Genomic DNA, 133,341 nt, shown 5'->3' on the forward strand with positions numbered 1-133,341 from the left:
AAATACATATCAGCATTAGCTACAATTGCATAAAGAAAATAAATAATAAATCACCCTTTTCAACCTATAAGCTTGTTCATTTTACAATCCTAACTAAATATTTGTATATATTTTTATCATTCTAGACCAACTATTTGGGAACCACTATTTATGCCAAGCTGGGTTTTGTTCTGCTAATTTTATTGAACAAATATTTCCTTATGGAGCCCTTCATGTGCAGCATAAACATAAGAATCTTTTGTTCATATATATTGCATTTGTTGACATTTTTCACTGCTGTATTGCTTTATATATTGCTCTAAATAGTCCTTCAACTCAAACTGTTTCTCCGGCTCTCCAGGTCCAGAGTGAGATGCTGAAGAAGTGGAAGAGGTGGAAACTGGGCAAAGACATTGAGGAAGAGTACCGTCACACCCACAGCCAGACGCCACATGCCAAAAGTGGCAGCATTGCCCCGGCGATGACCCACGAATGCCCCGACACCCCAGAGCCAGCGACCATAGCCTCTGCGGAGTCCCAGTGTCTGGTGATGGGCCTTCAGAACGGGGCGAGCCGGAGCGAGGCTGCAGTTGTCCTCCGAGCCACAGGAGGGCGCCAGTAACTGCAGCTCTCTGACGGAGGACATTTGTCTGGAAGAGCGTCCCCTCAACAGTGAGTGCTCAGCAGGGGTGGCAGAAACTAACGTTTGAGGAACGGGGCGCTGACGGCTGTTTTTAACACTGATAGATCAATGGAAATGATGGTACATTCCAGAAACAGACTTCATATTAAAAACGGCTTTTATCATGAGAAGGGAGCGGGCTATGGATAATTTGGACAATATTATCTTATTATAGGACAATATTATATGGATAATAAAAAAACAGATCGCAACTGTCTCCTGAGTTGGTAAATAACTAAACTGTATTCATTATTTGTGCTTTCTAAGGCAAGCAGCAGTATTTCTATAGCTCATACTTTAGGTTTATTTCTCTTTTCACTGTGAAAGCACCTAAACCACCCAACTTGGTATTAGAAAAGCCAAATACATTTGTGTTACATTCAAGTATTCAGCAGACACTTTATCCAAAGTGACTTGACTTAAGTCGAGCGCTTCAGCGGCTCACTCCACCAGAGAGGACCAGAGAGGGTGAAGGGTCTGGAAAACCACTTCGTGCCTCGTTATGAAGGAATAACAATGCACTGCTCGTTCTGTACCAATGAAAACACTTGGTTACGTATTTACCACCTCAGGAGTTAAAACTGCTTTCGTTGAGTCGTCCTTTAAGGGTGTGTTCACACTTGTTCAGTTCATTTGGTCCGGACAGAAAGTCATGGTCCGCTTAGCGTTCACATTGACATTTTAACACTAAACCTTACTTCATAGGGATGTAATTGTTCAGCTTTTATTACATATTAGTGCTGTCAATTAAACAATCAATTTTTTTTAAATATTTTTATATTGTAATAATTTCACAGTTACTCTCTAAATTAATGTAGAAACAACTTTAAATACAGTATATTTTAAATATTTGCATCTTTTTATGAAAGGTCTCTCAAACCTACTATTAGTATTTTTTTTAAACATTAATGATTAGACACTCAACATTACAGTATAATAATCTAAGTCTTAATGTCACTTAACAGATGTAAGTAAACAATTATGTATTTTTATTTTTTTTATTTTATCAGCAATATATACAGCTCTGGAAAAAAATAAGATACCACGGATGACGTCAGTAATCCACGCCATGCAGAGGTACTTTTGCAAAATTGAATGTCCTTAAAGCTACACTGTGTAACTTTTTTAGTTTATTCAATCAATCAACTTTATTTATATAGCGCTTTTACGATCACGATTGTGTCAACGCACCTTGACAGTGTCAAACAGGACAATATTGCAACAGAATTAGATTTGGCTGTACAGTCGTTCTGGAGAAAACAGTGATGTTATCAGCTTATTTGAATTTATCACATAGCGACAACGTTTATTCTTAGCTAAAAACACTTAGTTCTTTCAAAAATATATGTGCTCATTAATGTACATTTACTTCTTTCAAGTAATAAAGTATTCTCGTAAGTTTATAATATGCCATTGAAAATACATACAGGTGAGGAGTTCGAATGCCGGTCGCCATGTTGACCCTCCATCTTAAAGTACATTAGCCAAAGAGGGACATACCTGTAAATTCAAGCTTCGCCTTTCGCGTTTTAACACTCGATGGCACTGTGTCGAACTTGAAGAGGGGGATTGCCATATTAATCTTGGACTAAATCGGCCACCGTAGGAGTTAAAACGAAATCAGAATTGAGAGGAACAGAAACTATTATTCACTGGATGGTCATATACCTTTACACCGCTAGATGGGGGAAAATATCACGCAGTGTAGCTTTAATATCATTAACGTTGTTTTTACTTTAAAATAATGGAATTTCGAAGTATATAATTATGTTTGATGTATTGCTTCCTTTTAACCAATAGCGATTAAGAGTATAACAACAGAAACAGGCAGCTTCCGCGACCAATAAGAAATTGCCCATTACTCCAAGCTGCAGTTACCCATAAACGGGACATTCACACACAGCTCATTCTCTTTTGTCTTGTTGGCTCTTGAATGGTTTAAAAGCATTTCCATGAATATGAGCTTGATCTTATAATGTAATGCTAGCCAAAGGAAGACAAAATAACGGATGCTGCGTTAAGTAGGTTAAATATTGTGTTAAACTGAAGAAAAAGAATCATATGCGTTAACGCGTTCATTTTGATAGCATTATTAAGTGCATTTCATGACAGAACTTACCTAACTAAACGCTGAGAACTCGTGAAGAGCTTATCAAATCTGTAAAGAGGTCAAACATGTGTCAAGAGTCCCTCCGTCACACACACAAAGGTCTGCTGCGAGGAGACGCGTTTCTGACACCTGAGCTGAGCTGTGATGGGCAACATCAGCACTGTGACAAGAAGAAAAAAAAACAGCTGTGCTAGAGCATTCGGCCCTTTTTAGGGTCAAATCTTGTGACATGATGTCCTGTTTTTGGTTTGTTTACATGTCTTTGGTCCGTGTTGCGTTCATATTTCCGTCGAGCCGTACCAGAGTTGGTTTGGGAGCAGAGCGAGACCCATCTTTTCAGCGTTTTCATCTGCTTGTTTGTTCAGATGGCAACATTTGCACTAATAGAGCAGTCGCACCAGGGTTCGTTGTAATCCAACCAAACATGCCAAGTGTGAACACACCCTAAGAAACTCTTACACTGACAAGAGATTTCAGTTCTGTTACACTAACCATGGACAAAAGATGCTGAAGCGCCTGAGTTTGATGTTTCACGTGGGCTGTTTGCTCCATCCCATGACCAGATGCTGTCAAATTCAAGCAGATCCTCATTGTAAAGTTACTGTGTTTACATGCTATATATCCATCCAAACACTTTACTGGAGTGCCATTTCTTACAGATTACCCACAATCCAATGGGACAAAAAAAAACGTTCAGTTGAGAGCTAGGGATGTTCTTGGTTTCACTGTGAGGCTTCTGGGATTGTGGAGGATCTCGAGACTATTACTTATGAAAAAAAAATCTGTGTAAAGTGAAAACAGTATATTTTGACTTGCAAGACTGAAACACTCTCCCTGTTCATGATGCATTATTTACTGAAGCGGTAAGGTTTGACAGGTTATTGTATTATTAATATAAATATTTATGAATATTCCTCACTTTAAACAGCTACACATGATCTAAAGCAGCAGTTCTCGAAAGATTTTACTTCAGGAACCCATTTTTATATCAGACCGAATTGGTGATATAAGACTTTATTTTAGGGATGCACCAATATCAACATTTTGGACGATACCATAGTTTAGATTCAAATGCCATCCTTCTGCTTAAAGATTTAGTCCCTAAATAACAGAACGCTAGTATGAACCAAAAATAAGCAGAAATGAACCGTCATGAGCAGTGTTTCGTGACGACCAATCAGAAGCCTAACCTTCAGAGATGCTAAAGATTTTTAAGCTTATAAGATCCCCATTTGGTTAACCTGACCGCTAAATTTCAAACGACCGTCTCAGCTCAAAGCTTCAGTAATGTATGAGTAATGAAGCATTATGAACACGGAGCGCGTGTGGACGTCATGTGATTGTGATCTCACACATCTGCTTCATTTGAATGTTGTTCTGTGCTTTGTGGAAAGAATTTGTTTGGAAGAGTTGAATTATGATACATGTGTAAATCTCTTTTGTTATTGCCTGCGAGATCAAGTAAAGAAGGAGAGAAAAAGACATCAAAATCGAAAGGAAAGTTGTGAAAATAAAACTCCATGAACCGGGATGTTTAGTCTGTCGTGGATGGTTTTGATTTAATGTTTCATATTAAGATCTTTGGGAACTAGACGGAGCCACTGTGGACTTCTGCTGCGTAAAAGACACACACACACACACACACACACACACACGTATAAATCAAGCTCTAGGCCTGCAGACGCTTCTACACACATTAGTGGAAGAATGGGTCGCTATCAGGAGCTCAGTGAGCTCAAGCTTGGGGCCGTGATCGGTTGCCACCTGTGCAGTAAGGCCATTCCTGACATTTCCTCACTACTAAATATTCCACGCTCAACTGTTAGTGGGATTATAACAAAGTGGAAGCCATTGGGAACAACAGAATCTCAGCCATGAAATGATAAGCCATATGAAATCCCGGAGCGGGGTCAGCACATGCTGAGGGTCACATGGCGCAGAAGTCACCAACTTTCTGCAGAGACAATTGCTCCAGACCTTCTGTGGCCTTCAGATGAGCTCAAGAACAGTGTGAAGAGAGCTTCATGGATTGGGTTTCCATGGCCGAGCAGTTCATCCAAGCCTTACATCCCCAAGAGCAAGGCGAAGCGTGGGATGTAGTGGAGTAAAGCAGCCGCCACTGGACTCTAGAGCAGTGAGACGTGTTCTCTGAGCGACCAATCACGCTTCTGTCTGACAATCCCATGGACGAGTCTGGGTTTGGCGGTTACCAGGAGAACGGGAGATGCCTGACTGCATTGTGACTGGATTATAATATAATATATACACACACACACACACACACACACACACACCACAAACACCACAAACACCAAACACATTTTGAATGTAATAAAGCTCAAGTGAGTGATGTCCCTATTATTCCCCCTTCGTTAATTCTGTCCTCAGGTCATTTGCTGGAAGCACATTCTCTCTGCATTTATGAGGCAGTCATTTGTGTAAATGAGCACCATTTTAGCCTGTATGTTTCAGCGCTCAGCATATGGTCTGATCATCTGATCAAACTCCTCTCCCATCACAGAGCCCGACCTCACATACCGCCACACATTCACCAGCCACCGCCGTAATTTCCACAGCATTTCTCTTACAGCCCTGATTTACAGCTGAATGGATCATTTGACTGTGAATGACTCGGAGATTGTAATTGTGTGTCATTTACAGAAGATTCGGATATATTCCCTCGTGTAGTCAGACACAGACCACATCCTTCAGGTCATTTACTGCGGTACTTGACATCAGCTCACCTGAAGACAGTACAGCAATAGTTTTATGTTCATAAAGCTAGTTTCTCAAAATATATTGATTGAAATTGATGCTCTCTAGCATCCCATGGGAAATAATTTGTATTTGAAATTTCATACAATTTAGTCAAAATGTATTTTTTAAACTTAAATTATTCTTTATATATTGATTAACAATACTAGTGTATTACATGTATTCTTATTCTAAAATAAAATTAATAATAAAAAGGGAAATAATATATCAATAACTTGCTAAACTGGTAAGACTAAAGTAAGTTCAATTCTAAATGAAATCAAAGATATATTATAGTGTTAGGAGCAGTAAAAGCACTTCAGGAACTCTGGGGTGTGTGTATATTTGATCATGCTTATGAACTACCTTTGTCAAATACTAACCATGATCTACACACTCTATTTTGCATTAAAAGCCCATGCTTTTGCTTTTCATGCACCTGTCATCACAGGGCAGCTTTCATTTCTTTCATTGGGTCACTAAAGAGTGATGTTGTGTGTTTGCCCTCATATTCTCAGCACAATAGTGAAATGGCATAGCCTGACGTGGCCATACTGTGTTGCCAAGTCTGCGTTTTTTCCAGAGGGTTATTTTCCATGTCCGCAGGTCACAGCGACCTCAATTATGTGATGTATAGACCCAGGAATGCAAATTTTATCAGGCAACATGCCACAATAACACACATTTTACCCCCAAATGCATTTTTTTCCCAGAGAAATCACACTATTGACCACATGGTTTCACCTACCACCAAACTGAGCTGTAGAAGTAACAAAAGGTCAGTAATTATTTGATTTCACCTTTAAATGAGTGATATAAAAGCGGAAAAAAGTGAGTGCATCATCCGCGCGTCACACCGGTCTCGTGTGTCCACCAGCCGGAGGCAGATATTGATCGCATATCAGCGCACAAGACACAGGGTCATGCCAGTGTTGCTCTTCTAGAGAGCCCAATGTGTGCGATCGACTCTCGTTATAGGCTCTCATTCTTACCAGCTGTTAAAACAGCCTTTGGGCGCTCACTCTAGTGCAGTGAGGGCGCTGTATGTATTTTTTGACTGTACTGAATCATACAAATAACGTACTCGGTTACTTTCGTAACCTCGGTTCCCTGAGAGAGAGGAACGAGTATTACGTATGGGGAAAACTCCTTTTCTCGAGAATGTGAAGCAAAACTTTTAATAAAGGTATCTATGTAAAGCGCAGTGAGCTGCACGGCCATAGCCCAGCGCGAGGAGCGCTCTGATTGGCCGGGCTGCGGCAACTGCAGGAACCTATGGTGAGGCGGCTGAGAGGAACGAACCAATGGGGGGCGTTCCAGAAGCCCGCCGAAAAAGGTGCTTATATTTGCATACAGGAGGCTATATAAGACCCTAATTCGCCATAGGTGTCAGGTTTTAAGATCGACTGAAGCGATACCTGAGAAGCATAAACACGGCACGGAACGTAATACTCGTTCCTCTCTCTCAGGGAACCGAGGTTACGAAAGTAACCGAGTACGTTCCCTTTCGAGAGAGGTTCCTCGTATTACGTATGGGAACACAATGTAAAGCGCCGTGTGTGCTGACTGACCCAGTATACCCAAAGCACATGTTATAAACCCCCGAGACACCGACAGAGGCGGCTTATAAGGGGAATGAAGAACCGTAAGAGTCGGTTCGTTTGAACAGCTGATCGGACATAGTCGGATCTTTTGATGAATGAATAGTGCTTAAGGACTAATGTGTACAGGCCAAAATGTAAGGCAATCTGTTTGCCAGGGTCAAGATAGAGCCTAGATGGAGAGAAGCCCTGCTTGTAGAGCTGGAACCTCCAACTTGTAGAATCTGATAAAAGTGGACGGAGAGGCCCAGCCTGCCGCCGCACAGATATCTTCCAAAGAAATGTCACACGACCAAGCCCAAGATGAAGCCATGCCTCTAGAGGAGTGGGCTTAAATGCCTGTAGGAGAGGTTAGGTCCTGGACCTATATGCTAGTGGGACTGCATCCACTATCCAGTGTGAGAGACTGTTTCATGACAGCACAAACTTTAGTGCGGCCACCGAAGCAATGAAGAGCTGATCCGACTGCCTGAAGGGGGCGGAGCGCTCTAGATACAATCTCAATGCTCTGACTGGGCAGAATAGGTTTGCGTCTTATTCTCTCTGAGACGCGGGTTAAGCAGTGCAAAGACCTGCATACTGAAGGGGTTGATAGCACTTTCAGCATAAAACCATGCCTCGGTTTGAGCACAACCTTGAAGTTGCTGGACCCAAACTCAAGACAGGAAGGGCTCACGGAGAGTGCAGGTAAGCCACCCACTCGGTTAACCGAGGCCACAGCCAGCAGAAAAACGGTTTTGAGTGATATGTGCTTCAAGCTCGTGTTCTGAAGTGGTTAGGAGGGGGAACCCTTCACGGCCTCCAAAACCATGGCGAGGTCCCAAATAGGGACCGAGGTAGGGGCAAGGCGGGCTGAATCTCCTGGCCCCTTTAAGAAAACACACAATAAGATCACTTTTCCCTAGTGAATGTGCCGCGATCGGAGCGTGGCTAGCTGCTATGGCGGAGACACACACCCCGAGTATGGAGGGGGGACGACCCGCATCCATTAGCTCTTGGAGAAAGCGAGCGGTTCCGCCAGTTCGCATGAGTGTGCGTCGATGTTTCGCGTAGCACATTGGTTAGAAAACCACTGACCACTTCAAAGCAGAGCTGCCAGATAGCAGGGGCTCTAGCTTCCGAAATAGTGTTCATAACTTGTCAGAGAGGTTCCCGGATACCGTTGATGGGCCATACGTGGAGGGCCCACAGCTCGGGATTGGGATGCCAGACCTTCCCTTTCATTGGCAGAATAGGCATGGGGCTGTGTCTGACAGCTGAAACAGTATGGAGAACCATGTGCGGTTCTTCCAAAGTGGGGCTATTAAAAAGCACAGGCTGCAGCTGGATCGCGATCGGAGGGAACATATAGAGGGAGTCTGGGCCAACATGGGCCAGGGCATCCCTGCGTTTGCAGAAAAAATATTGGGCAGCGTGTGCTGTGCGAGCTGAATTGTTTGCGGGTAAAGGGACCATCCCCCTGGGGACATGGGTCCTCTGGATAACATGTCCGGACCCTGATTCAGAATACCTGGCACGTAAGCCGCCCTTAGGGAGCTCAGATTGTGCTCTGCCCATAAAAGGAGATGCTTAGCCATGCAGTGAACAGAGTCTGATCTCGGCTGCCCTAGCGATTTTATGTACATTATCAAGACGTGGTGGTTCTTATGCCGTAAGTCTTGAGTCTATGACAATGACTGTACTGATAAGCCTGCCCCTCGAAGGCGAATCTCAAGAATGGCCTGTAGTGGGGGTGGGGGGGTTATCGTAACGTGAAGTATGCGTTTTTCAGATCTATTGAGAAAACCCAATCCCCGGGGCGAATGTGCGCGAGGATTTGTTTCACCGTCAGCACCTTGAAACGAGCGTGTCATAAGTGCTTTGTTCAGATGCCTGGAAAATGGGCCTGAGACCGCCACCCATTTTCGGCATGAGGAATTAGCGACAGTAAAAACCTGACTCGCTAGCGTCGGGTGTACTGTTTTCGCCGCTCTCTCCTTTAACAGTCTCAATGCCTCAGCGAGAAGCACGTGACTGACACTGCTTCTTACAGAGGGCTCGACCACGGCTTGAATCGCGGGGTCTGCGAGCAAAACTGTAGCGAGAACCTCGTTTTATATGTTCAACACCCAATATTATATACCAGGAATGGCCTGCCAGGCCTGGGCTCGTAAAGCCAGGGGTTGAATTAGATTCGGGGGCTGGCCGCTTAGTAATAGGGGCCTGTTAGCCGGGTTGCTTGTGCTGTAACACTGCTTGTAACACTGTGGGGATAGTGTTAGTTTTGGCGGTGCAGGCTTTGCAGTGGGCGCACGCCTCACATTTATATTGTGTGTGCGAGAGTGAACTTTGTGAAAAGTGCTTGGGTGCAGGAGTGCAGACTGTAAAGTGGGCACATTTCCTACATAGAAAGCTCTTTTGTGTGTAGTGTAAACAATGTGCAGTGGCGCACAACCTATGTAGAATACCCACGGTGCAAACCAGTGAGCAAATCCACAGGTGTAAACGCACACAGCATTAGTGTGCAGACGAGCGTGTTTAACACAGGCTAGTTGACTGCAATATTTCATCTCCAGTCACTTAACTTAAGGGAACTGGGAGAATGTAAGGAAGTGCGGGTGGTATGTGAGCCATTCCACAATGCCGTTATGCTCTAGTCTAGACTGAAAGCGCGCATGCAGACAAGCGTGTTTGACCACAGGCTAGTTGACTGCAATAAGGCTAGTTGACTTTATATGGTGTAATCCGGCCGCGGCGGGATTTATTTGTGATTTTGTGAGGCTGAATTAACAGTGCTTATGTAGGGGTGCACACTGTGTAGTGGACACTTTGTCTACAGTGTAAAAACCTTTCCAGCCGCCTGAATAAAGGGGACTGGAAGTGATAGAGTGAAAAAAGGGCTTAGCTTGGCAGCCATTTTCCGACGCCCTTATGCTCTGACAGTGAGCGCGTGCTATGACGTAAGCCGCGCTCTAGTCAGCAACGCGCTGTGGAAGGGGCGCGCGCTATCATGACAAGGCAGCCATTACAACTTCCTTGGCAGTAAGCGCGCGCTGCAGCGACATTGTTCTTGACATACCCAACAGCCCGAGCTCGCTCGTCTAACTTACTCTAGTATTCTCTGTCCGCAGCGCTTCAGCACGGCGGCGGTAGAATGAGCATGGCGAGAGCTTCGGCTCGAGTTTGTTTATTCACTCTAGTATTCTCTGTCCGCGGCGATAGAGCGACAGGACGAGAGAATTGGAAGCGTAAGGTAAAACTCTGTCCGCGGCGCTTCTAGCACGGCGAGAGCTTCGGCTCGAGTTTGTTTATTCACTCTAGTATTCTCTGTCCGCGGCGATATCGCGACAGAACGAGAATTGGAAGCGTGAGGAAAAACTCTGTCTGCGGCGCTTCTAGCACGGCGAGAGCTTCGGCTCGAGTTTGTTTATTCACTCTAGTATTCTCTGTCCGCGGCGATAGAGCGACAGGACGAGAGAATTGGAAGCGTGAGGTAAAACTCTGTCCGCGGCGCTTCTAGCACGGCGAGAGCTTCGGCTCGAGTTAGTTAATTCACTCTAGTATTCTCTGTCCGCGGCGATAGAGCGACAGGACGAGAGAATTGGAAGCGTGGGGTAAAACTCTTTCCGCGGCGCTTCTAGCACGGCGAGAGCTTCGGCTCGAGTTTGTTTATTCACTCTAGTATTCTCTGTCCGCGGCGATAGAGCGACAGGACGAGAGAATTGGAAGCGTGAGGTAAAACTCTGTCCGCGGCGCTTCTAGCAAGGCGAGAGCTTCGGCTCGAGTTTGTTTATTCACTCTAGTATTCTCTGTCCGCGGCGATAGAGCGACAGGACGAGAGAATTGGAAGCGTGAGGTAAAACTCTGTCCGCGGCGCTTCTAGCACGGCGAGAGCTTCGGCTCGAGTTTGTTTATTCACTCTAGTATTCTCTGTCCGCGGCGATAGAGCGACAGGACGAGAGAATTGGAAGCGTGAGGTAAAACTCTGTCCGCGGCGCTTCTAGCACGGCGAGAGCTTCGGCTCGAGTTTGTTTATTCACTCTAGTATTCTCTGTCCGCGGCGATATCGCGACTGAACTAGAGAAGAGGAAGACTGAGGAAAAACTCCGTCTGTCCGCGGCGCCTCCTCAGCGCGACGGTATAGTGACGAGAGCTTCGGCTCGAGTTCGCCTATTCACTCTAGTATTCTCTGTCCGCGGCTGTAGCGCGACGGAATGAGAGAAGAGTGGGAACAACTCTGTGGCAGCGGCGGAAGAAGAGCCGCGGCGGCGGCAGAGTGAAGAGAGCTTCGGCTTGAGTGTGCTCATGTCCTCTAACATTCTCTCTTTCCGCGGCGCTATTCAGCGCGACGGGACGAGAGCAGAGGGAGAGTGAGAAGAGCTCCGTCTTTCCGCGGCGCTTAACGACGCGGCGGAACGAGAGAGTCCTCGAGTAGAACAAGCCTGTAAGCTCTAGAAGTGGCGTTGCAGCGGCAACACACACACAAACACATATAACACTCAACATAGACACAGTTTAAAGGATATATAACGCCGGATGGCGTAGCTGGAACGGCAGAGAAGGCGGAGAGGGAGTCCGTCGTCCTCAGCTGCAGGTTCCGCTGGTGCCTTTTCAACGGCGGTGCTTCTTCCGGAGACCAGCGAAGGTATCGCTGAAGGAGATAAAATCTGACACCTATGGCGAATTAGGGTCTTATATAGCCTCCTGTATGCAAATATAAGCACCTTTTTCGGCGGGCTTCTGGAACGCCCCCCATTGGTTCGTTCCTCTCAGCCGCCTCACCATAGGTTCCTGCAGTTGCCGCAGCCCGGCCAATCAGAGCGCTCCTCGCGCTGGGCTATGGCCGTGCAGCTCACTGCGCTTTACATAGATACCTTTATTAAAAGTTTTGCTTCACATTCTCGAGAAAAGGAGTTTTCCCCATACGTAATACGAGGAACCTCTCTCGAAAGGGAACATATGTTTGCAGAAATTTAAGAAACATGCTGATTTCACATATTCATTCCTCTGAAAAAAAAACAATGGTACAGCCAGTTATTTTACTTGGAAATGTGTGTTCCATGTTGAAATGCCTGAAATGTCTTCCATACTGCACCTTTAAGACCATGTTTACTAGGATGATGAGTCTGTTTCTCTCTGATCCTGGTCTTCACCTGTTCCTGCTAGTGAGGGGAGAAAAAGAAAGCTTTTCAAAGCTTTGAATCAGTTGAACCAATTGCTTCACAAAATGATTCACAAATGGTCAAAACACGCTGGTGACCCCTGCTGGTCAAAACTATGTAAATGCAGCAAAACGTAAAAAAATCCTTTTTCAAACTCATTGCAAATGTTTCATTGAAAGTAAAATCTATCAAATGCAATGAACTAATCATCTAATAAGATTAAATGTCAATAACATGCGTTCTTTTGTCACTTTTCAGGGCTTGTTTTGTTTGTTCCATGGATTTCTTACAATTTAAACTCTGAATAAGTTGGGCTAACTCAAAAAATTGAAGCATAACTTTCATATTTCGGGTTTGTTGTACTCACGCATGTTAATTGCTTCTAACTTAAGGTACCGAGTTAGCAAACTCATACATTTTGATAGCTATTAACATAAAATATTTAGTTAAATAACTTTATTTTGACTTCTTGTGAATCTGTAAACCCTAATGGTGTCTTTACTTAAACAAAGCAAGTAATCTTGACTAAATAATAGTTTAGTCCAAAAACTCAAAAATATAAGTTAGTATAACTTAATAACCTACAAAATGCATTAACTTAAGATTTCAAGTTGTATGAACTCAAAAGCATAATTAATCCTAAAATAGCTCACTCTGGTCTTGCATTGATGTGATTGGCCATCCCAGGAGTTCTGTCTGGCAACAAGAACTAATTCACTGATAGGAGGACATTTATAAAAGGGGGTCCTTTTCGCCTCGTCTGTTGCTGATTCAAATTAAGATGGAGATTTTTTTCATTGTGATGCAATCTTAAATTCGATAAGTAAAAAAATTGTAAGTTACTAAACCTAACAATAATATGTTAACTAACTTATAACTAACCAGATTGACAGTATTTCTGTTTTAATGAAAATAATAGTTTTGTTTAAAGTCACCATGATGGAGATCAGTGTTTGCTTTAGTTGGGCTCTTGACCCATGACTGTGTAATATTAATCGTTCTCTGGCTGCTTTGTTTTTGTGAGACACTTTTGTTAAGGGACAAAGAGTCAAGAGAAAATGTCATCAAATGCTGTTAATTCATTAATGATGAAAGCATCCTCACGTTTTAAAATAATCCTTGATATAATGCGGAGACTAATGATCTAATTGTAAAAGTGGTTTATAATAGATTTAAAATATTATTATTAATAGCCATGAGATCCTTCACTGTTGTGGTAATTGAACAATGCATTACTAATTATTTGCACTAAAAGTTTTAATATACAGCATTAGTTAGACCCACACACGCATCAAGAATCGGTGTATGAATCTCTACAATGGTGACAATCAAAAAAAAAAAAAAAAATATATATATATATATATATATAATACAAGCTACAAAAACATCAGAACAAAACAGCAAAAGTAAAAGCAAATAGTAAGAATCAAAGAAAATTAGTCACTATTTAGATGCATAATTTATTCATGCCGCATTGCATGTTGGGACCCATGGGGAAGTTTTGATTGGTTGGACCGAGCATGGTGTACTGAACTGGTGTACCCAGTTTGATGAACTTAACAATTTACGTACAGTGAACGTGAGCACCAAGTTAAGTGAACTTAAATATACAAGTTTTGGGAGCCTCCATTACTTGAGAGTCTGGGAGCCTCATTAATTGGTTGACCTGGGAGCCTCATTAATTGAATTGAGGGAACAAGTTTACTCAAATGAATTGAGTTAAATCAACTTATTAGGGTTTTCAGTGTATTCACTATAAGCCTCAATAAATTGTCAGAGCTCAAAAAAGAATGATAATTCATGTTAAGTTTAGAAGGCGATCTCGGTGATTCATGGGTTGACAGAGATCATCACCCCTGGCGCGTGAACCATTGAAATTTCAAAATGTTTCGAAACAGATATGACGCAACAAAACCTCGTTTACTGAAATCATGTGACTTTGGCTGTTTGATACAAACTGATTAAAAACAATAAATTAAGTTATAAAGGTTTCGAAGCTTCATGAAGCAGTGTTTCGAAAGCGCCCATCTCGAGTTACTGCTCATCATCAGACGCGACCGAGTCATAGAAGACCCTGGCCTTTTGTCGATAAATGAACACAACACAATTTTTTTTTTTTTTTTTACTTAATTGCCATTATACTCATTTTTATTACGTTAAATTAAAACGTGTAAAATGTAGAGTTAATTTGCATAGGGATGGATCAGGAGAGTAAATGCTGAAATGACTGCTGTTAAATGTGTTTTTTAGTGAAGGGAAAGACTTGTTAAAGTTTGATGTTATATTTGACATTTAAAAGTTGTGTTGAGTTTTGAGGTTACCATTATTGTGAAGTGTATGAGCTTTGACTGTGGTAATGTCAGTGATGAGAAATGCTTTACTTGATCATTTTTTGCGTGCTACAAATGATACAATTATCATGTGGACAAGTAGCCTGACAAGCCAGACCCACATCAAGATGTTTGGTCTGGAAACTCACCATTGACAGCTCAATCTGAGGGGCGGATAAACGGTTGTCTTTCAAACTCCCTCTGCACGCGATAGGATAGCGCTACACCAACCAGAGCAACGAAGGTGAAGCAGAGCTTGTTGATAGATTAAACATTCACCGTATCCGGTCGGCTAAACTCCGAACACATCTTCTCTTTTTAAGAATGACTTCAGTGCCGTTCTTTGTTCTTTTCTCAGAGAAAAGCTTAACTCCAAGTCTTCCAGAGTCGCGGCCAAAGCTGATTCAAAAGACCGCCGCCGTTCACCAGTTTCTGTGTTTACTAGAAGCACGCAAACGCAACTCGGCCGTCGTCATTATGGCCCCGCCCACCGACTCTATACACGATGTGATTGGCCCGGCAAGAGTTAGGCGATTACAGCTCAGAAGGGTATTGAGAGTTGCTAGACGACACTCGCGGGCAGATTAGATTTGCTGCCGCTAGGGTGCGTCTAGATTTCTAGGCTAGTGGTTATACGCTGACTAATTTATAGAAATAAAGAAAATAAATTAATTTGATAGTTCCCACAGTCTAAATATGGATATCAGTTATATCCAACCGTATCATACTTTATCTAGTTGGAATGACATGATTTTCTGTTTTTAGTAATCTTAACTAAATAAATGAAAGTTCATACAACATGATTAAAACAAATCAATTCAAACCCAAAAACTTGTTAAAGTTTTCCTTAAATGAATTAAGTTCGTTCAACGGCTTATTTATTCGTTTTTTTTCAGTGTATAGAGCTCAGTGAGGCTTTGTGTGCATGTTACACACATGTCTGGGATTGTTGTGTTTTTATTCCTCCATTTCCTGCCCTGTATTGTCCCGGTCTTATCGTCCTTCATGCATAAACAATCTCCAACCGACTCCCATTTCCGACTGGTGTTTGCTCAACGATCTGTCAGTGTTTATGCTGCGTTTAACCGATGACTAACAGTTTGTTTGGCCTGTGGCTCCACATAATCAAGCAAACGTGTGTGATAACGCTTGTGTGCATGTGTGTGTTTATTATATGAACATTAACACGGCCATGCGCGCAGATGTGTGTGCAGCGCCTGCGGTGTCAACGGAAGTCACAGGGATTCATGCGCAGCGCTTATTTACTTTGAGTCGGAGGTTTTAATTGAGAGTATCCGTCTTCGTTTATCTCGTCTGCTCGGTGAATGAACTGAAAGAGTGAGTCTCTCTCTTTTCCTCCGTTCACCAGTGAGTTGGCTTGCTGTATACTGAGATAACACTGAAATGGATCTTGTAAACCACCAATATATTCGTGTAGATCGGCATGCTAAGTTACAGCACGGTACACTAAGGATAAAAATACAGCACTAATATTTGTTTAATTCATTTTACATTCATGTAAAGTAATATAGTTAAAGATTCAGTAGGTCTCTCTCTCTCTCTCTCTCTCTCTCTCTCTCTCTCTCTCTCTCTCTCTCTCTCTCTCTCTCTCTCTCTCTCTCTCTCTCTCTCTCTCTCTCTCTGTAGACGTGTAATGATAGTGATTTAAAGTCACCCCTGCTCCCATCACACACTTCACCAACTCACTCAAAAACAGAGAGAAAGTGGATGAAAGTGCTCCTCGAAAAGAACAGGGGAAGGTGTTATTTTGTCAGAATACACGGCTGCTTATTTAATATGGACTGTCAATGGAGAAAGATGATTTGTCTAATTTCAGTTCAATAGGCTATAATGTATTACAGTCACAACGCCAAAGCATCAAAGCAAGCAAACCATAAGAAATGGCCCTTTTTTGTTTTGTGCATTTATTTTTTTTGGTGAATTGCCATCAATCCCACAATCCCAGCTAAACTGACCAGGTAGCCTAAATGAGCATCGGCATGATTTAGTCATCTGCAGTGTTGGGTAATTTTCTCTAAAAAGTTATGAATTACTAGTTCCTAATTACATCTTCAATAGTGTCAAGTAGTTCAATAGTAGTTCAATCAATTACTCTCTCCAAAAAGTATTTATTACTTATAACAAACCACTTTTACATTACTGTATAAATCCTGCATCGACCTTGAGTTAAGCAATTCAAAGTTAGACATGAAACGACTCGTTTAATTCCTTTAAATAAATAATATACAACTACATAAATGACTCGTATCAATGGAGCAAAGTATTACAAATGTGAGAAGGGTTCATAAAAATATGCATTTTAAAGTTAGATTTTAAATCTTGATGTTAATTCCACTACTGTATTATAAATAATTTTATTTAGTATTTAGTTCAATTACTTTAGAAGTAACTGTAATTAAGTTACAGAAAAAATAAGAGTAATCCCTTACTTTACTTTTCAAGGGTAAAGTAATTAAATTACAGTAACTAATTACACCCAGCTCTGGTCATTTGCATACGGGGTGTTCTACAGAACTGGTGTGGTCCCACCACCAACAAACACATTTAAAAAGCATTTAAGTATTAAATATTAGAAGTTTACTAAGATCCTTCTATTATCTATTGAATCCCACAATAATATTTAAAATATCAGTAAGCAGTCATTTAATATTTAAATATAAAATATCAATATCATTATAATCATACTTTGTTGGGCACTTTCAATTAGGAGGTGGCTGTCCCGAACCCTAACCCATACATTTCAACTATGAAAATTATATTTATTTATTTATTTTCATTTATTTTCAGTTGTGATAAAAAAAAATATATTTTTTTTTTCTTTTTTTTCCCCTTGTAAATCATGAAACTTAAAAAAAAGAAGAAAAAAAAGGAAGAAGAAGCTTGTGCATGTTTGCACTACTGAAACTACTGATGTTTTATTTCATTGGCTGGTGTTTGTAACCCCACCCCTGGCCATTTTGAATCAGGACATATTCCCAAGAAGTCCTCGCTGCAGCCTGTAGCACGATGACATATTGGATCAGATCCAACACGTACTGGACACGCATGCGCGGTGGTTTCATTCACAATTCGATGACGTCATATATGCATGCGCAGAAGAGTTTGAATGCACAGTTAAGAGTTTTGCTGGATAGATAAATACTCAAACCGCTCACGCAAAAATAATGATTAATAACATGCTCACGCCATCAGGATACGTTTTGCATTTTCCCTTGAATGTGTAGGCTACTGGTATTTTAAGTTCTTTACAGATCGTGGTGCATTGTACATTGAGGATAAACATTACAGAGACAATTACTTGAATAATTTTTCCTTTCACTCAACAGCAAGTATGATCAGAATATATTAAAATTTTAACTGTTTTGCATGCATGTACAGCGAAACTAGGATAATTTAAGCATCACATTTATAAAAAGATGATTTATTCATCTTACTTAATACTATTTATCAGTAATACAACTACACAGGTTAGATCATCTATATACAATATTGATCATACATGTCACTTAAGACCAGCGCATACGCATTATAAGTTAACCCAGAGATCGGTGTGACGTCGCCATAACGATCCACCATCCAGTACGTATTGGATCTGATCCAGCAACGTCATCGTGCATATGAGCAATGGGTCAAGGAGTGTAATCTGAAGGATGAAGTTATCTGTCCTAATATACCACTACATGGTGTATCAGTATGGAATATTACAGAACCTGTTGTCGAAATGAGATTATTAGATGCCCGGGAAAAAGAAGAAGGGTATAGTAATAGTTTTGAAATCAGTGGTTTTATGAGAGAAACATTTCATTCTTTTGTACAGATTTATACAGATGGATCTAAAGACCCGGTGAGTCAGAAAGTGGGAATAGGAGTGTATATTCCCAGATTTAAATCCCAAATAAGTTTAAGATTAAGTGATAAACTATCTGTATATTCCACAGAATTAAGTGCTATAATAGTAGGATTGCAGTGGGTTGAACAGGTTAAACCAAATAGGGTTGTAATCTGCTCAGACTCTTCATCAGCTCTTAAAAGTATAAAGTCAACAAGAACTGACAGAGAAGACCTGATGGTGGAAATTTATACATTATTGTACAGAATGAAAGCAGAGGGTATAGTAATTTATTTCTGTTGGGTACCAGCACATATAGGGATAGTAGGGAATGAAAAGGCAGATCAATTAGCAAAAGAAGCATTAAATAAAAAATTGGTGGATATTAAGGTACCCCTGGGAAGAAGTGAGGTAAAATCAGTGATTAATAAGGAAATAATTAAAGTGTGGCAACAAAGATGGGAAAATAGTAGTACAGGCAGATGGTTTTATAATATTGAAAAATCAGTAAGGAAAAAGGAAAAGTCTTGTGGAAGACATAGAAAGGAAGAAGTTATGATATCTAGATTAAGGTTTGGGCATACAGGGTTAAACTCAACACTTGCAATAATGGGGAAGCATGGAAATGGTATGTGTGATGAATGTAATGTATTAGAAACAGTAGAACATGTGTTTTTTAAGTGTAATAAATATCATGATGATCGTAATAGTCTATTCAGCAATATAAAGACTAGACCAGTAAGTGTAGTGGACCTATTGGGAAAGGATTTGAGAGATAATCAGGTATATACGGCGGTTTTAACCTTCTTAAAGTGTACAGGATTAGAGCATAGGATATAGATTTAGTAGCCTGCTTTCATCCATCTCAGAGAGTGAGGAGCCCATTGTGGAAACTGGAGGAGCTGAACACGCAGCGTCAGTTAAAGCATGGGATCTTATCCTTTGGGGTGGGTGGAGCAATTAAACAATAAATACAGATACATCACCCATGCAATTAAATAAGTTATACAGTAGGTGGCGGTAATACTCCAACGGAGTGAACGGCCATATAACAAGAAGAAGAAGAAGAAGAAGAACGTCATCGTGCTGCAGGCTGCAGCGAGGCGTGTCTCCATATTCCTGTGTCCCTCTCTCTCATAGCCCATTGCAGATCGTTCCCATCATTTTGAGGTAATGTGTTAAAAGTCTGAAAATCTGTGTGTAATTTTAATGAAGGTCACTACTGAACACCTTTTTTTTAATGTAATTAAGCACATTTTTTTGTTGTTTTTTCCATACGTTTGTACAACTGTGCTAGCTAACCATGTGCTGATTAGCATGTTTGTGCTAAACTTTAAAAGTTTCAGAATGTCTTTACCGACATCATTGTTTTGGTAGTGACAAAAAGGAAACACATAATCCTTTATTTGGGGGAAATAAACAATATATACTGTTATGAAAATCTTTATATCTTTAGTATGTTGTAATAAGTAATGTTGTATGATTTAAAATCTGTGTGATGTGATCTCTACAAAACATTACTGTCACAACCAACACATGGGATGTTTTATCAAACATGACGTATGTAATGTTCAACTAAGATGTTATGATTGTGTTTGGTTTAATGTATATAATTTAAACTAATGAATCCTTATCTTTGAAATCAACTTTGACTTTTACAAAGAAAGACTGGATTGAAAATACAACAAATCTCACAAATTAAAACATTGTTAAAATTGTAATAGTTATTGATTTACTATATATATATATATATATATATATATATATATATATATATATATATATATATAATATATTTACAAGGTATATGTAAACAAAATCATAATAGGTCAATATAAACCGTGTTAATAAATTCTATATGATTGTGTTTCGGTAGTGACAAATATTCCAAAACTTTTTGAAAATACAGAGAGAATAAGAGAATTAACTGCATAATTACTACAAATGTCTACCTGGATATTATACAATTTGCATGAATCATTTTCATAAATTTTTTTGTGGAAAAAAATGAATTCAAGATGTTTCCATCTCTGACTTTGAACCAATTCTGTAGAATGGCCCATGTATGCGTTTGTTCGGTGACCTTTGAAGCCGCTCACGCTACGGTCCCCCTTCAACAGATGTCAAACGTGTCTCGGCTCACACACTAGAGGATGGATACCCGACCCGAGCCCGACGGGTTCCGACGGTACCCGACGGGTCGGGCCGGGTTCGGACAGATATTTAGATATGACGTTCGGGTTCGGGTCGGGCTCGGTCAAGTCAGCGTGATAAGGCATTGAACCTTTTAAATTTAAAACTGCTTATTATGCAAGTAGCCAATGGGCCTGTTTAACTTGATGCAATGGTTTGTTTTTGTGATTAAAATAAATGTAAAATATTACCCTAACATCCGTCTTCCTGCACGCGGAAATTTGTTTATGTCGCCGTGACAACAACGCCCAACACGTGCGTGCATATTGCCCGCGGCATCCTTGTCATTCCAGTGAGCGCAACTTCAGCGCTGCTGGCGGCAGGACAGTCTTGAAGCCATCCGCAGTTGATGCAATCCTTTTTCTGCATAACCTCGATTAGCCTAAACTTTGATGGATAGATTATGTAAATAGATCCCATGTTGCAGTTTAGGAACCATACAGTTTGAGAAAATTGGTAAGATGACTTTCATTTCAATAAGCATTTCAATTGTGTTACGTTAATGTTTTATTCTGTTAGCTTGGGCCATTTTTGGCAGACCTTTGTTCATTTAATTTCAGTTGGCTATTTGATTGGGCTCTGTGTAACGTTTGATGCCCCGTGTGCGCGCTGATGCGCTCGTCTGTAAACATTTCAGAATGCCTTCCTTATGTTGCTTAATAAAAGCGGGCTTTCCACACAAACAAACGTACGTGTCATTAGTATATGAGGGGAAAAAATAGATTTTAACTGTCGGGCTCGGTTCGGGCTCGGACATAAATATTTTAATGCCTGTCGGGCTCGGGTCGGGTTCGGTTACTGCTCTGTCGGACGCGGGTCGGGCTCGGACAGAAAAATGCGGCCCGATCCGCACTCTATCACACACACGTCGAAGTGTTGTGTCTCCTGAACACTCTTCACCGACTCCTTCAGTCCGTCTGGTTTAAGGTGAGTCAGACGTCCTCAATGCTCTCAAACTGACCAAACCTTTGCTCAAGAGACTTTAATAGTCAAGTCAGCTTCATTTGTACAGCGCTTTCAAGATTGTTTCAAAGCAGCTTCACAGTGATCACAGGAAAATACTGCAGCAAAGATTGTTTCGGCTGTACAGCAAATCTAGAAAAAAAGTCCTTATCCAGCTTAACTAAGATCAGCGTTCAACTAAGATTATTAGTTTCATTCCCATTGATTCATTCGATTTTTTTCCATTGTAAAAATAATCAGTTATTTATTTAGACGGCCCTGTCAACTGAAAACAGAAAAGTTTTCATTTATTCTGGCCGTTCATTTACATGACAACAGTGTTTTGGTGGCTTAAGAAGGCATGTACTCTTTCTTTACAAAGTGACCGCCGGTTATTTGTCTGGCGTGAGTAATACACGTTTTTAGTCGTTTCCACAGATCTTTGTAAGCAGGAATCATTTTGATAAAGTTGTCATGTGTACAGAGGAAAACACTTTCTGTTTTAAGTACATCATGTCATTTAAATGTACCCTTAGTTCACTTATCGACAGCTCAGTTCTCATGCCGTGTTGTTAAAAGCGTAATACTGGAGTGATTGAACCTAATACGAACCCTTCTGGTGTTCTGTTATTGGTCTGACTGTCTGATTATTTAGTCATTTTAATCTATGAACATTCCCCTAATCATTTCTTGAACTGTAAGAGGAGGAAGCTGCAAAGTGTTGGAGGCTGAACTCAAGGCCGGACTCGTGGAAAGTCACTGCTGTTAGCACCGATGCCTCAGATTTGACGCTCTTTATTTATTTATCTGCATGATTTTGTGCTCGGCAGTGAATAAAATGAAAAGATTTACAAAGTGTTCAGAGAATAATGGCTTTAGGCTATCCATCAAATATCACGTTCATCAACGTCATCTACTCAAATACTTAATGTATCAACTAAACTGAACGGAGACTCGACTACAATTTGACAAAATAACTTGATAGGATCAAGCTCTGAAGTAAACTTTTCTTTGCATGTGCAATGTTTGGACTTTATGTACTGTACTTTAACAAAAATTCTCATTTTGTGAAAGTTGTGTGTGTTTAGAAGGACGTATATAGGGGTGCAGTTGACAGAATGATATTCTTGTCTTTCTTACTGTTTGCGTGGTGTTTGTGCTTGTTTCTGAGACTGATCTGCGTAATAATGCTTTAATGTTTGAAATTAAATGGATTATTTAGTATTCAATTCTGCATGTATTTGTAGCTTAGTCCTTTTCTTTTAATACAGATAGTTTTAGTTTTTCATTATTATTATTTGAAGTGCAATACAATACAATGTCAAAACTGTAGAGGAAAGAGACTAAAATAAATGTGGTTCAGTATCTGGTTGACTTAAAAGTATATTTGCTTTTTAAACATGTTTCTTAGACTATTATATTTATAATTATCTGTTAAAAAATAGAACCGATGTGGAATGGTGTGTGTGTGTGTGTGTGTGTGTGTGTGTGTAGGGGAAGCTATATAGCCGCTAGAATTAAATATTAATGAGTGCATTTTCTTTGTAGATTGAATTTTTTCCCATTTCCTCCCTGCTCTGCACTCATCTTAATAACTCACACACACACACGTTTATAGTGGTATTTTCCATTGATTGTTTTTAAATTGAGCTAATTATATTGGCTCTAAATATAACCCTCACACAAACCTTTTCAGTTCCGAGAAATGCCGTATGAAACAGCAGAAATGGAAAAGGGACGTCCTCATACATATTGAAATGTAATCACAGGCCTCCATTCAGTCGTGCATAAGTCCAAAAAACATCTTTATTTGTTTTATTTATTTAGACTCCTCAAACCCACACATCTGAATTTGCAGTGCATCTTTAATAAACTCTTTGTTATGAATAAGATGATGCAAAAACTCAAACCAAAGTGAGACGACCGTACAGAGACACTGGAGGCTGTGTGTTTCTGCTGCGCTGGTTTAGGTTTGGGCCACCACTGTTCTTCAGAAAGCGTATCGATTGCCTTCTTTGTTCGTTTATTAGCTCTCATCCTGAGCTTATGCATTTTAAACAGGCTTGACTGACTGCGTAATAAAGGTTTAATGATTAATGATGGCACAACCCCAATGAAAATAAAGATGTGTGAGTAAAACACTGAAGTGAATTAAACTAACAGGTCAGGCTATTCTGTTTCTTCAACCCCTATAATATTGAGACAGACCTGTTATTTATTGATATTTTCTACTATTCAACATGAACTAAAATAAAAAGTCAAGGGTCAAGAGGCCAACTAATGGGTCCTGCACACTGTGCGATTTTTTTTTTTTCAAAATCCTTTGCGAATGTCCCTTATCAGACTGTACGAACATGATCCCCGATGTAAGCCATGTCACACTGTAAGATCTCAGTTGGCATTAATGTCAGACTGCACGATAGTTAAGGCGCGCTAAAAACGGACGCGCACAAGAAAACTCACCCGGAGTTTTATATCATCAAAGAAAGACGCGTTCGGTGACGGTGAGCTGCATTACACGCGGGACTGAAATGCTGGCTACAAAGAAATCTCTAGCTCTCGTTTTGGTCATAGTTTGTCTTGGAAAACCGAGATATTTGACTGTTGTCGTAGGAGAAGTCACACTACAGGATTGTGCGCCAAATCTTCTGACACTGCCAGAATTTCTCTGAGGTAAAATTTGATCGCAGCGCTCATTAATCGGCTGCCGGTGAACATGTCAAACTAACGACCAAAGACGTCAGATTTTAGCCTAGGATCTGAGGAATCTTTTAGGATTTGCTAAATTTGTCTCAGACAGCCAAATCATGAGCAAAATCACACAGTGTGCACCTGGCTTAAGATGCAAACACTGATCACCATAATGGTGACTTCAAATGAAACAGTCTATCATTGTCTCAACACGCCTTTGCATGTATTTGTATTAACAACCTACAACTATGAGTAAAACATACTTCAGATACATAGGTCAATCAGTTTACACACACAAACATATTGCCTTGGTTTAACCTTGGTTAAGGTTACTTTTTGCATCCGAATTTGAGTATTTTGAACTCAACTTATTTGTGTTTTACCAATTAGACTTTACGTTTTCAACTCTTTCACTCTTAAGTAATACCAACACAACTCTCCTCATAAACTCAACTCAAACACTCAGTGTACAAGAAATATAACTCAATTGAGTAAGAAGTAAGAATTGTGACTTTATATCACGTCATTGCAATTGTGAGAAAAAAAGTCAGAAATCTGAGATAAAAAGTCGCAATTACTCTTATTTTTTTTATTTAGTGGTGGAAAAGGGCTTCCATACTGAGATGCCAGAAAGAACAGAGCAAACATCAACAGTATAAGCGTATCCATTAAAACAGAAAGTCAGCTGGAAAAGACACCATTCAGTTTTATCCACTTTTCCTCAATGATTGTGTTGATTTTTAATGGAAGAGCTAGAAGACTGAACATGAGAATCCAAAGTATCTCAATGCAAAAGAGTTTTGTTTCCAAGGGGATGTGAATGTGTTGACAATGCAAGAGCAAATCCTTCGACACTGCTGTGTTTGTTGTTTAAGTGTGTTGATGCCAGCGGATTTAGTTTCAGTCTTGCTGCTTTAGTCTGATTGTGTATGTTTGTCTGTCTGTCCTGCCCTAATGGTGTCCATTAGAACAGCAACATGAATGCGATTATGAACTTTTAAAACTGAGAGCAAAACACTTCCTATATCTTCTGTTGTTGAAGCTCTATAGGTCACTGAACATATGCATTTGGCTAAATCATATACAGCTATATTTACTTTGGCCGGTTTAGCTCATGTTGCTTTGGATTAATGGTAATTCATTCACACACAAAAATGTCTGATGGATCGTTTTGGTTTCATTAAGATACTACATGAAATATCCTACCCAGATAGGAAGCCACTAACAAAACAACATTAAATCAGTGTTAATGTGTCAATGTTAACTGCACTGAATCAACATCACGTTTGTACCGGTGTTGTAATGTTAGTTTAACATCATGCTTGTACTCTCAGAAAATAAAACACAACTACAACTAAAGCCACACCGCCTGAAATCAACTGAAGATAAGAGACAACTAATCTCTCAAGATCTCAGCAGAAGCTCTTATTGAGGATTAACAGAGATTTAAATGTTGATGTTTTATTGAACATGTTTGGTCACCATTATGGAGATCAGGGTTTCCTGTAGTTCGGCAGTTTGACTCGGCTTTTTATCTGAGTTTGTGGTCTTTGTAATAGTTATAACAGCACATGCTTTGTTGCAAAGAAAGCCAGAAACAAAGATGATAATCTGATATAGTTTGTATCATCATAAAGTAGATTAATATATGTCCTAACAACTTCCTTACCACAGATCAGACATTCTGAATATGGATTTGATTGTGGCTCAATGGTGGCTTGCTATCTGGGTTGTTATCTTGTATTGGATTACTTGATGTATGTGTGTCTCAGAGAGGCTTCTGAATTACTGTCTGTGGTACTGGTAAACCCAGTCCTGCTTCATTTGCATACGGTTTGGGCAGACACATTTTATGCAAATGTTCATCACGTGAGACCAGTCGATTGGCTGGACTGCGCTGCCTCACATGCTCACGCTCCTACATGCAAATCTGTTTACCCAAATGAAGGATTTGAGAACATTTCCACATCAACTGATCATTCAATCTTCCTAGACAAGTATGGGTTGTGAGAACAGCAAAGAAGGATGTGAGAACTGCAAGGACAATTGCAATAATGAATGCACATGCCTCTGTCATCAATATTACCAATGCACCGTGCTGGACGTGTGTGAGATGTGTGAAATATCATGTTACGAAAGTTTTTCTGGATGTGATATTGTGGAAGTGTGTATACAGTGTTGTTCTGACAGGTGAGTAGCGCTGCTTTAAGCTATTGTTTGCTTACCTTACTACAATCTGAACCTTATTTCATTTTTTTCCAATCTGTGAAAATTATCAACAAAAAAAAAAAAAAAAAAAAAGAAATTATATATATATATATATATATATATATATATATATATATATATATATATATATATATATATATATATATATATATATATATAAAATGAAAGCTAAATGTGTCCAAATATGCTTATGTTGGGACTAAGTGGCCCTTTCAAGAGTCACCTTAGTGGCACAATATGTACAATTTTTGGATTAAAATATCTAAAACCCACTAGAGCAATGTTATATATGTTGACTTTTACTTATTATCCCAAATGTTTGCAACAATGTTTAAATCGAATCACTGTTATACAGCTCTGGATAAAATAAGAGACCACTTAACATTCAGAAATCAATGTTAAGCGGCCTCTTAATTTTATCCAGAGCTGTATATTATATATTAATATTGAGTCTAACCATTGAGCCCATGTACCCTTTAAGCCCAAGTTCAACTCTGAAGTCAAATTTTAACAAAAAGTCATCTTTTATGCTACTCATTATTTTACCCCGTCCAGTGATTTGTTACTTCCTTGACATTTTTTTATTATTATTATTGCGTATCAATCACGTTTGGCAATGTTGAGTTAATGTTGTTTTGCTATTCATTTACAAATAAATACATCATTAATTGTTTTGTAGAGAGGATTATTTCCAGAAATTAACTTTTTTTAATAGATGGCCTTAAATGGCACAGCGCCACAAAACACATTAGCCAACACAAGCTAACCTTAAACGAAAGACAAGACATTTGTCAATGTGGGCACAATGGAAATTACTATAATGCTTTACATGCATGGAGCTTCAGACCACCAGGCTTGTCTCCCCCTGACTTGGATAAAAAAAAACGAACCCTTAAAGGTCCCGTTCTCCGCATGTTTTCGAAGCCTTGATTGTGTTTACAGTGTGCAATATAACATGAGTTCATGTTTCGCGTGTAAAAAAAAACACGGTATTTTTCACACAATTTACTTATCTGTACAGCGCTGTTTCCTCTGTCCTAAAAACGGCCTGATGATTTCCTTGTTCTATGAAGTCCCTCCTTCAGAAACAGGTAACGAGTTCTGATTGGGCCAGCGCTTCCCGCGCTGTGATTGGACAGCAGCTTAGCGCACTTTGCCCGGAAAGCTCCCGCCTCTTACCATAACGGGGCAATGCAAGCGCTGAATGCGCGCTCTTCTCCACGTGGGAGAGCAACGAGACCACGCCCCCTATTTTGCGTGTTCTTGTGGGCGGAGCTTTAGTCAACAAACGGTTCTAGTGACGTCATTACAGCAGGAAGTGCAGCGGTGTAGTCCAAACGCATCGGCCGAACTTACATACTGTGCCTTTAAGAAACCTGCTTCTTGGTCAAGAGAACCAATACAAGAAGAAATATGGGGCTACTGAGCAAAAACTATTTCTTTCTTTATAATTACTATATCTTTATAATTATCAGTTTGCCTATAATAAAATGACCTAAACATGTTTATGTATGTGTATGTGCGTGTATATATATAAAATGTATGTTAATACTCTATAATTTTTTTTGTCCTAAGCGTTTAATCTGTCCGGAGTAAAAGGACTTCTGGAGACGATGGATCAGTCTGGAATGGTGAACATCACCCAACATGAAGCCAAGCCAATTCTAAAATAAATATTAAGATGAATTTGGTGTTAATAATGTAATGATTGTTCATCTGTTTAATGAGCTGACGGAAATCAGTTTTTGGCGAGTTAGATATAGTCATTGTGCAGCATGTCAGTGTGTTTACCAGCACTTTAAAAGTGTGATTTCTGTCAGAAATAAATCATTTGTCAACTCAGCTTAAATTATAATAGTCAATTGTTTTGGTGAAGTGGGACAACCTAAATAATGTGATTGTGCCCTTGTTTGTCCATTCCAGTTTAAAAATGTTACTATACAACATGATTTAACATTTTTAAATCATTTATTTGGAATACTTTAGTGAAGACCAAGCTGTCCTGCTCTGACCAGCTGAGGGTGATGGTGTTCAAGGGTTTGTATGGATTTATTTGAACTTATGAAAGCCCAAAGACCTTTGATAAATCTTGATATGAACTATTTTAACAGGACAGCTGTTCTTGGCTGGTTATAATCTCTTCCCGCCATATTGGATTGTTGCGGTTTGCTATTGGTCGATATTATGTGAGTGATAGGTTGTCCCACCCTCATGCCAGTAAACAACTCATCAGAGAGAGTGAAGAGATGTTGCTGCAAGAGGGAGGGCAAGTTATTTACAAAGCACATCCATTTTACAACAACTCCGCAAAAAATGCTATTCTTAATTAGTCATTTTATCTTGTTTCTAGTCTAAATATCTTTAGGGTGCTTTCACACCTGCCTCTTTAGTTTGGTTGAATCGTACTAGAGTTCGTTTCCCTCTTTGGTGCGGTTCGTTTGGTCAGGTGTGAAAGCAGCAATCGCACTCGGGTGCGCACCAAAAGCGGACCAAACAAGCGGACCGAGACCTTGGAGAGCTGGTCTCGGTACGCTTACAAACAAACTCTGGAGCGGTTCGTTTGTGGTGAGAACGTGATCCGACCTCGAACAGAACCAACTGCAAAAGTACTGATCATTTTTGGACTAAACCAGCTGCCATAGTTAGCTGTGCTGACATTGTGTGCATGACATTATTACCTGATAGTTTGTTGGAAATATTATCGGGAAGATGAGCATGTCAGTTAAAAATAATTAATGCACGCCTCCGCTTGAAGTGACGAGTGATGCGCGCTCACCGGTTGTGGTGCATTAGAACGTTGTTTTCACGCCGCATCCGCGCTTCATTATAGAAATGTTTTGTTTGCATACTGTGGTAAATACACACAGTGTAGTAGATTATGGCCAGGGACAAAACCAGCCTGCAGTCATCTCTCCATAGTGTTATAGTTCGCTGGCTTTTCCTCTTCTGTTGGAATTTTCCCATATGTAAATTCTGACCAATCGAAAAGCAGTTTAGGAAATAGGCCATGGCCAATGAGAAACCAAAACGCAGGCACGTGACAACATCCACATCGGATGTTGTCACGTGCCTGCGTTTTGGTTCGTTTCAAATGGTTCGGACCAAAGGAACCAAAAAAGCTGAAAAATGCAACAATGTATAATAGTTTGCCCTTGGTTCGGACCAAATGAACCGAACTAGAGATGTGCAAGCACCCATAATCAAGATGCATTTACTATATAAGTGAAACGACATAAGATATTTTGGTAACACTTTACAATACGGGTGCACTAATATGCATTCATTCATGCTTAATTAACGCACAGATAATCATGAGTTAATGTATTACTAAAGGTGAACTAACCCATTTATTAATGATTACTGCATCAGCAACTAATGAAGATTCATCACGATTAATAGATTAAGTCATAATTAAATTGTTATTAGTTAAATGTCATAATGTATTAACTCCTTAATAACATATTATATTAACTAATAATGTAAATTAATGTGTTAATTCCCACCAGGGGTCAAAGCCATGCATTTCAACTTCCAGTCGTCTGCTTTAATTAATCATTAGCTAATGATTTATAAAGGTCTCATTATGTTCTGACTTTACTTGTTGGGGCACATGACTATTAACTAATCCAGAATTAATTCAAAACTCATAACCATAATTACATATTACTTAATAAGTTAGTTAATAGTCATGTGCCCCAACAAGTAAAGTCAGAACATAATGACACCTTTATAAATCATTAGCTAATGATTAATTAAAGCAGACGACTGGAGGTTGAAATGCATGGCTTTGACCCGTTGTGGTAATAAGCACATACATTTACATTATTAGTTAATATAATATGATTATTTTTATAATTTTTTTATTATTTTTATACAGAATATTTGTATTCTATTATAATTAAGAACAATTTAACGAGTATGCAATAGATGATACATTTCCTTTAATCAAGAATATCACTGTATTATATTTATCTATGAGGTACATCCTTCTGTGAGGAGCTTATTCTGGAGTACAGAGAGGCCGATGTACTGATCTCTGTATTCTTCAGTTCGGCTTTCCTCTCTTGTGGGCCAGTATTCAACCCAGGTCTGCTCTCCAAAGATGTACTGCAGACTAAAACAACAGAAAACACATGCAAAACATAACATAAACGACTATTAAGGGACATTAAATACACAAATGTGACGCTAATGTGCACTTGATATTTTACCCATGTTTGATTTAGGCAAGGCAAGGCAAGTTTATTTGTATAGCACATTTCATACCCAATGGCAATTCAAAGTGCTTTACATAGAAATTAATTAAAATAGTGGTAACAAATGCATGAGAAAAAAGAATACCATATGGACAAATAAGAAATTAAAAACGATAGTTAAAACAGTTGTAAAGATAATAATAATAATAATAATAATAATAATAATAATAATAAGTAATATACTTTAATAAATAAAATAAAATAAAATGGGCAAATCCACAATAATGGTCTGATATAAAAATAAAACATTCTTCAGTTTACAGCCTACATACATGTACCATCTTTATTAGAGCACCTCTCATTCATTTCTTTCTCAAACACGTTCATAACATCCATTTTGATCACTCTTCCCTGATTTTTACTCAGGAACCTTCTTGTTAAACCCTTTCTCACTCATCATACCCTCCACAGATTTACACATACTCAAACCTTATTGTCAAACTTACTATTTCCATCAAACCCAGTTTTCACTCGTCATATTCAACTCAAAAGAACATATAAAATAAACAATAACCAGAGATAAGAACAAAGGTAAACTAAAACAATTATAAAAAGAATAAAGAGATAAGATAAGGTGCAATCAGTCGGACATACAGTGCTCAGACCTCATTCAGTAAATGCGCAGCTGAACAGATGTGTTTTGAGTCTGGATTTGAATGTGGCTACTGTTGGAGCACATCTGATCTGTTCAGGAAGCTGGTTCCAACTGCGGCTGGCATAATAGCTAAAGGCAGACTCTCCTTGCTTTGAGTGAACTCTAAGTGGCAGCAGCGTTCTGTATGAGCTGCAGCTGTCTAATGGTCTTTTTGGGAAGGCCGGTGAGAAGGCCATAACAATAGTCCACCCTACTGGTGATGAAAGCATGAGCCAGTTTCTCTAAGTCTTGCCTGGAGACAAAGCATCTAATTCTTGCAATATTTTTCAGATGATAGTAAGCTGATTTAGTTATTGCTTTGACATGACTACTGAAACTCAGGTCTGACTCCAAAATCACTCCAAGATTCCTGACTTGATTTTTTGTTATCAGGCCTTTAGCCTCAAGATATGCGTTCACCTTGAGAATTTCATCTTTGTTTCCAAATGTAGTGATTTCGGTTTTGTCTTTGTTTAAAGGGTTACTTCAGCGATTAGCATATGGCTTTTTATCAGTAGAAACCCTGGAGTATATTCAAATGATCGTGCTCCCCCCTCTTATATCCCCCTGAGACGAGAGATTTATGCATTTTATTTCTGGAAAATTTCCTCTTGTGACGCAAATTGACGATATTTGCATCACGAGAGGAATGATTGCCCAGAGCCTAAAGACTACAGCCAGCAGAGGGAGCCATTTCCGCATGTTTTCAACTCGTGCATGGGGAATGGAGATCACACTTACAGCACAGCTCAGCTACAGGCGTTAATTTAAACGGATGCTAAGCAATGTAAGTGTTTTAACTTCTCAAATTAATTTCTATGAAAGTTAAGCATCCAAAGGCATGAACTGAAAACGCGTTGTGAATGTAATTTGCGAATGTGGTCGCGATTACCTCAGCTCTCATCACTAGAGCTCATTTATGATGTTAAATGTAATCTGACTCCTAATCTGAGTCGGCTGTGAGACTCACGCGGCAACTCGATCGTTATATTGAACACACACGTTCAGTATTTAATTGTACTTTCTGAAATCAGTCACTGTAATCCAGTAGCGGTGACATTGGGAATGGCCTCACAGGGCAGCGAAGCATTCTGGGAATTGTAGTCTTTCATCCCCATGAGACAAAAATACATTTTCTGTCTTTTCTCAGTCTAGAAAGCACCAAATTCAAAAATAATTTCACATTTCTACTACATTAATGACCCAGTTTAAATACAGATTCATCTTCCCAGCACTGAAGTACCCCTTTAACTGAAGATAGTTTTGGCACATCCAGTTGTTAACTTCATCAATGCATTTGCACAGGGAGTCAGTGGGGCTGTAGTCATTAGGTGACAGTGCTAAGTAGAGCTGGGTGTCATCAGCGTAGCTGTGGTAAGCAATATTGTAAATTTGAAAAATGTAGTTTTCACTGGCTTAACAAAGGACTCGTACAGCAACCTTATGTGAATTAAATCAGACTTTCCACCAATTGTGAGGCAAATTAGTGTCAGAGCGATAAACTGGATAAAAACAGAATCCTGTAAGAAACGCAAACACTTACCTTCCTCCGAGGTTTGGCAGGTCAGTAGATTTGCCCATGATGAGGTACGTCTTGCCTTCTACCAATCCCAAATGTTCTCTGCAACTGGGACGAGCCAAAAATTGTCTGACTTTCCCCTCAACCTCCTCATCAGTGCCTACACAGCAAAAAACAATTATTATAATTATTTTAGTTATCTCCAGAGTTTATTTGACTCCACACTTAAGAGATAGGTAATGAGATAATTAACTGATTAATTGAGTGATGATTAGGGTTGGGTATTGTTTTTTTTTTTTACAATACCAGTGCCAAACCGGGAATTTTAAAACGGTACCGGTGTCTGAACCAATACTTAAAAAAATAAATAAATGAAAGGGAGCCACAAAACGACAGTGGATGATATTAAAGAATGGCTTTTTATTAAAAAAAATTGTTTTAATTCTTTAAATTTAACAATTTATTAAAAGTTTAAAGTATACTTAAATATATAAATAGATACAAAACACAATTTACATAACAAATTCACAGTAAAGGCTAAAGCCACTGAACCCAACTGCAATAGGCCTAATTTAACACTAAATAACAGTTACAGCACTAATAGCAGCAGTCGTCTGTATTCTTGGTATCCCACATACCCGCTTCAAGGTTCAGTTTTTTGAAATATGACCATATTCTCTGGCTAAATATTTGATTCTAATATATGACTCCGATCAAGTAATGACAACATCAAAACATAACCAACACCCAACAATCAGCTTTTCTCATGGCTTGTCTGGCTGTTAAAACAGCCAAAACAAAATCTAATGGTATAAAGTCAAGGGTCAAGAGCCCAAGTAAAGCAAACACTGATCACCATAATGGTGACTTAAGAATCGTGATGTTCTCATTTGGTGATTCTGCTTGTTAACATCAGGTATCTTCAATAATGGTCAATCATCACTCAATTAATCAGATAATTATCTTATTAACTTTAACACTGCTTCAAGTGTTACTTTAAAACTCTTATTAGAATTATTGCATTTGTAAATACTGTCAAATGTGGTTTGTGATAAATCTGGCGAGTGCTGTGCCTACGCTAAATTTTGAATATTTAAATGAGAAAAGATAACCCAGTAACACGGCTGGCCTAAATGATCGCACAACCAGGAGATTATAAGAGCCAAGTTTTTGTGCTGCCGCTGTGCAGTAAAATACACTTTAATTATCTTATTAACTTTAACACTGCTTCAGTGTTACTTTAAAACTCTTATTTTAACACTTTAACACTCTTGAGTGTGGTCTCACATATATTCTCAGGAGAGTTAATTTAACACTGGAGTTTTTGCTGTGTAATGTAAATGTAGCTACATCAAGCTAACCTCATTAACTATTTCAAATATTCATAATTAATCATAATGGATAATCACGAGTTATGAATACTTATTAATATTTATCCTTTGAGCTAATTTTCTACATTTGTTTTGAGATGTTTAGAGTTTATCTGAATATGCTCTTCGTTGTTGAGATTCATATGCTGATCCTGGATGTGTGTATGTGTAAAAGCACAATCTCATGCTGTAACGTCACAGGGCTGCTATAAACAATAATGTAAAATGAACACATCAGTGATAGGATCAGAGATTGGGTTCAGAAATATCTCAGTTCACCAGGTCAACTATATAATTGGGGTTAGTCTACTTATTAAAAGAGAGGAAATACTGAAGTAGATTGACGTACAATGCCCTATTTTACTGTCATGAGTGAACATTAAAATATGACCATGGGTAGAAAAAAAACGGAGTTAAGGGGACCTTATTAAAGGGTTAATTCAGTGATTTAGCATTAAGCTTTGTATTTAAACTGGGTCATTCATGTATTAAAAATGTGAAATTATTTTTGAATTTGGTGCCTTCTAGACTGAGAAAAGACAGAAAAGAATTTTTTGTCTGATAGGGAAGACAGACAACTACTCCCAGAATGGAATCGATCGCGTAATCCACAAGGAAATGAGAGCGTCCTCTCCCGAACAATGGTTAGCCGGCTTCTTTTATCGGATGTGACAGTCAGCTGTCTGCCCCCATGACGTCAGGGGGATTCCCTGGATCTCCCGTCTCAAGTGAGTAAAAACGGGAACACAAACACATTTTCGGGCAATATATGACAGGGGAAAATACATATACAAAGCAGCTGTCAATGTTACAATGTTACTATCGAAACATAATCAACACCTAAAGATTTTTTGTGGCTGATTATACGCTGTAAAAAATAAATACAAAAAATTCTCCAATGGAAAATTTTCAAGTGACTGATCACATCTACATTTTTCAGTTGGCAGAATTGAAATTCTGTGAATTGATGCAATTAAATTAACAGAAATTCAATTCGGCCAACTGAAAAATGTAGATGTGATCAGTCACTTGAAAATTTTCCATTGGAGACCTTAATAATATGAAATATATATATATGGCTGTCAATAGATAACTGTTTATTTTCGCAATTAATCACACACTTATCATGAAAAAATTATAAACACAAATCAGTCGTAAATAAAGGGTCAAGAGCCCAACTAATGCAAACACATTGCCATAATAGTGACTTATAATGGCTAAATTATAAAGATGTATATAAAGATGTAGATTATGGTCACTCATAATAAGGCGTTATGTGCTTTATGAGTTATAATAATATATTGATATACAAGCAAATAGTTAACTGTGTTTTGCGCGCGTGAGTTATTATTGCCATTGGCAACTGACAAACAGCGACAAACTCCGAGAAAGAAAATACAGGGCATCTGCCAGAAGAAGTCCTCCACCGCGCTAGCGTTCGCACTCGCTCGCACCACCTGTAGGCTATATCGCAATGTGTGAACGTGTTCATGTGATTGGCTTATAAGTTAACAATCCCCCACGTGGGGTGCGTTCTTGTGATTGGCTAAAACAAGGGCGATATCTGATTGGTTGCTGATCATTCCCTGTTTAAAAAGGGCATTTGTGTGCCGAGCCAAGTCAAGGGAGTCTCCAAATTCACACACAAATGCAGTGAAGTTCCCAGACCACAAGCAGTTTGTAAATCAAGGTATATTTGTGTGTGCATCAGAAATACATTTCTGAATCTTGCCCTGTGCATTTCTGAATCTTCAGCGCATTTTTAAATTTTCTTTGAATTTCTGAATTGTGTGTGTATTTATGAATGTTATGTGTATTTATGAATTGTGTGTGTATTTATGAATTTTGTGTGCATTTGTGAATCTTCTGTGCTTTTTAAATTTTGTCTGTGCATTTGTGAATTTTTTGTGCATTTGTGTATCCTGTGTGTGCATTTATGAATCATGTGCGTGCATATGTGAATGTAGTGTGTGTATTTATCTTTATTGAGACTGATTTAGCTCCATATTCTTCAGAGTTACTTTAACACTTGAGTGTGGAGTCAAATAAACTGTGGAGAGAGTTAATTTAACACTGGGTTTTTTGCTGCGTACAGGACAGAACAGGAAACAGTTCTACCGGGATGTCCAAACGTCAGCCACAGTTCAAGAGTTACATGCTCTAAAAACATATTTCAATGTACTTTGATGGACACTCAGGGATAATGAACCGTACCTTCTTTCAGCACCTGGACCATCTCCATGTGATAGATGTCAGAGTCCCGTGCCAGATCCATCCTCACCACTTTGACTTTATAAACTGTCAAACATACGTGTTATATTGTTTTCAGCATCAGCTGTGAGATTAGATAGAGGAGTCAATGACTGAGGGAGGAGAACATGTTTACCATAATCTGTGCCATATTCACAGGCTTTATCCAAACGCTCCTGCTCTCTGACCTGATGTATGCAAAAGATAATGTTCAATTTCCTGTAAAAAAGAATACTTATACTATAGAATTATATAGCACATTTCCTTAAAGGGCCTATTCCGGAGTTGAGAGATGCCGATGTACTGATCCTTGTATTCTCGCTTTAGGCTTTCCTCTCTTGTGGGCCAGTATTTAATCCAGGTCTGCTCTCCAAAAATGTATTTCAGACTAAAACAACAGAAAACACATGCAAAACATGTCATTGGACATTAAATACACAAATGTGACGCTAACATGCACTTGATATATTTACCCGTGTTTGATTTAGTTTTCACTGGTCTAACAAATGACTCGTACAGCAATTTTTTGTGAATTAAATCAGACTTTCCTCGCAATTAGTGACAGAGCTCTAGATAATAAATCACACTTGTCTGTATGATGTGTGTTGCATCCAAAATTTAGGCTGTGTGTCCTGTGCAAAAGCTGAATCCTGTATGTAGTGCAAACTCTATGTAGTGATCAGCAGGAGTCCCCTTTCATCTGCCACGATGAAAAGCACAGGACTCTAAGGCCCCGTCCACACAGCCTATTGTTATTTTATTGTGATATTTTGTGGTAACGTGTGGTTCACACGGAGACACGTAACATGTATATGTAAAAATTGTGTACTGTATCAGCTTTTCGTCCACACAGATCTGTTTTAGGAGCCTGAAAACGGTACTTTTTTAAAACTGGTCCCAGAGTTGTTAAATCTGAAACTGCTTTTCCGTGTGTATAGACAATACGTATATTTTGTGAAGCGGTGATGTCATCACACCATTTACCATAGAGTAAAGACTATAAAGGATACAGCTATGCATGAGCATATCAATATTACATCATATAATTACTGTATCTGCATTATTGTAAATGTTGGGATAGGTGTAGGTGTTAATAAAACACAATATGGTAAGTAGCAAATATATTTATTGTTATTTATTGTGATATATTAACACAGTGCTTTATAACTGTTCAGGGATTGCGGTCCCTTTAAGATGTTCTAAAGTGTGTTGACGTAGGACGTAGGTTAACGGGAGGCTGGTAGAAGTGTCCCGTTTGTTTGGGTTTTAATAAACGACACTCACGTGCTCAACATGAGAAGTTGTCGCTTGTTCTTCACAGCAATAGTCTGCTGGACATATCCAGAGAAACGACACTACCATGACCACGAATGGCGCCACTCTTGAACTCTCTGAATTCTGGGAAACGTCGGCTACGTCATGGTTCGCTCAGACCGAAGCGCCATTCGTGTTGCGCGAGATCGCCGCTAATACAACTAAATACTACTATGTTGTGTCAGTTCATGGAAATACAACAGCAACCAGAGTGGTGAGCCTGCTTACAAATCCTCCAGCAACTGACAAGAATACAGCACTCAAAGCCAACGTTGAAAACGTTTGAACTGTCAGATGCTGAGAGAGCCAGCAGGCTTTTCTCCCTTCAAGGACTGGCTGACACGAAACCGTCCGAAATCATGGATCGTATGCTGGATCTTTTAGGTGAGGTCTTTTCCTGCTTCAGCTGCCTTCTCAAGTGAGAGGTGCAGTAGGTTACACCACAATCACTGACACGGAGGCTGATAAGTTTTTCCTGATGGGACACTTTTTTTTTCCTGTGCACATCGGGGGGTGAAATGCTGTTTCATGCATACTGAGCTTTTTACACTGTTAAAGACTTGGACTTTTCCCATCCTAAACATAGACAAAGTTTCAAAAACGAATGTTGGACGTTTGATGGAGTATTTCTGTGTTAAAAATACTCCTTCCGGTTTCTCACAAGTTTCGGAGAGTTTTTTTCGAGTATGGGTCTACTTGACGTTAAATTGATCGGAAGGTCCTTGTATGGGCCGTACGGGCTCTTCTCCCGGTAGGGTGCGCGCGCGTGTGACTAGAGCGAGTCGCGAGAGAGGAAATGCACGGCCATAAACACTGCTCAGTTGCAGATCCAGTCGATCCAGGCACCGTGCTCCACTTTATTCCTATGGGAGACTTCAACGCTTCAGCACAGCATTCCGGGAAGGCAGCGCTGCATTTGAACCGATTTGAACGCAGAAATGACGGGAAGCTTCACAACATCGCATCAGTCGCGATGCAAAAGTGGATCTCCACCGTTCACTGCTGTCAGGACTTCACCAAATCATACCAAAGAAGTGTGTTATTGACGGAGCGGTCCCAGCGATAAAGGTTCAGTCCTGCTTTGAAAGCAGCCGGTGAGTAAAACTGCTTCAAATGTCTGTGATGTTGGCTCGTCGCGTGAGTAAACATCAGTAAACAACACGATCGCGTGCTTCGTCATTCAAATGCGCTAACGGACTCTATTGTTGTTCTATGTACACTAGTCTGACATGCAAAACCATTTTGCTTGCTACTGCTAAGGTTTAATCACATACAATAGTCCATAAACCAAATCATGTCCTTATAAACTGTGAGTAAACACACACAAATATTGACAGGCCACCAAATACAGTACATACCACAGAGACGGACATCCTGCTGTTGCCGTTTCTCCTGTTCAATTTATTTCAGCCTCCGAATGATTCTGGAGCATTATCTGTGATAGCCATGAGTTTCTCCACGCTTGAGGACGTCACCGCTTTGCGCGCTTGTCATTCTTTAGCTCCGTCCACACGATACGCCTCCAGGCGCTCGTTTTTTTCCGAAAAGACTCGGTACAGCCCATATTTTTTTTATAAATATAATAAAACTAAAGACTTTTCTGAGATATGAAGGATTCAATACTACTCTATAGGTACTCAAGATTGACATTGTCACGGTTCATGGATTCCCTGTCTCACTCTTGGGTGCGTGTTGAATGTAGGTGAGGGCGGAGCCTGGGATTGGCTCATCACGCACCTGTGGCTGATCACCTGCACCAGCTGCAACTCATCACCTTCACCCTATTTAGTCTCTCTGTTTCTCTCTTGTCTTTGTCAGAGCGTTGTTGGATGTTTCCCCTTGTGTCTCCGTGTTGGTTGTCGTTTCCCCCTTCCGTGAAACGCTGGATCCCTTCCCGGATTACCTGTACCGACCTCCCGAGTCACAGCTGCTCACAGCCTGCCCGTGTCGCCAACAGAGCCTCTCTCACTGCTCTGTCTTATCCGGACTTCTTCAGTGTTCTGAGTTTTGACTTCTGTGACACTATCCGTCAAATAAACTAATTACTTGCTTTTGAATCCTGCCTCTGTGAATCCGTTACAGAACGCTCTGACCAACCATGGATTCAGCGAGTCTCAACGCCCTACTGACCAGCAGCAACGAGAGACTGGACCAGCAGGAGGCGAACTTAACTGCCACAGGACAGGCAGTACACACTTTGGTGGCACGGGTGGCCGAGCTGACCCAACAGATGCAACAACTCGTCGGTCCCACTGTGCCCGACCCACCGCCGACCCCCCACACACCATCCGCATCGCGGCAACCGGAACCACGTCTGCCTACCCCTGAGAGTTATGCCGGTGAGAGCAATTATTGCAGAGCCTTCCTTACCAAGTGTTCCTTGTTTTTCGCTCTTCAACCGCAGACTTTCAACACGGAGAGATCCAAGGTGGCATTCGTCCTCACCCTGCTCTCCGGACGAGCCGCACTTTGGGGAACGGCGGTGTGGGAAAATCAACATCCTTGCAGCTCCTCGTTCCAGACGCTGGCGGCGGAGATGAGAAGGGTGTTTGACCGAGCGGTAACCGGAAGAGAAGCGGCACGTCAACTCGCAGAGCTCCGTCAAGGTAACCGCTCGGTCTCGGATTATTCCATCGAGTTCCGCACCCTGGCCGCCGAGTGCAAGTGGAACGAGGAGGCACAGTGGGACATGTTCCTGCATGGGCTGGCTGACCGCATCCAGAAAGAGATTTTCATGATCGACCTTCCGGAGAAGATTGACGGACTGATCGAACTGGCGTTGAGGGTGGACGCTCGTCTGAGTCGGCTGAGATCCAGGATGGAGTTTCAGCACAAGAGTGTCGAATGCCCTCAGGTCAACGCTGCGGATGCGGTCAGCTACACCTTCGACCCGGAGCCCATGCAGGTGGGTCGAGCTCGGCTCTCCCGGGAGGAGAGAGCGAGACGGAGATCCCGTGGTCTTTGCCTCTACTGCGGCGGGACCGGACACCTGCTAGACTCCTGCCCGGTAAGAGGACCACGCCCGGCGGTAAGGAGAAGGCTACTGTCGGGCGGGATCTCCGTGGAAAAGACCTCATCCTCCACTCTCCTTCCGGTGAGATTGCTGTGGGCAGCCCAGGAATTTTCCAGCCCAGCACTCCTCGACTCGGGAGCGGAGGGTAACTTTCTTGACTCTGCCCTTGCACACAAACTCAAAATACCCACCATTGCACTTAAGAACACCATCTCTGTCAACGCACTCAACGGACAAGTTCTCCCTGACATTTCATTCACCACTGAACCACTTACACTGATCACGTCTGGCAACCACACTGAACTCATTTCATTTTTTATCCTGGACTCCCCTTTGGCTCCCATTGTCCTCGGTCACCCTTGGCTGGAGTTACATAACCCAAGGGTTGACTGGGGACAAAACTCTGTGTCTGCGTGGAGTGATAAGTGTTATGAGTCTTGTTTGGTGTCTGCTTGTTCGTCTGTGTCTCGTTCTGTTTTTCAGAGTGAGACGGTGAATCTGTCTAACGTGCCTCCGGAGTACCTCGACCTGAAGGAAGTGTTCAGTAAGTCCCGAGCTGCTTCTCTTCCTCCGCATCGTCCCTATGACTGTGCTATAGATTTACTCCCAGGTAAGTCTCCGCCTAAGGGCAAACTATACTCTCTTTCTATTCCAGAGAGGGAGGCCATGGAGAAATATATTTCTGATTCTCTAGCCTCCAAATTCATCCGCCCTTCCTCTTCTCCAGCGGGGGCGGGGTTCTTCTTCGTGGGGAAGAAGGATGGTTCTCTGCGACCTTGCATTGATTACCGAGGGCTGAATAACATCACGGTAAAGAATACCTATCCTTTGCCGTTGATGTCTTCAGCTTTCGAGAGGTTACAGGGAGCATCCGTCTTCACGAAGTTGGACTTACGTAACGCTTATCATTTGGTTCGCATCAGGGAGGGGGATGAATGGAAAACCGCATTTAACACCCCCAGGGGGCATTTTGAATATTTGGTCATGCCTTTCGGCCTTTCCAACTCCCCAGCGGTTTTCCAGGCACTCGTCAATGATGTGTTGAGAGACATGGTCGACCAATTCATATATGTCTACCTGGATGACATTTTGATTTTTTCTTCGTCTCTCCAGGAACATGTTCGACACGTCAGACGAGTGCTTCAGAGGTTGCTAGAGAATGGGCTTTTTGTCAAGGCGGAGAAATGCGCTTTTCATGCACAGTCTGTTCCTTTTTTAGGGTACATCGTGTCATCGGAGGGAATGCGCATGGATCCCGACAAGGTTAAGGCTGTGATGGATTGGCCAAGTCCAGATTCCCGTAAGGCCCTACAGAGGTTTCTGGGGTTCGCCAATTTCTATCGGCGTTTTATTCGCAATTTCAGCCAACTAGCCGCACCTCTGACTGCCTTGACCTCTCCCCGAATGACGTTCAGGTGGTCCGATACAGCCGAGGCTGTATTCGCCAAACTGAAAAGCCGCTTTGTTTCGGCTCCCATCTTAGTCGCCCCTGATCCCACACGTCAGTTCGTGGTAGAGGTCGACGCGTCAGAGGTGGGGGTAGGAGCGGTTCTTTCACAGCGCTCTCCCTCAGATGACAAGATGCACCCGTGCGCGTTTTTCTCCCATCGTCTTTCTCCTGCCGAACGCAATTATGACATTGGTAACAGGGAGTTGTTGGCCGTCAAGTTAGCGTTGGAGGAGTGGCGTCATTGGCTTGAAGGGTCGGGGGTACCTTTTATTGTATGGACGGATCATAAGAACCTTGAATATATTAGATCTGCTAAAAGACTCAACTCCAGGCAGGCTCGGTGGGCACTTTTTTTTCGGACGTTTTGACTTTGTTCTCTCGTACCGCCCCGGGTCTAAAAACATCAAACCCGACTCTTTATCTCGTATTTTTGATGCTTCCGAACGCCCGGTTACTCCCGAGTGTATTTTGCCAGAGAAGATAGTTATCTCTACACTCACATGGGAGATCGAATCGAAGGTCAAAGTGGCCTTAGAAGGGGTAACGCCCCCGCCCGGCGGCCCACCGAGTTGTTTGTTCGTTCCGGAGGGGTTAAGATCCGAGGTCCTCAAATGGGGTCACTGCTCCAACATTGCTTGTCATCCAGGGGTAAACCGCACTTGCAGTTTAATAAAGCAACGATTTTGGTGGCCACTTATGGCTCGCGACATTCGCAGTTTTGTTTTGGCTTGCTCGGTCTGTGCGGTTGGTAAGACATCTAACCAACCTCCCCATGGGTTACTTCAGCCGTTGTCTGTTCCTTCGAGACCCTGGTCCCACATCGCTCTAGATTTTGTTACCGCCCTCCCGCCCTCCCAGGGCAAGACGGTCGTTTTGACCGTCGTGGACCGATTCTCGAAGGCAGCACATTTCATTCCCTTGCCCAAATTACCCTCAGCCAAGGAGACAGCGGTATCTGTAGTAGACCACGTCTTTCGGTTACATGGCCTCCCGATGGACGTGGTCTCTGACAGAGGTTCCCAATTTGTGTCCAAATTTTGGCAGGAGTTTTGTAAATTACTAGGAGCCACGGTTAGTCTGTCTTCGGGTTATCACCCCCAAAGCAACGGTCAGACCGAGAGAGCCAATCAGGATCTGGAAAGAGTGTTGCGATGTTTGGTATCCAAGAATCCTTCATCCTGGAGCCAGCAACTCTCTATGGTTGAGTACGCTCATAACTCGTTACCAGTGTCATCTACGGGCCTTTCGCCATTTGAGTGTAGTGTAGGTTACCAGCCACCTATTTTTCCTAGTCTGGATTCCGAGGTCGCGGTCCCCTCTGTTCACGCCTTTATCCAGAGGTGTCATCGCACATGGACCAGAGCCCGTGAGACTCTGCTCCAGGTGGGAGCGCGCACCAAGGCTAAAGCCGATCGCCACCGGTCTAAGCCTCCCGTTTACGTCGTGGGTCAAAAAGTGTGGCTTTCTACCAAGAACATTCCTCTCCGCTCCGTATCTAATAAACTTGCTCCCAAATTTATCGGCCCGTTCACTGTCACCAAGATCATTAGTCCGGTGACAGTCCGCCTCAAACTCCCTCCGGCGTACAGGAGGATTCATCCCGCCTTCCATGTATCCAAAATCAAGCCTGTTTTTCACTCCCACCTTAATCCGCCAGTCCCGGTTCCCCCACCGCCGCGACTCGTAGATGGGGAACCAACGTATTCGGTTAATCGCATTCTGGATTCTAGACGGAGGGGACGCGGTTTCCAGTACTTGGTGGACTGGGAAGGTTACGGTCCGGAGGAGAGAAGTTGGGTTCCTGCTAGGGACATTCTGGATCACTCCCTTATTGATGATTACAATCAACAGGTAAGGTCGGCTGGGAGCGTCAGGGGACGCTCCTAGGGGGAGGGGTACTGTCACGGTTCATGGATTCCCTGTCTCACTCTTGGGTGCGTGTTGAATGTAGGTGAGGGCGGAGCCTGGGATTGGCTCATCACGCACCTGTGGCTGATCACCTGCACCAGCTGCAACTCATCACCTTCACCCTATTTAGTCTCTCTGTTTCTCTCTTGTCTTTGTCAGAGCGTTGTTGGATGTTTCCCCTTGTGTCTCCGTGTTGGTTGTCGTTTCCCCCTTCCGTGAAACGCTGGATCCCTTCCCGGATTACCTGTACCGACCTCCCGAGTCACAGCTGCTCACAGCCTGCCCGTGTCGCCAACAGAGCCTCTCTCACTGCTCTGTCTTATCCGGACTTCTTCAGTGTTCTGAGTTTTGACTTCTGTGACACTATCCGTCAAATAAACTAATTACTTGCTTTTGAATCCTGCCTCTGTGAATCCGTTACAGACATGAGATTGACTGAAACTGAGTGTTTCACCCCCCCTTTAAAGTGTTACATGATCTAAAAACATGCATTTCAATATGCTTTGATGGACACGCAGGACTAATGAACCATACTTTCTTTCAGCACCTGCTCCACCTTCATGACGTAGATGCCCGGACTGAACAGCCATTTGATTGACGCGGTCACGCAAGCTCAGCAGGGCCAACTCTATGTGACTGTCTAGCATGCTTTCAGTTTCTGATTATTTCCACCGTCTACTTGCCAGTTTCCCTGCCCTCACTCAGCCCACTTTCTCGGCATTGGCCGTGAAACATGGTTTGGAACACCATCTCACCACTACTGGTCCACCCGTCTACGCCAGCGCTCGATGCCTCAACCCGACCAAGCTTGCCGTTGCAAAGGCTGAGTTTGCAAACAGAGCGCATGGGAATAGTCCGCCGATCCGACAGCCCGTGGGCCTCAACTCTTCGATTTGTCCGCTAAACCTGGCAGCGACTGCTACCCGTGTGGCAACTACAGGCGGCTTAATTAAGCAACGGCACCTGACCGATACCCAGTCCCGAACAACACACCGGGCTGGCTAGGGGATATTTTCCAAGGTGCACCTCATCCGGGGATATCATCAGGTGTCGGTACAACCACAGGACATTCCTAAGACAGGAGTGATCACACCGTTTGGTCTGTTTGAATTCCTGTGCATGCCTTTAGACCTTAAAAACGCTTCCCAATCTTTTTAATGCCTCATGAACTCTGTTTTGGGCACCTACCTTTCCTGTTTGTGTACTTGGATGACATCCTAGTGGCTAGCACATCCAAGTCTCAGCACCTGGAGCACCACCGAACCCTTTTTGAGCGGCTTAACTAACATGGACTAACTGTCAACCCTGCCAAGTGCCAGTTCAGTCTCTTCACTATTAATTTCCTTGGACACAGAGTCACTAAGGGAGGAGCTGTTCAATCAAAGGTGGAGATGGACACACAGTTTACCATGCCCGTTCACAGTCAAATCTCTGCAGGAGTTCCACGGCATGGTGAATTTTTACCATCGCTTCATTCCACGAGCCGCTCAGCTCATGCAACCTTTACACGAGGTCTTGAAAGGTAAACCCAAGTACGTCGTGGACTGGACTGAGAGCAGAATCAAGGCTTTTGCAACCACTAAGGCAGCCCTAGTGAACACCACGATGCTGGCGCATCCCTCTCCTACAACCCCCTTTGCCATCACCTTGGATGCCTCAGACTACACTGTCGGTGCTGTCTACAAGAAGTGGGTAAGCGGGGGCTGCCAACCAGTGGCTTTCTTTAGCCGTCTGCTGCGCCCCTGCAATTGGAAATACAGCACTTTCAACCGGGAGCTCCTGGGTCTTTACCTCGCCATCAGACACTTTTGTTCCCTGCTGGAAGGGTGACATTTCCCTTCTTTTGTGGCATACAAGCCGCTGACATTCGCCATGGCCAAGGTGGCTGAGCTGTGGCCCGCTCGCTAGCAGCGTCATCTTTTCTACATTTCGGAGTTCACCACAGACGTTGCCGGTAAGAACAACTGTGTGATGGATTGCCTATCGTGCTGTGACAGGAGCAGTCCATGTCGGTTTGGATTACAACGGCATGGCGACGACTCAGACCACAGACCTGGGTGTACCACTCCTGAGGACCTCGGCTACAGGGCTGCAGATTGAGGAAGTGGTTTTTGGTGATGCTGGGACCACGCTCCTGTGTGACATCTCCACGGCTGGTTTGCGGCCAGTCGTCCCCTCAGGATGGAGATGACAAGTTTTTGATGCCATCCATGGTCTCTCCCAGCCTGGTTCAAAAGTCAAAGTTTGTTTGGCATGGCCTTAAGAAGGATGTTAGAAACTAGGCTAAAACACTTGTGTTGAGTGCCAATGGGTCAAAGTACACCACTACACTAAAGCCCCATTAGAGTTGTTCCACGTTCCAGAGAGACGTTTTGACCATGTAAACGGGGACATAGTCAGTCATCTGCCCTCATCTCATGGTTAACTATGGTTGATAGGACCACCCGTTGGCTTGAGGCTGTGACACTGACATCAGTGGCATTTATTGAAATGAAACGGGCATTCATGGTCCGTTTCGGCACGCCATTCCGGGTTCTGGAGACAGGGAACAAACATTTTCTGGTGGAGAGGGAGAGACTCTCAATTGACCGACTTAAACCTGCTCACTTGGATGTGGACAGGCCCATTGACCTGGCTCAAGCCCGTCGACGTTGACAGCCTCCTGCTCTGCCCGTTGGCTCTTCGCAGCAATTTTCACACTATAATGTATTTAAAAATCTAGATTCAGATATTCTGATCTGTGTAACATCCAACTTGCAATCCAGTCACTTGCATTTATCAATGTTTTTGCATTTTATCCATTTAGTATTTGTTAGTTACTCTTGATTTTGCTGTTATTCCAGTTGTTTCTTCCTTGTGTTAATAATGCAGTAAAAGGTACATGTTAACGATATCTCACAAATCCTTCAGATTTGAGATGCACCGATGAATTGGACGATTTTTGATCAATTTACAACCATGGGCATATCGGCTATAGCATGAAAAAAACGGATGGCTTGTTAATGAACTGCTTGAAGGCACCGAGGTAATGTCTGATGCATAATCCAAGATTAGAATGTAATATTCCCGCTGCGCTGCTGTCTGCGTTTTGATGTTAATCAAACAATAAAAGACCAACAAGATTCGCTCACAATTCAAAATAACTTTTTAACATTTCATAGGTAATCATTTCCGCGATGCAGACAACGCAGATGGAATCCAGTCATTAAAACAGAATTTAATGCATAACGCAGAAAGTCACGGAATTTGTCAAAGTTTTGATAAATAAATAAAATTTAGGTCCGTCACTTAAATCAAATCGGGATATATAAGTTATTAGTGTCTCTGGATATTAAGCTGCAAAGACTCTTTAAAAATGAATCCTGCATGTTTCTGTGTGTTTCTGTTTGAATTAATGGTGCAGATGTGCCATTTCATTTACCACACGAACGCAGGCACACACACACACACACACACACACACACACACACACACACACACACAAACACACACACACACACACACACGTTGCTCTATGTGGTTTACTGGGACTCTCCATAGGCGTAATGGTTTTTATACTGTACAAACCGTATTTTCTATCCCCTTACACTGCCCCTAAACCTACCCATCACAGGAAACATTCTGCATTTTTACTTTCTCAAAAAAACATCATTTAGTATTTAGTACATTTGATATGTCCTCATAAACCACATTTATAGTGTAATACCAGTGTAATACCCATGTAGTTATACAAATTTGTGTCCTCATAAACCACATAAACAGGCTCACACACACACACACACACACACACACACACACACACACACACACACACACACTTTTTCAGCCTCAATACATGAGGACATGAATACATGTCCAGTCACTTTATGAGCATTTTACCGTTTCATTCGACAAAATCTAACGTCATATCATAAACACACACACACAAATAAGCTCGGAAGTCTTGACGGCAACCCGTCAAAATAAAAGTTCAGTTTAACAAATTAATTGTGACAGGATTAATATTGTACAGTAGAATTTAGATACGTCTCAATGTAATAATAATAATATATGTATTTAATTTGTACAGTGAAGAATATACAGTGTTATTTAACGTTAAACCTACTTAAAAAGTATGTGAGCATATAAAAAGCATATGTATCTTGTTTTATTATATTTATGTTGGCCTGCTGAATGTTAATTGGATCCAGTCTATGTTCATTAGAAATTATTTGATAATGCAGCAATAAGCTAGCTAGTAAGGTATAAGTTAATGTGTTTTGTTTTTAACTTTGCTGATTTAAAACATGAGCAAAACGCTATTTTAACAACAACATTTCAAATAAGAGGGCAAGAAACAAATATGGGTATTGGTATCGGAATCGGCCAATAGTTGTTTGTTAAAGGTGCCCTAGAATGATTTGAAACAATATGTTAAATTGTTCTCTGATATCTACATAGAGAGTATGTGGCTTACTTAAGGGCAACAATTGTCCAGATACAGTTTTACAGCTCCATTTACAACCCTATAAATTGTCCCTAGGATGTAATGCTCTGTTTATGCCTTATTTGGAAGGGTCATGAATATTAATGTTGAGCTCTGCTCTGATTGGCTTATTTCAGCAGCTCACAGCAGTTCAGTGAAGCGGGTCGTGAGTCCTGACCATCCTGACAGAAAACAGACCGACTGAACGACACTTTAAGCAGAACATCTCAAATGGAGATTGCTGAAATGCAGCTTACTTGTTTATTTGGTGTTTTCAGATCATCTGCGGGCGAGAAAGAGCTTGCGTGTTTGCGGTTGCCAGATTTCAGTAATTAAATCCCCCAAAAAGAGCTTTTCTGTGAAAAGAAACCCGTATACTCTCCGGTTTTTACCTAACATGTCCAATCTGGCAACCTTATGCACACAAGCTCTCTCTCGCGCATGGACGATCTGAAAACACCAATAAACAAGTAAGCTGCATTTCAGCAATCTCCATTTGAGATGTAGGCTAATAGCTAATAGCCTAATCTGAAATACAAATAGGCAAAAACATCATAGGAAACACCATACTTCAGTTCTCAAAAATATAAATATATAACTTATATTTTTACAAAAGGAATAGCCTTGTCAAATGAGTGTCGTTTTAACTTATATGGTGGAAAAGGTGACGTTTGCAAGAAGGATCGAGTGAACGATCTAAGCAACGTATCTACGGTTGTATTTTGTAATACAAAGTAATATTACCCTTTAATTGTCATTAGACACACTATTTATTTTCCTATTGTTACTGTACTAGCATCTTGCGTTATCTAGACAATGCTGTCTCTCTAAGAAACTTTCAATTTAATCAGAAATTGTTTAAACAACTAGTCAATAAGTGGATCAAATCGCTACTTACTGCTTGCAGGAATATAGTTGCCACTTTCTTCAGTTCAGGACGCTGAGCGAAGCTTGCTTGAAATGAGCCGAACAAACGAACGATCTTGAGATAAATTGTTGTGGTATTTTTTTTATGTGTGGGAAGGATAGAAGTCTCTGCACAGCCTGGAACATGACTTGTGTCCATGTGAGCAGCTTGTACCTGATGATTCGCTCCATTTCCACCTGACAATGCACATGTTTGGACAGATGCAAATGTTGGGGGCGTGTATGTAAATGATCCCCAGCGCTTGCGTCAAGGTTGGGTTTATGTTGAGAAGCACTTTTTTTCTCCTGGTGTTTTGGATTCACGAGATTTACATAAGAAGTAGGAGGCAATGGTGTTTGAGACTCACAGTATGTGATGTCCATGTACTGAACTCAATTATTTCACCCTGGCAAGGTTAATTCAATTTTTCATTCTAGGGCACCTTTAAAATCGGTATCGCCCCCCGAAAATCCTATTGGTGCATCCCTACTTCAGATTGGTCAGATGATAAACTTCCTACAGTTTATATAATTCTAATTCTGTCAATCTCCCACGATTGTTCCTAACTGTCAAGGTGAAATTCATTGACTGGTGCCCCGTAATATAGGTAGAATCATCTGACACTCTGCTTAGGTGAAGTGTGACCGAAAACAATATTAATACTAAATAATAATATTAATATTTAATACCAAAAATCCCTATACTTACCCTCCTCCTTGCAGTGACAGGTCAGAGGATTTGCCCATGATGTGGAACGACTTGCCTTTTTCCAATCCTAAATGGTCTCTGTAACTGGTAGGAGCCAAAAATGGTCTCACTTTTCCCTCAGCTTTCTTATCCTTAGGACCTACAGGACACCCGGGGATTCAAACATCAGTTCGAGAGTTACATGCTCTAAATTTCAATATGCTTTGATGGACACGCAGGACTAATGAACCATACTTTCTTTCAGCACCCGCTCCACCTTCATGTCATAGATGTCAGAGTCCTGTACCAGATCCATATCCAATACTGTGACTTTATAAACTGTCAATGATACGCGTTATATTGTTATCAGCATCAGCTGTGAGAGTGGATCTTAGTGACTGAGAAAGGAGAACATGACTTTACCATAATCCATGTCAGATTCAGAGGGTTTATTCGAATGCTCCTGCTCTCCGACCTGATGCTTCTTCTGGTAGCTGCAGTTTTCTGTTATGAGAGGTTGACATTTATACACAAGCACAGACATTCATAACAGACCCAACAAAAAGTTCCCCCCCCATTCATTTAAAAAACTAAACAAAAAGCCCTGTATGCATCTCTAGATGTGCATACATTTGATGAGAGAATGAAGTAAAAGACCATTTAAACTGTTTAATTGAAGACTTTTTGGCTTTTATAGCAAATTGCTTGTGATATTTCTCATTTATAAGCTGCTTTAGATAAAAGTATCTGCTGAAAGAATAAGCGTAAAAGTAATAACACAATACCTTCTGCACACAGGCACAAATCTCCCTTACACAGTCTGTATAGAGCTCCACCTGCCCGTTCAGGGTGGTAGAACTTCGTACAGCGAGCATCTGAACACACACACACACACACACACGTTTAATAAAAGATGACTGCAACATTCTTCTAGCATTAGGAGACCACTGTCATAATTTATACATAGTGTCATTATTAATAGCACTAAAATGACCATGTTCATTTGAGAGCCACAGTTTAAATAAGAAAAAAGTGTGTGTGTGTGTGTGTGTGTGCGCGTGCGTGCGTGCGTGCGTGCGCACCAAAAACTTACTGGGTGAGTAATATTCATATATTGTGACTGCGGCAGGTTGAAGCAGACCAACATTAATCATCTTGTGCATTCTGAAGGTGAGTTTTTCTGTCACTTTATGAGAAACCTAATGAGACAAATACGATTCAAAGTAAATGTACATGATATTAAATATCATATTGCACACTGGAACTGCCCACTTTAACATTTGCAGAAGCAACAAAAAATATGTAGAAATTTAAATTTAAAACCATGTTTGTAGTCAAAATTATTAAGTATTGTATTTGCATATGAATTGTACCGTTTTCTGTTTTGCATAGCTGAAACATACATGTCTTTGTTTATATAGTCATAGGCTAGATCTATATCTATATATTTAATTTGCACTTTGCATGTTCATGCGTGTACATTAAAGACTGCATCAGAATTTCATTTCAGTTTCGTGGATAAAATAATTCAACAATACCCTCCCAGACAGCAAGCAACCATCAGAACAAATGTTAAATCAATCTTAACGGCATTGAATCAACATCCCGTTTGGGCCCCCAATTAATGTAGAATTTTTTTTTTTTTTTTTATGTCATGCAAAAATCAGTGTTAATGGCATTGAATCAATGTTAAAATGTGATGTTGGTTCAACATCATGCTTTCACTCTCAGAAAATGAACTACAACGACTTGCATCTAATCTTACCCTTGGCCAAAGGTGTTTTTTTTGTTATATTATATTCACCAACAAAAACTTTCTTGCCACAGATCAGCCATTCCATTTTTTTTAAACGTCTATTTAGACAGACACACACACACACACACACACACACACACACACACACACACACACACACACACACACACACCAAGATGGGAGTCATTACTCATGAGCGTAACACTTTATGGTGGCTCCCAGCATGCATTGCGGCATGAAGCATTTTACCATTGTTGAGATCCATATGCTGATTCTTGATGTGTGTGTGTGTCTAAAAATAGACATACAAAAAAATTCAGAATGGCTGATCTGTGGTAAGTACGGAAGCCCTGAACGGCCATGGATAATATTTTTTTTTCTGTCTTGTTATGTCGTGATCACGAGTTAATTATCTTGTGATCTCAAGATAACAAAAGTTGTTTTCTCGTGATAACGACATAATTTTCTCGTGATCTCGAGATAACAAAAGTTGTTTTCTCGTGATAACGACATAATTTTCTCGTGATCTCGAGATAACAAAAGTTGTTTTCTCGTGATCACGAGTTTCATTCTGAAATACTGCAGAGCACCCAGAGTCTACGGTTGCTGTAGCAACGAACACAACTTTCACGGGCATCTGATCAATGGATAATAAACCGTGCCATCTTTCAGCAAAATCTTTGCTTCACTTAATACACATTTTATTTGTGTAATTAACATGTTTAAATGATCAAAAGAGAAGGATCCTTCAGAAGGATGGCAGATTATTCTGTTCTATTCTAAAAATCGTTTAGTTTCGATTCAGCCCATTTTATTTTCCTCATTCGTTTGAAATAACATTACATAATTTGTTTGTTATTAGTATCCTTCCTTCTAGCCTTTATTCCATTAAAAAGCGGTGCAGTAGCCTACTCCATATTTCTAAAAACAAACAAACGTTTAATCCAGTGAATACAGTCTCGTACAAAATACAATCGTTTTAATTGCACATTATCACTGATTTAAATTAGGCTGCAATAAACGTATATGCATCTTTACATGGGCTATACATCACATCTAGGCGATACATTGAGTGACACAATCTGGCAAACTAACGGATATTTAGGCTGCTGATTAAAATGGCATTTTAATGCACAAAAAGGTGCATATAGAATAGTGAAATCAAAATGAGTTTAACAGTAAGTTTAGTAACGCACCAAACGCTATTATAGCAAACTAATCACATTAGACCATTCAGTTATATTAATTGCCTAATGCACACAGTACTGCACAAATTATAGTGATCACGAAAGGTCTTCAACGCGTTCAATCTGGACCAGTACAACACATGATGGATAGGCTATACCGCACCCCATCAGTTAATTGGTTCTATACTGCCACCTCGTGGCGCAGTTGTGTAACTTAGAAAATATGAACTCGTGATCACGACAAAACAACTTTTGTTATCTCGAGATCACGAGTTATTTTCTCGTGATCACGAGAAAACAACTTTCGTTATCTTGAGATCACGAGAAAATTAACTCGTGATCACAGCATAACAACACAGAAAAAAATATTATCCATGGCCGTTCAGGGCTTCCGTAGGTTTTGTTGGTGAATATAATATAACAGATAACCACCCTTGGCCAAGGGTAAGATTAGATGCAAGTCAGTTGTAGTTCATTTTCTGAGCGTGAAAGAATGATGTTGAACCAACATCACATTGTAACATCGATTCAATGCCATTACCATTGATTTTTGGATGAAAATGTAAAAAAAAACAAAAAAAAAATCACCAAGGTTTCCTTAACAAAAGAAAAGATGTTTTTTTTGACATCATCAGGTTACACAGTCTGCTGAAATACCTTGTTTAAGTAGAGGATGAGGGATCCTCGCTCTGACAGCACTTTATTTTTTTCATATTGCTGAATGTATCTCTCCTTCCCTGAAGACAACTGAGAGCAAGAACATGAGAAAAAAACCTTACTACATGACGTGTGTTATGGCCTATCTGCAGATGTGTGTTATATTCTTCTTCTTTAAATGTGAGGTATTACTGTATCAGTTTATCATCATAATACCTCTTTAAGATCATTTTCATCAACATCAAATCCTGTCGGTATGCCTATGTCAAGAATAGTCATAGTGGCATCGGTTGTATCGCTTTTGTACCTGTGAAGATGGAGATAGAGTGGATATTATTAACCCCTTAACTGTCACGGTTTTCCAGGCAGCACAGCCATCGAGGCCCCGCATGGGTTAGCCCAGATGAAGTGAACACTGCTCAGTGTGCACACTACATGCTGTTAAATGTAACATTGAATCAATGCCGGAGTTAATGAGATAATTAAGTGATGATTGAGGATAATTAATAATACAAAATGATCATGTATGAAAAGATTCAATTGTGGATGGCATCAATGAAATAGACCACTATAGGATGATCATATTTTAATCATCAAGCAACAATATCATCTGATCACATTTTGCATTTCTAGCCATAACAAACAGTTACAGCAGCAAGAGAAAAACTACTGTTAAAAAGTACTGATCACCATAATGGTGACTTCAAACTAAATTATTATTTTCAATAAATCATCAACATCTAAACTTCTAATTCTCAATAAGAGCTTCTGTAGTCGTCTGACAGAAATAAAGTCAGTCTGGTTAGTAATGTGTGAAGCTGGTAATGCTGTTTGTGGAGTTGTTTAATCCTCTGATGAGATCTTCAGAGATTTAATGTGCTGCCACACATTTGATTTAGATTTTTTTTTTTTGTACAGTGCCAACCAAAATTAAACATCTGTCTGTCATTGGAGCTTGACGTCAAACAAACGTTGGATTTAGACATCAACCCGACTTTCATTTTCAACCAAAATATGACGTCTGACTGACGTTGGATTAGTTGGAGTCAAACGTCTTCCTGACGTAACATTGACACATTGGGTATGCCTGCTGGGTTAACTCTAATGTGTTTCATCTGAAGTCACCATAACGTGGTTGACTGGTCCAACATTCTTGACAAAAACAACGCAGCCTGAAACTCACATCAGTCTTTTCAGTATGATAGACCCAGAAGTAGACATTGAAGTATGTCCCACAACAACTTTGTGTGCTACACATACTTCAAGAAAGGAGTTAAACCCCAAACAATCTGAATTAGGTTAACAGGAGCAATCTTCAATAATGTTCAATTAATCACTTATTTATCTCATTAACTCCAACACTGATACAGTGATTACAGTGTTTAACAGCCTGTAGTGTGCACACTGAGCAGTGTTCACTTCACCTGGGCTAACCCATGCGGGGCCTCGATGGCTGTACTGGCTGGAAAATGGTGACAGTTAAGGATTAACAGGTGTTCAGTTATTGTCCATCTACTCTTGTGTTTAAGGATGCTTTCACACTAGAGATTTTGTTTTGAACCTGAGGTTGATTGATGTCAAATTTATTATATTGTAGTTTAACATAGAGCTGCTTATCTCTACATTATCTGTCTCTAAAGAACAAGTTGCCTCTGGGTAAGAACCCAGTGAAACTGTACCCAGATAGCAACAATGTGCCGGCCCAGATCCGCCCCACATCTGGCACATTTGGAATACACATATGGAATACTGATCTGGCCAACATATGGCACGTAGAATACTGATTGGGCCCACATCTGGCACATGTGGAATGCTGATCTGGCTCACATCTGGCACATTTGGACTACACATATGGAATACTGATCAGCCCACATCTGGCACATGTGGAATACTGATCAGCCCACATCTGGCACATATGGAATACTGATCTGGCCAACATCTGGCACATGTGGAATACTGATCAGCCCACATCTGGCACATATGGAATACTGATCTGGCCAACATCTGGCACATGTGGAATACTGATCAGCCCACATCTGGCACATATGGAATACTGATCTGGCCAACATCTGGCACATGTGGAATACTCATCCAGCCCACATCTGGCAGATGTGGAATACTCATCCGGCCCACATCTGGCACTTGGAATACTGATTGGGCCCAAATCTGGCACATGTGGAATGCTGATCTGGCTCACATCTGGCACATTTGGACTACACATATGGAATACTGATCTGGCCAACATATGGCACGTGGAATACTGATTGGGCCCACATCTGGCACATGTGGAATAATGATCCGGCCCATATCTGACACATGTGGAATAATGATCCGGCCCACATCTGGCACATCTGGAATAATGATCCGGCCCATATCTGGGACATGTGCAATGCTGATCTTGCCCACATCTGGCACATGTGGAATATTGATCTGGCCCACATCTGGCACATGTGGAATACACATATGGAATACTGATCTGGCCCACATTGAGACATGTGGAATAATGATCCGGCCTATATCTGGGACATGTGCAATGCTGATCTGGCCCACATCTGGCACATGTGAAATACACATATGGAATACTGATCTGGCCCACATCTGGCACATGTGGAATGCTAATCTGGCCCACATTTGGCACATGAGGAATACTGATCTGGCCCACATCTGGGACATGTGCAATGCTGACCTGGCCCACATCTGGCACATGTGGAATGCTGATCTGGCCCACATCTGGCACATGACAAATACTGATCTGGCCCATATCTGGGACATATGCAATGCTGATCTGGCCCACATCTGGCACATGTGGAATGCTGATCTGGCCCACATCTGGGACATGTGGAATGCTGATCTGGTCCCACATCTGGCACATATGAAATGATGATCTGGCTCACATGCTGCATGGGTTGACAGCCTGTGGGTGGCCTACTCCTGTTTGCCAGATCTGGGCCACAAGCAGGCCATAGCAATGCCACATGTCAGCCAAGAGCAAATAAATAAACCAGAACTGGATCTTATCAGAGCCAAATAAATCTGTGTATATTAAATAAAAATGCAACAATCATGTTCTATCTGGGGAGTCTCCGCTGGATTCATTATCTACTCACAATTGTAACCAGCTGTCCCTGTACTTACGTTTATGAAGTAAACATACAGTCAGTGTGGGAAAGTAGGGAGGGATTGAACTCTGGCTCCAATCAAGCAACCAAACCAAGTGTGAAAACAGCCTAAATTAACACATGCTGATTGATTAAAAATGAAATGGTTTCTTGACATAAAAATAAATGAGTGTATTTGTTCACATACAAGAAATCCATAGTGAAGCTGTAACTTGCAATGGCCTCTGGTTTTGCTAAAGGGAAACAAACGTTTTTGTTAGATTAAGTTCAAGTTCAATAAAAATAAAATGAACTAAAAAGTATATGTAATACATAGTTATTTGGAGGGTTTTAGCTCTAAATATAGCCTTTTTTCACACTCATTCTATTCCTCTGGTAGACAGAATCTTGTGTAAATCATGTTTAACATTTCATAACCAGTGTAAAAAGCAGTGCTAACCCCACTTCTAATGTCAACAGCAGCTCTATAGTATAATGAAGACAGCCAGGGAAATCATCAGTGTCCCTCTACCTCCCTGATGGATATTTAAAGAGTTGCATTCTCAGAGCCACTTAAAATCATAAAAGACCCTTTCCACTCTTCACACAACATGCTGTCTTTTGCCATCCGGGAAAGGGTACAGATGTATCTGTTGCAGATCCAGCAGGATGCTAAATAGCTTTTTTCCACAAGCAATCAGGATGGTGAACAGACTGTGTCCCTCCCCCATCCCAAATACACTCTCAGAAAAAAAGGTACAGTGGAGGTACAATTTTGTTCCTTGGGGAACAAAACATATAACTGTACCTAGGGTGACCACCCGTCCCATGTAGTGTGTGCACGCACAGCGCTTGAAGCCAAATTCATGCGTCCTGCAAACTGGGACCATGTCACGCATAATTAATGCTTGCTCAAAAAAAAGGTTTGGTTGGCCTCAGGCAGCCAAACCAACATTACTAACTCGACAGTTCAGCACGCTACTGTTGCCACACCCACCCCTCAATTGAACTGCTGTTGTCAACTTTTTCGCTGTTGTCATAATCAAAATGTCAAAATGGAAAATGGAGAAAAATGGAAATTCTGTCTGAGGCACCGCAATCATCAATTAAAAAGAGAAGGAGTGGGTAGAAGAAAGACTGGGAAAATTAATATTTGAGACTGAAAGGTGTTGAGGTGGATACCGAGAGAGCTTTTTGTCACCTCTGCAAAACGTCTTTCTCAATCGGATATGGAGAGTAAAATACGATGTCAAACGACAGACTCACACTGCAAAAAATGCTTGTCTTGTTTCTTGCCAAAATATAAATAAAAAAATATCAAGCAGAAGTAATTGTCTTGTTATGGGAACAAATAACTCAAAACTAAGAGAGTTTTTGCTTAAAATAAGACAAATACTCTGCCAATGGGGTAAGAAAAATTATCTTAATTCAAACAGAAAACAAGATTATTTTTCTTACCCCATTGGCAGATTATTTTGCTTAATTTTGAGTTATTTTTTCCCAAAACAAGACACTTAATGTAAGAATTTTTAGATATTTAGACTTGAAACAAGACAAAAATACTGAGTAAGAATGCTTTTTTTTGCAGTGCAGACTTTACTAACATGGAAGTTCACCATCCTTCCCCCCCTTCTCCTTCCGTGAACCTCTGGAGTTAAACTTTACTTTTAGTTTAACTTTAACTTAACTCATTTTTTTTACTGTTCCTGTGGTGTTGAGCAACTGCAATTACTGTTAATCCTATAATTGTATATTATAATTTATTTAAAGTGAATAAATTGTAATGAAAAAATAACTAAAGTAAAATAGCTAAAGTAAATCGTAAGTGAAAGTGCATCTGTCAATTAATTAAATGTTTAGGGGAATAGGGCATTATTAATATACCATGTAAGGTGTTATGTGCTAGAAATGGGTAAACACTCTCTGCCCGTGGGGTGGGGTACCGCCGCGCCAGGCAGTTTCCCACATTGTCCCTCAGAAACATACCCTTTGTCTCCCCTTGGGCTAATTAGCAGGTGGTCACCCTAACTGTACCTTTAAAGGTACACAATTGGTCCTTAGGGTACAATTATACCATTGTTTTCCTCAGTTCAGTCCTAGTGAGTCGCTGTCCTGCAGAGTTTGACTCCAACCCTATAGAAGCTCTTATTGAGGATTAACAGGTTTAGATGTTGATGTTTTATTGAAAATGTTTGGTCACCATTATGGAGATCAGTGTTTCCTTTAGTTGGGCAGTTTGACTTGGATTTTTATGTTTATGGTTTTTCTTAATGTTAACAAAACACAATCTATTCAAATCAAAAGAAGCAATAAACATAATGTATAATGAAAAATAATGTTTGACTAAACTCATCACTGAATAAAAATACTGATAAATAATATTCACCAACAATATTTTCTTGCTACAGATCTGACATTCTGAATTCTGAACACAGATATCAAGAATCAGCACATGAATCTCAACAATGGTGGTATACTTAATGCTGCAATGCAAGTTGGGAGCCACAAGTTTTTTACTTTGGCGTTGGAGCCAAACTCTGGAGGACATTGTTGGGGAAAATGTAATCATTTATGTTTGAGTTCACACAGGTGTCAACAATCTGTTTCTGCCATGCAAAAACTCCTCCAAGCAGGGGGTTGCGGGACACCTAGTTTGAAGAATCTCCCGGACCAAAAGGTGTCAGATAGGGCCAATTAAATTACACATAGCCACAGCTAAATGCAGCCACATTTTTGATCTTCACACACAAAGTCAAATCTACATCTGCCTCATAAAATTTATGCCAACCACACCTCACACACACACACATTCTCATGTACAATTGTAAAACATCCTTACCATGCTTGATCATCCTTACCTTGCTTATCAGACTCTGGCTCCATTTTAACAGTCAGATCAAAGAATGTACAGTCAGACTTCTCAACAGGTCTGGCGTAGTACAGCGTCAGAACCTGAAAAGAGGAGCACGTCTCAGATTAGATGTTCAAACGCTTTAATCTCGATGTTGACCGTATAAACGCTCATGAACACTCACTGAGAGAATGGCTGTTCCAGTTCCTTTAGCCGTCACATTGAAGTCTGTGTTTATGTCCACCTGTTGAGTGAACGTAGACGTACTTGAGTCAACAGAATACTAAAATCTATTATAGAACAGAGATACAAGGATTTTACTGTACAAACACAACACTATTGATGTAGACATTTAAAAATAATGGATGTAGAAATAACAAAACTTCCAAAATTCCTCACTTCCTATGATAACAAATTGGCATAAGCAGCACACAATTTGAAATGGAAGGAAGCGTTACTCCTCACTTTTTGTGTCCATGTGAGATGCATATTATTTCTTTTAATAGTATATTTGACAGGTCTTTTTCCTGGCACTGCCAGCTCCACGTTCAGAAGGAAGTTTTGTCCGTCCTTCACCTGCGTGTGATACTCTGCCACGGCCTGGAACACCATGATGGTCGCCTGGAAAGCAAAGAAAAGCATTCAAAGACAACTTCTGTTTATCACAGTCAGATGATGAGATGTTACTAGGGTTGTGAATCGATTCAAAGGTTTTCAATTCGATTTAAGATCGATTTTTGCAAATTCAGATTTGATTCGAGACAATTCACATTAAATTTGATGTGATTTGATTAAATTGATTCTGCATTTTTTATGTGCGTTCATAGGATTATTAAAATACTTCCCCCAATGTGTCTTAGTCAGGGTGTGAATTACACAGCGGCCTTCAGGGGTCTGAGAGTGGGCAAAAAAAAAACCTTTTGTCCATTGTTTATTTTAGTTCATGTTATCAGATTATTTTATTATGATTACACATTTATTTTAAAGTGTTGTGTTTAAAGTGTGTAGAAATTTACATAAGCCAACATTTAAAAAGGCTTTAAAAGTATTAGTTCATGCTAACTATTGTGTAGGATAGTGTTAATGGCTATACAACCTTATTAAACCATTCTAGGTGCATTAAACATACAATCCTTCCATGGAGATAATAAAACATCATGCACTTTTCCAACTAATCCTAAACTAACTTTGGTAACGGCGCTTTAGATTACGGCCCGGAATGTACTGCATAATTAAAATGAATTTACAGCATAACTTTCTGTAATTATAGTGTATAAAGTAAGTCCATGTAGGTATATGGGAACAATATGTAATATTCGGGGAATAAAGGGGTACTATCAGGAAAATTATTTATATTGTAAGTATTTTTTAATTAAGGGATAATTATCCGTATAGTTACGAGGTATATTGTGGAAAAATGTGCGGGCTGTAAATTAAAGTGGCTCGTTTCCCTCGTTTCATGTAGTTATAGGGTAAGTACAATAAAAACACAAATACACAATCTGATATCACTCATAGATATTTATTAGAAAAACAACTTAATTCAAAAAAAAAATTGTTTTGTTTTATTTTTTAAATAAACTTTTAATTTCAAATGATAATATCCTGACAGAAAGAGGCACGTTTTGTCCCTTTCTTTTCTTTTCTTTTCTTTTCTTTTCTTTTCTTTTCTTTTCTTTTCTTTTCTTTTCTTTTCTTTTCTTTTCTTTTCTTTTCTTTTTCGTTATTTACATTGATGAATCTTAAACCAAGAAATACTGTCATAATTTAGTAATCGTTTCATATCTGATCAGCTGTTACCAGATGAGACTCTTCAAGCTTTCATGACGTTCTCATGCACATTTCTGAAACACACGAGAACTGGCATCTCTTGTATTTTATTCTTGTTTGTTTCTAATTGCTATTATCATATATTATGTTATTGTTTGTATACTGTTGTGAGCATAAAAAAATTAATTAAAAAAATGACAACGTCACACACACATTTTCGGTGCGTGCCCGTCATGCTTCAAGTTACGTCAAGCTTAAAATCAACCCTCGCATGCACACGCAGATAACTGCTGGTCAGATGAGATATATTGTTATTTTTCTTAGAAACACTCATCGTTTAACTTCAGAAGACATTGATTCATCCATTGGGATCGTATGGATTACTGTAGTTATTGCTGTATGTGCTGTTTGATGCCTTAACACTTAGAAACCCAAATGAGTTTTAATTAGCAGAGATTCTTTATTTTTCTGTGTTCATCTGAGGCAATAAAGTCGCATTTATCTCGGATGACATGAGGGTAAAAGACGAGAAAACGGTGAGGACATTTCGGCGCGCACTGTATTTTCAGTGTAACAGTTACAGAATAGCTGTGAAGTGCCTGTGAAGGAGAGAGGATGCGGATGAAGGCGCAATGTCTCCATTAATTCACACGTAGTATAATCTAATGTTTATTTTAAAGCACTGAATCGCTATCGAATCACAATTAATTTGATTCTTAGCATTCCAAATCAATTATTGACCTAAATCAACAATTCAAAAATATGTTTCAAGATTGATGGATTTGTAATCGATGCATAGAGAACACGAGTGAATCGTGACACTCCTATATGTTACTGTACCTGTGTGGTGCCAGAACCACCATATTGAGACTGTTGTCTGGCCAGCCAGCGCACTGCCTCTCCTGCTCTATCAAAGTCTTTGGCCTTCACAAGCGCCAGCACAGCATAGGCCGTCGCCTCTCGTGAGTGATGAGGCTGTCCAGGAACAGCCCAAAACCTGCCGGCTGATTCAAACACAAAACAGGTAAACTAACAGGACTGTGTTGCTGTTCGCTCAATTAGTTGTATTACGGTTATTGACACCAAAAGGCAGCGATCATTACACTACCCCTCATGAAAAAATACTATAGTATATTATAGGAAAATTACTCTAGTGTTTTTGAATTATACTACAGTAAAGTAACTTAACAAAGAGTAGTACATACTATAATATACTACAATTTACTGTAGTATCTTTACTATAGTATGGTTCAAAACCCCTATAGTATTTACTAGAGTAATTTTACTGATATTTTACTATAATATACTATAGTATTTTTTCACGTGGGTACAAAACTTACATAATTCTTTCAGAACACTAATTGTTAACATGTTGGTGTTACTGACCTCCTCCTTCAGTGGAATGTTTCATCAAGATGTCTTTATTGAGTTTTTCAGCATTGGCCATGGCATAAGACGTCATCGCAACAGCGTAAGGATTGGTCAGTTGTGGAAGTCGACCTTCTAAGAATGAAACAGCCCTCCTGATACTTTCATGCAGACTCTATAAAAGAGTAAAAAATCAAAGTTCTTAGATCTTCAACATACAGCATACAGTATAATTTGTCAAGTTTAATTCATGTTGGTACCTGTATGATTTTAAAAATCACAAAAACTTGTCTGGAGAAAAAAAGGTTTTAGACAGTAATGAAGCCAGATATACTGTGGCAAACAGGGAGGGGCTGAGAGCCGTGAAAACAGCACAAGCCAATGGAATGTTCGATCACCGGGCAAGATTTTCGATGTCTATCATTAAACCGTCTATGTTGCTAAGCCATCTGCTTAGACGGAGTCAAGTGGATATCATTAAAGGGTTACTTCAGCCATTAGCATGTGGCTTTGTATCGGAAGAAACCCTGGAGTATATTCAAATGATTGTGCTTTCCCCCCTCATATCCCCCTGAGACAAGAAATTTATGCATTTAATTTCTGGAAAAATTCCTTCAATGACGCAAATTGACAATATTTGCATCATAGGAGGAATGTTTGGCCAAAGGCTAAAGAGTACAGCCAGCAGAGGGAGCCATTTCCGCATGTTTTCAACCCGCGCATGAGGGATGGAGATCACACTCACAGCTCAGCTCACAGCTACAGGCACCAGTGGTGGAATGAAACGAAGTACAAATACTTCGTTACTTTACTTAAGTACATTTTTCACGTATCTGTACTTTACTTAAGTAGAATCAATAGTGCATACTTTTTACTTTTACTTCGTGACATTTTGCAGCAAATATTTTACTCTCTACTTCACTACATTTCTTTTAGTGTTTCGTTACATTTTCTGATCAGTTTCAGGACTCGAGATTAAGGTTTGTTGGGATAATTAATGGATAATAATAGGCTAATGTATGAACTGACGGTTGCGCTGTTGACAATCGCGCAGCCTCTCGAGGAGAAATGGAAACAAACCAACGCCACTCGTACAGAGACACTCAGAAACATACTGCAGTAAATATTCAAAATGTGAAGGTTTTTATATTTTATAACATATAATACAGTTAAAAAAACATCACATGACACGACCAAGAGTGTGTTTTCCTGGATACCATCACGACTGAAAATGTGACACTGATTTCATGACAGTTCCATAAACAATTAATTAAAATGAGTCACTTACATTTTAAATGCAAAATAAACTGCTTTTGTTCTATTACAGCAGCGAAAATATCTCCAAGATCAGATCACATTTCCACATCAAAACCACAATGCATCTCACAGCAATAGTGTGTTAATGAATGATTCAGTGTTTGAATGAATCGGTTGAATCAAAGATTCAATGAACTGTTCGTAAACAACTGCCTCATTCATGAACGAATCAGCCGTTTGAACGAACCGACTCATTGACTCACTCATTAAGATCTGCCGCCACCTACTGGTAGTTTAGTTTCATGTTTAAACATTCTTTCCAATGTTTCTTATTGTATTAAAAATATATATTTAAAACAATCTCATAACATTATTTAATGCAGTTGTAATTTGTCAGTGTAAATTATTTAATTTAACAACCATATAGCGTTATTCTAATTTAATTTATTGATCAAATTTAAGAATATAAAAGGAAAGCTGAAGCATATCCTATATTTAAGATTAATCCTCAAAAATATGAAGATTTAAATACATCAAAGCTGATGAAAATGTTACTTCTGAATATTGATATTTAACTCTGCAGATCACCCTGATATTGTGAGTCAGAATGTAAACTGGGCAACAGATGATACGCACAATTAGCCTACATTAACCCAAAACTAACTTAATTAAAAAGAAGAAAACAGTATGTGGCGTTTTAATTATTAGAATATAGAAATTAAGAGAATAAATTGTTATACAAGTACTTTTACTTTTAATACTAAAAGTACATTTAAAATCAAGTACTTTTTTTTAATTTTACTTAAGTAGGATTGTCTTTGTACTTCTACTTTTCCTTAAGTAAATATGGCTCTGGTTATTTGTACTTTTACCTAAAGGCCCACTGAAATCAAAATTGAATTTTTTTAGCTTTTAGTATGACTGTGTTAGCCTTTAAGTTATGAGTAAGCTGGTATGTTCGAAAACAATGACACAATTTGCATTTAGGAGATATAAGTATTCAAAATGTACAGTCTCTCACTTCCGTTAAAACAAATCTCAGATTTTGGTGACATCATCGCAGACTTCACTCTCTCATCAAATCTTCTGTCCAATCAAAATGCTCTGTAGAATCTAAAGCCCGCCCCCTACACTGCTGAAGCGGCAGCTGAAATCGGTCAGTTGTTAACACACATTTACTAATTTCTACATGGTGAAAGGCACATAGCACACTATATATATTTGATAGGAAACGATTCAGTGTAAATATGCTTTCATTTGAGGCGAATAATCTGTTTTCACATTAGTTTCACGCACCGCAGCAGCGCGAACACACCTACACAACAACGGCTCTGGTCTAAATTTAGACTACAGACACGAGAGCGCAGCGCGGATCATATGCGCGAGTCAGTGCAGACAACAAACATATCGACCCATTTGAACTCTGCACAGAATGCTGCATTTCAAAGCGATATGGAGGAGATTATGATGATAAACAGTGTTAGAGGAAACTGGCTTTACCAAACAGAGAAAGGTCCGCTCTAGTCAAACTGTATATTAACCAAACACTATTGGCCGTTTCAAAAAAGGGGAGGAGCTGTTAACAGCTAGAGCTGTTTCAGGGGAAATCATGTCAACACATTGAATAATGCGGTGGGTTTCAAAGCTCTTCAATGGGCCTTTAAAGGTCCCATTCTTCGCGTGTTTTCGAAGCTTTGATTATGTTTACAGTGTGCAATATAACATGAGTTCATGTTTTGCGTGTAAAAAAACACAGTATTTTTCACACAATTTACTTATCTGTATACCGGTGTTTCCTCTGTCCTAAAAACGGCCTGATGATTTCCTTGTTCTATGAAGTCCCTCCTTGAAAATTACGTAACGAGTTCTGATTAGGCCAGCGCTTCCCGCGCTGTGATTGGACAGCAGCTTAGCACACTTTGCCCGGAAAGGTCCCGCCTCTTATCATAACGCGCTCAATGTTATTGCAAAAATGTCTATATTGCCTTATCAATTTAAACTGGAATCAGACCCGGAGAATATCGAAGAGGATCGATTACAAACTGGTCAGGAAAGACTTTTGCTGGATGTTTCAGAATGGTAAGCTGTCTATTCAGTAGTTTAAACTGATCATTACAAACCCCAACAATCGATGGTGTCTGAATGAATTACTACACTTTTATATGCTAAGTTTTTCGGATTAGTTTAAATTACCATCTAACGTTAGTTAACAAAGCTAAACAGCGTTGCACTTTGTGTCATGAGTTACATAAACTGTTAAACGGACCGACTTAAATAATAAAATACACTTACCGGTCGTGGCTCATAACCAACGCCTTCTCCAGACAAAGAGGGAACTGTGTCATCTTTTAAGAATAATCTTTCTGCGAATCCGGCAGTAAACTGATTGAGATTGAGGAAGCAGTCCTCAGCAAAATGTGCTGCGAGCAGTTTTATTGATCTCTACGTACAGCGTCCGTGGGAAGGCCAAACAAAGGTGATCTGACTCCGGGATGAAAATAACAGCGTTTCAATGGCATGGCGACAAACACACTCTACAAAAAAAACGCTTACTATTCTCGACCTGCGAGAGCAAAAGGACAACGCCCCCGAATTTGCGTGTTCTTGTGGGCGGAGGGTTCGTCAACAAACGGTTTTAGTTGCGTCGTTGAAGCAGGAAGTGCAGCGGTGTAGTCCAAACCGGCCGTTCGCTGTAGGCTTTGAAAGGGAACTTCTGTTAAATAAAATATCTCGCTTGGCATTGAACTTTGAGCTTTATAATTTTACAGGTATTATTTATGCTCTAACAGCAACATTACACACTAACTAAAGTTTGAAAGATGGAATCGCAAAGAACGGGACCTTTAAGTACTGAGAGTCAGTACTTCCTCCACCACTGACAGGCACTCATTTAAACGGAGCTATGGTGAGTAATGTAAGTCTTTTAACTTCTCAAATTAATTTCTATGAAAGTTAAGTTTGCAAAAGCATGAACTGAAACACGCCAGACTGAACTTGCGTTTTGAATGTATGCTGCGAGTGTAGTCGCGATAACCTCAGCTCTCATCGAGAGAGCTCCTCAGCTCATTTATCTCACTCCTGCAGTTAGTGCTCAGTGCTGTGACACTCGCGCGGTGACTCACTCATTATATTGAACAGACACGTTCAGTTTTTAATTGTAATGTCTTCTCCAACTCAGTCACAGTAATCCAGTAGGTGGCTTTGGGACTGGCCTCACAGGGCAGCGAAGCATTCTGGGAATTGTAGTCTTTCATCCCCATGAGACAAAAATACATTTTCTGTCTTTTCTCAGTCTAGAAGGCACCAAATTCAAAAATAATTTCACATTTCCACTACATTAATGACCCAGTTTAAATACAGATTCATCTTCCCAGCGCTGAAGTACTCCCTTAAGCAAGTTTCTACACTCTAAAAAATGAAGTAATATGAAGTAAAATTAAAATAATATTTTAATAATATAAAAACAAGGTTGTAATAATCTACGGTTAAAAACTGTTATTTGGTAAACAGAAAGTTTCCGTAGGCTACTATACACTGTAAAAAAATACCCATCAAATTTACGGTAAAAAACCGGCAGCTCTGGTTGCCAGAACTTTTCCGTAAAAAATACGGCAGGAACGTTTTAGGTTTTACGGGACAACAGCATATAATTTAAAGGTTTATAATGCGGTAATTACGGTTAAAACTGGTTTATTTTACAGTTAAAAACCCTATAATTTGAAAGTTTATATATAAATAATTATGTGTACACAGTACACTATAAAACAATAATGGTAAAAAAAAAAAATATTGCACCGAAATATTAAATGACCAACTTTCAATTGAAACAATTGAAATGCTAATATCTGTTATTTCCTTTTATATAATTTGACAATCACCAATGACAGTGGTGATGAGAATCACATGATGAATCAAAGCTCATCACACGCAGCTTTTGGAGGGACAATATTAACATATAGAAGGTGCATACACAAACACTAAACACCAAACACCATCATGGTAGCACACATGATGTTTTAAAAATGCAATAAACATTAATTTAACAACATTAGATGTAGCATAAAACCTTAATGTACATAAGTGATTAGAAAAAACTAAGAAGAAACATTGTTAATTCAATGAAAATGCATCAAATACGAAGTGTCACGTGGGGAATTCTGGGAATGTCAATTTACGTTTTTTCACTGTTAATTACACAATGACCTGTTCTTTTTCACTTCGAAAAAGTGTAAATTTAACGGTATTTTACTGTAAAATAAAATAAAATGTATAAACCTTTAAATTATACTGTTTTGAACTGTAAAATAAATGTTTTTTAACCGTAATTATTACATTATAAACCTTTAAATTATATGCTGCTGTCCCGTAAAACCTTAAACGTTACTGCCGTATTTTTTACGGTAAAGTTCTGGCAACCACAGCTGCCGGTTTTTTACCGTAAATTTTATGGGGATCTTTTTTACAGTGTACACTGTAAAAAAAACTACAAAAAACTGTTATTTTTACAGGAAAATGCTGGCAGCTGTGGTTACCAGAGAATTATGAATCTATGCGCACTATGAAATTCAAAATTAAGTCTGTGGTTAGAGGAGGCACAGTTTTTTTTCATTTCTATTAAAAATAAATAGAAAACCAGTAAGTATTACATTAAAATGTAAAGCATAAGATTTATGTATGTAAACTGCATATACATTTTCAATGCATTTGGATTATTTTTACATAGACAAATTAATAAACTAAATATGATTAATATATGCCAGTTATACGTAAATGAAACAGTTAGGAATTATGTAAAAGTACACAGAAAAACACCCATGTTAAATTAACACTTCCTAGTGTTTATGTGTATGCTCACTACTGAGTTAAATTACCATTGAAGCAGTGTTGAAGTTAATGAGATAATTAATTGATGATTGAACATTAATGATGAACACCTGATGATAATCAGCAGAATCACTGAAGGAAAGAGAAACACGAGAACTACAGCTGACTTCAGCCACAGCTTTAGATGAAATCAACTGAAGATAAAAGAAGACATTAAATCTCTGAAGATCCCATCAGAGGATTAAATAACTCCACAAACAACATTACCAGCTTCATGCATTACTAACCAAACTGATTTTATTGTTGTAATTTATATTTTAATTAAAATAATAGTTTTATATGAAGTCACCATGATGGTGAGCAGTGTTTGCTTTAGTTGGGCTCTTGACCCTTGACTTTCCAACATTAGTTTTCTGGCTGCTTTAACTGTGTTTGTAAAGCACTTTTGTTATGGCATGGAAAGTCAAAAAACCATGGCCAGGTGATTTGGCTCTTTAATGATGGTTATATTAATCATCATGTAGTGGCTGAATCACTAAACTCATTCAGATTCTAATGCTCTGGTTATGGAGGTAATGTGTTAATTGTGTAGTATGCGTAATAAAAGCCATGTGGTTTACATTATAAACTCATGCATTGTTGTGGCAATCAAACAACTTGCAGGACCAAAAAAAAGTTTAATCTATGGCATTACTTAGACAAACACAGACATCAAGAATCAGTGTTTGCATCTCTACAATGGTGACAAAAAAAAAAAAAAAAAAATTCAGATGCATAATTTATTCATGCCGCAATGCATGCTGGGACTCATTGGAGAGTTTTGATTGGTGGTACCCAGCATGCACTGCAGCATTAAGCTTTTCATTGATTGTCACCATTGTTGAGATTCATACACTGATTCTTGATATCTGTTTGTGTCTAATAGCTGTCATAGATTAAACCTTTTGTGCACTATTTTTTTTTAAATTCTGCATATTAGATTGCCACGACAGTGCTCATGCTATAGAATTAACTGGCCACTATTATGATTAAACAAAATGAATAACACATAAACAGAGTCTTAGACTCTGAACAAGACCAGTGATCACTAGATGATGATTATATAATCATGAACAAAGAGACAAATCATCTGACCATGTGTTTTCTTGGCTTTCCATGCTGTAACTAAAGTGCTTTATAAACACAGTTAAAGCAGCCAGAAAACTAATGTTGGAGAGTCAAGAGTCAAGAGCCCAACTAAAGCAAACACTTCTCACCATCATGGTGACTTCAAATAAAACTATTATTTTCAATAAAACATCAACATCCACAGAAATAAAATTAGTCTGGTTAGTAATGTGTGAAGCTGGTAATGCTGTTTGTGGAGTTGTTTAATCCTCTGATGAGATCTTCAGAGATTTAATGTCTTCTTTTATCTTCAGTTGATTTCATCTAAAGCTGTGGCTGAAGTCAGTCGTAGTTCTCCTGTTTCTCTTTCCTTCAGTGATTGTGCTTATTATCATCAGGTGTTCATCATTAATGCTCAATCACCTCTTAATTATCTCATTAACTTCAACACTGCTTCAATGGTACTTTAACTCATTAGTGAGCACACACATGAACACTAGGAAGTGTTCATTTAACGTTTCATTTATAAATGATTTACAAATACGATTTTTATTACTGATTCTTAGATAGTGATTCTTTGTAAGTTGATTAATTTGTTTGTTAAAATTACATAATCCAAATGCATGGAACATTTATATGCAATACAAATACATGTTTAGACATTTTTTAAATGCATAAACGTGTAAAGTGACTTACATTTTTAAGATTAACAAAAAATTGTAATTGTCAACAATATTTGCATGTCAAATTAACAAACTAGTTTTTACAGTATTTTCTCAAAAAACGTACAGGTTTTTAATACCAATATTTGTAGTTTTATCAAATAAAATGTTATTATAATCACATGTTGTAAATATAACAAAATATTCTGTTTAATAGTTTACAAAATGTCACTGTGATTCAAACAAAAAATATATATGCTTTTGGGTTTTCTATAATTTTCTTTTGGGATATTACATTGTTTTTCTGTAAATTTCACGGGCATAAGGTTAGATCTATTGCAGTTATTCACCGTATATAGTAAGGAAACTTTGTGTTAACCAAATAACAGTTTTTAACTGTAGCATTTTTACAACCTTTGACCGTTAAAATCACGATCATTTTTTACAGTGTATAGTATGATGTAAAACTGTAATAGATCTAACCTTATGCCCATAAAATTTACAGAAAAACAATGTAAAATCCCAACAGAATATTATTGGAAACCCAAAAACATATTTTTTGTTTAAATCACAATGAACTTTTGTAAACTATTAAACAGAATATTGTGTTATATTTACAACAATATGTGATTATAATCAAATTTGTTTGTTAAAGCTACAAATATTGGTATCAAGAAATACTGTAATACTGTAAAACTATTTTGTTAATTTGATATGCAAATATTGCAAGTTATTTTACAAGTTTATGCACTTTTTTATTTAAATTACATATAAATGTTCCATGCATTTTGATTTTGTAATTTTGACAAACAAATGAATAAACTTAATGAAAATCTTATTTGTAAATAAAACATAAATGAAACAGGTAAGATTCTCAGATGAGAAGCTCACTACTGAGTTAAAGTACTATTGAACCAGTGTTGACGTTAATGAGATAATTAAGAGACGATTGGACATTAATGATGAACACCTGATGATAACAATCAGAATCACTGAAAGAAAGACAAACATGAGAACTACGAATGGCTTCAGCCACAGCTTTAGATGAAATCAACTGAAGATAAAGAAGACATGAAATCTCTGAAGATCTCATCAGAGGATTAAACAACTCCACAAACAGCATGACCTGCTTCACACATTACTAACCAGACTGACTTTCTTTTTGTAATTTCTGTTTTCATTAAAATAATAGGTTTATTTGAAGTCACCATGATGGTGAGTAGTGTTTTCTTTAGTTGGGCTCTTGACCCTTGACTCGCCAACATTAGTTTTCTGGCTGCTTTAACTGTGTTTATAGCACTATTGTTATGGCATGGAAAGCAAAGCTAAAACATGGCCAGGTGATTTTGCTCTTTGTTCATGATGCTATAATCATCATCTAGTGATCACTGGTCTTGTTCAGAGTCTAAGGTCCTTGTTATGTGTGTTTTAATTTTGTTTTATTCATAATAGTGGCCAACTGGCAATTTCATTCTACAGCATGAGTTTCAGCAATGTTGTGGCAATCTAATGATATGCAGAGTTAAAAAAAAGTGTGCAAAAGGTTTTAATCTATGGCAATTATTAGACACAAACAGAATTCAAAAATCAGTTTATGAATCTCAACAATGGTGACAATCAATGAAACGCTGCATGCTGCAGTGTATGCTGAGTACAACCAAGCAAAAGTCTCCCATGGGTCCCAGCATGCATAGCGGCATGAATAAATTATGCATCTGAAATGACAATTTTTTTTGTTACTTTTGCTGTTTATCTTGTTTCATGTTAAGAGTAGATGTTGATCTGTTTTTTTTTTTTTTTTTGCTTGTCACCATTGTAGAGATACATACACTGATTCTTGATGTCTGTGTGTGTGTCTAAGTAATGCTGCAGTTTAAAACTCTTATTTTATAATCCTGCATATTGTTTAATTACCACAACTATCCTGGATATCATACTGTAAACCACATGGCTATTATTACACGTACTACACAATTAACACATTACCTTTATAACCAAAGCATTAGACTCTGAAAGAGCTCAGTGATTCAGCCAGTACACGATGATCATATAATCATCATTAAAGAGCCAAATCACCTGGCCATGTTTCTGTCTTGGCTTTCCATGCTATAAAAAAATGCTTTATAAACACAGTTAAAGCAGCCAGAAAACTAAGGTTAAAGAGACAAGGGTCAAGAGCCCAACAACAACAACAAAAAAAAACTATTCACTATCATGGTGACTTCATAAAACATAAATTGCACAAATAAAGTCAGTCTGGTTAGTAATGCATGAAGCTGGTAATGTTGTTTGTGGAGTTGTTTAATCCTCTGCTGAGATCTTCAGAGATTTAATGTCTTGATTTATCTTCAGTTGATTTAATTTAAGGCTGTGGCTGAAGTCTGTTGTAGTTCTTTTGTTTATCTTTCCTTCTGTGATTCTGCTCATTATCATCAGGTGTTCATCATTAATGCTCAATCATCAATTAATTATCTCATTAACTTCAACACTGCTTCAATGGTACTTTAACTCAGTAGTGAGCACACACATGAACACTAGGAAGTGTTAATTTAACATGAGCATTTTTCTGTGTGCTTTTCCATAATTCTTAATTTAATTTACGTATAACTGGCATATATCAATCACATTCAGTTTATTAATACAACTACATAAATCTTACCTGTTTCATTTATGTGTACTTACAAATATGAATCACATTAAGTTAATTAATTTGTTTATGTAAAAATAATCCAAATGCATTGAAAATTTATATACAATTTAAATACATAAATCTTATGCTTTTTGTTTCTTCTTTTCTTTTCTTCTTTACATTTTTTATGTAATACTTACTGGTTTTCTATTTATATTTATATATAAAAAAAATTAAAAAAATTAAAAAGTACCTCCTCTAACCACGCCTAATTTAGAATTTCATAGTGTGCATAGTTTCATAATTCTCTGGTAACGGCAGCTGGCAGCGTTTTCCCGTAAAAACAAGAGTAGATCCCCATAAAATTTCCGGTAAAAAAACGGCAGCTGTGGTTGCCAGAACTTTACCGTAAAAAATACAGCAACGTAACGTTTTAGGTTTTACGGGACAACACCATATAATTTAAAGGTTTATAATGTAATAACTACGGTTATAAACCATTTATTTTACAGGTCAAAACTGTATAATTTAAAAGTTTATACATTTCATTTTATTTTACAGTAAAATACCGTTAAATGTACAGTTTTTTGAAGTGAAAAAAGGACATTGTGTAATTAACAGAAAAAACGTAAATTGACATTCCCAGAATTCCCACGTGACACTTCGCATTTGATGCATTTTCATTGAATTAACTGTTTCTTCTTAGTTTTTTCTAATCACTTATGTACATTAAGGTTTTATTTTACATCTAATGTTGTTAAATTAATGTTTATTGCAGTTTTAAAAAGTCATGTCTGTTACCATGATGGTGTTTGGTGTTTAGTGTTTGTGTGTGCACTTTCTATATGTTAATATTGTCCCTCCAAAAGCTGCGTGTGATGAGCTTTGATTCATCATGTGATTCTCATCATCACTGTAATTGGTGATTGTCAAACTATATAAAAAAGTACATAATAGACATTAGCATTTCAATAAGTTGGTAATTTAATATTTTAGTTAAATATTTTTTTTTTACTGTAATTGTTTTATAGTGCACTGTGTACACATAATTATTACAATATAAACTTTCAAATTATATGGTTTTGAACTGTAAAATAAACTGTTTTTAGCCGTAATTTCCACATTATAAACTTTCAAATTATATGGTTTTGAACTGTAAAATAAACGGTTTTCAACCGTGATTATTACATTAAAAACCTTTAAATTATATGTTGTTGCCCTGTAAAAACTAAATCATTACTGGTGTATTTTTTACGGTAAAATTCTGGCAACCACAAATTTTACAGGGATTTTTTTTTACAGTGTACTACGGCTACTCACAAATCAGGTAACTAATTGGACCTTGTCTACACACGCTACTGCTCCACGGCCAACACTTTAGTTACTCCATTACACACCTCAGACCCCTTTCTCATCACTCTTAACCTCATACTGACTCCTGACAAAACACGCACTCCTACACAGATCAGCTTTCGGCGTTATCTACGTCCCTCTCTCCTATCCACTATGGTTTCATCCTCACTTCCTCCACCTGCTCAGTTCTCAGCACTGGACACTAACAGTGATACTGACACTCTTTGCTCCACTACCCACAATTTTGAAAACTATGTTTTTTATTAATTTAATTTCATATCTCAGAATGTGAATGTCTTGGTTGTAATTTAACCATTGTTAAACCCTAAATTTTCACTGAAGTTTGAACCACCGCACCACTGCTCTTCCCTGAACATGCTGAATCTGCCATTCAGAAAACTGTATTATAAGGCGAGTCCGAGGGGATAGGGAAGACGAGGGGAGGCAGATCCATAGCTGGAGTAGCTTCCCTCCGTTCCTACAAATTAGCCAATCACAACTGAATATTTCATTTTCAATGGTTAGAGTGTTGAGAAAAAAACATGGCAGAGACAGCTAGTGCCCCTTGGTATAACAACAACCAATCATCGCAGACATAAATTATGAGATTTTAGTTTGAACTACTTCCATTGGTAATCTAGCAATTATGGAGAGTAGAAATATTAAAGATTTGATCGCCAACAAATTTACCAAGATACCATTTGAGTAGCAGCTACAAATTACTTTGTTAAAAGAGCCAGTTAGGCCTTTTAGTACAGATATTTAAAAGGAAAGAAAATTGATTTGTTCTTCAAGTGATTGGCTAGATGAGTTTACTTTTATTGAGTTTTTACTTTTTATGTCTAAAAGATATCCAAAAAGCCATTTTAAAGCAGTTAATAATAATAATAATAATAATAATAATAATAATAATAATAATAATAATATTATTATTATTATTATTATTATTATTATTATTATTATTATTAATAATAATAAAATACTAGGGAGAGTATCCCCAAACAGTTACAATCAATGTGCCTTCTCTACTTTAAAATCTTTAAGCCGCACCTGGTGGTGAAACACATTCACTTACATCAACTGATACAGCACAGATCCCTCTGGCCTCTTGCATGGCAATCACAACAAAGGCTGTCAGAGAGGCTTCGGCGTCTTTGCCTCGTACATCACCCTGGAATAAAACACAACATAAACAGATAAACACAATAAACACTACCACACAGCAAAATCCTCAGAGTTAAATGAACACTGCTGGTGTTTATATGAGTCCACACTCAGAGTGTTAAAAAGTAACACCAAATCAGTGTTATGGCAGTAATGCAACATTAAAGATGCAAGCTGCTGTTAAAACCCAAAGAAGAAGAAGAAGAAATCAGTGTTGGAGTTATCGAGATAATTAAGTAATTGAGCATTAATGATAAACACCTGCTGTTAATAAGCTGTTACCTGATGATAACAAGCAGAATCACTAAAGGAAAGAGAAACACAAGAACTACAACTCACTTCAGCCAAAGCTTTAGATGAAATCAACTGAAGATAAAAGAAGACATTACATCTCTGAAGATCTCATCAGAGGATTTAACAACTCCACACACAGCATTACCAGCTTCACACATTAGTAACCAGACTGACTTTATTTCTGTTATACATCTACATAAGCACTTATTGAGAATATTAATATTGAGTATTTTATGTCACCATTATGGTGATCAGTGTTTTGTTTAGTTGGGCAGTTTGACGACTTCTTAATGTTAGTGTTTCTCTGGCTGCTGTATCTGGGCTTGCTATGGTAAGAAAAGCAGAGAAAACACAATCAGATGCTGTCGGCTGCATGATGATCAGAATATGATCACTGTGTAGTGGCTTAATTAGCCGATCTTATGACTGAGTATGCAATACACTATTAACTTTGTTTTATTGTGATTCTAGAAAAGATCCAGCACTGTTTTAACCAGAAAAGTTTAATACATCTTTTTAAAAACAAGTTGAACAATAAGCAATTTGAACTCCTGCAAGCTTTACTCACACAGAGACATCAAGAATCAGCCTGTGAATCTCAACAATGGTGACATGCTTCATGCCGCAATGCATTCTGGATGAGCCCTGGATGAGTTTTGCATGATGCTCCCAGAATGCGTTGTGGCATTAAGCATGTCACCATTGTTGAGAATCATAGGCTGATTCTTGATGTCTCTGTGTGAGTAAATTTTGCAGGAGTTCAAAGTGCTTAGTGTACAATTGGTTTTAAAAATGTATTCAACTTTTCTGGTTAAATCCATGCTGGATCTTTTCTAGAATAAAACAAAGTTAATAGTATAATGCTCATACTCAGTCATAAGATCGGCTAATAAACCACTACACAACGATCATATTCTGGTCATCATGCAGCCGACAGCATCTGATTGTGCTTTCTCTGCTTTTCTTGCCATAGCAAGCCTATATACAGCAGCCAGAGAAACACTAACATTACAAAGTCATCAAACTGCCCAACTAAAGGAAACACTGATCACCATAATGATGGCATAAACTCTATTGAGAATTAATAAGAGCTTCTGTAGTCGTCTGAAAGAAATAAAGTCAGTCTGGTTAGTAATGTGTGAAGCTGGTAATGCTGTTCGTGGAGTTGTTTTATCCTCTGATGAGATCTTCAGAGATTTAATGTCTTCTTTTATCTTCAGTTGATTTCATCTAAGGCTGTGGCTGAAGTCAGTTGAAGTTCTTGTGTTTCTCTTTCCTTTAGTGATTCCGCTTGTCATCATCAGGTAACAGCTTATTAACAGCAGGTGTTCATCATTAATGCTCAATCATCACAATTATCTCATTAACTCCAACACTGATTTGGTGTTACTTTTTAACACTCTGAGTGTGGACTCATATAAACACCAGCAGTGTTCATTTAACACTGAGGATTTTGCTGTGCACAAAAACAGATTCGGAGACAATAATAAAATGATGTGTACATTTTAATCATTCAATAACACTTTGCAAATTGACGTACAATTATCAGCATTGCTGGTCTCAAAAAAGCTTGGTGTGAATTTGGTGTGGACAGAAATGTTGAAAAATAAGTGGGCTCACATTCCTTCATGAAAAATATTTAACCGAAAAACAAAACACAATCAATTTTATTATTTATTTGTGTATTTTTGGGTGTCTAATATTTTTATTCTGCTGTCTAAAGTTGTTACTTTTAAGTTTAAAACTTAAAACAGTGCATCCGGTGAAAATATTCGCAGCGCTTCACTTTTTCCACATTTTTTTATGTTTCAGCTTTATTCCAAAATTTGTTCAAATTCATTATTTTCTTCAATTCTACAATCAATACCCCAGAATGACAATTTGAAAGAAGTTTGTTTGAAATCTTTGCAAATTTATTAAAAAGAAAAAAAACTGAACAAAAATTAAATAAAATCATGTGTACATAAGTATTCACAGCCTTTTCTCGATACTTTGTTGAAGCACCTTTGTCACCAATGCTACAAGCTTAGCTTACCTATTTTTGGGCAGTTTCTCCCATTCTTCTTTGCAGGACATCTCAAGCTCTATCAGGTTGTGTGGCGAGTGTCAGTGTACAGATATTTTCAGATCTCTCCAGAAATGTTCAATCTGGTTCAAGTCTTGGCTCTGACTGGGCCACTCAAGGAAATTCACAGAGTTGTCATAGTCACTCCTTTTTTTTATTTTGGCTGTGTGCTTAGGGCCGTTGTTCTGGTGGAAGATGAACCTTCACTCCAGTCTGAGGGCCAGAGCGCTCTGGAGCAGGTTTTCATCAAGGATGTCTATGTACATTGCTGCATTCATCTTTCCCTCAATCCTGACTAGTCTCCCAGTTCCTGCTGCTGAAAAACACCCCCACAGCATGATGCTGCCACCACCATTCTTCACTGTAGGGATGGTTTTGGCCTAGTGATGAGCAGTGCCTGGTTTCCTCCAGACATGATGCTTGGGTACTTTAGGTGCCTTTTGACAAACTCCAGGCGGTCTGTCATGTGCCTTTTTACTGAGGAGTGGCTTTCGTCTGGCCACTCTCCCTTACAGGCCTGATTGGTAGAGAGCTGCAGAGATGTTTGGTCTTCTGGAAGGTTCTCCTCTTTCCCCAGAGAAACGTTGGAGTTCTGTCAGAGTTACCATCAGGTTCTTGGTCACCTCCCTGACTAAGGCCCTTCTCCCCTGTCGCTCAGTTTGGCCAGGCAGCCAGCTCTAGGAAGAGTCCTGGTGGATACAAACTTCTTCCATTTACAGATGATGAAGGCCACTGTGATCACTGGGACCTTCAATACTGCAGACATTTTTTCTGTACCCTTCCCCAGATCTGTGCCTCGATACAATCCTGTCTCGGAGGTCTACAGACAATTCCTTGGACTTCATGGCTTGGGTGGTGCTCTGACATGCACTATTAACTGTATGACCTTATATAGACAGGTGTATGTCTTTCATAATCATGTCGTCATAGTGCGATATTGACAAAAAAATTCTCTCTCAATATTGAATGCGCCGCATTCCCCAGATCAAGCCACTTTTGGGCTAAAGAGAAGCAGCACCGGACTGTTGCTCAGTGGTCCAAAGTACTTTTTTGGATGAAAAGTCAAGTAAAAGAAGCGTCAAGTACCCACAGTCAGTGATGGTCTGGGGTGCCATGTCAGCTGCTGGTGTTGGTCCACTGGGTTTTATCAAGGGCAGGGTCAATGCAGCTAGCTATCAGGAGATTTTGGAGCACTTCATACTTCCATCTGCTGAAAAGCTTTATGGAGATGAAGATTTGGTTTTTCAGCACGAACTGGCACCTGTTCACAGTGCCAAAACCACTGGTAAATGGTTTACTGACCATGGTATTACCGTGCTCAATTGGCCTGCCAACTCTCCTGAGCTGAACCCCATAGAGAATTTGTGGGATATTGTGAAGAGAAAGTTGAGAGACGCAAGACCCAACACTCTGGATGAGCTTAAGGCCGCTATCGAAGCATCCTGGGCCTCCATAACACCTCAGCAGTGCCACAGGCTGATCCAGTGCCGCACTGGAGACTTGGAAGTAAACATTCAAAGTTAGAATTGGATAAGATTTGCATATTTAATGAGCTTCGCTCCCCTTCTCAGTTCAGTTCACATGAGGGAGGGATTGTTTTGAAAGCGGCAACCGCAATGATTCTCTCACAGGACTCATAAACGTCTTTATCAAACAAACACAATGATTTATTTCTTATCCACCTGCGATTGATTGGAATATAATTTTTTTTATTACTTGGCCCGCCCGACTGGTGGATATAAGCGCGAACCACACGTGCACACACCCTTGCACGCACGCCCTTCGAATATCAAGTCAAGAGAGAGTGAACAGCGCAGCTTAAGAAAGGAATATTATGATATTCATTGGCCTGCAGACAGTCTTACGTTTTGGTATCCCGTCTGGAAAACACATAGCTGTGGGTCGTTGGGCTTTGCGAGTCTTGGCTCATACATGTCCGAGTCTGATCCCGAATCGCAATGAACCAACAAATAAAAGTATCCTCCAGCCTGTGACACCGTGCTAAGCTATGTTCTGTTAGACACGTACACATAATAAATACGAACTGTAACAATGCAATACTATCACATATGGTGTTGCACCATTCCTGTCAGATCCAATATAGAAGGCACAGCATTGTGTTTTAATCTCAATATGTCTTGTTTACAAATGATTCCGCAGTGAAATGAAGCAAACACACGTACATATCTTCCCCACGTGAGCTGGAACTTCAATAAAAATAAATAAAGTATCACACATTCCTAATATTATGATCGGAAGAAAGCTTATGCAGCGACTGTGTTCTTCCCATAGACTGAAGGTTCTTCCACAACCAGGAATAGCCCAATACATTGCTATATTCTTCGGGCATGTTTATTGCTGCTGGCTAGCATTATCCGAACAGCTCCCTCAGTTGGTGGGCGGGGCTACTGAATTAAGGTACGTTCACACCAAACGCAAATAGAGCATCTGGAGCGAATGATTTCCATGTTAAGTCAATGGAAAGGCGCGTTGACACGCTTCTGGAGGTCCTGCGGCGCGATAGACGAGTTTCATGCGGCGTGATGGACGCGATTCCGCCTCATTTGCGCATCCAGTTCGCGCGAATTGAGCGTCTTGCGCGATACGCGCTAGTGGTGCTTTTTGTGCATTCACGCATTTGAAGCGAATGCGCGTCTACGCCCCAGTTGAAAAATTTGATCTTGGGCGGCAATTCTCGCCGCGTTAACCAATGAGGAGCCTGCTTGCTGCTGCCACGTGATGAGGAACCCTGCATATAATTTAAAAAAATACTGATATTCTGTCACTAAATGTAGTTTTAATGCTTTTCAGCTGGTAATGTAGTTGTTTAAAGCTAAAATATGTGGTTTGCCTAGGATGTTTTACTCATAGACAGAGCCTATTTAAAAAGAACACTCTTGCGTTTTTGGAGTTGTGAGATCCAGGCGATCTCCGGGCGCTCAGCGCTCGTTAACCCCAGCGAGAGCAGCCTTTCCTCGGCCAGTCCTTCTGGCGTTTGCCACTGGCTCGGATGTCTCTGTAGAGGTTAAACATGACATATACTTTGTCTTGAGTACATCTAATGGGCGATCTTTGGTCCAATTAATCTATTGTTGCCTACCAAATCATTTTGACTGAGGGCCAAAGTGGAGTTTCATAACTTTATAGTTTATTTAAATATACATGCAGTGAAGATAATCCAGGTAGTGCGTTGGCTAAACCACATGTGTGGCTGTTAATGCTTAATGTATTTTACCTGTGGTGCCTTTAACACGCGTCTATTTCGCTTCAAATGCTCAATTTCTACGTGTGTCCAATTAGCTGCGGACGCGCGAATGGATTCAAAATGTTCATGCGTCAAACTAGACGCAGTAGATGCGATTTCGGCGCTCAATTCACGTTTGGTGTGAACGTAGCGTTAAACATGCTTATTCTGTAGAGGCTCGCCACACGATGATATCAGGATGTGGCATATTCTGAAATCGATAATTTTTTGGGCCTGGTGTCTATAAAAGCTTTTCTTTAACTAACAAGGAAGTTTTCAGCTCTGAAACCTACAGGATATTCTTATATTTCCATGACCTTTTATATATATCAAAAGGTCAAGGGAAAGATGATTTCTCAATTCATCACCCCTTTAAATGATATAAATATATAGTAAATCATGCAGTGAAAGTATTGTAGAATTTTGAGGAAAATAATGATTTTAATCCATCTTGGAATAAATGTACTACATTTATATAGTGCTTTCAACAGACTCATGGCCACCAAAGCGCTTTTACATCTTGCCTCACATTCACTCACTCATTCATACACCGACGGCGCTGTCAGCCATGTAAGGCTCCATCCAGCTCATCGGTAGAAGCTGGGGTCTGGTGTCTTGCTCATGGACATGAGTACATAAATACTTTACGGATGCACTGTAAATTTATAGGATTCTGGATAAACTGCTGTCAGCTGCATTTTATCATGGCTTTGAGATCTTACTGTAGTTCACTAGTGATTATTTCACTAGTGAACTACACAGATAAATAAATCCCTGGTTCTGGATCATTTCAGCATTATTTTCTGAAGACAAATAGGCAACATTCCACTTACCGTCATCTCACTTTGATGTACAGCTGCCTCCTCTTTAAAGGAGCCTTCTGGCTGTTGTTTGTGGAGAACCAGCCACTTGAGGGCGCTGCAGATCACATTGTCTTCTAGAGCAACAAATTTACTGGCCATGGCGAAGACTTTAGCCACATATGCAGTCAGCCTTTAACAGACAAAACAAATTATAAAAATGAAATTTATAAACAAGTTATAATTATTATTGCTTTTAAAAACAATATTAAATGATAAAATATGTAAGACAGGAAAAAACAGACGTGCAATGAAACAAAAAATAAGTTACCATGTGCTGCTCAGTCTGTTTTCCCCGGCAGTGTAAGAGCCATCTGATTTACGGTAACCCAGCTGCTGCTGATAACCTTAATATAAAATAAGATAAAGAAAAATATTTATTAATTTATTACCTATATTTTATGCTTTTGATCGAACGTTTTCAGGAACGAATCTTAGAGTTGTTTTATTTGTTATTCTTTATATCTGTTGTATCCTGCTGACCTGTGCTGATGTATTTAATGGCTTCATAACGGCGCTCAATGCCAACAGCCTCCCACTGGTTGGTGCTGTCCAGATAATGAGTGGCAATGACAGGTAGAGTCATGTAGATCATGTTCTGCTCTCCATCACCACTCGGCTGGACAATGAGCTGACCCATGAAGTCTCCACTGATGGCCTGCTTGACTGTCTGAGAGATCTCTCCACCTGGAAGAAGGAACGAGGAATCGCAGTCTGAGAATTCAGTCTTATTGGCTTGTCATTCACCAAGCATGGGTATGCACAAATATGTGCATAAAATGTGTGTATGAACAAATCACAATGAATTCACCAAATATTTAGTAATTTTTAGGGGCCAAGCACCGAAAGTGCGGAGCCCCTCTTGAAATCGTTAGCGTTCTTATTATTCTTCTTCCGCTTCTTCTTCTTCTTCTTCTGCTCTTGAGTCTATGGCAGCCCATAAAAAAACGATTGCGGGAAAGTTATGAAAACCAACTTTTTCGAACTCCTCCTAGGCCATTAGGCAAGGCAAGGCAAGTCAAGTTTATTTGTATAGCACATTTCATACCCAATGGCAATTCAAAATGCTTTACATAGAAATTAATTAAAATAGTGGTAACAAATGCATGAGAAAAAAAAGAATACCATATGGACGAATAAAGAATTAAAAACAAGCATAGTTAAAACAGTCGTAAAGATATAGTAATTAAAATAATAATAAAAAATAAATAAATAAATAAAATAAAATAAAATAAAATGGTCAAATCCACAATAATGATCTGATATAAAAATAAACATTCTTCAGTTTACAGCCTACATACATGTACCATCTTTATTAGAGCACCTCTCATTCATTTCTTTCTCAAACACGTTCATAACATCCATTTTAATCACTATTCCCTGATTTTTACTCAGGAACCTTCTTGTTAAAACCCTTACTCACTCATCATACCCTCCACAGATTTACACATACTCAAACCTTATTGTCAAACTTACTATTTCCATCAAACCCAGTTTTCACTCATCATATTCAACTCAAAAGAACATATAAAATAAACAATAACCAGAGATAAGAACAAAGGTAAACTAAAATAATTATAAAAAGAATAAAGAGATAAGATAAGGTGCAATCAGTCGGACGTACAGTGCTCAGTGCTCATTCAGTAAACGCACAGCTGAACAGATGTGTTTTGAGTCTGGATTTGAATGTGGCTACTGTTGGAGCACATCTGATCTGTTCAGGAAGCTGGTTCCAACTGCGGCTGGCATAATAGCTAAAAGCAGACTCTCCTTGCTTTGAGTGAACTCTTGGTATTTCTAACTGACTTGATCCTGCTGATCTGAGTGATCTGTTGGGTTTGTATTTAATCAGCATATCTGCGATGTATTGGGGTCCTAGGTCATTGAGTGATTTATAAACTAGTAATAGTACTTTAAAATCGATCCTAAATGTAACTGGAAGCCAGTGTAAAGACCTGAGGACTGGTGTGATATGGTCATATTTTCTGGTTCTGCTCACAATCCTGGCAGCAGCGTTCTGTATGAGCTGCAGCTGTCTAATGGTCTTTTTGGGAAGGCCAGTGAGAAGGCCGTTACAATAGTCCACCCTACTGGTGATGAAAGCATGAACGAGTTTCTCTAAGTCTTGCCTGGAGACAAAACATCTAATCCTTGCAATATTTTTCAGATGATAGTATGCTGATTTAGTTATTGCTTTGACATGACTACTGAAACTCAGGTCTGACTCCAAAATCACTCCAAGATTCCTGACTTGATTTTTTGTTATCAGGCCTTTAGCCTCAAGATATGCGTTCACCTTGAGAATTTCATTTTTGTTACCAAATGTAGTGATTTCGGTTTTGTCTTTGTTTAACTGAAGATAGTTTTGGCACATCCAGTTGTTAACTTCATCAATGCATTTGCACAGCGAGTCAATGGGGCTGTAGTCATTAGGTGATAGTGCTAAGTAGAGCTGGGTGTCATCAGCATAGCTGTGGTAAGCAATATTGTTCTTTTTCATTATTTGGCTCAGTGGCAGCATATACAGGTTAAACAGGAGAGGTGCTAGAATGGACCCTTGTGGGACTCCGCATGTCATGGACGTCCACTCAGACTTATGGTCTCCTATACTCACATAATAACCTCTCCCTTCTAAGTATGATCTGAACCATTTGAGGACCATTCCAGAAAGCCCAACCCAGTTTTCCAGCCTGTCTAGAAGTATGTTGTGGTCAACAGTATCGAATGCGGCACTGAGATCCAGTTGTACCAGAATTGATGTTTTGCCTGTATCAGTGTTTAAGCGAATATCATTTATAATCTTTATGAGCGCTGTCTCTGTACTGTGATGTGGACGGAAACCAGATTGAAAATTGTCAAAGTATCCATTTGAGTTTAAGAATTTGTTCAACTGATTGAAAACAACTTTTTCAATGATTTTGCCTATGAAGGGGAGATTTGAGATTGGTCTGTAGTTGCTCAGTATGGAGTTATCCAGATTTCTCTTTTTCAGAAGAGGCTTAACTATTGCAGTTTTAAGGGCGGTTGGAAAAGTCCCATAGAGAAGTGAGGAGTTCACCACTTCTAGGAGATCTGCTTCTAAACAGTTAAACACACTTTTGAAGAAAGAAGTGGGGAGTGTGTCTAGGGCACAGGTTGATGTTTTAAGATGCTGTACTGTGTCTTCTAAAATTTTGCAGTCAATAGCGTCGAAATCTGACATGGTAATTTTCAAATTACAAAATTGGTTTGGTATGATCTGACTGACCCCAGAGCAACTAGAGGATGTGCTGATCGCCTTTCTGATATTATTGATTTTCTCTGAGAAGTAGGAAGCAAACTCACTGCATTTACTGTCTGAGAGCATTTCACTAGGAGTCTGACTCGGGGGGTTTGTTAGTCTCTCGACAGTAGCAAAAAGAGTGCACGTGTTGTTTATGTTTCTGTTTATAATATTTGAGAAGAAGGTCTGTCTAGCTTTGCCTAGTTCAACATTGAAAGCATGAAGGGTGTCTTTATAGATGTAATAATGGACTACAAGTTTTGTCTTCCGCCACATGCGTTCAGATTTTCTGCATTGTCTTTTCATTATTTGAACTGCTGTTGAGTTTCTCCAAGGTGCTTTTTGTTTGGTACTCTTTTTCCTGACTTTTAGAGGAGCAATATCATCAATTACACTCTTAACTTTTGAGTTAAAGGAGTCAAGGAGAAAATCAACAGAGTCTGCAGATATGCTTGGTGTTAGAGATAAAGCCTTCATAAACAGCACATTAGTGTTCTCATTTAAGCATCTCTTTTTGACAGAGACAGATCTAGCTTCAATGGCAGGAGAGATTGATATATCAAAGAAAATACAGAAATGATCAGACAGTGCCACATCCTTAATAACAATAGATGAAATGTTTAGACCCTTACTGATAAGTAAATCTAGAGTGTGTCCACGATTGTGTGTGGGTCCATTTACATGCTGTGTCAAATCAAAAGTGTTAAGAACAGTCATGAGCTCTTTTGTTTTACTGGATTCAATATTGTCTATGTGAATGTTAAAATCCCCAGCAATAGCAAAACAGTCAAACTCTGAGGAAATTATTGATAACAGTTCTGTAAAGTCCTCAGTGAAGCCTGCAGAGTATTTCGGAGGCCTATAAATAATGATAAGCAGGATGCGTGGAGAACCTTTTAACACAATACCCAGATATTCTAGAGACAAATAGTCACCAAAAGATACTTGCTTACATTGATAGAAATCTTTAAAAAGAGCAGCAACACCCTCACCTCTCCTAACAGATCTGCAAACACTCATAAAAGTAAAGTTAGGAGGGGCTGCTTCATTGAGGACTGTTGCACTACAGTTTTCTTCTAGCCACGTTTCATTTAGAAGCAGAAAGTCTAGGTTGTTAGTGGTTATTAAGTCATTGACTAGAAATGATTTGTTCTTAAGTGAACGGATATTTAAAAGCGCTAACTTAACAGTAATAATTTTTTTCTCCACATTAATCCTATTTTGGCAGGTAACAGGCAGCAGATTATATTGGTTTATTAAACGGCCTGACAAGGCCTTAGACTTTCTTTCACGTAACAGAACAGAGATAGAGAAAGAGGCAGGCACACTGGGTTCCCCCTTGTTTTGTAAACATTTGATAAAGTTACTGTTATCATAGCGGGGACCCAAAGCACATCACTGAGAGCTGGAATCAGTTGTTTTTGGTTCACCTACAACAGATGGAGGATGGTGTGGGCCCTGACGTTGTGACTGAAGAAATCTCACAGGAGGAGGGCGAGGACGAGCTGGGCCCACAGGCTTTGGTGTTTGTGGGGCTCCACGATTTTTGGTCGATATTTGGGGGCTCATAGCGATCGAGTGTGATAGTCTGATTCCAGCATGAACCAGGTCCTCCATTTTCTCTGAGAAGCTCAGATGCGGGGATGCTGGAGAGAGGAATGACATGTCCGGTGAGAGGGGCTGTTTCTCTGGTGTTATCGGAAGCTGAAATATGTTGTCCTGGCTTCCCTGTCCATTTTCCAGAAAATCATCCTTGGGTGCTGAATCTTGGAGCAGTTCTAATCCTTCACAGTCTGTCTGTAGTGAGCTCTGTGGGCAGGGCTCAGCTGGGAGTGTGTCCGTGAGCAATTGTTGTTGTGGGGGCGTGGTCTTATCATTGTCCTTGTGGGATGTGTCAGCCACATGTCCATTCAGCTGCTGAAAAGAAGTCCTGTGGTCGTCCATACTCTGTATCCGGTTGAGTTGGTTAGAACACACAGCTGAAGGATGATGAAGGGAAAAATAAATATTGTCCTTTAACACTCTTGCACCAAGTTTGTTTGGGTGGTGGCCATTTGATGTAAACAATTGTCTCTGGCTCCAGAAGAGATTAAAGTTGTCGATGAAATTCACTCCCTTCATCATGCAGGTTTTTTGCAGCCATGTATTAAGCCCAAGCAACCGTGAGAATCTATTTGTTCCTCTTGCTGGCAGTGGTCCACTGATGAACGGCTGAACTTTCAGTTTGCTAAGTGTTTCAAAAAGTTCATTGAAATCCCTTTTAATGAGTTCTGACTGCTCTCTCTGAATATCGTTCTTTCCTACATGAATGATAAGTCGATTTGCTGTCTTGTGTTTTATCAGGATGTTCTGAATTTCCCTGTTTACATCAGAAATGGTTGCTTGTGGAAGGCAGCATGTAGTTGTATCTCTGCTGCTAATTAGGGGTGTCAACAATAATCGATTCGGCGATGCATCGCGATGCGGGGCATGAACGATTCAGCATCGATGCGGCAAAGTGCCATAATCGATTATGTCACTGTTTATTTTCTGGCGGACGATAAAGTTGTGAAGTTTCAAATACTTCCGGTTCCGGGAGAATAACAACAACAACAACAAGGAAGATGGCTGAGGCGGAGGGAGATGACCGCGATAGACGGGTTATTAAAAACGCGCTAACGACCCGAGTTGTGTAGGATTGTACGTAGATTTTTTTTGCACAATAATCAATGAATCTATAATGACGAAAAACGCCGCAATTCACCTTTATTCCACAAGGTGGCAATGTCTGATACGCAATGATGAAGTGACGTTTCACTCATAGTTACCTCTGACAGAAAACGAAACAATAATCTGCAAAACTTGAAATGGCTCAGTGATTTACCGCAGAGAGCAAGTACTAAACACAATCATATGTTAGTGTCACTGTCTCTTGATGATGGATGTGGTCAAGAAGCTGTCAGTGATCAAAATATTGATTTTGAAGACATTGAAAATGAGTTTGGAGAATATGCTGGAGATCGCGAATATGAGGCAGATGCTGGTAAACGAGCTCTGACGAGGTCATATGATGATGGTATTAAACATCTGCTCAAACTGAATCCTTCCAAGCTCCAAAAGGTAACGAAATAGGTTTTATTTTATTCTTCTGTAGCTGCAACTCTAAAATCAGGAGTTTTATATATTATTAAGACAGGTAGAGGTCTATCCATGTTAAATATAGATCTGGGTCGCTAACGACCTGAATATGTAAGAATGTTTGGTGAAACAGTCATGCATTTAAGGGCTAATTGCATTTTATTTAATTACATTTTATTTTATTTAATAACTTTTATGTCAAAGATACAGGAGACACATAGCAGCCAATACAATCTGTTGTTTAATATCTGCTTGTATTGCCTCATGACTGATGAAAAATTTGCTTTGTGTGCAGTAGAATTTTGATGCATCGTAGAATCGAATCGAATCGAATCGTTACCTGGTGAATCGTAATCGAATCGAATCGTGAAGGAAGTGCCAATGCACACCCCTACTGCTAATGTTTCTGACTGTAGAGTCACCCACTATCAGAGTCCTTGGCTCGGCTGTGCTCTGAGCTGAGGGCCGCTGTCTGCTCGACCTTGAGCGCCTGTTAGCATTAGTGTTAGCTGTGGGCTGATGCAATCCATGTTCGATCACATTCATCACGTTTGGGGATTCATCACCCTCATTCATTAATACTTCAAATCTGTTTTCGAGATGTATCGATTTCTTAATTTGTGTCGATGTGTGACAGCAGGAGTGAAGATGTGTGTGTGAGCTCTGCTTCCACCGTTCACTAAACAACAGAAACGCTTGGATTAGAAAATAAAGTGAAGTGCGTGCCGGTCTCTGACCTGAAGTGTGCCGCGCACATGCCTTTCACTCAGACCGATTGCAACGTCAGTTTCGCAAATTATTGGGTCTGAATGGTCAAAAATATGTACAAGTGCTCATCCTGGGCTGGCGAGTATTCAGGTAAACACAGCAGAGTATATATTTAGTCAACGTATACAGAGTTGAGTGAGAAATCAATGCATTGGGTCCGTGCAGCTCTTAAAGGGCCAGACCTCATATTCTGTGTGATTAATGTTAATCAAACAACAAAAGAAAATAGAAAATCACCCCATGCTTGACCGAATAACTTTAATATATTTATTTAGAATCAGTGTATAGTTCATTTACAGAGTAACCATGCAAACCATGCATTTTTGTTTTTACATTTTGATTAATTTCTTTATTGAATGCTAATGTTAATTAGACCTACTGTAGCTGAAAATAAAGCACTGTTTTCATCATATTCTTTGTAATTTACATTTTGTATATTTAAAAAACAAATAAAAATGAAATTAAATATTTATATTGTAATTATAAAATTACATTAAAAAAATATTAAATTACTCATATCATGAAATATTTCAGTCATCCCAACCTTTTCAGAATAGTGTTTCTGAGTTAACATGATTGATAATAATTCGATTGTTGCAAACATCTCTGTAAGGATGTTCATACTGGTTATTCTTCTTCTTAATATTATTTTGAAATAAAGAGGGGGGAATGGTCAAAAAGCAGGGCAGGAACACGATGGCCAAATGAGTTTTTAGGGGTTTTACTGAATGCCAAAGTTGCAAGTTAAATTCAATGATTTTAAGTCAAATTGATGGAAAATTATTGTGATAAATTAGTCAATAGATTAATCGATGAATTGATAAATTAGTCGATAGAATAATCAATATAAAAATAGTCGTTAGTGGCAGGCCTATTTTGGGCATTATTGTTTTTATTATGATTGGACAGTGAGTAGACAGGAAGTGAAGTGGAAGTGATTTGGTCTTAGTAACTTAGGAGTCCTCTTGAATACTCCTAGCGTTTCATAGATTTAAGAGCTGGTTTTAGTGTTAAAATGCTCTGTGAAATACTCAAAAGCAAAAATACTCAAGAGCAAAAATTAGGACTGACAGGCCCATGATTTTTAAGAGTTTCTCCTAAATTGTTAAGTTAGGAGCAGTCTTAAAGGTATAGTTCACCCAAAAATAAAAATTTGCCCATGATTTACTCACTCTAAAGTCATCCTAAGTGTATATGACATTCTTCTTTCAGACGAATAAAAATGTTATATTAAAAAAGTCCTGGCTAATCCAAGCTTTATAATAGCAGTAACAGTTGCTCTGTTCGTCAAATAACTGCTCCACATGGCACTGGGGGCTTCTGAAGCGAATCAATGCATTTGTGTAAGAAAAATATCCATATTTAAAACTTTATAAAGTCAACTTTCGGCCGTTTGCCTTCCGTATTCAGTTTATGGAAAAAGTGTTGAAAGTGCCTCTGCAGTTCAAAGGCTTACGTGACCAGTTACATGTCACGTACGCATCTTCAACTCCGAGAAGGCACTTTCAACACTTTTCCACGGAAGATGATCGGCCAGAACTATACTTTAAAACGTTTTTAAAAAATAGACATTTGTCTTACACAAACTCATTGGTAACTCGCTTCGGAAGGCCTTTATTAACCTGCCAGAGCCGTGAGGAGCACGTTATTTGACGGACAGCTGCACTTTTATGGACTTCAAAAACAACAATCCTTGCCATTCTAAAGCTTGGATTGGCCAGGACTTTTTTTTAATATAACTCTGATTGTATTCGTCTGAAACAAGAAATATCATATACACCTGGCATGACTTTAGGGTGAGTAAATCATGGGCTAATTTTCATTTTTGCGTGAACTATCCCTTTAAGGTGTTTTGGGAATATGGCCCTGGAGATGGAGGAACAGATGATTGTAAACGCGTCATCTCTCTTTTTAAAAAAAAACTAAAAAAAACATGCATGAAATTTTAAGAAGAAATCATTACATATTTATGGTAAATGGACTGCATTTATATAGCGCTTTTATCCAAAGCGCTTTACATTTTTGCCTCACATTCACCCATTCATACACCGACGGCGATGTCAGCCATGAATTTATGAAAACATATTTTCCCTTACCAGTAATCGTGATGAAGGTGCTAGCAGGTGTGTCTGGAACCCGATCAGCTGGTATTTCAGATCTAACAACTATAGGTTTCTCTCCTGATCCGTTTGGGATGAGAAACAGAAGAACAAGAAGATGAAGGAAGAGTCATGTACTGATTAGGGCCTGTAGTTATCACGCAACTGAGAATGCTGACAATTCATGACATTTTACTCCTACTTTCAAACTTAAGTATAAAAGCAAGTTATCAAATTTCTTAAAGCTAAGAATCACTCTTCCTCTCCCAGTTATTTGAGACAGCTCGAGAGGTCTCTCAAGTGAGAAGGAGTGTTAGAAAAATACACTCTTACTAGAATAGTTATATTAAGATTGTGTGTATTTCAGTTAAAGCGTTTTAAGTTGTAAAGTCATGTCATGTGAATATCTCCTTTTAAGTTTCATTATATGACCACTAGGTAGAGCTCTAAGCTTACTTCAGTGACTCTGGTTGTTTAAATAGAAGAAGAGTTGTATATGTAGCCTAGAAATCTAGACACACCCTAGCGGCAGCAAATCTAATCTGCCGCGAGTGTCGTCTAGGAACTCTCAGTGCACTTCTGAGCTGTAAAAAATAAACTCTGGTCGGGCCAATCACATTGTGTATAGAGTCGGTGGGCGGGGCTTAACATAATGACAGCAGATTGCGACTTGTAAACAAAGAAGCAAGCAAACAGTGGCCTTTTGAATCTGCTTTGGCCACAACTCTGGAAGACTTGGAGTTAAGCTTTTGAGAAAAGAACAAAAAATACCAGAACGGGAGAAAGTTTAATCGATCAACTAGCTCTGCTTCACAGAGTTGGTTGTAGCTCTGGTTGGTGTAGCGCTATCCTATCGCGTGCAGAGGGAGTTTGAAAAACCGTTTATCCGCCCCTCGGATTGAGCTGTCAATGGTGAGTTTCCAGACCAAACATCTTGATGTGGGTCTGGCTTGTCAGACTATTGTATATGTTGAACATGTAGTAAAGTGGGATGCACTTCTTGTTCTGTGCATTTTTTCTAAGAAATAACACCTCTGAGTCTTTATTAAAACCAACAGGTTATGGGCCCAGAACCAGAACGCTACAGTGAAGCTGCTGAAAGTCTTATTGAACAAATTTGAGCGTCTGTGAATAAAAATGAGCTCAGAGTTTAAGACGGTGACGATTGTTCCATTAAACGGATCGAACTATCCTACGTGGACACAGATGTCCTGAGGTAAAATGACTTTACCCCCACCTCCCCATGTTAAACTAAGATGATTTAAACTAACTTTTAATCACAGCTTTGATTTTTAGCAGTGTTCTTATGAGTAATTCTCAGAGGCTTGATATATACAGGCCCAGATTTTGCATGGTTTTGCAGAGTTCATTCTGATCTCTTGATTGGCTGGAACTATAATGACATTCATATTTTTTCATAATTGTCTGGAAGTGTAATGTGTGTAACACTGTATAATTGAAGTAAAACAGTAAATATTGTTGTATGATTCACAGTAAATCTCACCGTTCTTAACAGGATTGAGCTCCACATTTCGGTGTGATTTAACCAGCACACCCTCAGACTGAGAGTGAGAGTGAGAGTGGATAATTAATCATCATTATATTTACAAATGACCAAATCAAATGAAAAGTGACAGAATACTCAGCAGACGTACCACCACCTTCAGGGTCTTTCTCACTCCATCCTCATAGTCAGATTTTGCAGCTTTCACCTCAATGTCATGATCTCCCAGAGTCATGGGAATAATCACGTATGAAACCGCTACGCTGGAGCCTTTGTCAACGTTGACCATTATTCTGTGTTTGCCTTTCTTACTGGCAGTGCTGCAAACATCTGCTGTCTCCATAAACTCCACACGCACCTGGAGAAACAGAGAGTGAGACACAAATCACTTCAATATCTAGAGGAAACCTCCTACAAAGTAAATGCATTTCATTCGAATATGAAATGTGTGATGATGGAAGATATTTCTATTTTACTCAAGCAGAAAGGGTTACTATGAGGCACACGGTTTTAATTCATTTAATTAAAGGTGCAGTGTGTGATTTATATAATTTATAGTTTAATTTATATAATAAAAATATATTACAATTATGACAAGATAAGTGTTATATGGATCATGAAAAGAGGACACAATCATATATTAGGAGTACATTATCTTACTTGTCGGACACATTTTGTGAGCTGACGCTTGAAACAGACAGTGAGGAGATTTAGATGCTCCATACGGTGTGGAAATGAACGGGTCTTTTTCATCAACAATACGATCGCAAATGGACAAACAAGTCAACATGACAGGAGCATGTTCAAGCAAAAGTAGCATATGTAAGTTCTCGGCTAATGTCCGTCATGTGTGACTCGTGTGTTTTGAATAATGACATGCACTGAGCGCTCTCTTCTCACCATCATTAGTAGACACGCCCCTTAGCTGCTGATTGGCTACAAGTTTGTTATTGCATGGCCTCAGTTCGTTTTCTAAAGCAGTTTTGAAATAAATCTTACCCCACCTTAAGATGAACATGGTTTTAATGTATAACATAAATCTGATTGTATTTTTAATTTCAAATCAGATCTACCCTCTTCAGATTCTGTGGGGTGTAGTTGTGAATAACGGCTTTGATTTCCAGTTGTTCACCGCGCACCGCTGAATAAGGGATCTTGAGGTCAATGAAAAACCTCTCGGAAAAGATAATCTCCTCAGGTTCTGCCACACAGATGCCTTTGAGGAACACAGACACACAGAAGGGTTTAAAGCAGCAGATCCTGGATGATGATGATGATGATGATGATGATGATGATGATGATGATGATGATGATGATGTTTTTCAGATCATGGATTCTGCGTTTGCAGCTTCATCTTACCAAGTGTTGGTGACAGACTGACACCCAAGATCTGCCAGGTAGTAATAGAGTGTTTCAGTTGGATCAGTTTATCTGTGACTGGTGCTGAACTGGGATTGGAGGAAAATACAAGAAAAATTAGAACTGCGGAAGTACTCTTCTCTTCTAATGATTGTTTACCATCAGAATCACACACACACACACACACACACACACACACACACACACACACACACACACACACACACACACACACACACACACACACACACACACACACACACACACACACACACACACAGTGTCAGCTCACGATGAATGAGATGAAGTCAGTTATCTGCTATGAGTCACTACGGGTGAGAATGAAGCAACTCACAGTTTTGGTCTAGAAGTCCTCTACTCACCAATCCTCGCACAGATCAATCTCCTCCCAAAGCCAGCTCTCAGGGAACAGCGTACGTGACACGATATCATCAGAGTCTGTATAATAGTCATCATCATCTGTAATAGATAAAAATGTGACAATACACCTTTTGATTGAGAGCAAAAGGAAAAATAATCAAGTCAAGTCAAAATGTATTAGGGCTCCAAGGCCTGATGGTGCTATAACCCTATTGTATTTGTAAAGTCAATAACATCTGCTCTTCTATATCTGGCTCTTCCTCCCTGTCTCCCCCATCCTCCAACCCCTCGCACAGGAGATTGCTGAACCTCCTTAAAGTGTGGAAGGGATGGCAGAGCCACGTTAAGGAAACCATCAGAAAAATGAAGCCGTCCACTTGCACCTTGGATCCCATCCCGAATGTTGTGCTCAAGTTGTTCATTCCCATTGTCAGCCCAATCATCATTCAGTTTGTTAATCTCTCTCTCAAAACTGTTCACATCCCTCTTACCCTTAAAGCTGCTGTCATCTGCCATATACTTAAGAAACCAACCCTAGACCACGAGGTCCTTGCTAATTATAGGCTGCTCTCCAACCTCACCTTCCTGTCAAAGGTTCTAGAGAAGGAAGCTGCCTCTCAGCTCCACGACCATCTGAAAAACAACAACTTATTAGAGATATTTCAATGAGGCTTTCGCTCTGCCCACAGCACTGAAACTGCTCTGCTTAGGGTGACAAATGAGCTTCTAATGACAGCTGATTCAGGATCACCATCACTGCTCATTCTCCTCGACCTATCAGCGGCATTCAACACCGTGGACCATACCATCCTCCTGGACCGCCTCCATAATACCGTTGGACTATCTGGAGCAGCACTGCAGTGGTTTCAGTCCTATCTTTCTGATAGGACTGAGCGTGTTATATTGGGAGAATGTGAGTCCAGGCTGCTCCCTGTTACACGTGGTGTTTCGCAGGGGTCAGTTCTCGGCCCAATATTATTCATCCTCTACATGCTTCCCCTCGGTCCTGTCATCAGCAGACATGGATTATCTTTTCATTGTTATGCTGATGACATGCAACTTTATATTAAACCTGCCCCAAGCCGTCCACAGCTCTGTCATGACTCACCACGTGTCTTGAGGAGATAAAGGCATGGATTTGAACTAACTTCCTCCAGCTGAACTACAGTAAAACTGAGGCACTACTGGTTGGCACCCCTCATCAGATCCACTCCTCTCCCTTATCCCAGCTCATCTTTGACAGCCAGGTCATCACTTTCTCCTCCTCATTCACAAATCTAGGGGTTCGGTTTGACCCACAGCTGACCTTCAATGACCACATTAAACACATTTGTAAAACTTCCTTCCACCACCTTCAAAACCTCTCCAAACTCCGTCCCCTTTTAACCTTTCCAGATGCAGAGAAACTTGTCCATGCCTTTGTCTCCACCAGGCTGGACCACTGCAACGGACTCTTCTGTGGGATTTCTGGCAGAAATATCCAGATGCTTCAATACATCCAGAACAGTGCTGCCAGAGTCCTTATGAGAGTCCGTAAATATGATCACATAACTCCCATCCTACACTCATTGCACTGGCATCCCGTTTCATCCCGGATCGACTACAAAATCCTCCTGCTTACACATAAATGCATCACCGGATATGCACCTCCATATCTACAGGAACTCATCACTCCTAAATCCTCCACCTGCATCCTCAGATCTTCAGGCCACCTGCTTCTTCAAGTCCCCACCACCAGGCTTCGTACCATGGGAGATCGAGCTTTCTGCTCGGCTGCACCGCGGCTTTGGAACCACCTTCCCAGTGAGCTGAGAGCAGTACAGAGCCTGGACCGGTTTAAAGCTGAACTGAAGACTTTTCTGTTCAGAAAGGCTTTTATGTGTTTATTGTTTGTTTTATTCTCTATTCTCTATTTATTTTTATTTTTTTATTTATTTTTTCATTTTTGTTATTTTTCTCTTTCCATTGATGCACTTTGAGATTCTCCGGAATGAAAAATGCGTTATAAATATAATCTATTATAATTTTTCCTGTTTTACCAATTTTTCATTTTCTGAAAGTTTCTCGGGGGAACACCATACATTTGCAAGAAAACGCAAAAGCATTGCCTTTTTATTTTTTCTTCCCATCTCATATAAAATAAAAAAAATCTACCATGTCCCTTTAGGGACTCCATAGAATTCATAGCTGGATCATTCCTAGTATATTCTGATAATCCACAAGATTATGTTAACTTTATTCTAATACAGAGTCCTTTGAAGCCACAATGATAGAAAAACAGCATCTAACAGCAGAGATGAACTCTAAAAACATGTTTAATCTTTAAAAGGGATGAATAGATTCTCACCGTCAGATCTCCGTCTTCTTTTTGAAAGGACTGGACACTTCGGCACTAGAGGAAATTTCATTTGAATGACATTAGTGTAATATATTAGGATCTAAGAATGGATTGGAGAGATGAACGACAGACGCATGCTTTGCATGTTCACATCTTTTACTGAGTGCTCAAACACCTACGGATAAATCACATAGATACAATGAGGCGTGGCTTAACATTCCAGCCAATCAGCACATACATTACAATTAGCATATGACACTGTAATATGTGAGTGGGAATTCACATCAATTGAACCCGGCGGTAGGAAAATCAGTAGGAAATTATTTAAATGATATGTTTATGGACTGTGCCCCTCTAGATTATTTTTAGTGAAATAAAACGTTTTTTTAGGGGTGACCCCGAATAGTTGAAGATTCGATGCATCGATATGCGGAGCTGGATTCGACCACCGAACTCACAGTCGAACCTTCGCGGGTGTTATGAAAAGAGGATCATACCATTTTTGGCAATATGGGGGTGCTCAATGTTTAATTTCACACAGAACTACTGGTTTTGTACGGCTATATTAAGTTATATACAGCCTTTAATTATGATAATGCTGTAAAAAGAAACGTGAAAAGATAGAAGCGTTAAATAAATATTTTTAACGTGTGTGTGTGAATAAATCCAACCACCCCTGTGACAGATGTAAATTTCACTTTAACTGATCCGTGACAGACTAGGAGCATCTTGGCGGCAGAGATTATGTAATGTATGGAATAATGTGCTGCCGGCGGTTTTCCTCACACACAAGCAGAGTGAAATACTGGATTTTTTTCAATTGAGTAGGGTAGGCTACAAGTGTTCAGCTGTTTCTAATTTTAATTTGCTGTGAACATATTTAAAACTGCCAGTTTAGGGTCTATTGTTGTTTCGGCAGTTAAAAAGAGAGTTCACAATTCTGACTAAACTTTTGTTGTTTTAATAATTTTCTTTGTTCAAGAGTATTTGAGCCAGTGAGTTGATTTTGATTAATTTCACCATTTGCCAAAACGGTGACATTTGAGTGCAGTGGTCTCAATAAATAGTTAAATTGCCATTTTGTCTTGCTTGTCCTTTTATGTTGCTTGCCCCATTCCCAACGAGCACTTTGAAAGCATGGTTCGTTCATAACATCAGTGCATACAGTGCATGTAAATGATTGTATTTTATACAATCCGCGGCGTGGAGTGTGTTGATCATGAAGGCCCTGACTGAAACCCCAAGGTACTGCAAGTGATGTTTTACTAACAAATACTCAGGGTTCGGGCCAAAAATTCCTCCCCCGGACTGCACGCCAAATATACATAATCTTTACTCTATTTAATTTGATTTAAGTGTGAACTTGGGAAATATACATATACCAGTTCTGGTGTTGGTTCCTCCTGCAGTGTGTGACTCAAACATCAGTCCTGCATCACTGAAAACCCCCATACTGTCCCTTCCACCTCCTGCCGTACAGCCGGTGTCATGCTTCTCTACGATGTCCCAGATCTAAAAGTGCATAAAAAGATGCCAATTGCAAGTGTTTTAAATCAGTGCTGATTGTGCCATGATGTCGGAGGAACATCCTTCACCTGAGTCTGAGTGAGTCTGTTCTTGTTAAGAACTTGCACAGCCTTGTCAACCGCCACCAGCCCAACTCTAGCTCCAGGATCTCCAGTGATCTGCAGCTTGACTTCATCTTCTGTGCCATAGGTATTCTTCTTGTTCTTCACCTGAAGCTTGAGCTGTTAAAACAAGAGACACTGATTGAGACTTAGTTGATTCACACATCAGCCATTTCTTGTGATAGTTGACCCACCGTTCCCATGCAGGTGTCCTTCACGTCGACCCAGACTGAATCAGACACCACCTCAGACGAGCCCACGTGATAATAAGCCAAGAAGCGGAAGGACGGCACCATGTCTTTGGTTACAGGTAGAGACAGAGTCACTAGAGATTGTCCTCTCCACTTAAACCTGTCTGCTTTAACAATCTGACCTTTACTCAAGATCTGAAAATGAGGCAGATGAGTGAACACTATGTATGACATTCATACGGATTCAAACACAAGCTGTGGTAGTTAATCAAATATTGGCATAATACATTAACACATTAGTGCTGCAGCTGAATAAGAAATGACTGTAATCTTTACCATGTATGTGTAATCTTGATCTTTGGCTCCTGGACTTTTTCCAGTGCTCAGATACACTTTCATTTGATCACCGATCTGAAGCTCAGCATCATCAATGCGGATGTGCAGGTAGTTGTTGGAGCCTCCTTTGGGAACATAAGCCTGAGCCGTCATCGTCTTCACTGCCTGCTGTTCATGTCTTAATTGTGGATCTTTGGTTTTTGCCTGCCAAGATTAAATGTATTGTTTTCTAATGTGATGTGTACACTCTCAAAAAAAAAAGAGTACAAAAATTGTACCTTTTAAGGTACAAGTGGCCGTCACTGGGGTGGTACCCTTAAGGCAGGGACGGGCAACTTCGGTCCTGGAGGGCCACTGTCCTGCAGAGTTTAGCTCCAACTCTAATCAAACGCACCTGATCCAGCTAATCAATGTTTTAGGATTTCTAGAAATCTAGGCTGTGTCCGAAATTGCCCCCTATACCCTTAAATAGGGCACTATTTGAAGGGACAGCCATTTGTAGTGGTGTCCGAAACCATAGTGGACGTTTTTGAGTGCACTAATCCAATCCCACAATGCACCGCAACAATGAGTGTACAGGTGTACAGCCGATGTAGTAAGCTACGAGCAATGGAGGAAGAGAATTGTTCGATGCAGCAGCGCTGCGCAGACCGATCGGCTCATAAATACCGCGAGAGCATTTCGAGAACGACTCCTTATGCTTTTGAATCGCTCTCACTCTCCATGCACTGTGAGAGTCGAGCGCTGAATGAATAACCGCTGTCCGATTCGCCCTGTATACCCTCATTCATTCCCTATTACTCCACTAGTTCACTTAAAGGAGTGAATGAATACGAGTGAGTGAATTCTGACACTGAAGGCGCCGGAGATAATGCTGTTTAGTTTGAGATTTGCTTGTTTGTTTGTTAAAATAAAATGAATGCACAGTCTGGTGATTGCTTTGTGTCACACGCAGACATGCTTATACCTGCACGAGTATTTCCGCAAGATTATTCCTCAGAGAACAAGCTGCTGCGTCATGCCGTGCTTTTACGAAATATTATTTTAAATTGTTCTTCAAATGATAGAATTGAGAGAATAACGAAATTATAGAATAACAAACTTTTAATACATCAACTGAGACGTCCTATTCTCTTATGCGATGGTCATGCAGCTTGTAAGTCATATGTGCTCCTATTTTTAACCCTATAGCCCTCTTGTGTTACCCCTAACGGTAACACTTTACTTGAAGTGGTGTGCATAAGACTGACATGACACCTTCATAATCATGACATGACACGTGTCATGAATATGAAGGAGTTATTTTATGTATTTTTATAACAACTGTCATTAAGTGTCATTCGCTCAATTATGTCATTTTTAATGCAATGATGACATTTCGGAGTTGTCTTTGTTATGACAACTTGACATAAACCAATACATCATAACCTGTCAGTGTCTTTGTCATGACAACTTGACATTACCAAGACAACATAACCTGTCATAAACAGACATGAAATGACATAGCAGATTAATTATCAAATTTAAAAAAATACTTAGCTTTTTGGGTTTACATTACATTAGTTGCTAGGCAACGTGGGGGAGAGGACGCTGGCGTTGTCTGTTCGCCGCTTCTCCACCCACAAATCATGTTAACTTTACTATTAAATTTAGATTTTATTTTATTTCCTTATGTTTGTGACTAGTCTAACAGTCAGAGCTACAATTGGGACTGTTGCTGATTGCTGGCAGCCACTGAGAGGACGTTGTTTGCCGTTTTTTCACCGCTTCTCTTCTGTTTTTGTTTGAATTTGTGGTTGGTTTTGGTTTGAAGGACATTTGATGTTGCTCGCTGCGGCTGCTCTCTCTTCTGGGTGTCGGCTGCTCACTGGTGGTCTCCCTCGGGCTTGAGCTGCATGGTGGCTGAAGTTTGCACCAGGCTAGCGTCATCAGCGTCCGGCATTATGTTGAGATGTAATTTTTACTTGTTATTCATGTAATGTTATTTTTTCCCTTTGTGTCACTTTGAGATTCTTCGGAATGAAAAGTGCGTTATAAATAAAATCTATTATTATTATTAATAAACTGTCATGTGGTTGGTTTTGACGTTGGCTGTCATTAGGCTATTATATTGTCATGATTTTTGTATAAATTGAATTTGTCATTTACATGTCATTAAGTGTCAATACTCTGTGAAATTATTTTATAACATTGTCATGAATATATTTCCTGACCTAAACTACAGTGGTACAAGTTGAATTTGTCATTAACATGTCATTAAGTGTCAATACTCTGTCAAATTATTTCATAACAGTGTCATGAATATTTAGCTTGACCTGAAATATGGCATCATAGAGGAAATCGTACAGAGTCATTAAAAACTATTAATATAACTCAAAATGATAGAGTAGCATAGACATATACACCTATATGATGATGTCTATGGTGGCACCACTGGTTTGGTGTACGCTGTAACAGATGTTGGCAGAGCCTCAGTCAGGTTAGTTTGTTTAGGTGTTTAATGTTAATTTAGTTTGCAGTAAGTAAAAACAATTCACAACAATGTTATTTTGGGTTTAATATACTTTATTTAAACTTTCGCTCACTCTTTAACGAATAGTTTGAGTTTATTCTTACCATTTCTTTGTTTGTCTGTTTGTTATGGTGGAGTCCCGTCTGCTGGTGCACCGTCAAAACGGGTTCGGGCGGAAACGTTGGCCCTATATATAATGTTCCGGCCTAGGATCTAGTCGCAACCATTCCTTGTTCAGCCCGGGGTGGGGCTCTAAAGACTATTCCTCTTATTTTTATACATCGGAAGATAATTTATAAAGTGAAGTCATTTGACAAAGTGTTATTTTTCTGTGTTTGTTTATGTGTGTATATGATGTTGATATATATATATATATATATATATATATATATATATATATATATATATATATATATATATATATATATATATGGTTATTTTGTGTAATGGCCATTATTTGTGTACGTGTTTTCTCATTTTTGCGTTAATTGGTGCTGGTCACCTGTGTATAAATTCATGCCTTGTGTTTTTAAGAGTCAGTTCTGTGAGAGGGCAGGTCTTAAAAATTAAATGATTGATTTTATTTCTCGAACTCCTTTTCATATTTTTAAGACATTTAAAATTGACTATTATCTAACCTTCTGTTGAAGCTGGTGGAGGAAACTTAAAAAATAAAATAAAGCATTATGAACTGAAAAATATTAACGATGCTGTTATTAAAAAATAATTTGACATCGTATTAACACCTAATTACATTTTAATGACAAATTAAACTTGTGCCACTGAAAAAAATGTATGACATTATAATGGCCTCAGTCAACATCAAAACCAACCACATGACAGTTTAAGGTTAACCCTATAAGAAAAGTAAGTTTCTCAAATTTGATAATCTGTTATGTCATGTTTATGACAGGTTATGTTGTCTTGGTAATGTCAAGTTGTCATGACAAAGACACTGACAGGTTATGATGTATTGGTTTATGTCAAGTTGTCATAACAAAGACAACTCCGAAATGTCATCATTGCATTAAAAATGACATAATTAAGCGAATGACACTTAATGACAGTTGTTATAAACATGCATAAAAACTCCTTCATATTCATGAAACGTGTCATGTCATGATTACGAAGGTGTCATGTCAGTCTTATGCACACCCCTTCAAGTAAAGTGTTACCATATATATATATATATATATATATATATATATATATATATATATATATATATATATATATATATATATATCGTCTAGATGAAGCAGACAAATTTACGGAAAACCCAGATTTATATACAGAAACAGTTGGCTAGTGTAGGGGTGAAAATCGCTTTTCCCATCAGATATCAGATTGGAAAGGTATTTATTTTCAATAAAAATAAAGAAAATATTATAAAAATGGAAATAAATTGTCTGTTTAACGTGTTTAATTCACCACGTCCTAACACTTATTATTAGAGACAATAAAAGTTAATGGGTCTATATATAACATAATTGGTCTTGTCCGTCTACAATGGTTGATTCCGCTGTGGATGCCATCTTCCGGCGAGACGCGGGAATTCATTCGACGTGTGGCGCGATCTCACATTGCATTGTGGGTATTCTTTAGGAGTCGAGCGAGCGTACAATGGTTGCAAACTCGTTATAGCAGTGCATTTTGGGATTGAATGAGTGCACTCGATAACGTTCACTATGGTTTCGGACACCACTACAAATGGCTGTTCCCTCAAATAATGCCATTTGCAAGGGTATAGGTGGATATATCTGCCAGGAGATGGCGCTCGCAGCTGAATAAATCATCCACCCATCTTCCAAACTGCACTGGCCCAGCGGACTATCACACAGGTATAAATTCATTTTTAATTGATTATTAAATTGTTTGATTATGGTTTATACCTGCTAGTTTCCACGGCAGAGTGCAAGATAAATCTTTTAATTATTACTGGAGCTGCCAGTTTGCTACGTTTCAAATAAAAAGCAAGCAGAAACTGCAAAAGCGGCTGCCCTTCCGGCTCAGTCAGTGTCCGAATTCACTCACTCGTATTCCTTCACTCCCTCAAGTGGACTATATTAGTGGACTAATGTAGGGAATAGTGTATAGGGTATAGGGGGCGATTTCGAACACAGCTCTAGAGTGGGTGCGGTTTTATTATTGTTGGAGCTAAACTCTGCAGGACAGTGGCCCTCCAGGACCGAAGTTGTCCATCCCTGCCTTAAGGGTACATTTTTTAACCTCTAAATCAGGGTTAGGCAAGTTCAGTCCTAGAGATTTTATGTCCTGCAGAGTTTAGCTCCAATCCTAATCAAACACACCTGAACATGCTAAAATATGCTCAGAGCCAAACTCTGCAGGACAGCGACTCACTAGGAGTGAACTGAGGAAAACAATGGTATAATTGTACCCTAAGGACCAATTGTGTACATGTAAAGGTACAGTTATATGTTTTTGTTCCCCAAGTTTGTTTTTTTCTGACAGTGTACAGTTCACAGCAAAAATAATGATCTCCATAATTGTGACTTAAAAATGGTGACTCTTTCCTTCAGTGATTCTGCTTGTTATCATCAGGTGTTCATTACTAAAGGCCAATACTCACTTAAATAATCTCTTAATTATCTCATTACCTTTAACACTTCTTCAGAGTTACTTTTAACACTCTTGAGTGTGGAGCCAAATAAACTCTGAGGAGAGTTAATTTAACACTAAGAGTTAACTTAGTGAGTTAATTGGATTGTACTTTAAATCAGCACTAGGTAACTTTTCAACCTTCATAATATATTTTTTAAGACTCTTGTGATGATAAATCGACTTACAATAGGATGTATGACACGTCTGCCATAGCTTGATGCGGTCTGTATCATTTTTAATCGTACTTTTAAACTTCGGGTTTCGGGTAGTAACCCGAGAACAAAAAGAACTACAAAATTCGACTCCTTTACGGCATATACGTCACTTCCACCAACACACACACTTCCTTACATTCAGACGTGCGAGCCCAACTTTGTTCGTCGGATAATATAGTCATGTCCGAAGCAGCACAGACAAATAAGAAAGAAAAGGTTTTGTTGGAGGAAAGCAATAAGAGGAAACGAAAAAGTGATTGGAATTAAAGGCAGGACGAGGATCAAAATGTGACCAGCGTTTGCTCGTCGGCGTGAGCTGAAGGAGGCGTGCCCGACCGATGCTGTCCTGCTTGTTACGGTGAGCTACCACTCAAACATTGAACTGAAGTATCATATAGATTCTGTAAAACGGTAACCAATAGACTACTATAATGACGCTGGCTTGTAAACGTGAGCATCATGATTATTTGGCGTTTGAAAAAAATAAAACCCATGAAATTATATTCATATGACATGCTGAAACATATGCCACTGACTGTACCTGGGATGAAGACATTTCACACGCGACGCCAGAAGAACTCTGAACTCCTCCTGCAGTGTTCAGGGGAACTGTTAGTGCTGCACCGACCCGCAGGACGCTTTTATGAAGTGAAAATATTGTATATATTGTATATACTGTATATTGTATATATTGTATATATTTTTATATATTTTTACTTGTATATATTTGTATATATAACTGTATATATTTTTACAACCCGCTGCGCACCCGCGACCATTAAATAGACATACGGGGTCCGCGGGTTATGAGACGACCCGCGCATCACTAGTTCAGGGCTATCAGGGCTGTCATGTCAACAAATGCACGCCCGATGGCATCCCCTGATGTAGGATGACAGATCTTACGACAGTAGTTGAGGACATTATTTTTTCCAAACTGTAGGGGGACCCCGAGAGCAAAAGTAGCCAAGTGCGGCTTTAAGATTTAATTGAGTAGTTTTTCTGTGTATGCTCCAGTGCTTGTTCAACATTTGTTAACGGATCTATTTTTCACTAGTTCTCCAGTGAAACATGAACATTAGTTGAGTTAGCAGGTCTTACAGTGATCTGCAGTGTTGAAGATCCTCCCTGAGTGTTGACAGTAACCTTTGCAATGCCATTGGCTCTTGTTCGATCTCTGATCCCTCCAGGATTGACCTCCACTTCCACATTTTCAGCAGGCGTCTGGTCAGGATTTGTTACAGAGACCTTTTATAAAAACCAGAGCAAAATACAAAAAAACTAAAAAAACTTATATACATTTATTATATACACACATACACTTAGATATTAGATATATTTTTGTAAAACTATTAATATATTTTGCCATACCGCCAAGCAAAGTCATATCCAAAAGACGTCTTTTCAACGTCTTTGCCACTAGAGGCAGACGTTGAAAAGACGTCCACTGAGGAGCCAGAATGAAAGTTTTTATGACGTCTGTTTTGGACGTGATCTGCACGTCTGATATAGACGCTCATGGACCTCAAGGTTAAACACTAGTTCAAATCTGCTCATTGTGGACATATGTTCTATTTTTAATTGCTAAGCAACTCACAGACAATGTGTGTGTTTGTCCGAAAATCATAAAAATAAAAGAAATTTCACTCACACCTTTAGATACTTTAAACAACTTAACTTCTGTAATTCACACATCTTTGGATCGTGAGAGAAACCAGACCTGAAGGAAAGACTCTCTGGCTCTGGATTCAATCCAGGATCTTCTTGCTGTGAGGAGCCAATGTTTCCGATTATAGAGGCACAAGATAATAAAGGCTATAAACAAATTACTATTGTGCCAAATAAGAACTCAAAAACCAACATCAGATGCTCACTTTCTGATGATTTAGTTATCATCAACTGACAACACCTGATGTCACTTTAGCTTTGCTTTCTCAGCCTCAACTCTTGTGTTTCACACACACAGTTACAGCAGCCTAAGAAACACTAACACACACACACAGGGACCAAGAGCCCAACTAAAGCAAACGCTTCCCCCCACAATGGTGACATCAAATGAACCATAAATCCTCAACATTTAAATATCTGTTAATTTTGTTTTCATGATTTTTGGATAAACACACATTGTCTTTGAGTTGCTTTGCAATTACAAATAGAACATATGTCCACAATGAGCAGATTTGAACTAGTGTTTAACCTTGAGGTCCATGAGGGTCTATATCAGACGTGCAGATCACGTCCAAAACAGACGTCATAAAAACTTTCATTCTGACTCCTCAGTGGACGTCTTTTCAATGTCTGCCTCTAGTGGCAAAGACGTTGAAAAGACGTCTTTTGGACATAATTTTGCTTAGTGGGAAACACCACAAAAGGAAAGACAAAACTATTGCAACATGCGTTTCATGCAGACTTTAGATGTTCTTGATATTGTCATATCACACACTTTGTAATGAGTGTTTTATACCGAGACTCTGAAGGGCATCCCAGGTTTGAAGTAGTGTGGTGTTTTTTTGAAGTGGATGGTGTACGGTGACGTCACAATCTGAATGCCTCTCCTTTCTGCTTTCACCATTTCACTGCCTGAAACACACACACACACACTCTTATATATAAATCACATGTGCATACAGATGTACAGTATCTGTTGAGTCTTACCACTTTCTGTTAGAAGACTGACTGAAACATAGATTGATCGTCCGACCAGCTGGTTAATGTCTCTAAAGGTCTTAGTGATCATCTCTCTGGTCAGTTCTGCAGTACCTTCTCCTTCAGTTATCTATTTATGTATGAGAAAGACAACATCAGTCTAGAAGATGAGGTTAAATCTTTTAAGTCGTCCTTTAAGTGAGGAAAAATGAGATTGATCCCAACTTGTAAACTCTTTAATTTCTCTCACCTGAACCTTTTGAAGAGAGGAAGTAATACTTGTTTTCTTCTCACCGTCCATCACACCAAACACCACAAACGCATTTCCTTCCACCTTCTGTCCAAACAGGTAGCTATAAAAGCACATACAATTTCTGCTGTAAAAACTGAACAGTGAAGATGACTGTCCCTGATCCACACCCACTTTCAACACATAAGAAAAGCATCCTCTCCGCGCTGTCCACACAGATTTTGATAGTTGAACAGTTAAATAAAACTAAAACCAGTTGTGTGCCAAAGAAGAAGGCTGATTGGTAATGTGGGTGCAGATGCGAGATATCACAAACATTAATGTAGGTTATAATCAACTGCCTTTAGAGAATAAAACCCTTTCTACACAGCAAAAACTCCAGTGTTAAATTAACTCTCCTCAGAGTTTATTTGGCTCCACACTCAAGAGTGTTAAAAGTAACTCTGAAGAAGTGTTAAAGGTAATGAGATAATTAAGAGATTAATTAAGTGATGATTGACCATTAGTGATGAACACCTGATGATAACAAGCAGAATCACTGAAGGAAAGAGTCACCATTTTTAAGTCACCATTATGGAGATCAGTGTTTGCTTTAGTTGGTCTCTTTACTTTATAACATTAGTTTTTGCCTGGCTGATTTAAAGCAGCCATACAAGTGCAGAGAAAATGTGACCAAGTGTTGATGGTTATGTTTTGACATAATCATCATGAGCTGAATCACTGATGTCATTTAAAGCCTAATCTTTGAATTAGGTTTACTTTATTGATTATAGCAGCTCTGTGATACTACAGCATAAGTTCTGATGTTTACAATATAATCAGAGGAATTTAAAAAAAATATTCTGGTCTTAAAAAAAAAGGTTTGAATATCTGTCATTCAGCCACACAGAGACATCAATAATCAGCGTATGAATCTCAACAATGGTGGCCATCTAAAAGCTTTTGCAGTGCATTCTGGGTGCACCAATCAAAACTCACCCATGGCTCCCAGCATGCATTGCAGCATGCATAAATTATAAGATGAACTGATTTAGTGATTTCTTTCTATTCCCACCATTTTCTTTTCTTTTTGCTGTTTTGTGTGACTTTTCAGTAGCTTGTTTTGTGATGTTCAGAGTTGATCTGTGTATCTGATATGCTGTTTGTCACCATTGTTGAGATTCATACACTGATTATTGATGTCTGTGAGTGTCTAACGCAACAAAGTAGTTTGAAATCTTTTTTGTGCAGAATCTTATCCTATTAACTTCACACAGCTTTTGTAAGTAATAATGTAAAATCAACACATGACCCATATAGCTAGAAAAATGTCTCAGAATCATATTAATAGTTGATCCAGTCACCAAATGATGTTTATGAATGATTAACTCCTGAACAGATTTTCTCTGTGCTTTCTTTCCCAACATGTGTGTTCCAAACACACAGCGAAAGCAGCCAGAAAAAATAACTAATGTTAAAAAGCCAAGGGTCAAGGGCCCAACTAAAGCAAACACTGATCTCCATAATGGTGACTTACAAATGGTGACTCTTTCCTTCAGTGATTCTGCTTGTTATCATCAGGTGTTCATCACTAATGGTCAATCATCACTTAATTAATCTCTTAATTATCTCATTACCTTTAACACTTCTTCAGAGTTACTTTTAACACTCTTGAGTGTGGAGCCAAATAATCTCTGAGGAGAGTTAATTTAACACTGGAGTTTTTGCTGTGTAGTCTCTGTCCATTGCTTAGTCAGGTTGTTTGATGAGAGAGAGAGATTATTAAACACTTTAAAGGGATATTTCACCCAAAAATAAAAATGTGATGTTTATCTGCTTACCCCACAAATAATGATTTTTAACTCAAACCATTGCAGTCTGCCAGTCGTATAATGCATGTCAATGGTAACAGATGAGAGTATAAGAACTATGAGAGTAAAAACAAACAAAAATACGAATCGATATTAAACCCAGTGGCTCGTGGCGACACATTCCCACATAGCAACATTGTGTCGGCCCAGATCTGGCCCTCATCTGGCACATGTGGAATACGGATCTGGCCCACATGCTAAGATGAATGACGGCCCTTGAGTGGCCCACTCCTGTTTGCCAGATCTGGGCCACAAGCAGGCCATAACAATGCCACATGTCAGCCAAGAGCAAAGAAATAAACCAGAACTGGACCTTATCTGAGTCACAAAATCTGTGTATAATAAATATGGAGTCATCGCAGACTTAATAAGCCTGTTAACAAGAAGAATAACTGAAGGAAAGTGGAGGACAGAAAAAGAGACGAGCAGAAACACAAGAACTACAACTGACTTCAGCCACAGCTTTAGATGAAATCAACTGAAGATAAAAGAAGACATTAAATCTCTGAAGATCTCATCAGAGGATTAAACAACTCCACAAACAGCATTACCAGCTTCACACATTACTAACCAGACTGACTTTATTTCTGTCAGACGACTACAGAAGCTCTTATTGAGAATTAACAGAGGTTTAGATGTTGATGATTTATTGAAAATAATGAAGTCACCATTATGGTGATCAGTGTTTGCCAAACTGATGAAATCACGTGACATCGGTGACCTAGATCTTTGATTGATTCACTGATTCATTTAACCATTTGATTCTTTTTGGAGGCACACGGAGGAGAAGACAATGCTGAATAAAATCATAGTTTTTGAAATTTATGGACCAAAATATATTTCCGATGCTTCAAGAGACTCTAATCAACCAACTGATGTCTCATATGGACTACTTTGATGATGTTTTTATTAGCTTTCTGGACAAGGACAGTAAAGTGTCCATTGACCGCAATATGCTCTGGGACTAAAATATCTTAAACTGTGTGTGAAGATTACCGAAGGTCTTACGGGTGAGGAACCACATTAGGGTGAGGAGTTAATGACATCAATTTCATTTTTGGGTGAACTAACCTTTTAATGGCGTCGCTTGCAAATCGCAACAGCACGAATTACGTGACCAGCAACATGTTTCTGCTTCAAATACTGTCTGTAGTTAGCAGTGTGTGGTGTTTTCAGACATTTTTTTTAATTAAATTGCATTTGTCAGTTCCGCACTCGTATTCTGCCTGACAAAATAAAAAGCTTGCACTGAAGGTGGAGTGGTTTGACCAATCAGATGAAAGGGTGTTTCGGTGCCGCCCACGTGTGGAAACAAAATATCGAACCCATAAACTGATTTGTAAACCACAAACGAAAAAAACAAATCGAGCCAAAATCGAATTTTTCGTTTTTAAACTAATAAACAAATAAACACGCTGATTTATCTTTTCTCGTTATTCCATTCCAAACAGGAAATTAAATGATCAGATGATACACAGACCCTTTTCTTAGTCCTGCGCTGCTACCGCTGTACGGATTCCTAACGCGTTTATTGCAGCTACATTTAATCTTTTATTAATCAAACAACCAGACTAATGGCTCGACACAACCTGTCCTAGAGCAGAGCCTAGGCAGGACTTCTACCTCTCACTGAGGAAAAAAAAGGAGAAGAAATTCAAGCTGAATTCTTGTTTTTATTTTGGTTTAATTATAATATTTTTTTAAAAACAACAAAAAGAAAGTTTTTTTGTTTTTTAATACCCGTTTCTAAAAGGAAAATCAAATGGCCAAAAGATATACTGACCGACTGACAACAGCTGAAACAATATTCATATGACAAGTGAAATAGAGAATAACCACAAATGAGATAAATAAAATACATAAATAAATAATAATATATATATATATATATATATCTTTTGAACAATCTTTTGTAATCAGAACAAATGTTTTCTTACTTGGCTTCAATGTCGACTGTCAGACTCTGATCACTCACGTAGAAGAATGATCGACGGGGTTTTAATTTCACTTCAAAATTTGGAGGCACTATAAAGCAAACCAGATGAAAGACACAAATAAATAAATACATGATTTTAGTTATCATTGTACTTACACAACATACAGTGTGTTAAAACACATCTTACCATATTCTTTGACCTCAAAGTCAGCAAAAAACGTCTTCTGAGGAGAGTTTGTGTACCGAGTGACCACCTTCCACATCCCGGTACTGAAACAAAACACTTTAATCATAAATAATCATTACATCAGATCAGGGCAATCTTATGACACAGATCACATCTATGAGTATTAGCTGTGCTGTGTGTAGACCAATTCAAGAGTTGTTATCCTGAGATAGACAACACGAATCATTAAATAAAGTTCACTCAGGTTAAGCACCCACATAGCAACATTGTGTCATTCTGCTTGTTAAAAGGGTTCATAAGGCTGAAATTACTCCATATTTATTATCCACAGATTTTGTGACTCAGATAAGGTCCAGTTCTGGTTTATTTCTTTGCTCTTGGCTGACATGTGGCATTGTTATGGCCTGCTTGTGGCCCAGATCTGGCAAACAGGAGTGGGCCACTCAAGGGCCGTCATTCATCGCAGCATGTGGGCCAGATCCGTATTCCACATGTGCCAGATGAGGGCCAGATCTGGGCCAACACAATGTTGCTATGTGGGCAGTTTCAGTCATCAGTGTTTCACACACAAACATACCTGGCAATCTCAGGAATGGCGTATCTTCCGGACTTCATCCCTCTGTTTGTAAATATCTTCTCTGATGAAACTGTGATGCCCTGTGGATTCTAAAGAAACACAGAAATCAGCATCAACACAGAGTTTAAAGAGATCAGTGCAATGCTCATTACAGCTGAAATATAGTGTGTGTGTGTGTGTGTGTGTGTGTGTGTGTGTGTGTGTGTGTGTGTGTGTGTGTGTGTGTGTGTGTGTGTGTGTGTGAGCCTGTTTATGTGGTTTATGAGGACACAAATTTGTATAACTACATGGGTATTACACTGGTATTACACTATAAATGTGGTTTATGAGGACATATCAAATGTCCTCATAATTCAAATGGCCTTAAAAACTACTAAATGATGTTTTTTTGAGAAAGTAAAATGCAGAATGTTTCCTGTGATGGGTAGGTTTAGGGGCAGGGGCAGTGTAAGGGGATAGAAAATACGGTTTGTACGGTATAAAAACCATTACGCCTATGGAGAGTCCCTGTAAACCACATAGACCAACATGTGTGTGTGTGTGTGTGTGTGCGTGTGTGTGTGTGTGTGTGTGTGTGTGTGTGTGTGTGTGTGTGTGTGTGTGTGTGTGTGTGTGTGTGTGTGTGTGTGTGTGTGTGTGTGTGTGTGTGTGTACCATGATCTCCACAGTGACTTCAGACTGACTGTGTGGTTTCATGTTGGGCGCCAGGGAGAAAATCCTGTAATAAACTGAAAAAGAAAACTGAAATATGAGTTCAGATTGTTTGGTTTCCTCAGATTCAAAAACTGATAAAAGCAGCAGTCAGTTTAATGATTAATTATGTTTCTTTAAAAAAAACTAAGTTTGGGAGGAGCACATTCAAATGATCTACTCAATCATGATGTCATTCCAATCAGCTCAAGTGGAGGATCACAAATAATAATAATTAATTAATAATTCATTACATTTATATAGCGCTTTTCTAGGCACTCAAAGCGCTTTACATAGAAGGGGGAATCTCCTCAACCACCACCAATGTGCAGCATCCACTTGGATGATGTGACGGCAGCCATATTGCACCAGAACGCTCACCACACACCAGCTGATTGGTGGAGAGGAGACCGAGTGATTAAGCCAATCAGGATAGGGGGAAGATTAGGAGGCCATGATGGACAGAGGCCAGTGGGCAAATTTGGCCAGGATGCCGAGGTTACACCCCTACTCTTTATCGAAGGACATCCTGGGATTTTTAATGACCACAGAGAGTCAGGACCTCGGTTTAACGTCTCATCCGAAGGACGGGTAACGGATAACTGACCAATGTTCCTCAACAAAGTTTGCAACATAATTTATTTTTAATTTTGAAAGTTTAATAATAAACAGATTTATGTAATGCTGATGTAACATGTTTTAAAATTCACTGTTATATTTGTCATGTTTTAAGCACTGAATCGTACCTGTGCTAGCAGGCGTGTAGATGGGCTTGTCTGTCTGAACAAATATATATCCAGACTGGAATGAGACCATGACCACTTTCTCCAGAGTGTGGGATGGAAATTGAGCTTGTAGATACACATACTGCTTCTCCTCAGGATCATCAGAGAAGAGTTTCTGATCATCAGGGATCTAAAGAACAGATAATCAGCCTGAGTTTTGTCTGATAATAAACTAATGAGAATCACTGCACTGTAATTCTGAAGCTCTCACCTGTATATCTGTAAGGATCTGGTAATTGTTGCCTGCACTCAGTCTCACTGATTTGGACAGTATCTCCTTGTCTTTCTTTGGGAAGTTCTTTACTGAGATCCTTACATTTAGGTCTGCTCCAAAGTAATCCTGAGCCTCCACAAACACGTTCTCTGAGGAACCCACTCTCAGCAAATTAGGAGCTGACAGAACGTATCTGAGGAGATCAAATCAAATCTTAAAAACAGATCTATTAGTAAGTCTATGAACAAACGGTGTGTTTAATACTCACAGCGGGTCACACAGTGTGAGGAGGGGTGAGGAGAGAAGAACAACAGTCACACACACCAGCTTCACGTCCATCCTGTCTGTGTGTGTCTCTTCCTGTAAGTGTCTGTGAACCTGCAGAAGCTCAGGTTTATACCCGCCCTGTGACCCTCAGAGTCCAAACTGCTATCTCTCTCTCTGTGTTTGCATTTGTATTTGAAATCAGTAACACAAGTTTTAGAAATAAACTGCACTTCAGTTCACCGGTGTACAGTACAAGTCAAGCCACAGGTATTTATATACAGAACTGGTAACACTTTACAATAACAGGACATGAATAATCATGTATTAATACATGAACTAATAGTTAATTCAACATGAACTCATGATTAGTTAAGATGTGAACTAATCATGAATAAATGAGGAGCTACACAGCAAAAACTCCAGTGTTAAATTAACTCTCCTCAGAGTTTATTTGGCTCCACACTCAAGAGTGTTAAAAGTAACTCTGAAGAAGTGTTAAAGGTAATGAGATAATTAAGAGATTAATTGAGTGATGATTGGCCATTAGTGATGAACACCTGATGATAACAAGCAGAATCACTGAAGGAAAGAGTCACCATTGTTAAGTCACCATTATGGAGATCAGTGTTTGCTTTAGTTGGGCTCTAACTAATGAACTGTAATAAGTTAATGTCCGTGTGACCCAGTTGTATCATAAATAGTGGTCTAATATCAAAGCTGGAGTCTTTAATCTTTTTAATTATACTAAATCTGTCCAGATCAAGAGTTAATTAAACACTGGGGTTTTTGCTGTAAAGTGTGTGACGTTTTAATGAGCAGTGAATGTTGAATTACAGTAATCTGGGGCCGTCTGTGATCCTTGACCCTAAAGGGGGTTTAAGCAAAAACAGTCATGGAGAATCCACTGCCAACTGATCAGTAAATCTCTCGACCTCTCAAAGATCAACAGAGCGGCTGCCAATTTACCAAAGGTTGAATTTACACAGTCAGTTTCTGGAGGTCATTTACGGGAAATCTGAATTTAACTCTTCAAATCAAATAAAATCCACATGATATACAAAACTGCACTAAATTTAACTGACAGCTCTGTTTCAGACGGAGTTTTTGATTCTGAGATTTAATTATTATCATTATTATTATTATTATTATTATTATTATTATTATTATTATTATTATTATTTCAAAGACTCGATTTATATTTGATTTATAAATTATATAAAAATACAAAACTACTACACTATCTACGTCACTCACAGTCTCATGCCGGAAGAGGGCGGAGCTGATTTATCTTCGTATGCATTGCTCTATTTGGAGCGTTTCAAGCCCAAAGTTTAAACAATGTTAATAATGTCAAGTATTTAATTAATAAGTTCTAATTGAAGATAGATAGAGAGATGATAGACTAGATAGATACACTTTCACTCATAGTTAAATCATATAAATATGTTTTCAAATAAACAATACTGGATATCAATACAAAATGTTTTTAAAAGAATGGGTTTGTTTGGGGAAGAAACACTGGACAAGATTAACAAGCTAAACATCCTATTACAATTATAGCAAAGCATAACCAATAACTTCTGACAATTTTTTTTTCTTGGCTTTTTTGCTACAATAAATGTGTTTAAGAAACACACAGTTATAGCAGACAAAGACAGACTATCATTACAAAGTCAAGGGCCAAGAGCCCAACTGAAGCAAACACTGATCACGATAATGGTGACCAAATATTTTCTATTAAACATCAACACCTAAAGATCTGATAATTCTCAATAAGAGCTTCTGTAGTCGTCTGACAGAAATAAAGTCAGTCTGGTTAGTAATGCATGAAGCTGGTAATGCTGTTTGTGGAGTTGTTTAATCCTCTGCTGAGATCTTCAGAGATTTAATGTCTTCTTTTATCTTCAGTTGATTTCATCTAAAGCTGTGGCTGAAGTCAGTTGTAGTTCTTGTGTTTCTCTGTCCTTCAGTGATTCTTGTTAACAGGTGTTCTCAGTTATCACTTAATTCATCTCTTAATTATCTCATGAACTTCATCAATGCTTCAATTACTCTAACACTGTAGTGTGTACACTTTTCAGTGTTCATTTAAAACATATAGTCTAAACATATAGTATAGTCATATTATTAATATCTATACATGTATTCATTATGCACACACTTCATACTTCCATAACTTTCTGTTTCAGGGTTTCCAAATGTAATTGGGTGCATTGATGGCCCTCACATTCCTATTAAAGCTCCTTTAATAAATGAGGGAGACTATGTTAATAGGAAATCTATTCATAGTATCAATGTGCAGGTAACAACTTAATTTTTTCCCCTTCTTAAAATCATCAAAGTCATTACTTTTTCCACTAACTATAGGTAATATGGGAGGCAACCCAACTCATCACCAATGTCGAGGCAAAATGGCCAGGATCTGTGCATGATGCCAGAATTTTCCGCCAGTCATCATTATGCCAGACATTTCAGCAGGGTATTATTTGCTTTATACAATTTTTGTTTTTACTATATTTGTGTTGAACACTTCAATCATTACAGGACAGTACAATGGTTACTTGCTGGGGGACAGAGGATACCCTTGTCTGCCCTATTTAATGACACCCTACCCTGAACCTGAGCCTGGACCACAGACACGGTTTAACCTGGCTCACAGCCGAACACGGCCCAAGGTGGAGATGACTAGGGATCCTCAAATCTCTGTTTCAGTGTCTGCGTGGGCTCCGGGTTAGTCCAGAGAGGGCATGCGACATTATTGTGGCTTGTGTTGTGCTTCACAATATTGCCACTATAAGAGGAGAGAGCCACACCCTTTGTATTGAGGAAGATGGCCCAGAGGAACACCGACAGATTTTAGAGGCCAACAGAGACGGAAGACTTTTGAGAGACAGGATTTGTCAAAATTACTTCTATTAGTTATTTTTGCACTGGTCTGCCAGGGAGTTTATTTCTTCATTTCCTGAAAAACAATAAAAGTAAAATTCATTAAAATGTTTTTTTTTTATATATATTGCTTTACACATACATACAGACAGATAGATAGACAGATAGATAGATACAAACAGACCACTTTTAACATGCATCAGATTAATATTCAGACAAGTTCTCACAAGTTCTTTTAAGGCGATTCTCAAGTAATTCTATTTCAAGTGCTGCTTTTTTAATGAGGAGCCTTTTCTCTTCCATTTGAAGCTGTATAAGGTCCATCTCCATGTCACTTTTTCTTATTTGTTTTTGAAGATGGACCTTATACAGCTCCTTTGCTGGCAACTAAGGTGGAAACATGTAATAAATGAGATTGTTTGGTCAGACAATAAAATTCAGATATGGACACATGGACACAAATTCTTACCCTGCTTAGATTGTGTGCTGAGGCTGAAGGATCCTCATCTGTGGGCAAATCCCTAGGCATGTACTATGAAAGGACAATGACAGTTTGTTACTCTAATGCAAAAAGGGGCCATACATCATAATGGTATGCATCATACCTCAGTGGATCTACCAGCATTGTCCACTTCTGTCACAGCAGATCGTCATCATCATCTTCATCCTACAAGACAAATATTAAAGTATACATTATTTGGCAATAAATAAATAAATAAATAAATAAATAAATAAAAAAATAAAAAAATAAAAAAATAAATAAATAAATAAATAAATAAATAAAACCCTAAAAGTACCTGACAACAAATCACTTACAACTGTGACAGACTGTGTTCTTTCTGGAGAGTCCAATAAGACAATCTGTCCATCAGTATCTATAAGAACACACAACCCGTTAAATTCTCAATATTATCAAAGAAAATAATACATCATATGCAGTTAAATAAAATAAGCCTACACAGCAAAAACTCCAGTGTTAAATTAACTCTCCTGAGAGTACATGTGAGACCACACTCAAGAGTGTTCAAGTGTTAAAATAAGAGTGTTAAAGTAACACTGAAGCAGTGTTAAAGTTAATAAGATAATTAACTGATTATTGGCAATTATTGAAGATACCTGATGATAACAAGCAGAATCTCCAAATGAGAACATCACAATTCACAAGTGGACATATTTTCCATTTGTAATTGCAAAGCAACTCACAGACAGTGTGTGTTTATCCAAAAATCATAAAAACAAAATTAACAGATAATTAGATGTTGATGATTTATGGTTCATTTGAAGTCACCATTGTGGAGGGAAGCGTTTGCTTTAGTTGGGCTCTTGGTCCCCGTACGTGCGTTGGCGTTTCTGAGGCTGCTGTAACTGTGTGTGTGAAACACAAGAGTTGTGGCTGAGAAAGCAAAGCTAAAGTGACATCAGGTGTTGTCAGTTGATGATAACTAAATCATCAGAAAGTGTGCATCTGATATTATGTTTTTATTTGGTACAATAGTAATTTGTTTATAGCCTCTGCAGTATTGACACCAGTAGTCTTATCCTGAAGGATGATAAAGTACATACACCCAATGTTTTGAGAAAATATTTCCCATGATCACACACAGACATCAAGGTTTGGCCTATGTTTCACAACAACGGTGACACAAAACCGCTTCCTGCTGCAATGCATGATGGGTGGCTTCGTAGTACAAAACTGATGCTTGATTGTCACCATTGTTGTGAATCATAGGCCAAATCTTGATATCTGTGTGTGACCATGGGAAATATTTTCTCAAAACATTGGGTACACATACTTTTTTTCTCATCCGTCAGGATAGGTGGTCCTTTTATTGCTATTGGTGCCAATAATGCAGATTCACAAGATTATAGAGGTTATAAACAAATAACTATTGTGCCAAAGAAGAACACAAAAAACAACATCAGATGCACACTTTCTGATGATTTAGTTATCATCAACAAGGAGCTGACAACATCTGATGTCACATTAGCTTTGCTTTCTCAGCCACAACTCTTGTGTTTCACACACACACAGTTACAGCAGCCTAAGAAAAGCTAACACACGTACGGGGACCAAGAGCCCAACTAAAGCAAACGCTTCCCTCCACAATGGTGACTTCAAATGAACCATAAATCCTCAACATCTAAACCTCTGTTAATTCTTAGTAAGAGCTTCTGTAGACGTCTGACTCTGACAGAAATAGTCAAAGTGTGTCTTATATCTGTGATTAAGGGCAGCACAGTGTCTCAGTGGGAAACACTGGCTCCTCACAACAAGAAGATCCTGGATTGAATCCTGAGCCAGAGAGTCTTTCCTTCAGGTCTGGTTTCTCTCATGATCCAAAAAGGTGTGAATTCCAGATGATAAGTTGTCTAAAGTGTCTAAAGGTGTGAGTGAAGTTTCTTTTATTTTTATGATTTTCGGACAAACACACACTGTCTGAGTTGCTTTGCAATTACAAATGGAAAATATGTCCACTTGTGAATTGTGATGTTCTCATTTGGAGATTCTGCTTGTTATCATCAGGTATCTTCAATAATTGCCAATAATCAGTTAATTATCTTATTTACTTTAACACTGCTTCAGTGTTACTTTAACACTCTTATTTTAACACTTGAACACTCTTGAGTGTGGTCTCACATGTACTCTCAGGAGAGTTAATTTAACACTGGGGCGGCAGTGGCTCAGTGGTTCATGTAGGTTGTCTACAAACCAGAAGGTTGGTGGTTCGATCCCCGGTTCCACCTGACCAAGTGTCGAAGTGTCTATGAGCAAGACACCTAACCCCAGCTGCTCCCGACGAGCTGGATGTCGCCTTACATGGCTGACATCGCCGTCGGTGTATGAATGGGTGAATGTGAGGCAAAAATGTAAAGCGCTTTGGATAAAAGCGCTATATAAAATGCAGTCCATTTACCATTTACCATTTAACACTGGAGTTTTTGCTGTGTACATACAAAATTGATCTTGTTCAAAAAGCCTTTAAGTGACAGAGATAGTAATTTATCAGGACAAAAAATGAGAACAAATCATAGAAGTAAACTTACATGTCACCCTTTTTTCACCATCACTTGTGGTGCATATGTGTGATGAACTGGCCCCTGGAATGCCAGCAACCACTGGTCGCCCTTTATTAAGGGACAGAGCCAGCTCCTCAGATGGGGTGAGGGGAGGTGGTGGTGGCCCCCCGCCAGTTAGTACCTGTTTATAAAAGGAAAATCAAATGGCCAAAAGATATACTGACCGACTGACAACAGCTGAAACAATATTCATATGACAAGTGAAATAGAGAATAACCACAAATGAGATAAATAAAATAAATAAATAAATAAACAATGTTTAACAACATAAATAAATAAACAACAGCACACTCACTTTGTGGGGTCCCAAAAACGTGTGGGGCCATCTTGCTGGACCCCACAAGTATTATCATTGAAATGAATAAAAAATGATGTGTGTGTGTGTGTGTGTGTGTATATATATATATATATATATATATATATATATATATATATATATATATATATATATATATATATATATATATATATATATATATATATGTATATATATATATATATATATATATATATATATATATATATATATGTATGTATATATATATATATATATATATATATATATATATATATATATATATATATATATATATATATATATATATATATATATATATATATATCTGCCTTTTGAGACAAAAATAAAGGTTTTTGTTACTTTGGAAGTTATACAATCTCAAACACTCATGAAAAGTTTTGCTTACTCATAGCACATTATTTTGTAGTTTACATTCAAATCTATTTGAATCAGTGTGTTCACACACTATAGATTAATGTTCAGTACAGTGAAGCAGAACAAATGTTTTCTTACTTGGCTTCAATGTCGACTGTCAGACTCTGATCACTCACGTAGAAGAATGATCGACGGGGTTTTAATTTCACTTCAAAATTTGGAGGCACTATAAAGCAAACCAGATGAAAGACACAAATAAATAAATACATGATTTTAGTTATCATCGTACTTACACAACATACAGTGTGTTAAAACACATCTTACCATATTCTTTGACCTCAAAGTCAGCAGTAAACGTCTTCTGAGGAGAGTTTGTGTACCGAGTGACCACCTTCCACATCCCGGTACTGAAACAAAACACTTTAATCATAAATAATCATTACAACAGATCAGGTCAATCTTATGACACAGATCACATCTATGAGTATTAGCTGTGCTGTGTGTAGACCAATTCAAGAGTTGTTATCCTGAGATAGACAACACGAATCATTAAATAAAGTTCACTCAGGTTGAGCAGTTTCAGTCATCAGTGTTTCACACACAAACACACCTGGCAGTCTCAGGAATGAAGTATCTTCCAGCCTTCATCCCTCTGTTTGTAAATAATATCTCTGATGGAAATGTGATGCCCCGTGGATTCTACAGAAACACAGAAATCCTACTTTTGCACTGAACTCCAAAGGAAAACATTGTTTTTGTCTAAACGAAATAAAAATGTAAAATGTTAAAATGTAATGTGAAAATAACTTAATATTATTATGCTTTTATTTTTTATTCATTTTAATCACTGCTCTCTCTCTCTCTCTCTCTCTGTGTGTGTGTGTGTGTGTGTGTGTGTGTGTGTGTGTGTGTGTGTGTGTGTGTGTGTGTGTGTGTGTGTGTGTGTGTGTGTGTGTGTGTGTGTGTGTACCATGATCTCCACAGTCACTTCAGACTGACTGAGGGGTTTCATGTTGGGCGCCAGAGAGAAAATCAAGTAATAAACTGCAAAAGAGGGATCAAAGAAAATTGAAAAAATATGAATATGAATTCATATTTATTTATTATATGAATTCTGATTGTTTGCTTTCCTCAGATTCAAACACAAAAGCAGCAGTCAGTTTAATAATAAACAGATTTATGTAATGCTGATGTAACATGTTTTAAAATTCACTGTTATATTTGTCATGTTTTAAGCACTGAATCGTACCTGTGCTAGCAGGCGTGTAGATGGGCTTGTCTGTCTGTACAAATATATATCCAGACTGGAAAGAGACCATGACCACTTTCTCCAGAGTGTGGGATAGAAATTGAGCTTGTAGATACACATACTGCTTCTCCAGAGGATCATCAGAGAAGAGTTTCTGATCATCAGGGATCTAAAGAACAGATCAGTCTGAATTATATCTGATAATAAACTAATGAGAATCACTGCCCTGTAATTCTGAAGCTCTCACCTGTATATCTGTAAGGATCTGGTAATTGTTGTCTCCCGTCAGTCTCAGTAGCTGCGTTTCCATTACAGATTTGCGAAAAACTTTTGCGATATTTCTTAAATGTCGATAAAAAACTGTTGCGAAATGACAGCGTTTCCATAGCTGCAGTTATGCGATTAAAACATATTACTTTCCTCTCGCGATAGGTCAGTCCAAAATGATGGCACTTGGTAGGTTTTTATATCCCACACTGTAAAAAAATGCTGTAAAAAAACGGCCACATTTTGACAGTAAAATGCTGTTTTCCATTAAAACAGTAATATACTGTAGAAAACAATGCATTCTGGGAAATATTTGTCATTTTCGAGAAAATAGCCAACAGTAATATACTGTGAATTAACACGCTTAAAGTCGACACTCAGAGGCTGTGTTCAAAATCACTCCCTATCCCCTTATTCACTATTCCCTACACTAGTTCACTGATATAGACCACTCGATAGAGAGAGAGGAAAGAAGAGAGTGAATTCAGACACTGATGAACACCTGCTGTTAACACTGAAGGAAAGAGAAACATGATTTCATCAACTGAAGATAAAAGAAGACATTAAATCTCTGAAGATCTCATCAGAGGATTAAACAACTCCACAAACAGCATTACCAGCTTCACACATTACTAACCAGACTGTCTTTATTTCTGTCAGACGTCTACAGAAGCTCTTATTGGGAATTATCAGATGATGTTTGATTGTTTCTTCTGACGTTACCATTATGGTGATCAGTGTTTGCTTTAGTTGGGCTCTTGAACATTGACACAATAACATTAGTTTTTCCTCTTGCTGCTGTAACGGTGTGTTTTCAATACATGTGTTATAGCAAACAAAGCTGAGAAAAAAACATGAGTTGGTTATGTTGACTATTTAATAATAGTTTAATTCACTAATAATTTACTAGTCTTATCTATAAACATGTAGTTGACGTTTAATTTTTTGCAAAACTTGAACCCTACAATTTTATAACATCAGTATTGCATTATTATTGGAAGGAGACATACGTGTTATCCAAGAATTAATTAAAGAACCATTATCGTGATCAGTGTTTGCTTCAGTTGGGATCTTGGCCCTTGACTTTGTAATGATAGTCTTTCTTTGTCTGCTATAACTGTGTGTTTCTTAAACACATTTATTGTAGCCAAAAAGCCAAGAAAAAAAATATGGTCAGAAGTTATTGACTATGTTTTGCTGTAATTGTAATAGGATGTTTAGCTTGTTAATCTTGTCCCGTGTTTTAAAAACGCATACATTTACTCTTATTTTATATTATTAAACTGGGACCCTTCTGAAATTATCAACCACTGATTAGGAATTAGTTATAATTTATAAAGTCATGAGTTCAAAAATTAGTTTGCTCTCTGCTGTCATTCAGACTCACATAGAGATGAAGAATCAGCGTATGAATCTCAACAATGGTGACAATCAATAAAAAAAAATGAACAGATCAACTCTGAACATCACAAAACACTACTCAAAGTCAACACAACAACAGCAGCAAAAATAAAAGCAAATAATAAGAATTAAAGAAAATAACCAGGCTATTCAGCAGCATAATTTATTCGTGCCGCAATGCATGCTGGGAGTTTTGAGTGTCACCACGGCTGAGATTCATACACCGATTCTTGATGTCTGTGTGAGTCAGATTGATTCAGATGTTTTGACCACAAGCGTTCACATGCTCTTCAAATTATCTGGTTGTTGCAACTGATGTTATAAAATAATAGGGTTCAAGTTTTGCAAAAAATTAAGCGTCAACTACATGTTTATAGATAAGACTAGTAAATTATTAGTGAATTAAACTATTATTAAATAGTCAACATAACCAACTCATGTTTTTTTCTCAGCTTTGCTTGCTATAACACAAGTATTGAAAACACACCGTTACAGCAGCGAGAGAAAAACTAATGTTATTATGTCAATGTTCAAGAGCCCAACTAAAGCAAACACTGATCACCATAATGGTAACGTCAGAAGAAACAATCAAACATCATCTGATAATTCTCAATAAGAGCTTCTGTAGACGTCTGACAGAAATAAAGTCAGTCTGGTTAGTAATGTGTGAAGCTGGTAATGCTGTTTGTGGAGTTGTTTAATCCTCTGATGAGATCTTCAGAGATTTAATGTCTTCTTTTATCTTCAGTTGATGAAATCATGTTTCTCTTTCCTTCAGTGTTAACAGCAGGTGTTCATCAGTGTCTGAATTCACTCTCTTCTTTTGTCTCTCTCTGTCGAGTGGTCTATATCAGTGAACTAGTGTAGGGAATAGTGAATAAGGGGATAGGGAGTGATTTTGAACACAGCCTCTGAGTGTCGACTTTAAGCGTGTTATTTCACAGTATATTACTGTTGGCTATTTTCTCGAAAATGACAAATATTACCCAGAATGCATTGTTTTCTACAGTATATTACTGTTTTAATGGAAAACAGCATTTTACTGTCAAAATGTGGCCGTTTTTTACAGCATTTTTTTACAGTGTAGATTACCGTTAAATCAAGGAAAAACAGTAATATACTGTAAAACGTAACAGTCTAATTTACCAGATGATTTAAGATATTTGCACTGAAATATTAGTGCAAGTTAAAAAAAAATTGTGCAAAGTCAGTAACTGATAAGGAGAGTAAATATTAAAATGACCTGTATTTATGTGTTGTTGCACAAGATGATATAGAAGAGATCTTTTAGTTGAATTCATTAGTTTTGTGGGTTACCGTTGTGCTGAAGAGTAGAGCCTGTGCTTCAGTCCAGGATGAGCAGAGAAACATTGATGATATGCTGCCTGATGCTTTATTTAACGGCAGTGACTGTGTTTGCTGATGCAGTTATGAGCCGTTTGTTGAGTAATTTATCACATATGTGTGTGCTATTGCTCACAATGAACCGCAAAAAGTGAAGTTAAAGTCATGTTTCTAAATTATTTCACTACTACACCTTACACATGTGAAAGGACTCAAATGAAGTTTTACGATACAAACACCTATAAATACTAGTTTTAAAATGAGAACTGTTTGAAGCAATCAGTTTTCCAAATGAAAAGTTACCTTTCATGGTATTATTACGGTAAAATACTGTAAAAAATGAGAGCTGTATATAAACAGTAGAGGGCTGTAAATTAACAGTACATTGCTGGCAACCACAGCTGCCAGTAGATTACCGTTATTTTACGACACAATTTTTTACAGTGCATCCATCACACTAGCCATTATTATTATTGGAAGGAGACATACGTGTTATCCAAGAATTAATGGCAAGGAAAGCCCCTTAGGTTACTTAAGCGGCACGGATATGAGGTGTGTGTGTGTGTGTGTGTGTGTCAGATCTGCTTCAAGGTCTTCATGATAATGTGGCATTTCTGTGTTTAGCATCCAGTATTACTGTAATCCTATTGTCTTTTATGAGTTTAATAAAAAGCTCCGTCTCGTCTTCTCTCCAAACCGAACCATCATCTGTAAATAATGATCGACTTTTACGCGCGCCAGGTTGACGCGAGTAGAGCGAAATGTTTGAATTTGCATGGTAACTCAAATGTTTGTTGTTTTTTGTTTTGTTTTTGTTTTTACCACTTTCGTTATTTTGGCTAGATATTTCATTTGATGGGCATGTGAATTGAATTTAGAAATGCTTTGGAAAAGAAAAAAATGGCATTTAATAAACGAAATAATTTTTTTTAAATGAAGACCACGTTTGGAGTGAGTGCATGCAAAATAATTAATTCCCTGAGTCCACAAATCAAAATAGACAGTTTATAGTTTATAATTATGTCTTGAACTTATCTGTATAGCTAAAAATGACAAGAATATTGTGAATTGTTTCATCTCTCTTAAAGGAAGAAGGAAAAATGAGAACGTCGGCGCTTTTATCGGCCGTGGGTTAAAGAAAACAGCCTAACTACGAAACTAATTAGGCTACGTTCAGGCCTAAACATTAGCCTGTTATATTATTATTTTAATTTATTTGTTGATTATGAAAAGTGAGCAGCATGAGTAAGAATCGCAATATGTTTGTGACCTGGGGAGTCACATGATTTTGATCACTTCGAGTTTTATTTTCTAGAAAGTCTTTCTTAAAAAATATATTTAGTTTTGTATTAATTGTATTTTTATTTTGATAAATTTTTCATCAATGAATTGCCTGTTTATTAAATAAGAAGCAAACTAAGATCGTCTGGAATGGATTGACGTGCGTAACTGGCCGGTTTCCTCTGCCTTTGAGTAAGGCTGAAACTATAGGCTATCTCTTTCTGTTTTAATACATTTCTTGAATATATGTCTTAATTACAGTATATATAGCCTGTAGTCCTTATTAGGAGAAAATATATGTCCTTTTAACTACATTATCTTTACGGTGTGGAATTGAGTGGAAAATATAATATATTGGCCCTATGTTGCAGCAATGCGTCACCGCAACAGGTGACATGTAAATGCGGAAAAAACGTTTCCATTGCAGTTTTGCGAAAATGTCCTTTTTCGAATTGCCTGAAAAACCACCTTATGAGAGCGTAAAAACTTTTTTGCGATATATGGGAGTTTTTGCGAAATTGCCGCGTTTCCATTAGGCGTGTTTTCAATTCGCAATTTCAATATGCGCAATTTGAAGGGTAATGGAAACGCGCCTACTGATTTGGACAGTATCTCGTCTTTCTTTGGGAAGATTTGTACAATGATCTTTACATCAATATCTGCTCCAGAGTAATCCCGAGCCTCCACAAGCACGTTCTCTGAGGAACCCACTCTCAGCAAATTAGGAGCTGACAGAACAAACCTGAGGAGATCAAATCAAATCTTAAAAACAGATCTATTAGTAAGTCTATGAACAAACGGTGTGTTTAATACTCACAGCGGGTCACACAGTGTGAGGAGGGGTGAGGAGAGAAGAACAACAGTCACACACAGCAGCTTCACGTCCATCCTGTCTGTCTGTGTGTGTGTGTGTGTGTGTGTGTGTGTGTGTGTGTTTCTGTTTCTCCCTGTGAGCCTTCAGCGTTCGCTAGTGGGGTGAAAGGTGGTGACAATTATAGGTGCCTCCACTAAACCCAGTAGTCATGCTATATGTATATTTCCCTGCTCTTATGAATAATTATAGTATACTTATTACAGCAACAACTCGTGCCTGTTTAATACATGAAAACCACAAAACCATGCATTTCTTAAGTTTTCCACATATCTCTTCTTCCCCCACTTCCTAAAAATGGTTTAGTCTGACTGCCTGAAGTGAAAATGGCGAGGGGAAATCTGGGTACCAGACGTCATGGAAAAAAAGGAGGGAGACCAGGATAACTGCTTAATCTATCCATCAAAACGATATCTTTAACAAGAGGAGGTCAGGTTAGTTCACTGTATGGATGTCAAACTGCGTTCCGGGAACCGCGCACGACCGAGAAATATATAGACACATTCACTTTCACTTTCATAATTAAAGGGACAGGAGCTCAAACCCGGAGCTCGGACAACAGAAGTGTTTTTTTTTTTTTTTTTTTTTTTTTTTTTTTTTTTTTTTTTTTTAAACACACACACACACACACACACACACACACACACACACACACACACACACACACACACACACACACACACACACACACACACACACACATATATATATATATATATATATATATATATATATATATATATATATATATAGCTACTTCTCAAAAAATTAGCATATTGTGATAAAGTTCATTATTTTCCATAATGTAATGATACAAATTAAACTTTCATATATTATAGATTCATTGCACAACAACTGAAATATTTCAGATCTTTTATTGTTTTAATACTGATGATTTTGCCATACAGCTCATGAAAACTCAAAATATACAAAAAATAGCATATTTCATCCGACCAATAAAAGAAAAGTGTTTTTAATACAAAAAAAGTCAACCTTCAAATAATTATGTTCAGTTGTTCACTCAATACTTGGTGGGGAATCCTTTAGCAGAAATGACTGCTTCAATGCGGCGTGGCATGGAGGCGATCAGCCTGTGGCACTGCTGAGGTGTTATGGAGGCCCAGGATGCTTCGATAGCGGCCTTAAGCTCATCCAGAGTGTTGGGTCTTGCGTATCTCAACTTTCTCTTCACAATATCCCACAGATTCTCTATGGGGTTCAGCTCAGGAGAGTTGGCAGGCCAATTGAGCACAGTCATACCATGGTCAGTAAACCATTTACCAGTGGTTTTGGCACTGTGAGCAGGTGCCAGGCCGTGCTGAAAAACAAAATCTTCATCTCCATAAAGCTTTTCAGCAGATGGAAGCATGAAGTGCTCCAAAATCTCCTGATAGCGAGCTGCATTGACCCTGCCCTTGATAAAACACAGTGGACCAACACCAGCAGCTGACATGGCACCCCAGACCATCACTGACTGTGGGTACTTGACACTGGACTTCAGGCATTTTGGCATTTCCTTCTCCCCAGTCTTCCTCCAGACTCTGGCACCTTGATTTCCAAATGACATGCAAAATTAGCTTTCATCCGATAAAAGTACTTTGGACCACTGAGCAACAGTCCAGTGCTGCTTCTCTGTAGCCCAAAAGTGTCTTGACCTGGGGAATGCGGCACCTGTAGCCCATTTCCGGCACACGCCTGTGCACGGTGGCTCTGGATGTTTCTACTCCAGACTCATTGCTGCGCGGCATTTGGTGCAATTCATCAATAGTGCACACAGTAAACACATCTTGCACTTGAACGAATAATTACGCATAGGCCTACAGGTATGCCAAAAATAAGTCAGCTATGTCTTAACCGAATGAAATCGGATGCATGTCTATATTTTGGATTCAACATTGTGCATTTGGTGTTAAAGTGATCGCACCTCCTTCAGTCCGTCATTAAAGTTAATCAAATAACAAAATACAAAAATAACACTCTGATATTTACTGAATAATCTTTACAGTAAAGATTATGCAATGTTATTTTACGTTTGATTGTTCAGTAGGCGACCTGGAATCTGTTAGACCTGAACCTTAAGCTCTTTATTCTTAGCACTGTTCTCATTCTATGGCTGATTGTTCACTTGTATTCAATAATGTTTTAAATTGGTGTAGTCTACTTTTAGTCTACTACTAATTGGTGTAGTGTTTTTGCTATGGAATAATCGTTGGAATCAAGAATTGTGAAATTTCTACAATTTTGGTTGCTGATTTATTAGAATGCAATGTTACATTGGTCAAAACAAGTATTACACATAATATTCTTTCACGGGCTATGGACCCCTAAAGTGGCCTTGGCCACCCCATGTAAAAAAAGTCTAGTTCCGCCTTCACCGTTGGTATAAGCTTCTCCTCCCGGAATTAAATAGAGTTCAATTGTTTACTTACATTCATGTTTTATTCATATTACATTGATTATAACATTATTACAATTCGTTGTCTCCCCTACATTGACGATTTGAGGGAAATATCATATAAATTTAATATAAAACCTTGAAATGGAGCTCTGTGGCGCGACATGATTTTAGTGTAATTGATTGTCACAATTGTTGAGATTCATACGCTGATTCCCGATATCTGTGTGAGTGTAATTGATACTGGTGTTCAAAATGTTTAGAGCAGTTGTTTCCATGGCCCTCAAATTATCTGGTTGTTGCAACACTGATGGAGCTTATGTTGTACAATGATGGGGTTAAATTTTTACAATCAATAAAAAAATAAACCATCATCTACAGCATTATAGATAAGACAATTAAATAATTTGTGAATCATGATAAGTGAATCAGACCATTAATAAATAATCAACATAATCTTTGTTTTTTTCTCAGCTTTGCTTGCTATAACAAATGTATTAAACACACACTTTTACAGCAGCGAGAGAAAAACTAATGTTATTGTGTCTAAAGCAAACACTGATCACCATAATGGTAACGTCAGAAGAAACAATCAAACATCATCTGATAATTCTCAATAAGAGCTTCTGTAGTCGTCCACTGTAAAAAAATACCCATCAAATTTACGGTTGCCAGAACTTTTCCGTAAAAAATACGGCAGGAACGTTTTAGGTTTTACGGGACAACAGCATATAATTTAAAGGTTTATAATGCGGTAATTACGGTTAAAACTGGTTTATTTTACAGTTAAAAAACCTATAATTTGAAAGTTTATATAGAAATAATTATGTGTACACAGTACACTATAAAACAATAATGGTAAAAAAAAAAATATTGCACCGAAATATTAAATGACCAACTTTCAATTGAAACAATTGAAATGCTAATATCTGTTATTTTCCTTTTATTTAACTTGACAATCACCAATTATAGTGGTGATGAGAATCACATGATGAATCAAAGCTCATCACACGCAGCTTTTGGAGGGACAATATTAACATATAGAAGGTGCACACACAAACACTAAACACCAAACACCATCATGGTAACAGACATGATGTTTTAAAAATGCAATAAACATTAATTTAACAACATTAGATGTAACATAAAACCTTAATGTACATAAGTGATTAGAAAAAACTAAGAAGAAACATAGTTAATTCAATGAAAATGCATCAAATACGAAGTGTCACGCGGGGAATTCTGGGAATGTCAATTTACGTTTTTTCACTGTTAATTACACAATGACCTGTTCTTTTTCACTTCGAAAAATTGTAAATTTAACGGTATTTTACTGTAAAATAAAATAAAATGTATAAACCTTTAAATTATACTGTTTTGAACTGTAAAATAAATGTTTTTTAACTGTAATTATTACATTATAAACCTTTAAATTATATGCTGCTGTCCCGTAAAACTTTAAACGTTACTGCCGTATTTTTTACGGTAAAGTTCTGGCAACCTCAGCTGCCGGTTTTTTACCGTAAATTTTATGGGGATCTTTTTTACAGTGTACACTGTAAAACAAACTACAAAAAACTGTTATTTTTACAGGAAAATGCTGGCAGCTGTGGTTACCAGAGAATTATGAATCTATGCGCACTATGAAATTCAAAATTAAGTCTGTGGTTAGAGGAGGCACAGTTTTTTTTCTCATTTTTATTAAAAATAAATAGAAAACCAGTAAGTATTACATTAAAATGTAAAGCATAAGATTTATGTATGTAAACTGCATATACATTTTCAATGCATTTGGATTATTTTTACATAGACAAATTAATAAACTAAATATGATTAATATATGCCAGTTATACGTAAATGAAACAGTTAGGAATTATGTAAAAGTACACAGAAAAACACCCATGTTAAATTAACACTTCCTAGTGTTTATGTGTATGCTCACTACTGAGTTAAAGTACCATTGAAGCAGTGTTGAAGTTAATGAGATAATTAATTGATGATTGAACATTAATGATGAACACCTGATGATAATGAGCAGAATCACTGAAGGAAAGAGAAACACGAGAACTACAGCTGACTTCAGCCACAGCTTTAGATGAAATCAACTGAAGATAAAAGAAGACATTAAATCTCTGAAGATCCCATCAGAGGATTAAATAACTCCACAAACAACATTACCAGCTTCATGCATTACTAACCAAACTGATTTTATTGTTGTAATTTATGTTTTAATTAAAATAATAGTTTTATATGAAGTCACCATGATGGTGAGCAGTATTTGCTTTAGTTGGGCTCTTGACCCTTGACTTTCCAACATTAGTTTTCTGGCTGCTTTAACTGTGTTTGTAAAGCACTTTTGTTATGTCATGGAAAGTCAAAAAACCATGGCCAGGTGGTTTGGCTCTTTAATGATGGTTACATTAATCATCATGTAGTGGCTGAATCACTAAACTCATTCAGATTCTAATGCTCTGGTTATGGAGGTAATGTGTTAATTGTGTAGCATGCGTAATAAAAGCCATGTGGTTTACATTATAAACTCATGCATTGTTGTGGCAATCAAACAACTTGCAGGACAAAAAAAAAGGTTTAATCTATGGCATTACTTAGACAAACACAGACATCAAGAATCAGTGTTTGCATCTCTACAATGGTGACAAAAACAAAAAAAAACAATTCAGATGCATAATTTATTCATGCCGCAATGCATGCTGGGACTCATTGGAGAGTTTTGATTGGTGGTACCCAGCATGCACTGCAGCATTAAGCTTTTCATTGATTGTCACCATTGTTGAGATTCATACACTGATTCTTGATATCTGTTTGTGTCTAATAGCTGTCATAGATTAAACCTTTTGTGCACTATTTTTTTTTAAATTCTGCATATTAGATTGCCACGACAGCGCTCATGCTATAGAATCAACTGGCCACTATTATGATTAAACAAAATTAATAACACATAAACAGAGTCTTAGACTCTGAACAAGACCAGTGATCACTAGATGATGATTATATAATCATGAACAAAGAGACAAATCATCTGACCATGTGTTTTCTTGGCTTTCCATGCTGTAACTAAAGTGCTTTATAAACACAGTTAAAGCAGCCAGAAAACTAATGTTGGAGAGTCAAGGGTCAAGAGCCCAACTAAAGCAAACACTGCTCACCATCATGGTGACTTCAAATAAAACTATTATTTTCAATAAAACATCAACATCCACAGAAATAAAATCAGTCTGGTTAGTAATGTGTGAAGCTGGTAATGCTGTTTGTGGAGTTGTTAAATCCTCTGATGAGATCTTCAGAGATTTAATGTCTTCTTTTATCTTCAATTGATTTCATCTAAAGCTGTGGCTGAAGTCAGTCGTAGTTCTCCTGTTTCTCTTTCCTTCAGTGATTGTGCTCATTATCATCAGGTGTTCATCATTAATGCTCAATCATCTCTTAATTATCTCATTAACTTCAACACTGCTTCAATGGTACTTTAACTCATTAGTGAGCACACACATGAACACTAGGAAGTGTTCATTTAACGTTTCATTTATAAATGATTTACAAATAAGATTTTTATTACTGATTCTTAGATAGTGATTCTTTGTAAGTTGATTAATTTGTTTGTTAAAATTACATAATCCAAATGCATGGAACATTTATATGCAATACAAATACATGTTTAGACATTTTTTAAATGCATAAACGTGTAAAGTGACTTTAAGATTAACAAAAAATTGTAATTGTCAA

At 38.7% G+C, this 133,341-nt stretch overlaps 3 protein-coding genes across 5 annotated transcripts in view; 1 reads left to right on the plus strand and 2 right to left on the minus strand.

Annotated features, from left to right (window-relative positions):
• Positions 1 to 4,295, plus strand: part of gcgrb (glucagon receptor b) — a 67,181-nt gene extending 62,886 nt beyond the window's left edge. The window contains 3 exon segments of the mRNA XM_067440679.1: positions 341 to 547; positions 549 to 651; positions 1,672 to 4,295. Of these exon segments, the coding sequence (XP_067296780.1) occupies positions 341 to 547; positions 549 to 651; positions 1,672 to 1,766 (405 nt within the window). The 3' untranslated portion in view covers positions 1,767 to 4,295.
• A 26,133-nt stretch (positions 4,296 to 30,428) lies between these two features.
• LOC137072758 (complement C3-like) lies at positions 30,429 to 114,332 on the minus strand. Of its 2 annotated transcripts, XM_067440680.1 has the most exons (44): positions 114,157 to 114,322; positions 113,886 to 114,081; positions 113,636 to 113,804; positions 112,854 to 112,927; positions 112,200 to 112,288; positions 111,623 to 111,705; positions 111,437 to 111,524; positions 107,650 to 107,752; positions 107,409 to 107,529; positions 107,218 to 107,333; positions 105,855 to 106,001; positions 99,405 to 99,608; positions 99,072 to 99,263; positions 98,845 to 98,997; positions 98,632 to 98,761; positions 97,259 to 97,303; positions 94,914 to 95,010; positions 94,531 to 94,619; positions 94,245 to 94,387; positions 93,323 to 93,529; positions 93,172 to 93,229; positions 91,665 to 91,748; positions 82,905 to 83,108; positions 82,693 to 82,768; positions 82,395 to 82,554; positions 75,870 to 75,965; positions 62,981 to 63,137; positions 62,435 to 62,598; positions 60,290 to 60,445; positions 60,009 to 60,068; positions 59,832 to 59,925; positions 57,182 to 57,227; positions 54,092 to 54,182; positions 53,876 to 53,965; positions 51,369 to 51,474; positions 51,061 to 51,150; positions 50,699 to 50,779; positions 50,531 to 50,614; positions 50,297 to 50,435; positions 36,795 to 36,919; positions 36,668 to 36,718; positions 36,496 to 36,579; positions 32,936 to 33,071; positions 30,429 to 30,616 (listed from the first exon to the last, which is right to left on the minus strand). In XM_067440680.1, exons 1-44 carry the CDS (start codon positions 114,225 to 114,227, stop codon positions 30,475 to 30,477), a joined length of 5,091 nt encoding a protein of 1,696 aa, XP_067296781.1. In that variant the 5' UTR covers positions 114,228 to 114,322; the 3' UTR covers positions 30,429 to 30,474. The 2 variants fall into 2 exon arrangements, with proteins under 2 accessions (XP_067296781.1, XP_067296782.1); XM_067440681.1 differs by lacking the exons at positions 36,795 to 36,919; positions 50,297 to 50,435; positions 50,531 to 50,614 and having other exon boundaries at positions 36,668 to 36,719; positions 50,751 to 50,779; positions 114,157 to 114,332.
• Positions 114,333 to 115,434: 1,102 nt separating this feature from the next.
• LOC137072759 (complement C3-like) lies at positions 115,435 to 122,551 on the minus strand. 2 transcript variants are annotated; one of them, XM_067440682.1, is made up of 11 exons: positions 122,289 to 122,551; positions 122,042 to 122,210; positions 121,763 to 121,836; positions 121,403 to 121,491; positions 121,117 to 121,199; positions 120,931 to 121,018; positions 120,087 to 120,240; positions 117,858 to 117,916; positions 117,647 to 117,708; positions 117,511 to 117,573; positions 115,435 to 117,117 (listed from the first exon to the last, which is right to left on the minus strand). In XM_067440682.1, exons 1-7 carry the CDS (start codon positions 122,349 to 122,351, stop codon positions 120,234 to 120,236), a joined length of 573 nt encoding a protein of 190 aa, XP_067296783.1. In that variant the 5' UTR covers positions 122,352 to 122,551; the 3' UTR covers positions 115,435 to 117,117; positions 117,511 to 117,573; positions 117,647 to 117,708; positions 117,858 to 117,916; positions 120,087 to 120,233. The 2 variants fall into 2 exon arrangements, with proteins under 2 accessions (XP_067296783.1, XP_067296784.1); XM_067440683.1 differs by having other exon boundaries at positions 117,839 to 117,916.
• Between the last annotated feature and the right edge of the window lie 10,790 nt (positions 122,552 to 133,341).

This window comes from Pseudorasbora parva, chromosome 4 (genome assembly GCF_024679245.1).
Source record: "Pseudorasbora parva isolate DD20220531a chromosome 4, ASM2467924v1, whole genome shotgun sequence".
In the NCBI taxonomy this organism is placed as follows: Eukaryota; Metazoa; Chordata; class Actinopteri; order Cypriniformes; family Gobionidae; genus Pseudorasbora; species Pseudorasbora parva.

What these genes read in the sequence shown, in the direction of transcription:
- LOC137072758 (XM_067440680.1), bottom strand. Translation starts at nt 114,227, where the DNA reads ATGGACGTGAAGCTGGTGTGTGTGACTGTTGTTCTTCTCTCCTCACCC. An exon ending in TACATCAAAGTGAGATGACG is followed by an intron (nt 75,966 to 82,394) that starts GTAAGTGGAATG and finishes GTTTTATTCCAG; the next exon opens with GGTGATGTACGAGGCAAAGA. An exon ending in ATGAAAATGATCTTAAAGAG is followed by an intron (nt 53,966 to 54,091) that starts GTATTATGATGA and finishes TCTTGCTCTCAG; the next exon opens with TTGTCTTCAGGGAAGGAGAG.
- LOC137072759 (XM_067440682.1), bottom strand. Translation starts at nt 122,351, where the DNA reads ATGGAAACGCAGCTACTGAGACTGACGGGAGACAACAATTACCAGATC. An exon ending in CTACACGCCTGCTAGCACAG is followed by an intron (nt 121,837 to 122,041) that starts GTACGATTCAGT and finishes CCTCTTTTGCAG; the next exon opens with TTTATTACTTGATTTTCTCT. An exon ending in CTTTGAGGTCAAAGAATATG is followed by an intron (nt 121,019 to 121,116) that starts GTAAGATGTGTT and finishes TTTGCTTTATAG; the next exon opens with TGCCTCCAAATTTTGAAGTG.